The sequence below is a fragment of the Blennius ocellaris genome (assembly GCF_963422515.1).
Source record: "Blennius ocellaris genome assembly, chromosome: 15".
NCBI lineage: Eukaryota > Metazoa > Chordata > Actinopteri > Blenniiformes > Blenniidae > Blennius > Blennius ocellaris.
This window is the reverse complement of record NC_137664.1, coordinates 25,900,131-26,008,469: the sequence shown is the minus strand read 5'-3', so window position 1 is coordinate 26,008,469 and position 108,339 is coordinate 25,900,131. Positions and strand designations below refer to the sequence as shown.

Sequence of the window (108,339 nt, the reverse complement as noted above, 5' to 3'; positions counted from 1 at the left end):
ATGGGATTCAGTCACCGAGGGACTAACATTGGCTCCTGGAAGGACCACATGTGATGACATTCAACTGTGATTTAGGAGATAATTGTTCTGAAATAAATACTTGAAATTGCAGAATGAACTCGAGTGCTTTGTGTTGGCTATGATGTCGCTTACCTTTAAGACCTTCTGATCATGAAACAGGCACACCATACGTCGTGTTTCCTGTTTGCCCAGTGAAATGAACACTTCCAGTCATTTGCACAGGAACTAATTCAGCACACATTTACACATATCCAGTTTAAAAAAAACAAACAAACTGATATCTCCCTCTCTACGTTTAAAAAAACCTTCATTTACACTGAGCCACATATACAGATGGTTCAGAGCTGCTATGAGCAGCCAAACCTGTAGGTGGCAGTGTAGCAAGAAGTATGAAGCCATGATAGCCAATCCTCCGAGAGGCTGCCAGTGGGGAATTGGCCATTTTGTTCCAAATCACTAGCACAGTGCCACTGTCTGTGGAAGGCGGGAGTACATGAAATATGGCCGCTTCCTGCAGGTCGCCGCCATTTTGTTCCAAAGTACAATCACAGTGCGACTGTCAGTGGGAGGCAGGATCACATGATCCACAGTGCGACTGTCAGTGGGAGGCAGGATCACATGATCCACAGTGCGACTGTCAGTGGGAGGCAGGATCACATGATCCACAGTGCGACTGTCAGTGGGAGGCAGGATCACATGATCCACAGTGCGACTGTGCTGCTCCAGAGTCCGGAATGTCCCTCCTTTCTCCTTATCTATTGACTTTCACTGAACCCCATGGATGACAAGGGGTTAAGGAAAGGTGTTAGGAAGCTTCCTAAAGTAGTCAGTGAAAGGCTTTCACGTTGGTGTGGCAGTCGGACTGCACTTTCACTTAGTGATGTCATAATAATTGGACGGAGGCACAAGTTAGTGACATCTGCCGTGGTGGGGAAGAACTACACATTTCTGAAAATGGACTACAAAAAGCACATTTGGGTTTCAGATTATTTCAAGTTGTTCCAGCAGATTATTGCTTTGGTAAATTACATGATTTTTCCGCCATTGTCACTTTCCGTAAACACTCAGATGAGCAGGTCCCTTTAAATGTTGTTTCCGCCAGTAATTGTGGGGCAGCATGCCTCGCCTACTTTGCGAAAGTGTGCGTCAATGCTAGCCAATGCTAAAGGAGGCTCTAAAGGAAGCATCAGTGCTATCCTAAGCTAAAGGAGGCTCTAAAGGAAGCATCAGTGCTATCCTAAGCTAAAGGAGGCTCTAAAGGAAGCATCAGTGCTATCCTAAGCTAAAGGAGGTTCTAAAGGAAGCATCAGTGCTATCCTAAGCTAAAGGAGGCTCTAAAGGAAGCATCAGTGCTATCCTAAGCTAAAGGAGGCTCTAAAGGAAGCATCAGTGCTATCCTAAGCTAAAGGAGGCTCTAAAGGAAGCATCAGTGCTATCCTAAGCTAAAGGAGGTTCTAAAGGAAGCATCAGTGCTATCCTAAGCTAAAGGAGGCTCTAAAGGAAGCATCAGTGCTATCCTAAGCTAAAGGAGGCTCTAAAGGAAGCATCAGTGCTATCCTAAGCTAAAGGAGGCTCTAAAGGAAGCATCAGTGCTATCCTAAGCTAAAAGAGGCTCTAAAGGAAGCATCAGTGCTATCCTAAGCTAAAGGAGGTTCTAAAGGAAGCATCAGTGCTATCCTAAGCTAAAGGAGGCTCTAAAGGAAGCATCAGTGCTATCCTAAGCTAAAGGAGGCTCTAAAGGAAGCATCAGTGCTATACTAAGCTAAAGGAGGCTCTAAAGGAAGCATCAGTGCTATCCTAAGCTAAAGGAGGCTCTAAAGGAAGCATCAGTGCTATCCTAAGCTAAAGGAGGCTCTAAAGGAAGCATCAGTGCTATACTAAGCTAAAGGAGGATCTAAAGGAAGCATCAGTGCTATACTAAGCTAAAGGAGGCTCTAAAGGAAGCAACAATCTTCCTTTCCTTTGCTTCTTGAGAATTCAGTCAGTCCTTATCATGGCCGCTACACCAAACACTTCCGGGGTTAAGTGAAAGTGGCTAGATAAGGATGAGGAGGGACATTTCGGATGTACCCTCCGCCACTGTGGTATCAAAATGGTGGCGTACAAGCGCTGATATACTTGTTTTTGGTTGCCGCCATACTTGTATGTGTTCCACGCCATATTTAAAAGGCAGAATGACGTCAGTGGCTTAAGTTAAGTCACGGTTTCATGGATCATGTTCAGTTCTGGAAAGCACAAGTACACTGGAGGAACATCCAGGTAGATATTATCTGAGTAAGCTCAGAGAGCATTAATAAGGTCCAGAGCCAAGTGGATTGAAGAAGGAGAAAAAACCTCTATCATATTCCATATTTAATTTATAAAAACTCAGCCGAGAAAATAAAATTCACGGTCATGGTGAGTGGGGAAGAATGCTTCATTAGAACCTAAAAGTATAGTGAAGGAGATCTTGAATTTCTTTAGATACCTGAATGTATCTTCTTATTCTAATAAGTGTGGTTCTTATAGTTCTTATAAGTGCGGAAAGGACAAACTCCCTCTAACAGGAAGAAACCTTTACAGAAACTCTATTGAATAACTGTACAAACTATTGTTGTACAAACCTTGTGCTCTCATTGGTGGTCTTACATCCACAGCTGGATGACTCCTCCAGATGTTTGTGGGATTTTAAGGCACAACCAACATGCAGCAGCCTTTGCAAAGTTTGCACTGCATCCATTCCAGCATTTCTGTGTCTGGATAAAAATCCCCTAACCCATTATTTTTGTTTATGTCATTTAAAATAAAGTAAATAAAGATATGGACAAAAACAGCATAATCTGAATGGATGAAAAGGAGAGAAGAACACTCATATATATATATACATATATATATATAATCATCCATCTGGGATGAAACCGATAAAAAAATAGCAACAAGCACATTATATAATACACCCATTAATACAGTATGATGTGCCCTAACCCTAACGAGCGTTTTGATGCTTTTGATGCTAAGTTCCAGTCAGTATTTTCCATCCAAACTGACGCATGGTCAGTCAAGAGCAGGCGACCAGCGCACTTGAAGAGCGCATCGAAGCCACTGAAGCCAAATATGAGGATTTATCCAAATACACCACTCAGCTTCAGATCGAAGTTCTGGAAGTATAGGGTCACTCACGCAGACAAAACATCAAGATTGTTGGTATAAAAGAGTTTCCAGCCTTATTCCTAAATTACTGGGCAAGCAGCACTTTCCGCACCCAGTGAAAATTGACTGGGCACGCCGCCATGTGCAGCCCAAACCAGGAGCAAATGGTAAGCTTCCATCATGGCTCGTATTCACCAATTTTAAGTGAAGCAGCGGATTATCCACCTCAGCAGGTCACAGCCAATGAAGTACAAAAGAAACACAGTCCTGATTTTTCCAGACTCGACCAACGAAGTGATGATTCAGCACCGTACCTTCTGTGATGTGACACAATCACTGAGAAATGAAGGAATTGAACACTACCTGCGCTACCCTGCCCGGCTGTTGGTGTACTGGCGTGACGAGGATACACCGGAGACATTCAACGATCCAGCGGCTGCAAAGAAGTCTGAGCAATGGACAATAACAACTGCTATAGCCCATTCAAGGTGAGAGTGTATATTATTTTCAGGTTTATTGTGCCACACTTTGGACTGTTTTTGGAACTTTTTACCATCACTTTGAAAGGTAATGACTCTCAGTCCAGTTACCAGCTAACTACACTTATAGATGGTGCTGTGGGGATCTCACAAGACCACAGAACGTTTGTTCATTTAAAAGGAAAGACAATTTTTTTTTGTCCTGATACATTTCAATTTGGACCCAGGAATGTGAGTGATCATTCTGCTCATCTGCTCACAAGACACTTCCCTCATGCACTCAGCCAGTCACTGATTGGTTGAAGCTCTCAGGATTCGACACCTCCGAATCCACACACTTGCAACAAAAGCCTGCAAAAGAGTCTTGCAGTGAACTTTCTCCGGTGAACATCAAGGAAGAGCTGCTTCCCAGCAGCTCAACTCACCCAGTGTTAGCACACAGCTAACACCAGAGGCCTGCAACCAGGGCCTTCACTCCTCAACTCCTCTGCTGACCCACCACGAGGGTCAGACCTTCCCCTGATCCAGAGACCAGCACCCAGAGTCTGATCTCCCATCAACCAGGGAAACCAACCAGTTCCTCCAGGACGGACCAGGGAAACGACGCCTCACAGAACTTCTTTGTGTTTTCCTCAACCAGCAGGAAAACCATCACAGACCTGAGCGACCAGCTCCTCAGTCTGGACAAAAGGAACAACCAGGACCTTTACTAACTAGTTAACTCACAAGCCTACACATATCACATCAAAGACAACATCACACAGTAACTGAACACCATCTGACGACTCCTGACGTTTTACAAAACAAGTCTCATTCACATCAACTCATTCTAGAAATGGTCCTTTAGCAGAGACACACAGGAAGCAACGCTAAAGACTAGCTTCTATTGTTCCATTGCTATCAGCACATGGTGGAGACCCAGGACAGACTTCCTGTTCTCTGATAACCTCCATTTGAATGTAGTTTCTTGTGATCCGCCATCTTGTTTTGTAGTTCCATCACACGTCTCACACACACACACTCCCTCCAACTCTCTCTCTCTTTCTCTCTCCGCACACACACACACACACACCTACACACACCCAGCTGTATATAGGTAGTTAGAATCTGTGTTTTATTTGTTTTCATTGTAAATAAATATAATGTTTGGAATCATACTTGCTGTTTTATTAATGAGCACAAAGGTGAATGAAATGTCGACTCTTCTGTGTCAAGAACTCCAAAATCCTTCAAGCTTTACTGTTAATTCTGGTAATTGTAATTAATTTAACTATTAATTCAAATTCCTGATTAACTGTTTAGTATATCTTATGAGACTGATAGAACTGAATTGACTATCATTTCCTGTTACGACAGGTGGAGCTCCAAGGTTCTGATACAGATCAGATTAAATTTCAACAACATTATTAATAACCAACATTTATAATTATTAATCATTATTGATAGCCAACCACAACATAAATGGTGATCCATATGAGGTAAGAAATCCCTACAGTGCATAATTACCTTGATGGCATTTTTCCTAATTTTTTTCACATAAAGTTTTGAAAATATATTTTGAAATCAGCATTATGTTGTGGTTTGGAGTGCCGTGCCCCGTGTTAGTCCTGCTATTTGTCCGGCAGCTCCTGTTTTAATAAAAGGGGGAAGTTTAGCGTCAGGTTCAGGGGACACGGGTAGGGATGAGGGTAATTTATGGCGTTTGTATTTATTCTTGTGGTTTGGCTCAGATGCAAGGTTTCATTTCATTGTTTTTTATAAAGCTACACCAACCAGAGGGGATTATGTCTTTGTACACTGTTTTATTTTTCTCATTCTTTTTGAATAAATGATTAGCGCACAAGGAAGTTTGCAGCTCGGAGGCAGAGATTTCCAATTGGTTTCATGGAATGTGGAAGGGCTTGGCAGTACAGTCAAAAGAGGGAAAGTTTTTAAACACCTCAAATCTTTATCTGCAGATATTTTCTTACAAGAGATCCAAATCAAAATGACTGTGCAACATAGATTAAATTGTAATTGGATATCTCAAATCTATCAATCGCTATTCACCTCTCATGTCCATGGTGTGGCAATATTATTCAGGAACACTATTCCATTTCAAGTATCCTCTGTAATCAATGATCCCCTTGGTAGCTTTGTTATTATCTCTGGTAGTATAAACTCATTTCCATGAACTTATCTAAACGTATATGACCCAAATATAGATGAGCCTAATTTTTTTAGGACGGTATTTGACCTATTTCAGGATGATAGGGTGAGTCTATGCCTTTCACCAAAATCTACTCACCAGGATTTTTGCAAAGAGTCCCATTTAAAGTACTTGGTGACCAATTCACCTATCTCAGTTTGACTATACCCAAAGATCCAACATTGATATTTAAATTGAATTTTACAGAATTTATATCAGGATTAAAGCAAAATTTGAATTGTTGGACCCTTTTCCCTCTATCTATGGTCAGATGTATAAACTCAATTAAAATTATCTTTCCACCTAGATTTCTGTATTTGTGACAAAATCTCCCAATTTATCTTACATCAGCTTGGATTCAATTATCCTTTCTTATATTTGTAATGGCAAGAATGCCAGAATTTCAAAAATACACTTGCAGAAGCGTAAAGTGGAGGGAGGGTTCAGCATGCCAGCATTTAAACATTATTATTGGGCTGCCAATGCTCAGGCCTTAATGTTTTGCAACAAAGCACTCTGGACAATCAGACACTTTCTGCCTCACTGTGGCTTAAGAGTGAGGCCAACTCTATCAATAATTCCACTTTACCAGCAATGCTATTTCCAAATGTGAAAAACCCGAGTCTCTTAAGAACCTGTGCTATATATTAAAGCAGTCTGTTAGGATTTTAAATGAAATAAGGAGCTTTTTGAGTCTACCAAATGCATCAGTTCAACCAACAATATGCTTTGATGATTGTTTCACACCTCCTTGGCATGGCAAGTCTTCCTATGACTGGAGCGAGAAGGGCTTAATGTCAGTTACTGACACTGACGGTCAGTCACTGACGGTCATTTTGGATCATTCAATCAACTCAATGAAAAATACAATTTTCCTCAGTCACATTTCTTTCGGTATTTACAGGTCAGGCATTATGTCCAATCAAAAATTCCAAATTTCCAAAATCTTGGATTTAAGTCAAGTCAAATTGAACATGAAATTTATCAAAATCTCAAAAGCCCTCCTGGCTCCAAGCATCCTATTTAAAATTTTTTTAATCCTTTTTGGATAATTGTATTATGAGTGAAAATGAGTGATACTTGGAGAGAAGAATTGAGTATCGAACTATCTGAATCATGTGGACTAAATGTTTATCTCGGATTCATTCTTGGTCTGTAAACAGCAGACATTCATTAATTAATTGTGCCTGCCTCTTTAAGAGGCGTCGCACAATTATTACAATCCTGGGAAAACGCAGTTTTTAAAAAATTATTCCGCTTCTTCTTCCGCCGCTTTTACAGATCGCTACTAGTCCCACACCTTTTGGCGTACATAGACAATGATATATCGAAACGTGCGCAATTATCGGGATCGGTGCGGATCTATTCAGATTTTGGATATCGCAAACGGTTTTCGAACAAAACGTAAACAACGGTGACAATTTCTCTCATAGACTTGAATGGGATTCCAGAAACAAATGCACACAAAATCACACTTTTCCCACGCCACATCACGTCGCCAAATTCTCAGCTACAGACTCCAACTTACTCTTAAAATGTTGCCGCACTTGTCTTCTATTGACATATTTCCTTTTTCACAAGTTTCACCAATTTTAAACTGTGAGCCTTCAAATGTCATCAAGTTTTCCCTCCTGTTTCCAGTTTTGTATGGGTGTGTATTGGAAAAGTTAGAGTGAGGAGATTTCGGTCAGAGTGAGAGAAACTGACGTTTTACAAAAAAAACAAAACATTTTTTCTCTCGTCGCCACAGACACATTTCTTCGTCTTTCTCAACATATTATACATCAAAATGTAGCTACAGGCCTTGTGTTTCTCACGAGGGGACACTTTTGTCTCAGAGAGACACGGTTCTCCCTCGAGGGGACTTAATTGACAGGGAGCGCAGGATTTTCTGTATCCCGCTCCTATGTATTTTGAGGAGACGTTTTCTCCCCAAATCCCCAAAGTTCAGCCATTTGTTTCAAGTCCTCACGGGGAGACGGAACCTCGTGAGGACACGAAAACCCCACCGTACGTCCTTCAACTTCTCCCGACGCCCACGGTGAAGGAATTTTTCACCCAAGTGTCACAATTCTCCAACTATAAGCAGTTGTTCGGGACCTGCGTTTGTGCTTTTTTGCTCATGTGGGTGACTCAGCAAACTCCATTTCACACAAGCTGCACCTAATCAGGATGACATCACAGACTCAAGCAGACAATCTGCCTGGCAACACACACGGCTCCTCTGATTGGCTGGACCAGGAACATGATGGTTGACCACACAGTGCTCACACACATACAGTGTCTGAGGCAGCATACTTTTCAATGCATTTTAATGCTGATGCTAATGCCCTAGCATCAACACTTGTTAGCATGCCAACTAGCATGCTAAAAAGTTTGTTCAATTGAGCTCAAATTTGGAGGGTGGCCTCATGGGGGCGCTGCAATCACGGCGCACTAGCTAATGTGCTAGCTAATTAAACTTGTTAGCATTGCATGCTAACAAGTTTGTTCAATTGAGGTGAAATTTGGAGGGTGGCCTCGTGGTGGTGCTGCGATCGAGAATCACTAGCTAATGACATGGTTTCCATGTACTTTTGACCCCGCCGCGGCCTCGCTCGGCAGCAGGGGCGGCAGGTGGCAGGCACAATAAAATTTCTGCGGGAATTTTCTAGTTCAGTTTAAAATTGTCCACCGCCTACATTATTCCAAAGCCAGATCACACAAAATCTATCCCCCACTTTCCCCAGGTGCAATGTGTTGGAAGGTACTTTGGTCCTGTTCTTCACTGGCAGGTTTCTGATCAAAATATTTGACTTTTACTCCAAAGCCCACCCAACCTGACGCTGGACTTCATCTTTGGTTGCACACAAACTACTAAAACTCTCCCTGCTACAATGCGACAACCACTGGAACTGGGTCTGATTGTTGCAAAGAAACTAATACTGAAAGAATGAAAGTCTCCCACTACCCCTTCATTCCGGCTGTTGGAAAGACTTCGCCATGGATCTGTGAACACTTTCAACAACTTTTTGCATCTGAGCCTTGTTGTATTGTTCAGAAAAAATGAAAATAAAATATTGGATAATAAAAGTTACTGGAGCAATGATGTTTTTCCAAACCTGGCAGAAACCATTTGCTTGGATCAAGGACTCTTTCAGGGATGTGCACATTTTGGAAAATCAGGATTGTCATGGGTGTGAACATTTTGACAAGGTTGACAAGAGAGGTCCATTTCGCCTGTTTCTCTGATCCTGTTTTAGATGACGATGCCACCCAGTATATGTGGTTTTTGATGGCTGCAGTCCATTTTTTCACCACCTGGCACTCCTTGTCTTTTGATAACTTATCCAATTTTTTCGATACACCTAAATTATTATTTTATTAGATAACATTGCCTAAAAAAAATATTATTTCCGTAAATGAATTACAAACCTTTCTCCAGATGCCAGACACGGCAATATTGCGTTATATCCCTGCTCCGTAGAAATGTTTTGACCTGTGTGTGATGATCTGTGACAATGTAGTCCACTTCCAGGCTCTTGTCCTGCAGAAAATCCAAACACCCACACAGCCCTTATTTTTCCATATAGAAACTTCCCCCGATTTCATTGCTCGAGGGATATCCAAAAAATCCAAAAGCTTTCATTTGTACTTTCACTTAACATGAAATTACAGTACATTGTGTTATTATAATAATAAACATTAAACATACCTGTACAAGTTGTATGTCAAGCACTTTTTCAGTCTCTAGTTCCATCAGTGTGTAGCTGCTGTACTTGGCGCTGTGTCACATTGAAGAACCGTTATAGGAAAGGTTGAAGTCGATGACAATAATATCCTTGTTGGGATTTATGTTTGGTTATTAGCTTTGAAAGTGAAGGAATATACAAGTTAAACATTTGATTTCTGTGGGACAACTGAAGACATTGTATTGTTATCTTCCTACACAGCTGGGATTTCTCCCACTGCTAAAGTTGGGAAAAACAAAGCTGTAAATTAATGTTCAGGGACATTCCAAGTTGGTTGGCGATGTCTCCTCAGTGCTCCATTCTGCACAATTCATGATTGAAGGTAAGGTTGGAACAGATAAGAGGTCAGAGGTCACTTTGGTCCCACGGAACGTCAAGCTCTGAGTAAAACCAGTTTTAAGCAGTTTTGGAGACAAAGGAATAGCAACGTCACCATAGCAACGCATACATCACGAGGAACTGACCAATGTGAGGTTGAGGTGTCGTATGCAAATGTATAAATATGAACCCCGCGTTGCAACGGGGCCCTTCTTCATTGTAAACCTGGTCTGTATTCTTGGGTCTGCAGAGAAGAACGGTCCGAGCTCGTATAATGTAATCTCTGATATATGGAATTTTGTAGCATTATATAATCTGATATGCATTTTTGTAATCTCTTGTTTGTGTGATTATTAAATTCACTATTGAAGAAATTAACACTCTCTTTCTGCCTCTCCCGGATCAAACGAACATGCAGGAATTCAGGGGAACACGGGTACGAATTCCAACAAAAGTTACAATAAGTAATAGATTACTGGAAGTAATTTATGAAAAATGTTAATTATTAACGGAAGTAAATGGTAATTTACTCATTAATAACTCCTAGACTAATTGAGTAATTACTCAAAGGTTAATAAATTATCAAAAAGTATTAATTATTATTAAAATGTATTAATGAAAAATTATTAATTTGAATAAATTGATTATTTATCAAATAATGAAATTGGGGCACCACCAGCTAAACTGGAAATAGCTAATACCAAATATCAGTCTTGTTTGTAAAAAAGTTATTTAAGTTAGTTAATATTTCTGTGTAAATATAACAATCTTAAATAACAAGGAAGGTGTGAGATTCAAGCACAGACTGTTTCAAACTAGTGAATTGTCAACAATAAATACACAATAATTACCAGGAATCGATCAATTCAGCTAACAGACGTTTATTAACAAAAATTTATTAATTCATTAATAATTCAGAAATAATTTACTAAACCAACACGATCAAGTAACAAACGTCATCTAACATGGAGATCTAATCTACTAACCAGCAACACTGTGTACAAAGAAAGAGAGAGAGAGTGTGCGTGTGTGTGTGTGTGTGTGTGTGTGCGTGCGTGCGTGTGTGTGTGTGTGTGTGTGTGTGTGTGTGTGTGTGTGTGTGTGTGTGTGTGTGTGTGGGGGGGGGGGGGGGTAATGACCACAAGTGTCCACCAGGTGACGGAGGACCTTGGAGGGTCAGTGTGAGTGGGTGTAATGAGCTCGAACGGACACCAGAGGGAGGCAGGCGTCTGGTTCGGGAGAGCTGCAGCGCAACTTCCTTGTTTGTTGTGAGAGAGCGAAACCTCCGGCCACTTGCCGGCGACTTGGGGCGACTTGCCCCGCACTCCTGCGCTGGGGGGCGTGGCAAGTGGCCGGAGCGTTCCCCCCGGTTGGCTGAGGCACAGACACGGGAGTCTGAGCTTTCTGCTCAAACGCAGGAGCAGCCGCTCCACTCCGGTGCTGATCGCGGTCCTGCAGCTCAGCGCCGGAACACGGAGGCTCCGAGCTACTTTTCATCGCTTCCGCGGTGCGTCCCCACGATAAAGCGCCACTGACCGCGACATAGCGCCACTGACCGCGATATAGCGCCACTGGCCGCGATATAGCGCCACTGGCCGCGATATAGCACCACTGACCGCGATATAGTGCCACCGACCACGATATAGCGCCACTGACCGCGATATAGCGCCACTGACTGCGATATAGCGCCACTGACCGCAGCTGAACAGAACGCTGACCGCCTCTGGGAAGCGGAGCTGTCGGAGCATGATCAGCGCCGGAGACGAGAGCTCCAGACTCCGGTGTCCCGGACGCACATCGAGCGCTATGCTGCAAACAGGAAGCTCCAACGTGATACAAAGTCCCTCCCCCCGGTCTCCCCCTGCCTCAAGTCGCTGTTTCACCACAAACACTAAAGTTGAGCAGCAAAGAAAAGAAAATAAAAATAAAAACAACCAGAGCAAAGTGACCACACTGACAGCAGAGGCTTCGTCCAGCTGACACATTAAAATATTGAGGGCGTGTCGTAAATCACTGACCAATCAGCAGACAGCTCCTCAACCTCAGACCCGTTCCATGGTCCTGGTACCCCAACGGAAGGGGAGCGGAAAAGCGGTCGCCTTTGGAGCGGTTTAGACTGCATTCCTGTCGTGACACGCACACCGGAGCGGTTTAGACCCGTCTAGGCCGGCACTTTTTGTGCGGTGGAAACGGGGCTTTTCTGGGGACGTGGTGGTTGCTTGGCGACCAGGTAAACAAGACAGCCGTCGCACATGCACGGGGGACACTCGGCGCTAGTGGTCTCACCGAGGCAGAATCATTACTGTCACGCTGGAGTTTAACAGGATGTTGAGACATGCAGTCAAACTCTGGTGACAATAGAGAGGAATCACGGCGGCACAAGTTAGCAGTTCGGATGCTAACCGTGGCTATTTGGAGAGCTTATCTCCATCAGTTAACACACACAGGGTCGTGTGCGTGCGGCCTGGTCTGTGGAGCGCATTGCAGCTGGGGGGGGGTTTCACGTCTGGCTCCCAGGATCCACAAAAAGGAAAAGGAAAAAGCGAAACAGGATAGTCCAAACAGTGTGTTCTGCTCGCCAGTGGGCTGAACCGTGGTTTGGTTCTTGTGGTCCACTGTGTGTTCTCTTTATCTGGTTGAAGCAGAGACGTGTTCTCTGCTTGGAGACCAGGTTGAGAAGGGGGACAGTTGGTTGTGAGCTGGGTTGACCAAGTTGTATTTTGGACCCCCACTGTGTCCAGGTCAGGTTCGACCAATGATAGGGCTTTTCCAACCTGCTGTCCTCCCCCCTGCTGTTTTATTATCTCCCCATTGTCCTTGCAGCCTGTTGTCTTGGAGGAGAACTGCTTGGGAGAGAAAATGGATTCACAGTGCTCCACATCCTAATATTGTTTTCAAACCTGGTGAATCTGCCCTCGTATCACCTCACACAGCTATTTTGCCCTTCTTCAAATCCTCCCAAAAGATCTCTTGATCTTTCCTCCACTTGTGGTTTATTGCTGGCTCAAGAAACTGCTTTGCATGTCTTCAGAAAGAATCATGGTGGATTTGACGGTGCATTGCTTTACATATCCAAAAAATGTATGTTAAACAAAATAGTTGCATGTTAAAATGGACTCAAATATTTTATCAGTATATACTATCCAAAAAAAGAAATGCATAGGTGTTTTTTTCATACTTAAGAACTAAAGGAAAACTTTTCTATTAATTTCATTGTCAAATTAAGTAATAATATTGGTTAAACTGTCAATTTGCTTTCATTTCCTTGTAAAGAAAAAATAGATCTTGCATGAAAATGTTGACTTTGATGAACATTTTGAGAGTAAATCAGAAACGCATCGCCACAAAGCAACACGTGCAATTACGCATGTGCAAGTTGTGCCAAAACTGCATGCAGTGCCTGGCCAATTAAAAGGAAAATTGCATTCGGAATTGCCACTCGTTTAGAGGTTGTTTACAAGAAAATTCATCATGCCACGTCTTGACGCTGCCACAAGAAACATCGCCATCGGAAGACTTCAGGCTGGAGACCCAGTCTTTGGTGGCGAGACGTCTTCATGCTAGCCAGAGCACTATTTCAAGGCTTTTTGCCCGGTACATCCAGAACAACACGACAAATGACCGTCTACGTGCAGGCAGGCCACGTGTCACCACACCAGCTCAAGATCGCTACAGCCGGGGCCTCCGTTGGCGTGATCATACAGCGACTGCCGAGAGTACTGCAGCCTACATACCTGGACTAAGAAGAATTTCAGGCCAGACTGTATGGAACAGGGACTGAGAGCCAGGAGACCCTACGTCGGCAACGTTCTACGTCGTCATCACCGTGCCAATCGGCTTCGTTGGTGTAACACAGTGAGTGCTTGGAATCTACGCAACTGGCGCCGAGTTTGGTTCAGTGATGAGTCCAAGTTCCTGATGGCAGAAACTGAGTTTACAGACGTGTGAACGAACGTTATGCCCTGAACGGTGTTGGTCAGGTGGACAGATTTGGTGGGGGCAGCGTTATGATGTGGGCGGCGATATCGTACACTGGTCGCACCAATCTTATCCAAGTTCAGGGAAAGTTGACGGCGGTACGTTACAGAGACACCTCCTGCCCGCTATTGACGTCCAACGTGAACTGTTCCAACAGGACAACCAGGCCGCACACTGCACGAGTCACCAGGGAATTCCTCGCCGTCTCGTTCCCTAGATCTCAACCCTATTGAGCATCTTTGGGATGAACTTGATCGACGTCTTCGTCAGCATCCTTCGCAGCCACAAACTCTACAAGCACTGGTCTACGTGTGCAGCAGGAGTGGCCGATCCCCAGCAGTCACACAGCGTCTCATCCAGTTGATGCCGAGGCGTGAGAACTGTCATTCACAACAGATACTGACTTTCTATGGACTTTTGATAAATATTGTGAAAGCCATATCTAATTTTTTTTGACGTCAATGTGTGAATTGATGTCTCCTTAACTCTGATGTAAAAAATCACGCATGTAATTTCAGTCCCTATGAAGTTATTTGTGTTTGAAAATCTAACATTTTCTCAGAAAGAAATCTGGTTATGCGTTTCTTTTTTTGAATAGTATATATCAGTGTTACCTTTTCCAGTTTTATAAATGATCCTCCTGCTGCAGAAAGTTGAGGATTTCTAACTGGTGTGCTCCCCATTATCGGCTGACTCTCACTTTAGATGATACAGGCAGTGTGGACAATCTTGCCTGAATGAAACAAATGTCCCAAATTCCCTTCTCTGAATGTTACAGCTGCGAGTGCAAATTGGCCATTTTTCAAAAAATTCTTCAATTGGCTGTCAAACACAATGTATTTTGTGTCTTCATAGTCTCTGGAAGGTTCTGTTGTCCTATTGTTGGACAAAATATTACTATATTAGGATAATACAATTGATATTGCAAATAATTGAAATACACATTGTAAACACAGATTCTTACATCTTTCAGAAACATCTGTCAGAGGCTCCAGGCTCATAAGTAGAGTCGTGTGGTTGTGGTGGTGAAATCTCCGAGATGTCAGGATCTTCATCCTCTTCCTCCAATATTTCAACACGACGTCTTTTCCTTGATCCAATCCCGAGCCCAGATGTGGACGTCTTTGTGGGTGTTGAGGACAGCTCCAGACAAGACTGATCTGATTCTAGCAATAGCAACTTCACACTGTTCCCTATTTATTTATTATCTATATATGTGAGTGTGTATGTGTCTATAATATCTGTTACTTGCACTATTGCACTTCTGTTTAGATGCTAAACTGCATTTCGTTACATTTGTAATGACAATACAGTTGAATCTAATCTAATCAAACTTGTCTCTGTAGAACTGTCCGTTGTGTCGGGTTTGGCTTGAGCGCCGAGTAAAATATATACAGGATAAGGTGTCATAAGCAAATATGCATAAAACATCCATGATAATGTTAGGGTGAACTTTTTTTGTTATTACAATTGTGTAAATTATAAGTGAAGAGATATTTTACTCACCCGGCAATTACATTATGCATTTGTCAGCAATAGTAAAGACATGTTATTTTGGAATCATGTCATTAGGTTATTGTGGGTTTTTATTCACAATATGTACGAGCAATAACTCACCTTCACTCCTGATATGGTGCCACTGCAGGGTGCCTGAGGAGAGTTGTGTGGACACCGTTGTAGTTTTCAGTGCTGCTGGAGCAGCCACTGGAGTTCTCTGTTCCTCGTGGCTGGACGCCTCCTCTGAAGAGCTGCATGATGGGAGGAGGAAATCAGTTATGAACAAACTTTTGTCACAAAATGTCCGAATGTCATTGTAACAGATGTACTAAGTGTATTGGCGTAGTGTGGTGTGAACGTGTCAGTCACAGGCCTATGTGCATGTCTTGGATGGGTGGGGGATGGGGGTATGTGCACAATTCTAGCTTTTCCCTTGAGAGAGGATCTTTTACGTTTCACTTGATTCAGTACTAGTGATTAGGTATAGTATCAACACTATAAAATGATAAGTAAACTAACCATTTTGGATTGCCACTGCACACATTTATATAAAAAGAATTATGGCTAAACGATGATAAAAAAAACATTTTATTAATTGGTTAATTGCATCTGAATATTTCAGCATAATTTGTAACATTTCTAAAAACTTCCTCATGACTGTGGGTGTTGATTTGAAGAGTGAACTTTGTGCCACCTTGGTCATGGTGCCATGAGATTAGACTACAGTAGTTTCACAGCTGTGAATTGTACATTTTAATGGCTTTCACCAGATGGCGGATGTTTTGAGGTCAGTTCTCCTTGGTCAACTTAGGTTGTAAAACGGGTCCTGAACGTAGATCAGCTGTCCTGATGGGATTGGCTTCCAGGTTTGGGCGGAAGGCGCCTCAGTGTGGAGGTGGACCTCGGGGCTCGGCTCAACTCCCGTGTCCTGTGTTGCAGCTGCAAAAAATAAAAGTTACCAAAACAAATAGTACAAATTGGAGAATGTAAACAACAGCAACAGAGGACTCATAAGGTCCAGATCTGCCGCTTGTGAAACTGAACATTAATCAGCCATAATGTACTTGAGGAGGTTCTCGAAGTATTCCTTCCACCGCCCAACGATATCCCCAGTTGAGGTCTACAGCTCCCCACATCCACTGTAAACAGTGTTGGTGGAGAACTGCTTCCCCCGCCTGAGGCGCCGGACGGTTTGCCAGAAATTCCTCGAGGCCGACCGAAAGTCCTCCTCCATGACCTCTCCGAACTCCTCCCAGACCCGAGTTTTTGCCTCCACCACAGCCCGGGCTGTGGCTCGCTATTGGTCTGACAGTACCTGTCGATTGCCTGTGGACGGGGTGAAGGTGATCTTGTTCACGGTGTCCTCGGGAAGCTTCAGGAGCTCCTGGATGAATCCTTCCAGCGATGTTTCCACGTTTTCCTCCTCGTGTTCTGGAAGTCCAGCGAAGACGAGGTTGTCTCTCATACTCCTGCTTTGGAGGTCCAGGATCGACTCCTTCATGTTCTTATTCTCCTGGTTCAATCCTTCAGTCCCTGGTTCAGCAGGTCCACCTCGTCTCTCAGTCCCTGGTTTAGCAGGTACACCTCGTCTCTCAGTCCCTGGTTCAGCAGGTCCAACCAGGTCCACCTCGTCTCTCAGCCCCTGGTTCAGCAGGTCCACCTCGTCTCTCAGTCCCTGGTTCAGCAAGTCCACCTCGTCTCTCAGTCCCTGGTTTAGCAGGTACACCTCGTCTCTCAGTCCCTGGTTCAGCATGTCCACCTCGTCTCTCAGTCCCTGGTTCAGCAGGTCCAACCAGGTCCACCTCGTCTCTCAGCCCCTGGTTCAGCAGGTCCACCTCGTCTCTCAGTCCCTGGTTTAGCAGGTACACCTCGTCTCTCAGTCCCTGGTTCAGCAGGTCCACCTCGTCTCTCAGTCCCTGGTTCAGCAGGTCCAACCAGGTCCACCTCGTCTCTCAGCCCCTGGTTCAGCAGGTCCACCTTGTCTCTCAACCCCTGGTTCAGCAGGTCCACCTCATCTCTCAGCTCCTGGTTCAGCAGGTCCACCTCATCTCTCAGCTCCTGGTTTTCTGCTGTCAGGTCCGCTATCTGCTGTTGGATGAATTCCAGCGAGTCCTGAAGAGCTTGAAACTCTCGTTTAGTTTAGTTTAGTTTGTTTTTTCCCTCAGTGGTCAGAAAAGTTTGCTTGACAGCCTGGGTGTCACCATGTTGGGTTGCACTACATCACACTGGAATCACTCACTGTGCATGCCGATCTCAAATCTTCATCTTTATGTTAATATGTAGAAAAATCTTTTCAAACCAAGACTTCAAACTCCTGGACCATGACTGGCCTGCACATCTATTACCTCTCTATTGTGCAATCTAAATGATGAAAACAATCCCACGAAAAAAGATGACCATGCACAAAAAGAAGAAAAGGTAGCTGCTGTAGTACTGTCACAATGGATGTAGAATGTGTTGTTTTAAGTCTTTTAGCACAGGTGGGCCAGTGTGGCTAGAAGAGAGCGCAAAACTGTTTTATTTCATAGGTTTATACAAAGGATGTAATTATATGTTTGACAGTGATGGTAAACTGTTTTGTATAGATGTGTGAACATAAGGAATTTCAGAGCTCATATGACTGACTATTATTTTGAAAGCTTTACAATAATAAATCACTTTATTTGTGTGTCTTTAGTTGTTTTAAATGAAAAGCTGTGAAATTAGATGTCAGTAAGTTTCATAATACACAGCAATGTTCAGTGACAGTGGAGAATCATTGTGTTGTTTATCATCCAGCAGCTTGTATGTGGAAAAGGTTTTTCCAGCAGTCAGCTGACAGTAGCTGTCCACTCAGCAACTTTTCTCTTCTGGCTGTGTCCAAGTCTGCTGACTGAGAGGAAGTTCTCGTCGCTGTGTTTTGTTTTCTCCAGACGAGTCAGGCACAGCAGCAAAGACTCCTCTGTGTTTCCCGCCTGTCTCCACCGCACATCGTCCGCCTGGTCTCACAGGAAGCCGTTGATCAGGCAGCATGTCCTCTCTGGAGCGGGTCCAGCGTGCTCTGGAGGACGCGGGGCAGCGGCACGTCCTTCGCTTCTGGCCGGAGCTCAGTGAGCAGGAGCGGGACTCCTTCCTGCAGGAGCTGAAGCAGCTGGATGTAAAGGGGCTGAAGAACCACTGTGAGGGGGCTGCGAGGGCTGTAGCCGCCCCGGACCCCAGACGGGACCCCAACATAGAGCCCGTTCCTGCGGAGATCCTCGGCAGCGTGACGAGAAGCAGCAGAGAAACGCTGACTGGCTGGGAGCGGGAAGGTAAGAACACCAACATGAAGGGTCTCAACCTGCTGAGAGAACTGACAAGAGCAGTAAGGCAGGGTCCGGACTTGTTTCTTTACATTAGGACAGCTTGTTGGCAGTTTTTGAGACAGTAAAATCCTTCTCATGATAGTTGAAGTTGAAATACCAACTAAGTCATCATACAGTGTATACTAAAGCTTATGATTTAAAATGTTCCCAATTATGTTTCTAAAAATGTGAACTTTGATTATTAGAAAATAGTCAAGTTTTACCCAGCATGTATATATTGATCATGATTAAAAAGACAAAAAAAATTCTGTGTAAAGACCCTCAACTGCAGCTCTGTAGCACCCTGCACAGGAGCCCTACAAAACAAATAATGATAATAAACTCGTGAATGAGCTTGGGGCTTATTTTTCAACATTTAGGCATTATGTGAAATTTCTGATCGCATTTTTGTTACTGATATTGTTCATATTGTTTTGGAAAATGTAGAGGCCTGTAAATGGGAACATTTTTAATTTGAGTGTATCTGTAAGGTTTTGTTTTGGATGCAATGCCAAATGATGCCAGTAGGGGCAGGTCGTTTGTTTCTAAAAAGAGTGGGGACAGCATATTGTGTTGAACGACCCTTCTTCAGACTTGGCAGAAGCATGGGAAGAAAACGCAACTTGTTGTCCGTCTCACAGTCTTTTACCTGATTCCTACAGGACGAGTAAATCTATTAAACAGACTCCATCTGGGGGGGCTGTTACAGATTCTTTAGTCCTGAGAAACTCTGTTAATAAGCGGTCGTCATTGGAAGCAGCATGAACTGTCTCTATGGTCTTGATTTTATCTTCTAATTCTTTTTCCTTTTTTTTGTTCCTTTGTGGTTTTGTATGAGGAGGAAGTAATGATGATGTCTCTCATGACAGCTTTAGCGTCTCCCAGAGGACACCGGGAGAAACACCAGGCAGATCATTTGTGTCTAAAAAGAGTGTCCATTGTTTTTTAAAGAATGTGAGGAAGTCTGGATCCTTGAGCAGTGAAGGGTTAAATCTCCATTGTCTACTAGGAGGGTGATTGTTCTATTAGTGACGTCATAGTGACAGGTCATGGTCACTGGTAGTGACGTCATAGTGACAGGTCATGGTCACTGATAGTGACGTCATAGTGACAGGTCACGGTCACTGGTAGTGACGTCATAGTGACAGGTGCATGGTCACTGATAGTGACGTCATAGTGACAGGTCACGGTCACTGGTAGTGACGTCATAGTGACAGGTCACGGTCACTGGTAGTGACGTCATAGTGACAGGTCACGGTCACTGGTAGTGACGTCATAGTGACGTCATAGTGACAGGTCACGGTCACTAGTAGTGACGTCATAGTGACAGGTCACGGTCACTGATAGTGACGTCATAGTGACAGGTCACGGTCACTGGTAGTGACGTCATAGTGACAGGTCACGGTCACCGGTAGTGACGTCATAGTGACAGGTGCATGGTCACTGATAGTGACGTCATAGTGACAGGTCACGGTCACTGGTAGTGACGTCATAGTGACAGGTCATGGTCACTGGTAGTGACGTCATAGTGACAGGTCACGTTCACTGGTAGTGACGTCATAGTGACGTCATAGTGACAGGTCACGGTCACTAGTAGTGACGTCATAGTGACAGGTCACGGTCACTGATAGTGACGTCATAGTGACAGGTCACGGCCACTGGTAGTGACGTCATAGTGACGTCATAGTGACAGGTCATGGTCACTGGTAGTTACGTCATAGTGACAGGTCACGGTCACTGGTAGTGACGTCATAGTGACAGGTCACGGTCACTGGTAGTGACGTCAGAGTGACAGGTCACGTCACCGGTAGTGACGTCATAGTGACAGGTCACGGTCACTGGTAGTGACGTCATAGTGACGTCATAGTGACAGGTCATGGTCACTGGTAGTGACGTCATAGTGACAGGTCACGGTCACTAATAGTGACGTCATAGTGACAGGTCACGGTCACTGGTAGTGACGTCATAGTGACGTCATAGTGACAGGTCACGGTCACTGGTAGTGACGTCATAGTGACAGGTCACGGTCACCGGTAGTGACGTCAGAGTGACAGGTGCATGGTCACTGGTAGTGACGTCATAGTGACAGGTCACGGTCACCGGTAGTGACGTCATAGTGACAGGTCACGGTCACTGGTAGGGATGTCATAGTGACAGGTCATGGTCACTGGTAGTGACGTCATAGTGACAGGTCATGGTCACTGGTAGTGACGTCATAGTGACAGGTCATGGTCACTGGTAGTGACGTCATAGTGACAGGTCACGGTCACCGGTAGTGACGTCATAGTGACAGGTCACGGTCACCGGTAGTGACGTCATAGTGACAGGTCACGTTCACTGGTAGTGACGTCATAGTGACGTCATAGTGACAGGTCATGGTCACTGGTAGTGACGTCATAGTGACAGGTCACGTTCACTGGTAGTGACGTCATAGTGACGTCATAGTGACAGGTCACGGTCACTAGTAGTGACGTCATAGTGACAGGTCACGGTCACTGATAGTGACGTCATAGTGACAGGTCACGGTCACTGGTAGTGACGTCATAGTGACGTCATAGTGACAGGTCATGGTCACTGGTAGTTACGTCATAGTGACAGGTCACGGTCACTGGTAGTGACGTCATAGTGACAGGTCACGGTCACTGGTAGTGACGTCAGAGTGACAGGTCACGTCACCGGTAGTGACGTCATAGTGACAGGTCACGGTCACTGGTAGTGACGTCATAGTGATGTCATAGTGACAGGTCATGGTCACTGGTAGTGACGTCATAGTGACAGGTCACGGTCACTGATAGTGACGTCATAGTGACAGGTCACGGTCACTGGTAGTGACGTCATAGTGACAGGTCACGGTCACTGGTAGTGACGTCATAGTGACAGGTCACGGTCACCGGTAGTGACGTCAGAGTGACAGGTGCATGGTCACTGGTAGTGACGTCATAGTGACAGGTCACGGTCACTGGTAGGGATGTCATAGTGACAGGTCATGGTCACTGGTAGTGATGTCATAGTGACAGGTCATGGTCACTGGTAGTGACGTCATAGTGACAGGTCACGGTCACTGATAGTGACGTCATAGTGACAGGTCACGGTCACTGGTAGTGACGTCATAGTGACAGGTCACGGTCACTGGTAGTGACGTCATAGTGACAGGTCACGGTCACTGGTAGTGACAGGATGAATCTGTGTGTCCCAGGTGTCTTTAGTCACTGATTTACTCTCCAGAAAGTAATCTACCATAAATTCCGGACTATAAGCCGCTACTTTTCCCCCACACTTTGAACACTGCTGCTTTTACTATGGTGCGCTAATATATGTTTATTTTTTTTCGTGGCGAAAAAGATTTTGCCGAGTAACCGTAGACCAATCAAATGAATGAGTAGTTCACAGAGGTCCAATGAAATTGTTTGATCAATCAAGCGCACTTTATTATTACAAATCAGTCATTTGTACTCATCAACATGGAAAATAATGAAGAAAAGCATGTGATGCGGCTTTTAAGTTAAAGGCGATCAATCTGGCGGTTGAAGAAGGAAATCGAGCTGCAGCACGTAATCTTGGCGTAAATGAATCGATGGTGAGAAGGTGGAGACGCCAGCTTGAAGAAAAACGGCAAAAGCTTTCAGAGGTAACCATAGCCGATGGCCCGAGCTTGAAGACTGTCTTGAAGACTGGGTTAACACACAGAGAGCGGCTGCGGTGTGTCCACAGTGCAGATCAGACTGAAAGCTAAAGCAATCGCCACCGAAATGAAAATAGATGATTTTAGAGGTGGGCCATCGTGGTGTTCCAGATTTATGAAACGAAAAGACCTGTCCGTCAGGGCACGCACGACTGTGTGTCAGCAGCTCCCACCCGACCACGAGGAAAGAACTTCCGCACATTCACTCAGAAAAAGATAGCGGAGAATTCCATCGGGCCAGATGACATCATAAACATGGATGAAGTGCCGCTGACGTTGGACTTGCCTCTCACTCGGACCGTTAATAAAAAAGGTGACTCGTTCATCACACTCAAAACCCGTGGCCATGAGAGGACGCATTCTACTTGTGTTTTGAGTTGCACAGCATCCGGACTACAGCTTCCACCGATGGTGAAAAATTCCCAAAAGAAATGGTGGTGAAAGTCAATAAGAAAGGTTGGATGATGGAGAGCCTAATGAAGGAATGGCTCACAGACTGCTACGCCAAGCGACCAGGGGGATTCTTTCGCAGAAAAAAAGCATTGCTCGTTATGGACAGCATGAGGGCCCTTATAACGGACTCAGTGAAAGCTCAATTCCAGCTGTGATTTCTGGGGGCACCACCAAGTATCTGCAGCCACTGGACGTCAGCGTCAACCGGCTGTTTAAAGTGGCACTGCGCCATGAGTGGGAGGCTTGGATGACGAGTGGCGAGAAATCCTTCACCAAAACAGGCCGCATGCGAAAAGCACCTTTTGCTCAAGTCTTCCAGTGGGTCCTGAATGCGTGGAACCGTGTCAAAACATCCACCATCACCAACGGGTTTGGAAAGGCTGGACTGCTGGTGATGAAGAGGATGGACTGCTGGTGATGAAGAGGCTGGACTGCTGGTGATGAAGAGGATGGACTGCTGGTGATGAAGAGGATGGACTGCTGGTGATGAAGAGGATGGACTGCTGGTGATGAAGAGGATGGACTGCTGGTGATGAAGAGGATGGACTGCTGGTGATGAAGAGGATGGACTGCTGGTGATGAAGAGGATGGACTGCTGGTGATGAAGAGGATGGACTGCTGGTGATGAAGAGGATGGACTGCTGGTGATGAAGAGGACGGACTGCTGGTGATGAAGAGGATGGACTGCTGGTGATGAAGAGGATGGACTGCTGGTGATGAAGAGGATGGCGTGCTGCGTGATGAAGAGGATGGACTGCTGGTGATGAAGAGGATGGCGTGCTGCGTGATGAAGAGGACGACGTGCGTTCAGGTGACGGCGACAACGAAGAGGCTGAAGTGAGGACGAGACCCTGAGGCTGTTTAATTGGGACACTGAATTAGAGACTTTGATGGTTTCAGTGCAGGAGGAAGATGAAGACCATCATGGACTGTTCCTGGTAGGCTGCAGTAGACCGTATATATTTCTACCAGTCGTTATGGAGATATCTCCTAGTAGAATGTTGTTCATGCATTGTTCAGTAAAAAGGCATAAGAACGTAATTTGTGTGTTACCGATACCTACGTATATTTAAATGAGCCGTGTTACAGGCACTGTTCGAAACAATCTGCAATATGTACGTTTATGTTACCATGCTGATTAAAGTAAAAGTTAAAAAATCCTCGACTGTAATATCTTTCTGTGTAAATATCTCACATTATAAAGGTGTTTTTGGTTCTCTGTTGAGACATAAAAGTGAAAAGAATAGATGTTGTGCTTTAGCTTTCTGTTTGACACTGAGCGGGTGACGTGACTTCCGGCACCTGGACGGCTGTCAAGTCACCCACTCGACTCTTTTCACTTTTATGTCTTAATAACGAACGTTTTTGAGCTAATATCTCAGATTACAACGTGGGACACATGCGGCTTAAAATCCGGTGCGGCTTGTACAAGAACAAAATAAATTTTCTTTCTAAAATTAGAGCATGCGGCTTTTAATCAGGTGCGCTGTGTAGTCCGGAATTTACGTTAAGTGTGAATAGGATTGGTGCACTGCTGAGTAGAATTACTCTAGGAGTTGTTAATGAGTAAATTACTGTTTACTTCCATTAATGATCTCAATTTTTGAAAAATGTCAGTATTTATTACTCTCAGTAATCTACTACTTACAGTAAATTTAATGCCAATACCAACCATAAATCCCAACATCGCTAATTTCTGTAAATTTTGGTATTGGTACATTTTCGGTTTATGGCCCAGCCCTATCATCACAGTGATGACAATCAGCCTCAGTGCCACCTGCTAGAAACAGGAAGTTGGGTGTACATGCTCAGATCTGACTCAAACTTCACACGTTGCATGAGAGTCCATGTCTGATTACAGTCAAAACACAGTTACAGCCATCGGGCAAAGCGCCGCCTGCTGTTATTCATGTAGTCAGTCTATCAGAAGGCAATCACTGTAAGTTGTGTGTTGGCCTTGTATGGTAATAATAACTGATGAGCATTAGCTTTGCATCTGTGCTTATAAGCCAATGCATCAATTACCATATATGCTAATTGCTATATATATAACAATTAGTACATGTTAATTTGCATATATTAACACATATACATATACTAATATACATTAGTATATGTGCTGAGTAACATACATGCTGGCTTTAGCATATGTGCTATATTTGCCAGTTCTTACTATGTACTAGCTTTTGCTATGTTCATTTGCATATCCAGCAAATTTTTCATGTGCATATTTGTGTATTATTCTGTATCGAAGTTTTGTATCTGTGTAACGGAGATTTTGTGTCTTCTGTTTTTTTTTAGTTTCACTCTGTTGGACTGTTAGTGACTTAGACACAAGATGTCAGTAAAGAAGCAAGGCTACACACTTTCCTGGCCCTCAAAAGAGTTTGGCTGACTGTTTAATCTATGTTACACTGCAGCAGTACGACACACAGAACAATACACATATGCCGACTGACATTCTCGATCGGACTCCCACAAGTAGCGAGGAGCCGTTCAAGGCTTTAATTGAGATTGTTTTAAAATCAGTGAAGTTGTGTATAATCTGTGTTGTTTCCAGGCCTGGTGCAGATCTCGGAGGGTCGTGTCGGGGTGCTACTCCTGGCTGGAGGTCAGGGGACTCGTCTCGGGGTTCACTACCCCAAAGGGATGTATGACGTCGGGCTGCCAAGTGGCAAAACCTTGTACCAGATCCAAGCAGAGCGCATTCACAGAGTCCAGGAGCTGGCAGACAGCCAGCAGTCCTCCAAATGCTCCATCCCATGGTAGGACGTTCCTACATATCCCACATGGGGAGGAAATATATTAGGATGTTTGATGAAGTAGAGTTAATTGTTTACGTTACGTCCTAGCTTTCTCGTCTTTATGGGGTTGCATTTGTGGCAAAATTCTGAGCGCAAGAACATAAATTGTGCGAAAGCACAAATACTATTTTGAGTGTAGCACCCGCCTCATCAACCTATGGGGCGGGGCCTGGGTAAACTTATGATATTCCCTTTGTATTTATGCTCAACAATAAAATAGGACGTAAGTAAAGGAAAACCACACACACAGTACTTTAAATATAAATACCTTTTAGTAACTGTATTTTTAGTTTAACAAAAAAAACAAAATAAGAAATAAATGAACTAATCACTCGTATTCAGTGACAACAAAAGTAATACTCAAACAGAAATTATACCCGTTCAAATCACTCCAACTGATGGAAATCACTGGCTACTCATATATACTGAAACATAAAAATGAACCAAACATGTGATGGGCCCACACACACACACTTTCACTCACACACCCCACAGTTCACAGAAGTCCAGGAAAAACTACCCCTACACCCTGTTGCAGGCCTGTTTCGTGCTCGTGTGCATTGGACCTCAGACACTGGTCTCTTCACTCTCTGAGCGAGAAAAAAAAAATGTAGCACGTGCAAAGCAGTGGTTACTCACGGCTCCCATCACAGTCCATGCTCCCCGCTGTCCGCGGGGAAACGGGAAAAATGGCGCCTCGCCGGCATGTACAGCCAAGATGCTCAGTCCGCTCGGTACGGCTCAGTCCGACTTCTCTGGTCCACACCGGAGGGCGCAGATCCTCTCACCGAGGCACCAAAGTCCGTCTTATCAGGTAACATTCCGTTTACCTAACAACAAAACTTTCAGCCTCCAAAAATCTCGAAAACACGACACAGTTTGGTCAACTGCGTCTCTGCTCTCCTCCCGGAAAACACCGTTCTCTCCCGCCCCCTCACATCAAACTGCTCACGCCATTGGCCGGAGTCTCCTGAGCTCTACACGAGCCAATCAAATCAAAGACATTTCTTAAAACCAACAATACTGTATAAATAACATTGCACTTCAAAACATTGAACACAGATGAACTTACTTTTTTTCTTTTTGCATGACATGAACTCTTTGTAGATTTTTTAACTTTTTTTTCTTTAAATTGTATTTTAAGAAAACATACAACCATAACCATATTTATACATTTCTTTTTTAAACACCTCAATACAAAAATGAATTTCCCATGACTTACGAACCTGTAGATGGTTTATATATTGTTTTGAAAATACACTACACCCATTATTTTAGCAAGGGCTACATGAGGGAAAATTTGAATTGCACGAAGAAAAACGTAAGACCCGTGGCTCTACTCAGGCCCGCCTTATCCAACGGGCTAGCAGGGGCTGGAGCCCAGGGGCCTACTATTGTCAAGGGCCTATCAGAATTAAGGAAAAAAGGAAAAAGAAAAGATGATTGGTCGATTTACATGTCAATCACTTCACTTTGCTGCATGACGAACCGGATGATAGTGATGCGCTCCCACGTGTGTACCTGGAGTAGGCCCGCCCTACCTGGCCCAGAGGGCCAAATCAGATATAATCGAATTCCATATTATATTGTAATTTGTTTGTTTTAACTGTCAATCACATACAACTGACCAATTAGCTAGAATTTGTCATACATTGATGCTGTGACAAATTCTAACCAATCCAAGCGCATAGAAAGACGTAACTTATGTACGTAACGCATCTATTCACTTATAACACTTCTTGATAGCGACTTATAACACTTCTTGATAGCGACTCGTAGCGAGAGACAGAAATGTCGGGGAAGAAAAAGTTTGAGAGCGGTGCACAGAAAAGAAAGACGCAAAAGGAGAAGGAGCGTCGTGATAAAGAACTTATGAGCCATATGCCGAAGCTAACGGGCTTTTTTCAATCAAAAACCAGAGGTGGAACCAGCGCCGCGGACGCAGGCACCTCCACAAGCCTCGGCGAACTGGCACCCGCAGCCGCTGCAGCCAGTGACCCTGACACGGGAGGCGCAGGCCACGCAGCTGACAGCGAGAGCGGAGAGGAGATTGTTGGCTCTCATTCCGGTGAGGAGGAGCTGCTAGAGGAGGTGCCACGGCCCTCCCCGTATAGCCAACCGCAGCCTTCAACCACTAGCTATGCAGCTGCCATTTCACCGCTACGCCCAGACGAGTCGGGGGAGGAGAGCGCGGACCAGGTAGGAGCAGAGACGGAAGGCGCCGCTGAAGCAGACACTCCTCCCGCAGCAGGAGGAGGAGTGGAAGAGGACTCGAACATTGTGGACCCCTTTCACTCAGACCCTGTTCGATGGGGGGAGCCTGCCAGTGTGGCAGAAAACGTACGTGGATATTGGGCCAAAATGGGACCAGAACGCTGCCAGAATAAGGACGCTGATGTGTCTGCTTCAGAACGCCAGTTCAAAAGCCAGAAACGTTTTTTTTCCAAAAGCTATTTCATGCGCAAACTCATCAATGGGGAAAATGTACATAGAGAGTGGCTCTGCTATTCTCCACAAAGTGGGAATGTGTTTTGCTTTGCCTGCAAACTTTTTGGGGGGCAAAACAGAGACAAGTCGGCCTTTTCCAGTGTTGGATTCTCTGATTGGAAGCATGCACAAGTAAGAATAAGCGAACATGAAAACAGTCAGATTCATCGAATGGCAATGATATGTTATATTAACGAGTCAGCAGAGCAAGGAGTGGTGGATTCGGATTTGAAAAAGCAATTCAACCAGGAATGCCAATATTGGACTGAAGTTCTTCAAAGAGAAGAGTCGTCAAATTTTTATCAGAGCGGGGACTGGCTTTCAGAGGGAGTAGCCACAGATTTGGTGATGTCAGCAATGGCAATTACTTGGGGTGTCTGGAACTTTTAAGTCAATTCGACCCCTTTTTAAAGTCCCACATTGATAAATTTGGAAATGCTGGAAGAGGAACCCCCTCATACTTATCATTGAATGTATGTGAGGAGTTTATTAAATTAATGGGAGAGAAAGTCCTCAGTGAAATTATTGGCAAAGTCAAATTAGCTAAATATTTTTCCATCTGTGTTGACTCTACCCCGGACATTTCACATGTCGACCAACTGACATTTATATTGTGATATGTGTCACCAGAGGGATGCATTGAGGAGCGCTTTTTAAAATTCTTACCCATCACAAGTCACACTGGAGAAAGCCTCTTTCAGTCTGTGATCACTGTTTTGGAGGAGATGGGGATTGACATCAGCAACTGCAGGGGTCAATGCTACGACAATGCAAGCAACATGGCCGGAACCTACAAAGGGGTGCAAGCACGCATGAGGGAAGTTTACCCTCTTGCTGAGTGGGTACCCTGTGCAGCACACACCCTCAACCTTGTGGGTGTGAACACTGTGAACTATTGTGAAGAAACTGAGAGGTTTTTTAGTTTTGTTCAAACCCTGTTTAATTTTGCTTCTAAAAGTACCTCCAGGTGGCAGACCATTAAGGCTGGATTGCAACCCAGTGAAAGCAACCGTATTGACAGTTTAAAATCAGTGTCTGATACAAGATGGTCTGCACATGCAGATGCCACAAAAGCACTGTGCCAAAACTATGCAAACATTCAAAAGTCCTTGGAACAAATTGCAGATGATGAGTCACTCAACATGAGCACCAGAGAGGAGGCTAGGGCATTGCAGAAAAAAATGGACAACCTGGAAATGGCAATTTTGTGCAATGTGTGGAACACCATTTTACAGCGTTTTAATTATGTGAGCGCTTCTCTCCAGGCTGTCAACCTAGACCTATGCAATGCAGTTGACTTAGTTAAATCTTTACGGGACTATGTGTCAGGATTGAGAGATCACTTTGAAAGGTTTGAGTCAGCTGGAAAAACTATGTCCCCCACTGTGTCCCCTGAGTACAAAGCAGACACTCGGCGTCAAAGAAAAAGAAAGAGGAGAGCTGATGAGACACAGGAACCAGATATTCAGCTTTCTGGACAACAAAGATTCCACTCATTTGTGTACATAACTATTATTGACCGCCTAGTGTCAGAGCTGGACCGAAGATATATCTCATATGATGGCCTACGTGGAAAATTTGGGTTTTTATGCAACTTGGATTCCATTTCTCCTGAAGACCTTCAATCTGCAGCTACAAATCTATACAATAAATACAAAATGGATCTATCTGAGGACTTCATTAATGAAGTGGCACATTTTCAGCACTTCGTTAAAACACTGTCAGTCAGCAGCAGCACCACTTCGCCCTTAGATTTATTAAAAATCATAAGAAAGCGACAACTTCAGACAGTGTTTCCCAATACGGACATTGCCCTTCGCATATACCTGACTTTGCCTGTGACCAATGCTGCTGGGGAGCGGTCCTTTTCCAAGCTTTCATTGGTCAAATCTCGCCTGAGGTCAGGGATGCACCAAGAGAGACTTAGCCATCTTTCACTGATGTCACTTGAAAATGACATACTTCGTGACTTGGACTTTACGGACATAATTAAAGACTTCTCAACCAGAAAGTCAAGAAAAAGACCCTTTTAAGATGTATAGCTTTGCTCATATTTATTATTTCTGCCATATTTTTGAAGCATGTTTTCTGTTGTTTGCAAGAGACAGTCTGTTTTAGTTGAGTTGTAGTTGTTGTTTTTTTTAATTAAAGATTGAGATTTTGATACACATTGCAAGATGTCATTTAACATTTTTTTTTGACACATGTAGGAGTTGCAGGGTTGGGTTTTTTTATGCGATTCGGGGTTAGGGTTTGCGCTCAGGGGGGGGGCCTACAATTCTGTTCAAGCCCCGGGGCCTATGGGTACATTAAGGCGGGCCTGGCTCTACTGATGGTCCTCACAACTGAGTATTAACCCCTCCAACACACACACACGCACACACACACACACACACACACACACACACACACACACACACACACACACACACACACACACACACACACACACACACACACACACACACACACACACACACACACACACACACACACACACACACACATCACAGGTTTACACTGGCTCAGCTAAGTAACGGCAACTTTCGTGAACATCATGATTGATTAAACATATAATAAAGCAAAGTTACTACTCAAGTAACCCTAGTCAGAGGGGTTACATGAAAAGGATGTGGGCTGAATGGTTACTTCGAAACCCACAGTCACAGTGACTGCGAAACAGCTAGTAACTCAGTGTTCCAACATCCACAAACGGCAACTTCTATCACAGCTTGAGATTGAAGAGGGACAACACGAATGCTGTAGTAAGGGGGAGCCTGAACACCAGGTCAGAAGGGAGAATATACCAACTTCCCAACCAGAGATTGGTAACGGAACTCCAATGAGTGCGGAACCAACAGCGCTGAGCAAGGCAGCGGCTGACCTGAAAGATGAGATCATGACGAGAATGAACACAAGGCAACCCCGACACCGATTGCAACGGCTAAGTGAAGTACCTTCAGAAAGTCTCCTGGAAACTGTGAATGCAACAGCTAGAGCGATCCCTACCACAGCAATCACTGGATCCAATGAGATGATATACACTTCAGCAGCAGTGATCCTAGAGATGCTTGGCTATAAGAGCAACCATGGGAGCCATGAGAAACAACACCCACCATGGAAAAGACGGCTGGAGGCAAACATCAAGGCAGCACGGAGAGAAGTGAGTCAACTGACAGAGGCCCAGAGAGGTGCAATGAAAAGACCGTTACCCAAGAGGTACACCCAGATGCCCATACCTGAAGCACTCGAAACTGCCAAACAAAGACTCCAAGCCTTGGCCAGCCACCTAAAGAGGTACACGAAAGACATGGAAGCCAGGCGAATAAACAGGCTGTTCGCAATGCAACCTGCGAAAGTGTAAGCTCAGTGGCAGGGTCATAACAGCAGAGTAGACCCACCAAGGCTGGAAACTGAAAGGTACTGGAAGAGCATATGGGAAAAGGAGGCAACACATAACATCAGTGCTCAATGGCTGGTGTCTCTGAGAGAGGAGCACAGCAACATCCCTGAACAGAATCCAGTTACCATCACAGCGGCAGACATCCAAGAAAGAGTCTCAGGTATGAAAAACTGGACAGCACCAGGCCCTGACATGATCCAGGCCTACTGGCTAAAGAAACTCACAGCTCTCCATGAGCGCCTGGCAGCACAAATGAACCAGCTGCTCAGAGATGGGACTCACCCAGAATGGCGAACCGAAGGGCGAACAATCCTGATCCTGAAGGATCCCACCAAAGGTGCAGTCCCATCCAACTATCGGCCAATAACCTGCCTCTCCACAACATGGAAGCTCATGTCAGGCATCATCGCGGCTAAGATGAGCGGGCACATGGATCAACACATGAGCAAAGCACAGAAGGGCATTGGTAGAGATACCAGTGGAGCCAAACACCAGCTCCTAGTTGACAGAACAGTCGCCCAAGACTGCAGGTCCCGTAATACCAACCTGTGCACTGCCTGGACTGATTACAAGAAAGCCTATGACTCAATGCCACACTCATGGATCACTGAATGCTTGGAGCTGTACAACATCAACAGGACTCTAAGAGCGTTCGTTGCAAACTCGATGCGGTTGTGGAAAACCACCCTCAAGGCCAATGGTAAGCCACTTGCACAGTGTCCATCAAATGTGGAATATACCAAGGTGATGCTCTGTCCCCACTGCTGTTCTGCATAGGTCTGAACCCCCTAAGCCAAATAATCAACAAGACAGGCTACGGATACCGCCTCAGGAACGGGGCCACGATCAGTCACCTCCTCTACATGGATGACATCAAGCTGTACGCCAAGAGCGAACGGGACATAGACTCTCCACACCACCAGGATCTACAGCAATGACATTGGGATGTCATTCGGGCTCGAGAAATGTAGTAGGATGGTGACAAAGCGAGGCAAGGTAGTCCACACTGAAGGGGTCTCACTCCCAGAAGGAACAATAGCAGACATTGAGGACAGTTACAAGTACCTGGGAATACCACAGGCAAATGGCAACCTTGAACAGGCAACAAGGAAAGCGGCAACGGCCAAATACCTCCAGCGAGTGAGGCAAGTCCTAAGAAGCCAGCTCAATGGCAAGAACAAGTCCAGGGCAATAAACAGCTACGCCCTGCCAGTGATCAGGTAACCTGCGGGTATAATAAGGTGGCCAAAGGAAGAGATACAGACCACGGATGTTAAAACACGAAAGCTCCTCACCATGCATGGTGGGTTCCATCCCAAATCCAGCACCTTGAGACTGTATGCTAGCCGTAAGGAAGGAGGCCGAGGACTAGTGAGCATGAGAGCCACTATCCAGGATGAAACATCCAAGCTCCGTACGTACATCAAGGACAGGGCTCCAACGGATGACATACTCAACGAAAGTCTCAGACAATGGCGAGATGAAGAGGTGCTGGAAGAAGGACCATCATGGGAGGACAAGCCCCTACATGGGATGTACCACCGGAACATAACTGAAGTGGCTGACCTAAAGAAGTCCTACCAATGGCTAGAGAGGGCTGGCCTACAGGACAGCACAGAGGCCCTCATCCTGGCTGCACAGGAGCAGGCTCTGAGCACCAGAGCGATAGAAGCCCAGATCTACCACACCAGACAAGACCCAAGGTGTAGACTGTGCAAAGAGGCACCTGAGACAATCCAGCACAGAACTGCAGGGTGCAAGATGCTGGCTGGGAAAGTATACATGGAACGCCATAACCAAGTGGCTGGCATAGTGTACCCAAACATCTGTGCAGAGTATGGTCTGGAAACCCCAAGGTCACAGTGGGAGACCCCCCCAAAGGTGGTGGAGAATGACCGGGCCAAGATCCTGTGGGACTTCCAGATACAGACAGACAGGATGGTAATGGTGAACCAACCAGACATTGTGGTGGTTGATAAAGGGCAGAGGAAAGCCGTGGTGGTGGATGGAGCAATACCAAGTGATGGAACATCAGAAAGAAGGAACATGAGAAACTTGAGAAATACCAAGGGCTCAGAGAGGAGCTGGAGAGGCTTGGAAGGTGAAGGTGACAGTAGTGCCCTCGGGGCAGTAACCCCCAAACTGGAGGAGTGGCTACAGCAGATCCCTGGAACAACCTCGGACATCTCAGTCCAGAAAAGTGCCGTACTTGGAACAGCAAAGATACTGCGCAGGACCCTCAAGCTCCCAGGCCTCTGGTAGAGGACCAGGACCCTCAAGCTCCCAGGCCTCTGGTAGAGGACCAGGACCCTCAAGCTCCCAGGCCTCTGGTAGAGGGCCCAAGCTTGGAATAGAAAAACAGGTGACCGCCCGCGGAGGGCGAGAGGGGAAATTTAATATATATATATATATATATATATATATATATATATATATATAAGATAGTTCGGTTAGGGTCATCGCAGTGGCCGGTAATCTCACATGGTTCTCTGATTTCTGCATTGAAGAACCCGGTTTCCTACTTGTGTGAACACCAACGGCTGTCAGCAGCTTCGTGCAGCTGCAAAATTATCAGCGATACATTAAACACATTGCATTAGCTTCAGGCTAATTTATCAAAGCTGCCCAAACAAAAGCTCTCTTGTGCCATGTTGTTCAACACCGTTTGTGGGGTTCCATGGTTTTGTGAGGCCGCTGCAACTGGTCCATTACCAGGTGTGAATTCAGCATCCCAAACTGGAAGTTGGGACTTGCGTTGAGCTGCAGGAGTGGAGAGGGGTTGCAGCTGAAGGGGCGGGGACACAGGCTCGCGTCCCAAGGATCCAAAAGGAAAAGGGAAAAAGTAGTCCAAACTGTGTTCTGCTTGTCCAGTGTGCTGAACTTTGATTTGGTTCTGTGGGTTCACTTTTGTGCTCTCTTTTCTTTCCCAATGCGGCAGAGACGTGTGTCTCTCTCAACATTTGGTGGGAAGAGGCGATGAGCAGTTAGTTAGAAGGGAGTTTCGTCCAAGTTTGATCTTCAGACACCTATGGTGTCCGGGTCGGTTCGACCATATATATTTTGATTTCCCGTCTTGAGTCTTGTGTGGGATTACGAGGTACAGTGCTCAACTGGTTTAAATCATATCTGACAGATCGGTCTTTTATTGTAAATATTGATTCTTTTAGTTCAAAAAGGGCCCCCTTGTCTTGCGGTGTGCCTCAAGGCTCAATTCTAGGACCCATTCTTTTTGCGCTGTACTTGCTGCCTTTGGGTTCCATATTTAAAAAATATGGCATTCAATTTCATTGCTTTGCAGATGACATACAAATGTATCTTCCCCTCAATGTGAACTCACCAAACATTTTGCATCAATGTCTTCAGGAAGTGAAGGACTGGATGTCCCTTCATTTTCTCAATTTGAACGAGGACAAAACAGAGATTGTTGTTTTTGGTGACCTCAATCTCTGTAAACATGCTCTTGGCCCACTTGAGTCTCGTTCTCAGTCCTGTGGCAAAGCTCTTGGTGTTTTTATTGGTAGCTCTTTTAAGCTGGAAAAGCAGCTGAGCGCAGTGGTTAGAGCTGGCTTTTTTCATCTCAGGCTTCTTGGGAAGGTGAAGCGATACTTGCCCCCTAACCAATTCGAAACGGTCGTCCTTGCCCTTGTAACCAGTCGCCTGGACGACTGTAACTCACTTTATTTTGGCCTGAGCCAGTCCTCGATTCAGCCTTCAGATGGTACAAAATGCAGCTGCACGACTGCTCTCAGGAGCATCACGATATGATCACATCACTCCTGTGCTGGCATCTCTTCATTGGCTACCTGTTGAATTTAGAATACATTTGAAAATCCTCTTGTTTGTTTTTAAATGTCTAAATGGATTAGCTCCTCCTTATTTGTCAGAGTTGATTTCCTTGCACACTCCTGTCCGAGCTCTGAGGTCCGCTGAACACTATCGTCTAGACCATCCCAGGCCTTACGCCTTACGTAAGAGCAGAGGGGACCGAGCCTTCGCTGTAGCCGGCCCTAAATTGTGGAATTCTCTCCCTTTAAATATTAGAACTGCAACATCTTTGGAGAGTTTCAAGCGCTCGCTGAAGACTCACTTTTTTGCACTGGCCTTCGGCACGAGCTGAGCTGAGCATTTTTCTCATGTTGATTTTATTTTTTCTATTTGTATTAAATGTTGATTGTTTTATTGTATGGATCTGTACAGCACTTTGGGGCAGTGGCTGCTGTTTGTAAATGTGCTCTATAAATACATTTGACCTTGACCTTGACCTTGACCAATGAGTGGCTGGAAGCTCGGAACTTTGTATTCGCTGTTGTTATTAGTGCTGTCAATTAATAATTGTTTTTCTCCTGAACACTGAAGCTTGTAATAGGTATTTATTTGGGGAAAACCACGGAATTCATGTCGAATACAGAGAGACTATATTTAAATTAAAAGACTATTTTTATAACATGCTTTTAGCTTTTGGTGAAACTGTGTTCTCTCCAAGATCAGCAAAATAATGAAAACATAAATTAAATATATGAAATATATTAATGTTAATTCGTTGAATTCTTTTAACAAATGAAACGTTTCAAATCAATTAACTAAATGAATGCGTTATTTTAAACAGCATATATATATATATATTTATTTATAGAAAGAGAGAGAATGTGTGTGGTCTATTCTTTATAATGAATAGACATGTAAGTAGTTTGGGTTTTACTATTACGTAAAACTATTGATGTACTTCCAGGATCCGAAACAACCAATCAGAGTTCAATGCACACCCCGAGTTCTCTGATTGGTTGACAACTGTCTGTCACATTTGGACTTTGCACAATTTGAGCGTGCACACAGCACAAGCTGAGCAGACGTCAGGTGATTTGAGAGAGAGAGAGCGAGAGAGAGAGGGAGGGAGACGGGTTGAGCGTGTGCTGCTGTCTGCCTGCACAGAGGAAGAATCTGTGCACAGAAAGGATTTTTGACCGCTCAATCTTACCTTTTTCTTCACACAATTGAAATTGTTTCTCAAAATACACGTTTGCACAATTTATTTACTTGTGCTCAAATTTTCCCATTTGGTTTATCCCCATACTTCTTTTCCATGTGACCTCTTCTCTTCAGGTACATAATGACCAGTGAGTTCACACTGGCTCCCACTGAGAAGTTCTTTAAGGAGAATGACTACTTTGGTCTGGAGCAATCAAATATCGTCATGTTCGAGCAGAGGATGATCCCAACTGTGACCTTCGATGGAAAAGTCATCTTGCAGGACAAAGGGAAGATAGCCATGGCCCCAGGTGATCAGACAAACCCGAACATTGAAGGCTTGATTTGTTTGCAAAAGTGTGTGTTTCACATAATGTTGCATATGTATTCTCCTGTCAGATGGTAATGGGGGGCTGTACCAGGCCCTGGTGGACAATAAGGTGCTGGAGGACATGAAGGAGAGGGGAGTTGAGTACCTGCACGTTTACTGTGTGGACAACATCCTGGTCAAGATGGCCGACCCAGTATTCATTGGATTCTGTTTGAGCAAAGGAGCGGACTGCGGGGCCAAGGTGGAGTTTTATCCTATTGCATTGTATCACACATCCAATCAAGTTTGAATCAAACGTCTCTGCTTTTTTTGTATAATTGGGCCTAAGCACCCCAAAAGGGTCCCAGACAGAGTGGAAAAAAGACATTGACAAAAACATTAAAGCTGAATTTTTGTTTAAAACAAACACATGAAGAGAAGAGTTTAAATGAAGTGTTGGAATTCGTTCCTGTGTTCCCATGAATTCCATGTGTTTGTTGATCCAGGAGAGGCAGAAACAGAGTTGATTTCTTCAATAGTGAATTTGATGATCACACAAGCAAGACATTACAAAAATGCTACAAAATGCATATACCAGAGATTACATAATACGAGCTCGGTCCGTTCTTCCTTGCAAACCCTCAGCATGCACTCTGGCCTTGCAGCGAAGAAGGGCACAGCTGCAATGTGCAGTTCTTATTTATACCTTACATATACCATCCTAAACTCACATTGGTCAGTTCCTAGTGATGTATGTGTTACTATGGTGATGTTGTTATTCTGTTCTCTGACTCCAAATTGCTTAAAACTGGTTCTTCTCAGAGCTTTACATTCTGTGGGACAAAGTGACCCCTGGCTTCCTTATCTCTTGAAACTCAGCTTACCTTCAACATGTTTTTGCAAGTGGAGAGCTTGGAAACTTGGAACTTGGAAAACCCCGAGCAGTGTTTGATAGCTGTGTACTGTGAAAAACACCAACTGAATGCAATATGATTTCAGTTGTCACACACAAAACAAATGTTTAAGTACCATATTTCGTCAGTACTTTCACTGTTATCCTTTAAACTGTATACACTATTACTAGAACTCAGAAATCTAAAAACTTTAGGAAAGGAGATGAATGGCGCCACCAGAAGTGGAAATATTTTCGGGGTCGTTGCGATATGTTATGGAACACGTACAAACATGAACATTGGAGCTCGTCATTATGTCACTGTACCGATGTGCTAGATACCTCGATGGAGGGTTTACGAAAAATGGTAACTACTGGCTACGATTCCTTCAGTACCATCCAAGAGTGTCTGGCTGCAGAGCCTCCATTCTCAGGCTCCCACTGCTCTCAGGCTCCCTCCACTGTCAGACAAGAAGTGCTCATTCAAAAAAAAAGTGACAATTCAAAATAAAATGGGACAGAATGAAATGCTCGTGGAAAATTCACAATGCGTTAATTCGTCAACAACGCAACATTTAAAGCGACTTTCTTGAATGTAGTACTGTGCCTTTTTATCTATATAGCATGTGTAGCCTGAGTATCTATGCCAATAAATTATTGTATATTGTACTTTTTCTGAACATATAATATAGGATCATCTATGGACACCAATGATTATATAATATACAATTGTTACGACTGTGGTCGTATTTGTGTGCCGCAATTTTATGTTGCGCTCCAGTAGCTCCTATGCTGGGGCTTAACAACAATCAGTAAAAGTATCATCCATGCAGTATTTTTGATATGAGACAAATGCAGCAGAGCTCGTGACCTGAACAGATTACAATGTGAAATATCATAGGTCTATACTCGGGCATTTTAGAGTTTAATCTTTTATAAATTGTGATTTTTATTTCAAACATTTACAAAATCAATTAAACATTTCATAATAATCAGAAGATATCTCACCAAACAAAGAAAGAAGTATAACTTATCAAATCCCACCCCCTCTCGATAAATACTAGAACGTTTCTTTTTATTGTATGGGGGGGGGGGGGGGGGGGGGATATGTACACTATCTCACAAAAGTGAGTACACCCCTCACACTTTAAACTGTAAATATTTAATATCTTTTGTTGAGACACTGAAGAACAGAAGTTCAGAGTACCCAACCTTCTTGGAGTCCCTAGGAGGGGTGCATCTAAAGAGAGGGGCAGAGCTGTCAACTGATCACCACCTGGTGGTGAGTTGGATGCGCTGGACTGGGAGGAGGCCGGATAGACTCGGCAGGCACAAATGTGTTATGAGGGTCTGCTGGGAACATCTGGCCGAGCCCTCCGTCCGCGCAGTTTTCAACTCCCACCTCCGGGAGAGCTTCTCACAGATCCCGAGGGAGGTTGGAGACATTGAGTCCGAGTGGACCATGTTCTCCACTTCCATTGTCGAAGCCGCTGCTCAGAGCTGTGGCCGCAGGGTCTCTGGTGCCTGTTGTGGCGGCAATCCCCGAACCCGGTGGTGGACACCGGAAGTAAGGGATGCCGTCAAGCTGAAGAAGGAGTCCTACCGGGCACTGTTAGCTCATAGGACTCCCGAGGCAGTCAACAGGTACCGGCAGGCCAAGCGAGCCGCAGCCCGGGCTGTGGTGGAGGCAAAAACTCGGGTCTGGGAGGAGTTCGGAGAGGCCATGGAGGAGGACTTTCGATCGGTCCCGAGGAAATTCTGGCAAACCGTCCGGCGCCTTAGGCGGGGGAAGCAGTTCTCCACCAACACTGTTTACAGTGGAAGTGGGGAGCTGTAGACCTCAACTGGGGATATCGTTGGGCGGTGGAAGGAATACTTCGAGGACCTCCTCAATCCCACCACACGTCTTCCATTGAGGAAGCAGAGACTGGGTTCTCAGAGGTGGACTCGTCCATTACCCAAGCTGAAGTCACCGAGGTTGTTGCTAAGCTCCTCGGTGGCAAGGCACCGGGAGTGGATGAGATTCGCCCAGAGTTCCTTAAGTCTCTGGATGTGCAGGGACTGTCGTGGCTGACTCGTCTCTGCAACATCGCGTGGCGGGCGGGGACAGTACCTCTGGACTGGCAGACCGGGGTGGTGGTCCCTCTCTTCACTCTTTACATTCATTACAGACTGGTGTGTTCGTATGTGTGCAAAAAGGTTGGTCAAAACCATTTTGGGTGGTGGTGGTGGTGGTGGTGGGGGCTATCTGTGCCGTACATTCAGGGTTTACCTCTGACATTCAAAGCCAAGAGTTGAGAAAACCAACTAAAAAATACAAAAAAACAACCCTCTGCAGTCTCTTGTACACTCTTTAAACTGACCGTCTTCACAGTGTTTCAGAAGCATGCAACAGGTGTAATATGAGCCTTCAGGCGGGCGCCCCAGGTCGCCCACTAAAAGTCCTGTTTCGGTTCAGGAGCTGACAGCAGACGGTGTCGAGGCGGGTGTGCCGGCGAGCCAAACGATGGCTGTGGCGTGCCAGTGTGTGTGTGTGTGTGTGTGTGTCTGTGTGTGTATACACTGGGTATCAGAGGGTGTGTTCCAACTACAGAGGGATCACACTCCTCAGACTCCCCGGGAAAGTCTATTCCAGGGTACTGGAGAGGAGGGTCCGGCCGTTAGTCGAACCTCGGATCCAAGAGGAACAATGCAGTTTTCGTCCTGGTCGTGGAACACTGGACCAGCTCTATAACCTCCACCAGGTTCTCCTGATGGTGGAACACTGGACCAGCTCTATACCCTCCACCAGGTTCTCCTGATGGTGGAACACTGGACCAGCTCTATACCCTCCACCAGGTGCTCCTGATGGTGGAACACTGGACCAGCTCTATACCCTCCACCAGGTTCTCCTGATGGTGGAACACTGGACCAGCTCTATACCCTCCACCAGGTGCTTGAGGGTTCATGGGAGTTCGCCCAACCAGTCCACATGTGTTTTGTGGATCTGGAGAAGGCATTCGACTGCGTCCCTCAAGACGTCCTGTGGGGGGTGCTCTGGGAGTATGGAGTCCGGGACCCTTTGTTAAGGGCTGTTCGGTCTTTGTATTCCCGGAGTAGGAGTCTGGTTCGCATTGCCAGCAGTAAGTCGGACCTGTTCCCAGTGCACGTTGGCCTCCGGCAGGGGTGTCCTTTATCACCGGTTCTGTTCCTTATATATATGGACAGAATTTCTAGGCACAGCTGGGGGCCAGAGGGGGTCCAGTTTGGGGACCACAGGATCTCATCTCTGCTATTTGCGGATGATGTGGTTCTGTCGGCCCCATCAAGCCTGGACCTTCGCAGCCGAGTAGTAAGCAGCTGGGATGAGGATCGCTACCTCTAAATCCCTCACTTATGGTCATGAACTATGGGTCATGACCGAAAGAACGAGATCCCGGATACAAGCGGCTGAAATGAGCTTCCTTCGTAGGGTGGCTGGGCGTACCCTTAGAGATAGGGTGAGGAGCTCAGTCACCCTTAGAGATAGGGTGAGGAGCTCAGTCACCCTTAGAGATAGGGTGAGGAGCTCAGTCACCCTTAGAGATAGGGTGAGGAGCTCAGTCACCCTTAGAGATAGGGTGAGGAGCTCATTCACCCTTAGAGATAGGGGGAGGAGCTCAGTCACCCTTAGAGATAGGGTGAGGAGCTCAGTCACCCTTAGAGATAGGGTGAGGAGCTCAGTCACCCTTAGAGATAGGGTGAGGAGCTCAGTCACCCTTAGAGATAGGGTGAGGAGCTCAGTCACCCTTAGAGATAAGTTGAGGAGCTCAGTCACCCTTAGAGATAGGGTGAGGAGCTCAGTCACCCTTAGAGATAAGTTGAGGAGCTCAGTCACCCTTAGAGATAGGGGGAGGAGCTCAGTCACCCTTAGAGATAAGTTGAGGAGCTCAGTCACCCTTAGAGATAGGGGGAGGAGCTCAGTCACCCTTAGAGATAGGGTGAGGAGCTCAGTCACCCTTAGAGATAGGGGGAGGAGCTCAGTCACCCTTAGAGATAGGGTGAGGAGCTCAGTCACCCTTAGAGATAGGGTGAGGAGCTCAGTCACCGCAGTTAATAGTTAGGACTCATGACTTACACATAGTCATATACATGCATTTCCATGCAGCTCTCATCAAGGTGACACCTCTCCTCCTTCTCACCTTAACCCATTCTAACTAACAACCCTGTGTCTCACTAACACCTAGGGGGAAACAAGTTAGTTATTTCACATCATGCCAGTGTCATTGTGGTTTACCTGAACTTTGTCCCACAACCTGAAGGATTGTTTTGTACTACTCTTGCATAGCAGAGATAGATAGTACCAACAATGCCCAGTTGGTTACCAAATGTCCAGATGTTACCACATGAATGAACTGATGAACTGATGAACTGATGAAATGATGAATGAACTTTCTTATCTGTGGACTGAGGAGCTGGTCACTCAGGTCTGTAATGGTTTCCCTGCTGGTTGAGGAAAACACAAAGAAGTTTACATGGTTCTGCCATGGTAAAAGGTCCCCCCCCCCCCCACCCCACTGGGTGTGATGGTCAATCACATTCCTGGGTCTGAATTCATGTGTCATGGCTGTGTATCATGACAAATGAAAATTGTCTTTCCCTGGAAATTAACAAACTTTCTGTGGTCTTGTGAGATCCCCACAGTGTCAAACTGGTAGCCCTTCACATGACTCAGTACCTATGAAGTAGCTCAGTTTCTAAAACGTTGGCGACCCCGGCTGCAGATCAATAAGCTCAGAGTTCATGGTCTTAGAATTAAATTGAATTCTGCCAAAGCTGAGCCACGATGCCCTGACTGAGCCTCCTGTGTCTTCTCGCTCACGAGTCAGGTGGTGGAGAAGGCGTCCCCCTCAGAGTCAGTCGGCATGGTCTGCAGAGTCGGTGGCATCTGCCAGGTGGTGGAGTACAGCGAGATCCCGCCGGAGACAGCTGAACTCCGAAGACCTGGAGGGGAGCTGGTCTACAGCGCTGGAAACATCTGCAACCACTTCTTCACCAGGAGCTTCCTGCAGGACGTGGCACAGTAAGAAACGTTTTCTGCTTCCACTCAGACAACTCAGAGATTAACAATCATATAAACAGCATCTCATAGAAACATGCAAGAACAAACCAGAACAGACTTTAAGCCAATCACTGAACAGGAGCGATTTAACAAGCGCTCCAAGTCTTGGAAAAGAAATTACACTCATTTGTTACATTTTCTGTCAGCCGCTTTGATGTTAATCAGTAACTGGTGAGAACACCACTAAGCCCCGCCTCCACAGGACGGCTTTCCTCATCACCCCAGGCTGCTCACACACACACACACACACACACACACACACACACACACACACACACACACACACACACACACACACACACACACACACACACACACTATTATAGAGAGAGAAATCAAGAAATCTTGCAGATTGTCTGTAAAAAATGAAGCGAATATAGTTCAGGTCTCATTGTTAGTTTGTTGGTATAAACACACTTTGATAGTATTACAGTTCAATCATATATTTTATGATTAAAAATAACAAACATTCCTCTTGCTACCACAGGGGTGGCCCCGGCACCCTCGGTGCCCTACATAGACCAGCTGCCACTGCATATAAATATATATAATATACAATCAAAGGTGTTTTAAGATTACAAAACTCAAGTGAGTTTTTATATCCCCGTTTGTGGAACATCCTGCCGGGGAGCCTCAGGGCTGCCGAGTCTGTCCAGGTTTTTAAAAGAGGGTTAAAAACTCACCTTTTTAATCAGGCTTTAAACGGATTTTGTATGTGCATGTTTTTATATATTTATGTACATATGTTTATGTATTTTATCGATGTATTTATCTGTCCCATGGGTTTCCCTGCCCGGACACCTGGCTGGTCCCCCACTATGTGGTGGGATTCACTGGTCTGCCCGGCTGGGGGGGGGGGTCTGTGGGGCGGCGCCCCCTGTTGTTTAAAGTTGTTCCACCCCCAGTGTGGACGACCCAAAATGTGTCCCTTTCCTCACCTTAGTCCTCAGTGTCCTCCATGCCTTCATATCACCTTAGTCCTCAGTGTCCTCCATGTCTTCATATCACCTTAGTCCTCAGTGTCCTCCATGTCTTCATATCACCTTAGTCCTCAGTGTCCTCCATGTCTTCATATCACCTTAGTCCTCAGTGTCCTCCATGTCTTCATATCACCTTAGTCCTCAGTGTCCTCCATGTCTTCATATCACCTTAGTCCTCAGTGTCCTCCATGTCTTCATATCACCTTAGTCCTCAGTGTCCTCCATGCCTTCATATCACCTTAGTCCTCAGTGTCCTCCATGTCTTCATATCACCTTAGTCCTCAGTGTCCTCCATGTCTTCATATCACCTTAGTCCTCAGTGTCCTCCATGTCTTCATATCACCTTAGTCCTCAGTGTCCTCCATGTCTTCATATCACCTTAGTCCTCAGTGTCCTCCATGCCTTCATATCACCTTAGTCCTCAGTGTCCTCCATGTCTTCATATCACCTTAGTCCTCAGTGTCCTCCATGTCTTCATATCACCTTAGTCCTCAGTGTCCTCCATGTCTTCATATCACCTTAGTCCTCAGTGTCCTCCATGTCTTCATATCACCTTAGTCCTCAGTGTCCTCCATGCCTTCATATCACCTTAGTCCTCAGTGTCCTCCATGTTTTCCAAGCCTCCAGGCCGGGAGCCTCCAGGCCGGGAGCCTCCTGCCCGGGAGCCTCTGGGCCAGAACCAGCAGGCTACGAGACAGTTTCTTTCACAGAGCAGTCACTATATCGAACTGTCCCCCCGTTAAAGCACCTTAATGGCACTTAGTCCATTAAATGTAATATAATGTAAATAATGTCAATTCTAATAATAGCAACTTCACACTGTTCCCTATGTATTTATTATCTATATATGTGAGTGTGTATGTGTATATAATATCTGTTACTTGCGATATTGCACTTCTGGCTAGATGCTAAACTGCATTTCGTTACATTTGTAATGACAATAATGTTGAATCTAATCCAATCTAATCTAATACTCAGTCGGACTTTTCAATGGTTGTGTTTGAAACATGTTTATGTTAAATGTTAATTCTTTTCATTTTACAGAAATTTTAACAGCCAGCTGAAACAACACGTTGCCATCAAGAAGGTTCCCTTCGTGGATTCTTGTGGGAATCAAGTCAAACCTACCAAACCCAATGGCATCAAGATGGAGAAATTTGTTTTTGATGTCTTTCCCTTCTCCAAGTATGTCAAGTCCGGCTCTGTGTCTCCACATCATACATGTTGCAGCATTGTGTAGTTAAATGTTGACTTCCTGTCTTTGGAAGGAACTTCGTTGTGTTGGAGGTCCTGAGGGAAGACGAGTTCTCACCTCTGAAAAATGCTGACAGAGCAGCTAAAGACAGTCCCTGGACAGCCAGGAAGTCCCTGCTGGCTCAGCACTGCCGCTGGGCCTCGTGTGCAGGGGCCGCCCTTCTGGATCAACATGGGAACATGCTTCCTACAACAAGCAGGTGTGTATACTCTGCAGAAGGATATGAAGACTCGGTGCAGTCACAAGATGATGTTCTTTGAGAATTACAATCACACAACTAGCTCTTTACTTACTTTATCTTAAACACAGAGACTTTATGTCTCAATTGAAATCAGCTCCAAATCAGCGGCCTGGGGCTTCATTTATCAATTTGTCATTAGTGCTTAGAAAAGCTTTGAGTGAATGCTGGTTCCATTCAAGTTTAGAGGGAGGGAGGGAGGGAGGGAGGGAGAGAAAGAGAGAATCTATTTGTGAAATTGTATGTTTTTTTAAGCTAACCCTTTCACATCTGTTATCAGACAAAACTATAAAATAAAGCTACTTTACGTATTTATAGACATAATGCAAAACTAGGATGTTTTCTTGCATTCTATTGAATTTTTCATTATAAAACAAGGTTATTGAAAACCTACATTGTTCTGATACTTCTTTATATGCGCAATAAAAACTAAAACTGTCAAGAGAATAAAATTTAAAGTGAAGGTTTCGGCATTAATATGATTCTATCCAGTATCCTGCTGCTCTGTTGCCACAGCACTGCACCCATAGATGGCTAGACCAATGAAGGAGTTTCTTTTTTTTTTTTTTTTAATGAGCGCGTTATTTTTGACAGCACTAGTATTTATCAAACATACATACGTGGGTTGTGCACACATCAATGAGTCATCAGTGTTGATAAATTCCACTTGTTTATTGTCACAATGCTTGTGCAACAACACGTTTCTTTATAAATCTTTTTTCACATCATTAAAGCAAAGACAACAAAAAAGAGAAACTTTTCTGAAACTGAAATTAAGGAACTTGTCAGTGAGGTTGCAACATACCAGAAAATATTGTTTGTGTACTTTGAATCTCGAGATAACCAACAAAAACTGCTGCATGGGATGAGGTAACCACCACAGTTAGTTGTGTTAAGTCAGAGGATAGCTCGCCAGCAGAAATGTCAAAATGACATTCTGTGCCAGAAATCCCCCAGTGGACAGCACCTGGATGTGCACGGGGATAGCTTGACTTCTTCTTGTCTCTCGCTCCAATATACTATGTAAATCCCGGCATAAATCCAATCGCCAATAAAAAAAACAAATAAACAATGAATTCTTCCGAATAGTTGCTCCTATCTCCTTTCCTATCCACTTTTCCTGAAGCCTGTGGATGAGGTCACAGAGATAAGGAAAGGCGTTTGGAGACTTCCTGAAGGTGTTAGGGAAAGGAGATCGCGTCATTTTGACAATCAGACCACACTTCCACTGGGTGACGTAGTTATCATTCAATGGTGGCAAAAGGTCAGTGACGTCTGCCACGTGACAGAACTACAGAAAGAACATTTCTACCACTGTCCCCTATGCCTCTAACCTCTGATATAATCTCAAATAGCACAAGTTTTGAGTTGAAATCAAAGGAAAAGAGGCTACCAGTCTACGAAAAGCAAAAGTGAAATGGCTGCCATGGGAATAAATAACCAATGCAAACTGAGAATAGGCTGCCCAAAGACGTACCTTTACTCTGTTCATTTTACAACATCCACATATTATTAGCTACATGTGTGGCACAGTGGTTCGTGCTCTTGCCTCACGGCAAGAAGGTTGTTGGTTCAAATATGGCTCGGGGCCTTTTTGTGGCAGTTTGCATGTTCTCCCTGTGTGTGGGGGGGTTTCCTCCCACATTCTAAAACAACATGCACCGGGGTCCCTGAGCAAGACCCTTAGCCCAAGTCCAAGTTGATAAATTCCATCATTTGCATAAGAATGTTTGTACTCAGTCACAACACACATCCGTGCATACACACTGATGATAAATGAGGCTCCTGGACTTTAGACATCCGAAGGTGTGTTGAAGTATCGGATAACAAGCCGCAGATACTTTCACTCTTCGGAGTTGTGGACATTACGGGTCAGACCTGTTCCTATGGAAACCTGATCAAACTACTGTCAGACAGAACCATGAAGGCAAAAGAAGAAGTTGGTCAACAGGCCAACTTTTTGTGTTTAACTATTGGTGAACATTTCACATTTATCCTGCTTTATGTGGAAATACTATTTCCATGAGTAGATATTAAGATTTAACACAATTCTAATAGTGCACACTCCAGCTCTCACTGAGTTCAGGACTCTTGACTCGGATTGACTTCAGTTATTCAGGAAAAGAAAAGAGCTGTAGTATTCCAGTTAAAGATTTCATAGCATACATCAGGAAGAAAAAAAATTCCTTACTGGTCAAGCTGGAATCCATTTTCCAGATGTATCATAATGTTTAGTACGAAAGGTTTGGTTTGAGGAGCCTGGGTATACAGGCTATGCATACAGTCAGATCATAATAAACCTGGTGGAAACTTGGTGATGATTGTGAAGTTACAGCCACCATGATGACTGAGGATGAAAAGGAAAATGTAGTAGATGAACTCATGTAGGAAAAATAAAAAACTATGTGGCTCTCAAAGACAATTTAAATGACAGTAAGGTGCGGTCTGGGGACAAAAGAAAGAAATGTCCTCACTGTTATGTTTGAAAAGTTTTCTATTTCTCACTTTGTAGCATGGATAACTACACATAATGCACATACGATATTCATCTGCGAAATTAAATACGATTAAATGACATGGTTATTTAGGTGATATGTAGAACTCTATTCAATGCAGATTCTTTTCATATTTATTAGGCGAACATGTTTTCAGGCTAGAAGGTTTTTGGCGGAATAATGTAATGTTTCCTCTCATAGTGGATCAGAAGCTGTCGGTTCTCCAGTGCAGTTTGAGATTTCACCGCTGATCTCATACTTTGGAGAGGTGAGTGATGAAACTTGTGCTTTTCCTTGTATTCCTGATGAATTGTGTCGATACTTTAGCTTGACTCCCTGTGGTTCTCAGGGCCTGGAGCAGCTGTTGAAAGGAAGGAAGCTGAAAGTCCCTTTTATTCTGGACAGTGACAGAGCCAGAGAGCTGCAGGCTCAGGAGCACATCTCTGATGACGTGAGCGCTGTGTGATGGCAGCACACAGTCCAGCACGCCACAGTACCAACCTCCAGACCGCAACTCCCAATGGAAGCGTTTGGGTTTCAACACAACAATGTGTGACAACAATCGTTTAAATTGGACTGTATGAGATCACAATCATATCAGAGCGTCATTAAGCTCGTGTCCCTCCTACTGAGTGAAGCTGCACTGTAATGGAAACAAATGAAGGAAGAGAAAATTGTTTTGATATACCAAATCTACAATAAAACCTCAAATAACTTGAGTTGTTGTTATTTTCTGCTGCTACTAATCAACAATCCATCCATTTTCTGCCACTTATCCGGGCCGGGTCGCGGAGGCAGCAGTCTGAGCAGAGTTGCCCAGACTTCCCTCACCCCAGACTCTTCCTCCAGCTCTTCCAGTGGCACCCCAAGGTGTTCCCAGGCCATAGAGAGACATAGTCCCTCCAGCGTGTCCTGGGTCTGCCCCGAGGCCTCCTGTCAGAGGGACATGCCCGGAACACCTCCCCAGGGAGGCGTCCGGGGGACATCTGAAACAGAGGCCCGAGCCACCTCATCTGGCTCCTCTCGATGTGGAGGAGCAGCGGCTCTACTCCGAGCTCCTCCCTGGTGACTGAGCTCCTCACCCTATCTCTAAGGGTGACTGAGCTCCTCACCCTATCTCTAAGGGTGACTGAGCTCCTCACCCTATCTCTAAGAGTGACTGAGCTCCTCCCCTATCTCTAAGGGTGACTGAGCTCCTCCCCCTATCTCTAAGGGTGACTGAACTCCTCCCCCTATCTCTAAGGGTGACTGAGCTCCTCACCCTATCTCTAAGGGTAACTGAGCTCCTCACCCTATCTCTAAGGGTGACTGAGCTCCTCCCCCTATCTCTAAGGGTGACTGAACTCCTCCCCCTATCTCTAAGGGTGACTGAGCTCCTCACCCTATCTCTAAGGGTAACTGAGCTCCTCACCCTATCTCTAAGGGTGACTGAGCTCCTCCCCCTATCTCTAAGGGTGACTGAGCTCCTCACCCTATCTCTAAGGGTGACTGAGCTCCTCCCCCTATCTCTAAGGGTGACTGAGCTCCTCACCCTATCTCTAAGGGTGACTGAGCTCCTCACCCTATCTCTAAGGTTGACTGAGCTCCTCACCCTATCTCTAAGGGTGACTGAGCTCCTCACCCTATCTCTAAGGGTGACTGAGCTCCTCGCCCTATCTCTAAGGGTGACTGAGCTCCTCGCCCTATCTCTAAGGGTGACTGAGCTCCTCACCCTATCTCTAAGGGTGACTGAGCTCCTCACCCTATCTCTAAGAGTGACTGAGCTCCTCACCCTATCTCTAAGGGTGAGTGAGCTCCTCACTCTATCTCTAAGGGTGACTGAGCTCCTCACCCTATCTCTAAGGGTGACTGAGCTCCTCACCCTATCTCTAAGGGTGACTGAGCTCCTCCCCCTATCTCTAAGGGTGACTGAGCTCCTCACCCTATCTCTACGGGTGACTGAGCTCCTCACCCTATCTCTAAGGGTGACTGAGCTCCTCCCCCTATCTCTAAGGGTGGCTGAGCTCCTCACCCTATCTCTAAGGGTGACTGAGCTCCTCCCCCTATCTCTAAGGGTGACATAGCTCCTCACCCAATCTCTAAGGGTGACTGAGCTCCTCACCCTATCTCTAAGGGTGACTGAGCTCCTCACCCTATCTCTAAGGGTGACTGAGCTCCTAGCAAAAAGGTATATTTACCCACATTTACGCACACTTTGCACGTGTTGGTGATATTCTCTAAACTATGTTGTGTTTAACCATCATCCAGGCCCTGTGGATAAGATGGCTGTGCTGTCTGCTAAACTGAAATGTGGAGCAACAACAGAGGGTGTAAGGTAAAAGCTGAATATTCAAAGTTTATTTCAGTGTTCTGCATGAATGTTAGAATGAACTAGTATGTGTACAGCACTTATGTATTCTGCTTCACACAGGAGCACACTCTACAGAGACCTCAGTGAGGATTTACCTGATCTCTCCATCCTTCAGGTGAGGACGATATAACTATCAGATTTCACATGACACTACCAAACAATATCAATAAAAGTTGGTATACCTGCACAGTTCTTCACAGTTTTATTAGTACTTTCATTTTTATCAAACATAACTCTCTTCCTTGCTGACTTTTTACCGTTCTAAATGTGACTAAATCTTGTCTGTTGTCCCTCTCCTGTTTCAGTCTGATCACTTCACCATCAGGAGAAAGAGTGTGTCCTCAAATGCCTGGCTGTGTGCTTTAATGAAGAGCAATATAATTATCACTGGATTCTCAAAAAGGCACATTGATTCTGATGAGCCTCAACAATAATGAGACATTCATGAACCCTTTTTCTAAATTTGTAAAGCTGTGCACTCACATTATTACAGATATCCACAGGTTCAGTTGAAGCAGCCGCCAAACCACCAAGCAAATGGTAAAACATTTAAAGAAGTAAACTATTATCAGCTTTTTAACGTAGTTACTGATACAGAAAAAGTGTTAAACTCTATCTGAAGAGTGAAAACAACTTAACTTAACTTGGAGCCATCTGGTTCATCTCACTATGATTGTAGTTTGGACTATTGCAATGAAAACACTGAGGAAACTAGACAGTATGTGTGTTTCATGTTTGGGTTTTTCCGCCGTTCGCTGCTAAGGATGCTGAGGGGATCTCACCTCCGTTAAGGACGTTTGCACATTCAGAGGACATGAGTCTTTCAGAAGGAGTCAGAAGGAGTCATCTTCGGAGGCTTCAAATTCTTCATCAACATGGAATGTACCCTAAGGTAATTCAATTTAAAATTTGGGCAGATCTATATCCAGGATCTCGGTTTCTAAGACACTTGTGAAGAGCATATTTGAGATTTCCCAGAAGACTCACCAAAATTCAGCAGTTGACCTGAGCCAACTTCCTCTGCAGCCTCCTGGGCTCAGTGTGGACATGGACGTCCCCTGCAGCTGTGAAGGACAGTCTTCCACATCACTTTCATGGCAGCTATGGTGACACACAAGTTTGACACACTTCCAATACGCAGCTCGGTACTGGAGACACGACTGACTAGAACAGGGGTGCTCAATACGTTGATCGCGATCTACCAGTCGATCGCAAAGGTAGTAATAGTAGATCGCAGTCGAGTACAATCGAGTACAATCGAACGCAGCATCAGATGACGGCTGAATTTTTCTGACCTTCAGGTCACCGCACATGCGCAAACAACGACGCTAAGTGTGACAAAGCTAACAAGCTAGTCAGCGAGTCACCGCAAATTTGAAGCACTCGCTTCTTTCTTTTAAAGTAGAGAAAGCTTTGGTCATCAAAAATGAGTGGGGTAGCTGGACCAAGTGAGAAGATGAAAACATATCACTTTCATGAGGAATGGGAGGTGGACTTTTTTTTCACTATGTCATTTTCGAAGTGCGTTTGTCTCGTCTGCCACTTGACCATCTCAATACCAAAGAAGGGAAATGTGGAGCGGCATTTCCAGACTGTTCATGGAAAATATGACATCGACTTCCCGCCAAAAAGCGAGCTGAGAAAGAGGAAGGTGAATGAACTAAAATCCCAGTTGTCCGGACAGCAGTCATTTTTCACACAACATACTTCAAAAGCGAAAGCCGCCACCGAAGCATCTTTCCGTGTGAGTCACGTCATCGTTAAAAACAAGAAGTCCTTCCAAGATGGAGAGATGGTAAAAGAGGCATCCGTTGAAGCAGCTGACTCATTGTTCCGAGACTATTGTTCCGTTAAACAGCATGTATTTTAAACAACACGTCACAACAGAGGACACACCCTGGACCTGGTCTCCTCTGGCCTGACCACTGCTGTGTCCTCTGGTGTTGACCTGGATGTGTCCTCTGGTGTTGACCTGGTGTGTCCTCTGGTGTTGACCTGGATGTGTCCTCTGGTGTTGACTTGGATGTGTCCTCTGGTGTTGACCTGGTGTGTCCTCTGGTGTTGACCTGGATGTGTCCTCTGGTGTTGACCTGGTGTGTCCTCTGGTGTTGACCTGGATGTGTCCTCTGGTGTTGACCTGGTGTGTCCTCTGGTGTTGACCTGGATGTGTCCTCTGGTGTTGACCTGGATGTGTCCTCTGGTGTTGACCTGGATGTGTCCTCTGGTGTTGACCTGGTGTGTCCTCTGGTGTTGACCTGGATGTGTCCTCTGGTGTTGATCTGGTGTGTCCTCTGGTGTTGACCTGACTGTGTCCTCTGGTGTTGACCTGGTGTGTCCTCTGGTGTTGACCTGGATGTGTCCTCTGGTGTTGATCTGGTGTGTCCTCTGGTGTTGACCTGACTGTGTCCTCTGGTGTTGACCTGACTGTGTCCTCTGGTGTTGACCTGGTGTGTCCTCTGGTGTTGACCTGGTGTGTCCTCTGGTGTTGACCTGGATGTGTCCTCTGGTGTTGACCTGGATGTGTCCTCCTGTGTTGACCTGGTGTGTCCTCTGGTGTTGATCTGGATGTGTCCTCCTGTGTTGATCTGGATGTGTCCTCCTGTGTTGACCTGGTGTGTCCTCTGGTGTTGACCTGGTGTGTCCTCTGGTGTTGACCTCTGATGTTGACCTGGCTGTGTCCTCTGGTGTTGACCTGGTGTGTCCTCTGGTGTTGACCTGGTGTGTCCTCTGGTGTTGACCTGGATGTGTCCTCTGGTGTTGACTTGGATGTGTCCTCTGGTGTTGACCTGGTGTGTCCTCTGGTGTTGACCTGGATGTGTCCTCTGGTGTTGACCTGGATGTGTCCTCTGGTGTTGACCTGGATGTGTCCTCTGGTGTTGACCTGGTGTGTCCTCTGGTGTTGACCTGGATGTGTCCTCTGGTGTTGACCTGGATGTGTCCTCTGGTGTTGACCTGGATGTGTCCTCTGGTGTTGACCTGGTGTGTCCTCTGGTGTTGACCTGGATGTGTCCTCTGGTGTTGATCTGGTGTGTCCTCTGGTGTTGACCTGACTGTGTCCTCTGGTGTTGACCTGGTGTGTCCTCTGGTGTTGACCTGGATGTGTCCTCTGGTGTTGATCTGGTGTGTCCTCTGGTGTTGACCTGACTGTGTCCTCTGGTGTTGACCTGACTGTGTCCTCTGGTGTTGACCTGGTGTGTCCTCTGGTGTTGACCTGGTGTGTCCTCTGGTGTTGACCTGGATGTGTCCTCTGGTGTTGACCTGGATGTGTCCTCCTGTGTTGACCTGGTGTGTCCTCTGGTGTTGATCTGGATGTGTCCTCCTGTGTTGATCTGGATGTGTCCTCCTGTGTTGACCTGGTGTGTCCTCTGGTGTTGACCTGGTGTGTCCTCTGGTGTTGACCTCTGATGTTGACCTGGCTGTGTCCTCTGGTGTTGACCTGGTGTGTCCTCTGGTGTTGACCTGGTGTGTCCTCTGGTGTTGACCTGGATGTGTCCTCTGGTGTTGACCTGGATGTGTCCTCCTGTGTTGACCTGGTGTGTCCTCTGGTGTTGATCTGGATGTGTCCTCCTGTGTTGATCTGGATGTGTCCTCCTGTGTTGATCTGGTGTGTCATCTGGTGTTGACCTGGTGTTGACCTGACTGTGTCCTCTGGTGTTGACCTGGTGTGTCCTCTGGTGTTGACCTGGTGTTGACCTGGCTGTGTCCTCTGGTGTTGACCTGGTGTGTCCTCTGGTGTTGACCTGGCTGTGTCCTCTGGTGTTGACCTGACTGTGTCCTCTGGTGTTGACCTGGTGTGTCCTCTGGTGTTGACCTGGCTGTGTCCTCTGGTGTTGACCTGGTGTGTCCTCTGGTGTTGACCTGGTGTTGACCTGGCTGTGTCCTCTGGTGTTGACCTGGTGTGTCCTCTGGTGTTGACCTGACTGTGTCCTCTGGTGTTGACCTGGTGTGTCCTCTGGTGTTGATCTGGCAGTGTCCTCTGGTGTTGACCTGGTGTGTCCTCTGGTGTTGACCTGGTGTTGACCTGGCTGTGTCCTCTGGTGTTGACCTGGTGTGTCCTCTGGTGTTGACCTGGCTGTGTCCTCTGGTGTTGACCTGGCTGTGTCCTCTGGTGTTGACCTGGTGTGTCCTCTGGTGTTGACCTGGTGTTGACCTGGCTGTGTCCTCTGGTGTTGACCTGGTGTGTCCTCTGGTGTTGACCTGGCAGTGTCCTCTGGTGTTGACCTGGTGTGTCCTCTGGTGTTGACCTGGTGTGTCCTCTGGTGTTGACCTGGTGTGTCCTCTGGTGTTGACCTGGCTGTGTCCTCTGATGTTGACCTGGCTGTGTCCTCTGTTGTTGACCTGGCTGTGTCCTCTGGTGTTGACCTGGTGTGTCCTCTGGTGTTGACCTGGCAGTGTCCTCTGGTGTTGACCTGGCTGTGTCCTCTGGTGTTGACCTGGTGTGTCCTCTGGTGTTGACCTGGTGTTGACCTGGCTGTGTCCTCTGGTGTTGACCTGGTGTGTCCTCTGGTGTTGACCTGGTGTTGACCTGGCTGTGTCCTCTGGTGTTGACCTGGCTGTGTCCTCTGGTGTTGACCTGGTGTGTCCTCTGGTGTTGACCTGGCAGTGTCCTCTGGTGTTGACCTGGCTGTGTCCTCTGGTATTGACCTGGTGTGTCCTCTGGTGTTGACCTGGTGTTGACCTGGCTGTGTCCTCTGGTGTTGACCTGGTGTGTCCTCTGGTGTTGACCTGGTGTTGACCTGGCTGTGTCCTCTGGTGGTGACCTGGTGTGTCCTCTGGTGTTGACCTGGTGTGTCCTCTGGTGTTGACCTGGTGTTGACCTGACTGTGTCCTCTGGTGTTGACCTGGTGTGTCCTCTGGTGTTGACCTGGCTGTGTCCTCTGGTGTTGACCTGGTGTGTCCTCTGGTGTTGACCTGGCTGTGTCCTCTGGTGTTGACCTGGTGTGTCCTCTGGTGTTGACCTGGTGTTGACCTGGCTGTGTCCTCTGGTGTTGACCTGGTGTGTCCTCTGGTGTTGACCTGGTGTTGACCTGACTGTGTCCTCTGGTGTTGACCTGGTGTGTCCTCTGGTGTTGACCTGGTGTTGACCTGGCTGTGTCCTCTGGTGTTGACCTGGTGTGTCCTCTGGTGTTGACCTGGTGTTGACCTGGTGTTGACCTGGCTGTGTCCTCTGGTGTTGACCTGGTGTGTCCTCTGGTGTTGACCTGGTGTGTCCTCTGGTGTTGACCTAGTGTTGACCTGGTGTTGACCTGACTGTGTCCTCTGGTGTTGACCTGGTGTGTCCTCTGGTGTTGACCTGGTGTTGACCTGGCTGTGTCCTCTGGTGTTGACCTGGTGTGTCCTCTGGTGTTGACCTGGTGTTGACCTGGCTGTGTCCTCTGGTGTTGACCTGGTGTTGACCTGGCTGTGTCCTCTGGTGTTGACCTGGTGTGTCCTCTGGTGTTGACCTGGTGTGTCCTCTGGTGTTGACCTGGTGTTGACCTGACTGTGTCCTCTGGTGTTGACCTGGTGTGTCCTCTGGTGTTGACCTGGTGTTGACCTGGTGTTGACCTGGCTGTGTCCTCTGGTGTTGACCTGGTGTGTCCTCTGGTGTTGACCTGGTGTGCCCTCTGGTGTTGACCTGGATTTGTCCTCTGGTGTTGACCTGGTGTTGACCTGACTGTGTCCTCTGGTGTTGACCTGGTGTGTCCTCTGGTGTTGACCTGGTGTTGACCTGGCAGTGTCCTCTGGTGTTGACCTGGCTGTGTCCTCTGGTGTTGACCTGGTGTGTCCTCTGATGTTGACCTGGTGTTGACCTGACTGTGTCCTCTGGTGTTGACCTGGTGTGTCCTCTGGTGTTGACCTGGTGTTGACCTGGCTGTGTCCTCTGGTGTTGACCTGGTGTGTCCTCTGGTGTTGACCTGGTGTGTCCTCTGGTGTTGACCTGGTGTTGACCTGGCTGTGTCCTCTGGTGTTGACCTGGTGTGTCCTCTGGTGTTGACCTGGTGTTGACCTGACTGTGTCCTCTGGTGTTGACCTGGTGTGTCCTCTGGTGTTGACCTGGTGTTGACCTGGCTGTGTCCTCTGGTGTTGACCTGGTGTGTCCTCTGGTGTTGACCTGGTGTTGACCTGGTGTTGACCTGGCTGTGTCCTCTGGTGTTGACCTGGTGTGTCCTCTGGTGTTGACCTGGTGTGTCCTCTGGTGTTGACCTGGTGTTGACCTGGTGTTGACCTGACTGTGTCCTCTGGTGTTGACCTGGTGTGTCCTCTGGTGTTGACCTGGTGTTGACCTGGCTGTGTCCTCTGGTGTTGACCTGGTGTGTCCTCTGGTGTTGACCTGGTGTTGACCTGGCTGTGTCCTCTGGTGTTGACCTGGTGTGTCCTCTGGTGTTGACCTGGTGTTGACCTGGCTGTGTCCTCTGGTGTTGACCTGGTGTGTCCTCTGGTGTTGACCTGGTGTTGACCTGACTGTGTCCTCTGGTGTTGACCTGGTGTGTCCTCTGGTGTTGACCTGGTGTTGACCTGGTGTTGACCTGGCTGTGTCCTCTGGTGTTGACCTGGTGTGTCCTCTGGTGTTGACCTGGATGTGTCCTCTGGTGTTGACCTGGTGTTGACCTGACTGTGTCCTCTGGTGTTGACCTGGTGTGTCCTCTGGTGTTGACCTGGTGTTGACCTGGCAGTGTCCTCTGGTGTTGACCTGGCTGTGTCCTCTGGTGTTGACCTGGTGTGTCCTCTGGTGTTGACCTGGCTGTGTCCTCTGATGTTGACCTGGTGTGTCCTCTGGTGTTGACCTGGTGTGTCCTCTGGTGTTGACCTGGCTGTGTCCTCTGGTGTTGACCTGACTGTGTCCTCTGGTGTTGACCTGGATGTGTCCTCTGATGTTGACCTGGTGTGTCCTCTGGTGTTGACCTGGTGTGTCCTCTGGTGTTGACCTGGCTGTGTCCTCTGATGTTGACCTGGTGTGTCCTCTGGTGTTGACCTGGTGTGTCCTCTGGTGTTGACCTGGCTGTGTCCTCTGGTGTTGACCTGACTGTGTCCTCTGGTGTTGACCTGGATGTGTCCTCTGATGTTGACCTAGTGTGTCCTCTGGTGTTGACCTGGTGTGTCCTCTGGTGTTGACCTGGTGTGTCCTCTGGTGTTGACCTGGCTGTGTCCTCTGGTGTTGACCTGGTGTGTCCTCTGGTGTTGACCTGGCTGTGTCCTCTGATGTTGACCTGGTGTGTCCTCTGGTGTTGACCTGGTGTGTCCTCTGGTGTTGACCTGGCTGTGTCCTCTGGTGTTGACCTGGCTGTGTCCTCTGAGTGTGGTGCTAGTAATGCGAAGGTCACTGGTTCAATCCCCATTACGGGCCACACAGCTCTTCATCCATCAGGTCCAGGTTTCACACTGAGGGAGTCACAATTAAAAAAGAAATTGGGAAATACTTTTTTCTGTATTTATTTGATTCCTGTTGATAAAGCATTGATGACAATGACTTTATATTGTTAATAGAGGCTACAGAGTTTCACATTTTAACATTTTCGGGTGGTGGTGTGACGCCAGATTTTTCCAAAGAAAAAAGTGTGCCTTGGCTCAAAAAGGTTGAAAAACACTGGTTTAACTCATGTTTATTGAAGCAGCGTTGACTCAGTTTAACTACAGAGCTTGGAAACATTCAGAGCCACGTGAGATAATCGAACAGACGTGCTATGTTGCGCTAGCAATGGAAGGTTTCATCAAAAACCTGACTTCTTCTGGACTAGTTTGAGTAAAAATTAGGTTTTACACCTTCGTCATTATGCAAGAACGTGGTACAAAAGCAGGTTAAAGCGTTAAAAAAAGAACTGAATTTCTCTATTGGGGGCAAAAAACTGTGCGAACCATACAGGGATAGAACCTGCAACCTTCACATTAGCAAAGCACACCACACTCTAACACAACTGAGCTAACTGGCAGGTTTTTCAGGTGTGGAAAAAAAAAGTTTTTATTTTCTCTTGTCTTCGGTTTGGAATAGGCATTGGTGGGTTGTTTATATTACGAGTTGTAGTTAATTATTTCGTCTAGTTTGGTTTGGGTTGTTAAATATTGGTGTGTAACCATGAGTGAGTAATGTGTTGTGTGGAGTCTCATCCTGTTATGAAGTTCCGGGTGATGTGTTCATGTCAAAATAAAAGCCTCTGGTGTTCATCTGGCAGAATAGAATTTCGACTCAGAGCAATTCTTCCGTGGCGCTCGCCACAGTATTTATACATGATTACTCTGCACACTGCTCTACCAGCTGACAGCGGCTGTGAGAGTAAATGTTTTTTTTGAAAAAATGTGAAATTGGATACTTTCCCATGGATCACCTGACTATATCTGGTCGAGTTGAATTGTGATCCTTTTTTGCGGGGTGGACATGAAAACGAAAAAGCATTTCCCTCTTTTCTTTTGAGTTCTGCCATAAAATGTGAAACCTCAATAAAGAAATGAAAATGCAGTTTGAATGAACTATTACTAATTTCATTTTTGAGCCAAATAAAGTAGCCAGAACCTTGAAATTAAAAAGCACTTTTGCTAATGTATTTTAAGTTTTGAATTTAACATTTCCAAATGAATTTTGGTCACTATTTGCTGGGGCATGTTTTGAAAATCAAACCTTAAATATCTTTAACTTTTTCATTATAATGAAGTCACAGAATAAGCAGCCTTCCATAAGAAAATGAAAATGCAGTTTGGATGATTGATCATAGATTTTTATTTGTGTCAAAAAAATGCAGTTTAATCTGAAAATTAAAAAGTACTTCCATTAATACATTTCAAATAGATTTTTGAGCCACATTCGCTTCCATAAAATCATTGTTTCTTTCTTTCTTTTTTATTATTAAAAACATTTATACATTAAGTAATTTTAAACACATTTTCCTCAGTTTTGGTATTTACTTCTAGGAAACTAAAAAGCGGAGGAGCCACTTGATAGAAAAAATACCGACTCCTAAACAGTGTCGGTTCTATCACTATTCGGCAGTGCCTTCGAATCAACAACTGATTTGTCCCTCCCGGCTTCCACACAGCGACATACCTCGTGACCAAGCGCTGGCCAATCAGGTTCGAGTGTGAGAACAGCAACAAACCACAAATCCATCGAAAGGCAGCTGACAACCCAGAAACCTTCTAAATGTCGGGGAATTCTCTCTTATTCTTGAAAGGTTTCCGACTCCAAACAAACCCGGTTACTGATGATCCGGGTCCGCCGCTTGTGTGACGACATCACCGTTAATTCGGACGCTAAGCCGCCGTGTCTGCTTGCACTGGTCCCCCTCTGGCCGCCACTGGGACGACCCGGAGGGTGACCCGTCCGCTGATTTGTCCAGCGGGTGTTCGGTGCTGTCGTCGGGACCGGGACGCCCTGCCGCCATGGCCGCTCGCCTACGTTAGAACCATGTTCAAGAACGTGTTTGGCTCCGGGTTCCTGGTGAGAACCGCTCATGTGATTCTGACCTGGGTCGTCACGTTGATCCTCTTTCTGCACGACACAGGTGAGTCCGTCACGTGCCTGCACTCCACACAGGTGAGGGCCACTGCAGGTGTTTCCTTCAGTTTTACACCAGGAGCGGATCAGGGCCAAATGAAATGTTTTATTTTGTTTTGACTGCAATCAAAGTCAGGGTTTTGTCCGATTTTTGTTTCTTTCTTTAATTAGAGACCAAGCTGGAAAGGCCAGGCCTCCATAGGAAATGTGGCCCGGAGGCAAGGACTCTGTTGTAATTGTCATTGTAATGTTTCTTCTTATGAACCAAGCCAGAAAGGCCAGGACCCTATTGTTTTTGTATTGTTTCCTGGTTTCATCCCAGTTAGACTATTATTTAGACACCTTATTATAATGAGTGAATTATTTCTAACATTTCAGTGACCAAGGATGAATAGTACTCTATTTATACACATAAGTAGGTCTGTGAAGAAAAACTAAAAAGTCAACCAAATATAATGCAACTGGTATCACTGGAAAGAGCAGGACAAAAACAAAGGAAATGGCACCAAACCCATTCAGATATCTTAACAAATAAGGAATTTATTGGCAAAAGAAATTTAGTAATTAGTGCAATTATCTTAAAGGTAAGTAGTGCACAAATCTGTGACCAAAAACACAATTTTTTTATTTTTTATTTTTTTACATCAAAACACTTGTAGTTTCTTTAATATTCAAGATATCTCAATGAAACTATCAGGGAAGGTGTGTCTCATTATACTTGCCAATCTGCAGGAATAATAATATATATTTTAAGATTTTTCTTGGTCTGAATATATATTTTATAGAATGCAGGTTGGAGCTGCTACACCCGTACGCATACTGGTAAGTCCTCAATCTTGCATTCATATGCCGTTGTTGGTTTATTCCCGGGGAAGTAAAATGCATTAATGAAGATTAGTATTACATACTCTAGTCATTGACTAAACAGAATGTTGGCATCTCCTGGAGGTTGTCTCAGTGCTTCCAGTGTGTCATCAGAGATATCAAGGAAATCTTCATCCATCTTGAGGCGATCCAAAGGTTCCTGCATGTTCTTGAGGCGAGTGATGTGATGTGATCTGTATGGTCTTCAGTTCCTCTACTAAACGTCTTTATCCATGGCCCCATCAGAAACTTTCCAACAAGCCCCAATACTTGGATTTGAACTTGGCCTGCCAAAGAACTGAAATCTTTTAAAAAGGCTGACCGCAGACCACCACATGCTGCTCCCTTCTGAAGATTGTCTCGGAACTTTGCCTTATCGAGGTGTAGGGTTCCACATATATGAAATAACACATGCAGGCAGTTGGCAGCAATCCACGTGCCAAATGTTCTCTCTCCAGGAACAGAATGAAACCTTTGGGGTCCCCCCTGCCATCTTCATAGCACATCCTATTGAATCCCAACACAGTATTTCCAGCGATGCAATCTTTACCAAATAGCTGTTTTCCTGTTGCTTCCTCACATCCTTTAAGGGCAGAGTGAGTCTTTGTTGCGACAGAATCAAGGGGGTGCTAGTGGCAGTGTAGTTCATTTAGACCAGGGGTCGGCAACCCGTGGCTCTTTGGTCCCTCCACTGAGGCTCTTTGGTCCCTCCACTGAGGCTCTTTGGTCCCTCCACTGTGGCTCTTTGGTCCCTCCACTGAGGCTCTTTGGTCCCTCCACTGTGGCTCTTTGGTCCCTCCACTGTGGCTCTTTGGTCCCTCCACTGTGGCTCTTTGGTCCCTCCACTGTGGCTCTTTGGTCCTCCACTGTGGCTCTTTGGTCCTCCACTGAGGCTCTTTGGTCCTCCACTGTGGCTCTTTGGTCCCTCCACTGAGGCTCTTTGGTCCTCCACTGAGGCTCTTTGGTCCTCCACTGTGGCTCTTTGGTCCTCCACTGAGGCTCTTTGGTCCCTCCACTGAGGCTCTTTGGTCCCTCCACTGAGGCTCTTTGGTCCCTCCACTGAGGCTCTTTGGTCCCTCCACTGAGGCTCTTTGGTCCCTCCACTGAGGCTCTTTGGTCCTCCACTGAGGCTCTTTGGTCCCTCCACTGAGGCTCTTTGGTCCCTCCACTGAGGCTCTTTGGTCCCTCCACTGAGGCTCTTTGGTCCCTCCACTGAGGCTCTTTGGTCCTCCACTGCGGCTCTTTGGTCCCTCCACTGAGGCTCTTTGGTCCCTCCACTGTGGCTCTTTGGTCCTCCACTGCGGCTCTTTGGTCCCTCCACTGAGGCTCTTTGGTCCCTCCACTGAGGCTCTTTGGTCCCTCCACTGTGGCTCTTTGGTCCCTCCACTGAGGCTCTTTGGTCCCTCCACTGTGGCTCTTTGGTCCCTCCACTGTGGCTCTTTGGTCCCTCCACTGTGGCTCTTTGGTCCCTCCACTGTGGCTCTTTGGTCCTCCACTGTGGCTCTTTGGTCCTCCACTGAGGCTCTTTGGTCCTCCACTGTGGCTCTTTGGTCCCTCCACTGAGGCTCTTTGGTCCTCCACTGAGGCTCTTTGGTCCTCCACTGTGGCTCTTTGGTCCTCCACTGAGGCTCTTTGGTCCTCCACTGAGGCTCTTTGGTCCCTCCACTGAGGCTCTTTGGTCCTCCACTGCGGCTCTTTGGTCCCTCCACTGAGGCTCTTTGGTCCCTCCACTGTGGCTCTTTGGTCCTCCACTGAGGCTCTTTGGTCCTCCACTGTGGCTCTTTGGTCCCTCCACTGAGGCTCTTTGGTCCTCCACTGAGGCTCTTTGGTCCTCCACTGTGGCTCTTTGGTCCTCCACTGAGGCTCTTTGGTCCTCCACTGCGGCTCTTTGGTCCCTCCACTGCGGCTCCTAGAGCCTCGGTCCCACTGCAGTTCATCCTGGAGGAGGGTGGTATGGGAGGTGAGGCAAAGCGCACCCAGAGCAAATTGCATTGTGCAGTCCCGCTACAAAGAGTGGGATAAAATGTAGGCGGGGCGATGTAGCGTCATTACGCAGAAAGAACGGGCTCCACAGCTCAACTGGTATCTGAAGCCTGGAGCTTCCTGTACCTTTCACAGTAAAACTGCTGCGCTGTGGAGCGCCGACAGTTCCAGGAGGTTCATTCCAGACTTGTTGAGAGTGACGGAACATTCTAGTGAATTACACAACAACTACAGGACAGTAAAGACACACCATCACACTCATGGTTCTAACAATCCACATCTCCACATTTATCTTCCATTTTAATAATGTGTAGCAATAAAGGAGCCGATAGCTGCAATGCATTATGGGAGTTTCTGTTTGTCCTGTTTTAAATGTAATTGTTGAGGGTTATGTTAGGTTTGTAGTGTTGCTAATAATTGTGTTGTGTTTTTGTTGCTTTGTTCATGTAGTTTAGTTTATTAGTTGTAAGTTGTCAACCAGCAGTGAAGAAGGTTTTGTGTGTCGTGTCCTCCTGGCATGGTCTGCCTGTGGGACTGTCAAAATAAAAGACTGATGTGTAGTGTCCTCCTGGCATGGTCTTCCTGTGGGACTGTCAAAATAAAAGACTGATGTGTAGTGTCCTCCTGGCATGGTCTTCCTGTGGGACTGTCAAAATAAAAGACTGATGTGTAGTGTCCTCCTGGCATGGTCTTCCTGTGGGACTGTCAAAATAAAAGACTGATGTGTAGTGTCCTCCTGGCATGGTCTTCCTGTGGGACTGTCAAAATAAAAGACTGATGTGTAGTGTCCTCCTGGCATGGTCTGTCTGTGGGACTGTCAAAATAAAAGACTGATGTGTAGTGTCCTCCTGGCATGGTCTGTCTGTGGGACTGTCAAAATAAAAGACTGATGTGTAGTGTCCTCCTGGCATGGTCTGTCTGTGGGACTGTCAAAATAAAAGACTGATGTGTAGTGTCCTCCTGGCATGGTCTGCCTGGGGGACTGTCAAAATAAAAGACTGATGTGTAGTGTCCTCCTGGCATGGTCTGTCTGTGGGACTGTCAAAATAAAAGACTGATGTGTAGTGTCCTCCTGGCATGGTCTGCCTGTGGGACTGTCAAAATAAAAGACTGATGTGTCGTGTCCTCCTGGCATGGTCTGCCTGGGGGACTGTCAAAATAAAAGACTGATGTGTAGTGTCCTCCTGGCATGGTCTGCCTCTGGGACTGTCAAAATAAAAGACTGATGTGTAGTGTCCTCCTGGCGTGGTCTGCCTCTGGGACTGTCAAAATAAAAGACTGATGTGTAGTGTCCTCCTGGCATGGTCTGCCTCTGGGACTGTCAAAATAAAAGACTGATGGGTAGTGTCCTCCTGGCATGGTCTGCCTCTGGGACTGTCAAAATAAAAGACTGATGTGTAGTGTCCTCCTGGCATGGTCTGCCTGGGGGACTGTCAAAATAAAAGACTGATGTGTAGTGTCCTCCTGGCATGGTCTTCCTGTGGGACTGTCAAAATAAAAGCCTGGTGTGCACGTCTGTTGTAAAGTATAAGCTTGTCCTCTAGCATGTTTCTCTGACATTTCACCATAATATCACAGTGATATTGTGAGTGACAATGTAGGTGTGTGCGTGTGCACCGGGGTGTGTGCGTGTGCACCGGGGTGTGTGCGTGTGCACCGGGGTGTGTGTGCGCACTAGGGATGCACCGAATATTCGGTAACCGAATATATTCGGCCGAATATTGCAAAAATAGCCACATTCGGTAGAATGAGTAAAACACAAAGCCGAATATTAGCGGCGCGTTTTACTGACGTAATCAAACTACGTCCAGTGACGCGGTAAACATAAACAAAGATGTCGGCAGTGTGGAGAAACTTCAGAGTTTCGGAGAACGATAAAAGAATTGCGGTTTGCAGCGAGTGCTCAGCCGAACTATCTAGAGGGGGGGCCTCTGCTAAAACCTTTGGCACTACGGCTTGAATCAATCATTTAAAAGCCAAACACCCCGAGCAGCTTGCTCAGTATGAGAGAGAGACGTCTGCAGCAGCAAAGAGGAAAGCTCCGTGTCCCAGCACCCCCACTCCGTCCGTGGCCGACGTCTTCGAAAAGACAAAAACGTTTGCAAAGGACAGTGCCAAAGCAAACGGAATCATGAAGAAGGTAATGGAGTTCATTGCTTTGGATGATCAACCGTCTAGTGTTGTGGAGGACATTGGCTGTCGGAGGCTTGTTGAGCACATCGAGCCCCGTTACACGTTGCCCAGCAGGCGCTATTTCTCGGACGTGTGCTTACCTGAGATGTACGACAGCGTTGCAACTCGCGTCCACGAGCTCTTGGCTAGAGATAAAGATGTTGACCTCAGCTTCACGACAGACATATGGAGCTCGGATGTCAGCCCCACCAGCATGCTGAGCTTAACTGCACAGTGGGTCGACGCAGATTTCAAGTTACAGAAGATAGTGCTTCACTCACAGGAGTTCAGAGGATCACACACGGCAGTAGCCATCTCCGATGCATTCGCCAGGATGTTTCAAACTTGGCATATCGACCCATCAAAAGTGCATGCAGTCGTGAGTGACAATGCACGAAATATGACTAGAGCTATGGAAGACAGTGACCTGAAAGGCATACGGTGCATGGCTCACACTTTACAGATAGCGGTCCACGAGGGTGTGTTAAGTCAGCGCAGTATTGCAGATATCATAGCGACAGGGAGGAAAATTGTAGGTCACTTTAAGCATCCCCTCCTTGCTTATTCTCGCCTTCAATCTATTCAAAAAGAACAGTTCGGAATGCCACCAAAACGGTTCCAACAGGATGTAAGCACTAGGTGGAACAGTACTTATTATATGTTGGAGAGCTTTTTTTCACAAAAACGAGTCCTGGCTGCCTATGTAGCAGATTATGATCTGCCCGCTACCTTCACCTCATACCAGTGGGTGTTAATCGAGAACACGCTCTCTCTTCTCGCCCCGTTTGAGCAGGTAACAAAGGAGATAAGTTCATCTGATGCATCTGCAGCAGATGTTATCCCATTACTTGCAGCACTCAAGCGTCTTCTCAGCAAAGAAGCAGAAACGGACCACGGAGTCAAAACAACTAAAAGTGCACTGTTAGAAGCTGTCAACAAAAGTTTTAGTCAGGCAGACTCCGAACCCCTGTTCTGCATCGCGACTGGGCTTGACCCACGATATAAGGATCACTACATTGATGTGGAGAAAAACAAAGGGTTAGAGAAATGGTCCAGGCTGAATTGGACTTATTAAAGCCACTTGGAGACGGTGAAGTGACGCACAGAGAGGGTGCAGAGACAACAAGAATCCGCACCACGGAGGCAGTGCATGTGCCCTCACTCTCTGACATGTTCGAAGAGATCCTCCAGGAAAACAACCCAGATGCCAGGCAGACAACGTGTGCTACTGCTCAACAGCTGGACTGTTACCTGTCAGAAGTCCCCATCCCCAGGAGTGACAATCCCCCAACATATTGGAGGACCAATCAAGGCCGCTTTCCTGACTTGGCACAGATGGCACGCAGGTAAAAACAGTCAATAAGTTTTACAGCACTTTTCAAAACATACTTACAAAGTGGTAAAAACAAAATGTATAATGTAATTAATGCAATGTAAAACAATATAGGAATACTACAATGAAAGTGCACACGAGCAATGGTGATGTACAGTAACATTTAAAACAATAAGTGATATTATGGGAAAGGGATTGGTTTTCTTTTTCTCTTTATAATTTATTCTTAATTGCTTGATAACAATGAACTGGACCTACAATGTTGTTTCCATTCCAAGGTCCCTGGCTGCTCCATGCACAAGCACTGATAGTGAGGCTGTTTAGTGCTGATCTCATGTCCTTGATGAGAGGAGGAACAGACTGACATGTGACCAAGCAGAGAAGCTACTGGTCATAAAGAAGAACCTGCCACTGTTCCTGAAGGAGTAGGCGAAGTAGACTTATGCCAAAGGACAATCATTCATTTGTTGTTTGCACTTTTAGATTTATTTTTGCAATGTCGGCTTGACATTATACAGGCACAGTTGTTTGTTTTAGTGTTTTTGTTTGTATAAAACAATTGAAGGGTTGTCTCAGATGTCATAGTTTTGTCAAAGTTCTGTTACTGACAAATCTGTTCTGGTCTGGGATATGTTATGTACCTGTATAAATGTAGGAGGTTACAAGCACACTTGTGGCAATTTACTTGAGCCTTCTGTTTACATTATTAGCCTACTGTGAAGAAGACTTGTGCCTAAAGGACAATAATTCATTTGTTGTGGGTTTATCCACTTGTGCACTTTAGTTCTTTTGGGAATGCACTTCTAATGCAGGTTTTGTTTGAAGGCCTACAGAATAGACATTTCTGAACTCAGTTATTTAGGGCTAATATAAATGTGAAAGTAATGGAATATTCAAATGTCAGAATATTAAATAAACATTTATTTTGTTTGAAAATCATGTCTAAAAATGTATTTTATTTATACAATATAAAAAAAAAAAAAAAGAAAAACTTAACCACATTCAGTATTCGGTGTTCGGTATTCGGCCAAGGGTTTGATTTTTATTCGGCTTCGGCCAAAAATGTTCCATTCGGTGCATCCCTAGTGCGCACCGGGGTGTGTGCTTCTCTCTGGGGGTTGTGTTCAGTGGGAAGCGGGACCACCTGGTCTTGGAGCGCTAAAGGTCGCCGGCCCTGGTCCAGGACTTGTTCCAGGCTTGATTCACCAGCCGTATCGCTGCGTGGTTTGTGGCACATCTATCAGTAAGTGTGTTTGAAATGTTTGATCTAATTTTCTCTCTTGTGTCATTGTAGTCTCCGTCATGGGAATAGTGAGGAGAGGCCAGATTATTTAGAATGTCACATAGTCATCGGCCGTGCCCCCAGGCAGCAGTGAAGCAATCCCTGACCGTTGGCAAATGGACAGTTTATGTGCATGTCCTTCTGGGTCGTTGCATCAAGTCCTAATGTGGTATTTACATTTTGAAGAACTGCTTCAGCAGATTGAAGTTCTGCAGTGGCCCCCAGCTCTCAAACCAGATGTTCCACACTCGATGTGTGAGGAATTTCTTGCAATGTCACACCATTACAAATAGAACATTTCTCAATTAATTTGAGAATGATGTTAGTGGGAACTCCACTGCATCAAAAACCATCATCCGCATTTCTGAATTGTAGGATTTCCCTTCTGACCTACTGGCTTACATGGAAGTATGAGGGAGTTTTATAATAAGTTGAGTTGATTTAGATCTAATACTGATAGGATATTACACATTATGCCAATATTATTTGCTCATTTAGATTTCAGGATATTTATATGCAGCTTTTCATAAAAACTGCCAAAATGTGCTCTCTCTCGCCACCTAAAAACACTCAAATGGCCACCACAGCCCGTAGGAATGTCTCGAGCAGGGGTTGGCAACCTTTAACCCTCAAAGGTCCCGTTTCCCACTGGACACAACACTTTTCTACTGGAAACAGCCAGGGCGAGTTCCAGGGCGAGTTCGGAGCCAGGGCCAGAGGAGCACCAATTCTTTGTCTTTCCAGTGCTAACCAGGAGCTAACCAGGGCTACTCTGGCTCCACTTCTTTGCTGGGCCAGAGAGGGAGCAGGCTGGGGCCAGACGCATCATCAGGTGGGGGCGGAGTTACCGCTACTTACCAGGGGGAAGAGACGCCAACCAGCTTTCTGAAATCTACAGTGAACACGGAGCCCTGGAGTGGTTATAGAGGAAATAATACAAATTACGCATGGGAAGAAGATAATAAGTCGTTCCCTGTAGTTAATTAAATATGAGGGAATGAGATCATTTAGTCCGTGATAGCGGTGCCCCGGCTCTCGAGAGCACAGTGAGCTGCGGCACTGCACCGTCAGCTGCGTGAGATATACAGTTTAGAAGCAGCTTTCCGTTGTTTTCATGGTGAAATCATTGTAACTTACTTCACTTTCATGTCTTGTGTCACATTATGACCGCAGGCTCAGGAAATACACCCACTGCACAATGCAGTGTGCGGCTGCAGTGTGCTCCACTACGAGACGCTCCATTAATATTTAGTAACACAACTTTATAATGGAGCGACACTTTTAGTTCATCAGCAACTAAAAAACTATCTACATACTAGTGTAATTTTTTTTTTTTTTACCATGAAATGAGCCTTTTAATGGCTTCATGAGAAAGAGAACTTTAATCTGCATGGGTTTCCATGATAAACTGCTTTAGAGCTGCGTTCTATCATTCTACACCTCCATTCCTCCTGATGTTGAAGCATTTGATTCAGACAATCCAGAAATAAAGTGAAAGGAGCAGAAATTCACTATGTAATGTCCAAATGTTGAAAAACAAGCTCCAAGCTCATTCACGCCTTTTGTTTACTTTTTTTCTCTCTCAGTCCACTCTGGGGGTCCGGACGGAGATGGTGTGAAAAAGTAATAGAGACTCAATGTTTTCTGTCTCTTAGGTCTGAGTCCGAGGGTCAGGCCGGACTAGATGGAGCGACTCGGACCAAACCAATGAATACAGTCTCTCTTTATTCTTCCATGAGCACTGTCGGTGCCAAATGTGTGAAATTGGTGACGTATCACGTTTTGGAGTGACGCACTGACGTGGCTCTCACTTGGCTCCGTTAATTGTGGAAAATAATTGGTCCTTTGGCAGTGCTCATTTAAGAACTAGAAGTGGCACCAGCCCTGAACTCGCTCCTGGTTCTTTCTGGTGGAAAAGCCGTCTCAGAGCCGCACGCAAATACATCACCTTTCATCATATCACTGGGATATTATGGTGAGATGTCAAAGAGCACGCTAGAGATAAAGCTTTTACTTTACAACAGACGTACACATCAGTCTTTTATTTTGACAGTCCCACAGGAAGACCATGCCAGGAGGACACAACACATCAGTCTTTTATTTTGACAGTCCCACAGGCAGACCATGCCAGGGGGACACTACACATCAGTCTTTTATTTTGACAGTCCCACAGGCAGACCATGCCAGGAGGACACACAACACATCAGTCTTTTATTTTGACAGTCCCACAGGCAGACCATGCCAGGAGGACACTACACATCAGTCTTTTATTTTGACAGTCCCACAGGCAGACCATGCCAGGAGGACACTACACATCAGTCTTTTATTTTGGCAGACCATGCCAGGAGGACACTACACATCAGTCTTTTATTTTGACAGTCCCACAGGCAGACCATTCCAGGAGGACACTACACATCAGTCTTTTATTTTGACAGTCCCACAGGCAGACCATTCCAGGAGGACACTACACATCAGTCTTTTATTTTGACAGTCCCACAGGAAGACCATGCCAGGAGGACACTACACATCAGTCTTTTATTTTGACAGTCCCACAGGAAGACCATGCCAGGAGGACACTACACATCAGTCTTTTATTTTGACAGTCCCACAGGAAGACCATGCCAGGAGGACACGACACACAAAACCTTCTTCACTGCTGGTTGACAACTTACAACTAATAAACTAAACTACATGAACTAAGCAACAAAAACACAACACAATCATTACCAACACTACAAACCTAACATAACCCACAATAATTACATTTAAAACAGGACAAACAGAAACTCCCACAATGCATTGCAGCTATCGGCTCCTTTATTGTTACACTGTGGAGGCGGAGAATGAGGAGACGGACGAAGGAGTCGAGTTGCTTTTCCTTTATTTTCTCCAACCGTCTGACAGTTCACCTGTCAGATAACCAACCCCCAGTGTCACCGCACTTCCCCTTATAAACACCTCCCACTATCAACACCACACCACGTGACCGACACACCCACTCCATTCTGGTTGGGAGAACCTCCCCCTCAGGTGCACACCACAACACATTATTAAAATGGAAGATAAATGTGGGAGATGTGGATTGTTAGACCCATGAGTGTGATGGTGTGGCTTTACTGTCCTGTAGTTGTTGTGTAATTCACTAGAATGTTCCGTCACTCTCAACAAGTCTGGAATGAACCTCCTGGAACTGTCGGCGCTCCACAGCGCAGCAGTTTTACTGTGAAAGGTACAGGAAGCTCCCAGCTTCAGACACCAGTTGAGCCGCTGTCATGACCTGCAGCCGCAACTCTACGTTCTTCATCCATCATTGTTGTGTAATGACGTTGACACTGCTGCGTCCTTCACAACCCTACATTTTACCACTCTCTGTATTGGAACCGTGCAACACAGTTGGTTCTGGGTGTTCCTTGCCTTACCGTACCGCCCTGCACCGGGATGAACTGCAGTGGGACCAAGGCTCAAGGAGCCACAGATTGCCAATCCCTGGTCTTGAGAAATCAAACCAGAGCTCAATTGTTCTTCTCATCAAGACCTAAAAATCACGTGCTGATACCCACCACCTAAATCCAACAGGAAGTCTGCAATTTGCCTTTTAAAAATAAGATTTGCAAACGCTATCTCCTCTGAAGTTGAATATTGTATTGGCTTCAAAACACTATTAAAACAGAAGAGATGCTTCTGCACCAGAACGCCAGAGATGGCAAAAGTACCCAGATTCCTTACTGGAGTAAAATTTAAATATCTGTAAAAAAAGGACTTGAGAAAAACTAAAAAGTACTGATCCAAATATTTATTCAAGTAAAAGCAAAAAGTACAGGCTCTAAAATGTACTCAAAAGTACTCCGTCCAAATCCGGAGATGTTCTCTAGACCCCTCCACACGCGCGTGACGTGTGGAGGGGTCGAGAGAACGTCTCTGGATTTGGACGGAGTGCCAGAGGGACAGCTGATGGAGACCAGCGCCGGGCGGACCAATTCAACCAATACTTCAACCGTTTTGATTCTCCCCCCGCTCCCTCCGCCCCCCTCCCTCCGCTCCCTCTGCCCCCCGTCCTGCTCCCTCCGCCCCCCTCCCTCCGCTCCCTCTGCCCCCCGTCCTGCTCCCATCTCTTCACACGTCTCCAGCTCAGTGGACACTGGCCCCCTCCCCCGACCATCCTCACCTGCCTCCTGCCCCCCCACACCCACGTCTCCAGCCCCCACCATACGGACTTCCTCAATCACCTGCCCTACCCCCAGCAGTCTACCCCCGTCCCCCCCTGACTCCCCCCTCTCCATCACACCGGACCAGGTGAGGAGAGAGCTGAGGCGACTGAAGCAGAGGAAAGCATCCGTCCCAGGCTGCTGAGGACCTGTGCAGACCAGCTCTCCCAGGTCCTGGGCCTCAGCCTGGAGAAGGTCCCAGTCCTGTGGAACACCTCCTGTGTGATCCCGGTTCCTAAAACAGCACACGCCAGGGGACCGGCCCACTACAGACCAGTCGCCCTGACCTCCCACCTGATGAAGACCATGGAGCGGCTCGTCCTCACCCACCTCCACACTGTGGTGAGCCCCACCCTGGACCCGCTGCAGTTTGCCTACAGGCCTAACATCGGAGTAGAGGACGCCGTCATCTACCTGCAGCAGCGGGCCTCACCCACCTGGAGCCCGGCGGGAGCCCGAGCGCTGTGAGGGTCATGTTCTTTGATTTCTCCAGCGCTTTCAACACCATCAGGCCGGCGCTGCTGCGAGGGAAGCTGGAGGATGAACATCTCACTGCATGGACCATTGACTACCTCACGGACCGACCACAGTATGTGAGTCTGAGGTGGTAGTCTGCAGCACCGGGGCCCCTCAGGGCACCGTCCTCTCACCGTTCCTCTTCACCATCTACACGTCGGACTTCACCTACAACACGGACAGCTGTCTGCAGAAGTTCTCCGATGACTCCGCCATCGTGGGACGGGTGTCCGAGGGGAACGAACTGGAGTACCGGTCGGTCATCAGGGACTAACTGGAGTACCGGTCGGTCATCATGGACTAACTGGAGTACCGGTCAGTCATCATGGACTAACTGGAGTACCGGTCGGTCATCATGGACTAACTGGAGTACCAGTCAGTCATCATGGACTGTGGACTGGTGTGATCCAACCACTTGTGCTTGAACACCAGTAAGACGAAGGAGATGGTGATGGACTTCAGGAGGAAGAGACCACCACACACACCGGTGAACATCCAGGGGGAGGACATTGAGGAGGTGGACAGTTTCAAGTACCTGGGTGTTCACCTCAACAATAAACTGGACTGGTCCCACAACACCGACGCCCTGTACAAGAAGGGCCAAAGTGGCCTCCACCTTCTGAGGAGACTGAGGTCCTTCGGAGTGAGCAGGCCTCTGCTCAGGACTTTTTATGACTCTGTGGTAGCCTCTGCTCTCCACTACGCTGCCGTGTGCTGGGCCCCGGGCCCCTGGCCCCCTGGCCCCCTGAGCCCCAGGCCCCGGGCAGCACAGAGCGGGACAAGAACAGACTGGACAAGCTGGTCAGGAGGGCCAGCTCCGTCCTGGGCCCCTGGCCCCTGGACTATGTGAAGGAGGTAAGCGACAGGAGGGTGGTAGTTAAGGCTCCTCCATCATGGACAACACCACCCACCCACTGCACGGGACTGTAGAGGAGCTGAGGAGCCCTCAGTGTAGGACGGAGCAAGTCCTTCATCCCCACTGCTGTCAGACTGGACAACAGGACTGTGTAGTAACAGTGACAGTATGTGAAACAACCCTGCACCTAGGACACTTTATCAGTGCCACTTTATCTAAGTCACCTTATCTATTCATCACTTAATTGACCACTTAGGACTGACCCTGCACTGCCAACACTGGTATTATTATTATTATTTTTTTCTTATTATAGTATGTCTATTGTACTTATTCTACACTTTGCCCCCCCCCCCCATCATAGTTTATTCTCCTTGTATCTCATCCTATTGTATATTTTACTTTAGAACTTATTATACTTTATTATAGGTTGTGATTTTTATCTTATTTTTTAGTCCTATTGATAGTCTCTGTATATAAGATATCTCTATTCTAACTGTTTGCACATTCCTTGTGTATTCTACTAACTGTTTGCACATTCCTTGTCTTTCCTTTCCTCATGAGTCCTTAAGAGCAGAATGTTACGAGTAAATTTCTCCACTGTGAGATTAATAAAGGCGTGTCTTATCTTATCTTATCTTTTAAAAGTAAAAAGTATTTCTATTGCAGGATTCATGGCCTGCAAAAATATTAAACACAGGATAAATTATATGGAAATGACTTCCGCAATGTTATTATTTGAACAAACACTATCTGCCTTGTATCCTAATGTGCTTCACTAGTCCTTTAGGCATTTGTCTTGTTCACTTAAGGTTAACACATCACACTAACCTATGGTGTCACAAATCATGCCAGGCCCAACTCTTAATCAACCCTTTTAATATTAGCACATCAGTCAACAATTGTGTAACACTGTACAGGTGTGTTATTGTGAGTGACACACCCAGGGACTACAGATGGAATAACTTAAGCATCTCGCGCCATTATCTGGGACAATAAACAGTGGGAAATGTCCCTGCCAATTAAATTGAAAATAGAAAAAGAAAAGTTGTACACTGTGCATTCAGTGAAGCTCAATGAAAACCCTTCACATGAAAGGCACAATTCTTGTGTTCCTCAGGCCCTGTTTACTCAACAACGATTACGAGTCTCTCCAGAAAACTGTCTCCACTTTTAGGTGGTCCGTTTCCACGACACCAGTGTGCGGATGCACTGAATGTGAAGTTTTGAATCCGGCTCCCAAGGTGTAAAGATGGTTTCACAGCCACTATTCCCTCCTGCAGAGACTGCTGGAGGTCAAAATCAGGATCTGCGGTCAGGAATTAAAGCTTCATTACCATATTAATGGCGTTAAAAAAAAAACAACAACTCGGCATCATCAACTGTTTCTTAGCTTTGGCAAGGTTCCATGACACAAGCGATGATGCATGAGGGCGGTAATATAAATCTAAACTGTTCAGTCCAGTCAGGGTTCAATGAACGCCTTTCCTGCTCCACTTTTCATGCTGCAGGTCATGTTGTTTCTTTTTTTCAAATTTTGACTCTCTGTTGGATGAAGTGTGGTTTCGCGGGTCGTGAAGTTGAAACCAGTGGAAGTCCGAGCAGAGCAGCATTGAAGCGCTCAGACTCTGGCTGCTTCGACTACAGTGTGGGATGAGGATTAAAAAGGTAGAGCAGTGCATTTTTTTACTGACAAATCTCACTTTATTTCACATTGATATGCAGCCAATGGGAAGGAGTAGTTGCATGCACAGGACACACACACTGCAGCAGCAGTTTATCACATGTCGACACTCGGGATATGGAGATTAATCGATATGAATCGGTGTCAAGATACAAACCTGTGCGAGTGTATCGGTCCCTCCACTGTGCGTCGGTGCATTTCACAGTCAAATGGAGGTACATCGGTCACTGCGTGCCTGCATCGATAAAATCTACAGTTGCATCGATTTTTTTTCACGTTGAACTTTTTCCAAAATACATTGTGAAAATTCGTTTTGCACGTGTGTTGTTTCACGTTGTGTTTAAATTTATCTTGTGTTTTAGAAAAACACTGAAAAAGCACAGATGCAATGGAATGTGGTTTTTCAGAAGCATGCAGATAGAATGTTTTGCTCGAGTCGGGAAATGTCATGTCTGTTGCTTGTGAGAGGGACTGTTTAAGGTTCACAAAGGAGTCTTCTGCGTCATCTGTCCATTGTAACTTTAGTGAGAATGACTTTATGTTGTTAATAGAGGCTACAGGGTTTAAAATTTTAACATTTTCGGGTGGTGGTGTGCCTCCAGATTTTTTCCAAAGACAAAAGTGTGCCTTGGCTCAAAAAGGTTGAAAACACTGGTGTAAAGTGAACAGGAAAAGTTTGTACTGTTTCCTTTTCTGACCTACTTCCCTGTAGAGAGGAATTCATTACATCGTCATATAATTCAACAATGATGGTAATAATAGTATTAAATCAAACACAGCTCTGGTATGAGAATAGTATCGGTATCAGCAGATATCCAAATTCGGGGATCGGATCGTAAGTGAAGTTCCCTGGGTCAGTGCATCCCTAACATCTGATATGTAAAGCTTGTACATTTACGTGTGTGTGTGTGTGTGTGTGTGTGTGTGTGTGTGTGTGTGTGTGTGTGTGTGTGTGTGTGTGTGTGTGTGTGTGTGTGTGTGTGTGTGTGTGTGTGTGTGTGTGTGTGTGTGTGTGTGTGTGTGTGTGTGTGTGTGTGTGTGTGTGTGCGCGCGCTCCTCAGAGCTGAGGAGGCAGGAGGAGGCAGGCCAGCTGCTCCAGCCGGTGCTCTTCGTCCTGCTGGTGTTGGTGTCCGTCCTGCTGTATTTCGCCGTCTCTCTGATGGACCCGGGCTTCATCTTGTCTGAGGACACTGATTTGCAGGTGAACCACTCGCCTTGTGCACCTTTCTGCAATCTCTTATGTCAATCACCTTCAATCATATCTGAGGCCATGGACTTGAGAGAACAGAAAAATACACCACTACTGTGAAAAAAAACCAGTTGGCATCCGAAATGAATATGATAAGATGTAACTAGCAGATAACTTTTAATTCACTGAAGACAGGTGTCGTTCTGAAAAGGCTCAGTGATCTTGTCATTTGGAGCAGGATTCCTCTGTGGGCAGGATTCCTGTCAGACGTGTCAGATGTGCTTACGACGATCACTGGTTGATGACCAAGATGTGCTCTTTCCCACTGTTATCCTCACTTTTACAAATAATTAAGATTATTGACATAGATTTTGATGTATTCAAGTATGAAAATGAAACTGTAAGCCTTCTTCAGGAATCTGGCAAAAGCTGTAATGTTATGACTTGAATAAGAGCTGTACTTTATTCTACGAGTGGAGTCAACTGACTGATTGTGACATAAACTGATTATATGTCTTGAGATACAGAATTGTATCTGGAGTCGACAGAAACACCTGTGTAATATTCAGTGTTGTGAAGGGTACTTAAGAAATTGTGTCCGTTCTGACAAGTTACCTGTCAAAAAACTGAATCAGTAACTTACTCTGAGTACGAAAATAAAAAAGTAATGTTCCAGAGTACTTTTAGTTACTTTTGGATTACTTCACCAGTAAACATGAAAAATAAAGACTAACGAATGTGTCATCTGCTCAGTGCATCGGTAAATCTTATACAGGGCAGACACGTACCTGAACAGAACAAGTTTTGAACCATCAACCCTCAGCAGCAATCAGGTGTCCAACTGATCTTTAAAGAATCAAAACCACAATACAAATAATGCTTTCAATTATTCAAGTGTTAGTCCTCAAAACTATTTCTATTCAATGAAATGTGCTCATCCGTTTCAAAACACTTTCAAATCTCTCTCTCTCTTGCTCTCGCTCTCTCGCTGTGTGTGTGTGTGTGTGTGTGTGTGTGTGTGTGTGTGTGTGTGTGTGTGTGTGTGTGTGTGTGTGTGTGTGTGTGTGTGTGTGTGTGTGTGTGTGTGTGTGTGTGTGTGTGTGTGTGTGTGTGTGTGTGTGTGTGTGTGTGTGTGCGTGCGTGCGTGCGTGCGTGCGTGCGTGCGTGCGTGCGCGCGTGTGTGTGTGTGTGCCACCCCCCCCTTTCCTCATTGGTTTTAATGTTGTTTTTTCCCCAGACTAAATATAAATGTTTGATAGGTTTAAGAGACGGTATCTGGCAGCATGAATCACTGGTAGATAATAACTGAGCAACTCGCTGGACCTGCTACTGAGTCAATGAGACGACTTTTAAAAAGTTAGACGTGTAGTTCCTGGATGTTCACAACACTTTCACGGCTGGGAGGCGTCATTAGCATTGTACAGAGAGGTGAAGAGACTTCTTCCACTTGAAAACAAAGTGATGTCGGCGTTTCCAGGCAGAAAATCTGTTTCTTTCCCGGGAGCAGCCATGGTGAGAGCAGCTGGCTGCAGTATCCATGGCAACGCTTCAGTAACAGTGTGTTGTTACCTGAAAGCGCCGGGAAGTGTCGCAAAGCTACTGGACAGCGCATGTGACACCTGCAATATTCCATCTTATTTTCTATTGTAATGCCGCTCAGTAATCCCATTTTTTATCGAATATACCTGTAACGAGATTACACTTTTTTATGTACTGTAATGATATCCAGTTAAAAAAGTATCATAATTACGTAATGCCGTTACAACTAATCCGGATCATGAGATGAGCATTAATTGGAGCGAGACGGTGAGCAGTTTGTTTCCTCTGCTGTTAGTTCACGCTGGGACGGACTGAGGAGCAGCAGGACATGATTCCTCCCTCCACCAAATCGCTGCGTCAGCGTCGTTGTGGCCACTGTCTGCTGCAGGTATGTGCATGTTACCTTCCTACCGTCATGTCCAGTCTATCAGCTGCTACGTTTTCACATGTAGCTAAAACCATGAAGCAGATCATTTATGGGTTTTTAGAGTTAAGGAGCTTCATTCTGCTGATACATGGATGATGCATTCAGGTGCATCACGTAACTCCGACCTTTGTTTTTGTTTTCTTTTTAAATTTGGTGGGTGCAGCTTATATTTAGGTGTCCTCAATAGTCTGGAAATTGTGACACAATCTGGGTATTCAGACTGATGTTAATTGAGGAGCCACATACACCTCGGTTTTGTTGTGATTGGTTTTGTTGTGATTGGTTTTGTTGTGATTGGCTTCTCAGAACTATGGATTTCTGCAACTTTCACCATGAATCTATTTACAAAGTCACTAGTAAGACTTTAAAGCTAATGTTATCCAAACAAACTTTTATCCAGTGAAGCTAATGTTATCCAAACGAATCTGCATAGTCTAATGTGTTGTGGAATGTTTTGAAGTGAGCTTTCACTCCTGCCAACCTTCTACTTGGTGTTAGAGAGTGGATGTGCAGCATGTGGGTTCAGTGTATTTCTTTAAGGGAGGATTTAATGGAAATTAATCCATGTATGTTATAATGTCATTCAGACCCATTAGAATACAACAATTTAATTTCAATACCAACCTTCACTTTATTTCTACAATCCCAGAAAAAGTCGTAGCAAGTAAGCTATGTGACCATTTGTGTACAAATGATCAATTTGAGTCTTTCCCATCAGGTTTTAGAGCTCATCATAGCACAGAGACTCTGGTCAAAGTTACTAATGATCTTCTCTTCAGACAAAGACCTGGTCTCTGTTCTGGTCCTGTTAGATCTCAGTGCTGCTTTTCATACTATTGATCAGAACATCCTTCTACAGTGACTGGAGCACATCATCAGGATTAAAGGACAGTTACTGGTTTTGATCAAATTTATCGACAAATAATGTCTTTAATTGTGAAAATATGAACAATTTGCATACTACTTAGATTTTAGAACAGAAGAGAGGTTAACTGCTTGAACCTGAGTGGCGTTCTGCGCTCACAGGAAGTCAGTTGTCACATGAAAGCATGACATGATGACAGATGATGTGATGAATGATGCTGGCGGTAGTGCAGTACCTGAAGTGGAGTAGAATAACAGCAGGATGAGATCACATCTGTGACACACCTCGTACCTGCAGCAAATACAACCCCTGGCAAAAATGGTGGAATCACCAGTCTTGGAGGTTGTTGTTTCAGTTGTTTGATTTTGTAGGGGGGGAAAGCAGATCACCGACATAAAAACGAAAGTAATTTAAAATGGCAACTTTCTGGCTTTAAGAAACACAAAAAGAAATCGAGAAAGAAAATTGGGGTAGTCAATAAAAATTGTGTTTTTTGATCAAGCAGAGGGAACAAAATTATGGAATCACTCAATTCTGTGGAAAAAATAATGGAATTATGGAAAAATAAAAAAATCCACTACAACACACCACAAATACTTTGTTGCACCACCTCTGGCTTTTCTAACAGCTTGCAGGCTCTGAGTCATGGACACAACAAGTGACAAACAGTACTCATCAACCTGGCTCTAACTTTCTCTGATGGCTGTTGCCAGATCACTTTTGCAGGTTGGAGCCTTGTCATGGACCGTTTTCTTCAATTTCCACCCACAGATTTTCAATTAGATGGAGAACCGGACTATTTGCAGGCCATGACATTGACCTTGTGTGTCTTTCTTCAGTGAAGGTTTTCAGTTTTTGCGATATGGCAAGATGCATTATCATCTTGAAAAATTACGTCATCATCCCCAAACATCCATCCATCCATCCATCCATCCATCCATCCATCCATCCATCCATCCATCCATCCATTGTCTGCCACTTATCCAGGCCGGGTCGCGGAGGCAGCAGTCTGAGCAGAGTTGCCCAGACTTCCCTCACCCCAGACTCTTCCTCCAGCTCTTCCAGTGGCACCCCAAGGTGTTCCCAGGCCATAGAGAGACATAGTCCCTCCAGCGTGTCCTGGGTCTGCCCCGAGGCCTCCTGTCAGAGGGACATGCCCGGAACACCTCCCTAGGGAGGCGTCTGGGGGGCGTCTGAAACAGAGGCCCGAGACACCTCAGCTGGCTCCTCTGGATGTGGAGGAGCAGCGGCTCTACTCCGAGCTCCTCCCTGGTGACTGAGCTCCTCACCCCATCTCTAAGGGTGACTGAGCTCCTCACCCTATCTCTAAGGGTGACTGAGCTCCTCACCCTATCTCTAAGGGTGACTGAGCTCCTCACCCTATCTCTAAGGGTGACTGAGGTCCTCCTCCTATCTCTAAGGGTGACTGAGCTCCTCCCCCTATCTCTAAGGGTGACTGAGCTCCTCACCCTATCTCTAAGGGTGACTGAGCTCCTCACCCTATCTCTAAGGGTGACTGAGCTCCTCCCCCTATCTCTAAGGGTGACTGAGCTCCTCCCCCTATCTCTAAGGGTGACTGAGCTCCTCACCCTATCTCTAAGGGTGACGCCCAGCCACGCTACGGAGGAAGCTCATGTATCTGGGATCTGGTTCTTTCGGTCATGACCCATAGTTCATGACCATAGGTGAGGGTAGGAATGAAGATCGACCGGTAAATCGAGAGCTTCGCTTTTTGGCTCAGCTCCTTCTTCACCACGACGGACCGATACAATGTCTGCATAACTGCAGACGCTGCACCGATCCGCCTGTCGATCTCACGCTCCATCTTTCCCCCACTCGTGAACAAGACCCCAAGATACTTAAACTCCTCCACTTGGGACAAGGGCACTCCACCGACCTGGAGGGGGCAAGACACCTTTTTCCGGTCGAGAACCATGGCCTCGGATTTAGAGGTGCTGATCTTCATCCCAGTTGCTTCACACTCGGCTGAGAACCGTGTCAGTGCACGCTGGAGGTCCAGGCTTGATGGGGCCAACAGAACCACATCAGCCGCAAATAGCAGAGATGAGATCCTGTGGTCCCCAAACTGGACCCCCTCCGGCCCCCGGTTGTGCCTAGAAATTCTGTCCATGTTGGTAATGAACAGAACCGGTGATAAAGGACAGCCCTGCCGGAGGCCAACGTGCACTGGGAACAGGTCCGACTTACTGCTGGCAATGCGAACCAGACTCCTACTCCGGGAATACAAAGACCGAACAGCCCTCAACAAGGGACCCCGGACTCCATACTCCCGGAGCACCCCCCACAGGACATCTCGGGGGACGCGGTCGAACGCCTTCTCCAGATCCACAAAACACATGTGGACTGGTTGGGCGAACTCCCATGAACCCTCAAGCACCTGGTGGAGGGTATAGAGCTGGTCCAGTGTTCCACCATCAGGAGAACCTGGTGGAGGGTATAGAGCTGGTCCAGTGTCCCACGACCAGGACGAAAACCGCATTGTTCCTCTTGGATCCGAGGTTGGACTAACGGCCGGACCCTCCTCTCCAGTACCCTGGAATAGACTTTCCCGGGGAGGCTGAGGAGTGTGATCCCTCTGCAGTTTGACACACCCTCCGATCCCCCTTCTTAAAGAGAGGGACCACCACCCCAGTCTGCCAGTCCAGAGGTACTGTCCCCGCCGCCACGCGATGTTGCAGAGACGAGTCAGCCACGACAGTCCCTGCACATCCAGAGACTTAAGGAACTCTGGGTGAATCTCATCCACTCCCGGTGCCTTGCCACCGAGGAGCTTCACAACAACCTCTGTGACTTCAGCTTGGGTAATGGACGAGTCCACCTCTGAGAACCCAGTCTCTGCTTCCTCAATGGAAGACGTGTGGTGGGATTGAGGAGGTCCTCGAAGTATTCCTTCCACCGCCCAACGACATCCCCAGTTGAGGTCTACAGCTCCCCACTTCCACTGTAAACAGTGTTGGTGGAGAACTGCTTCCCACTGCAGATTTATGATTCATCACTGAATATGACTTCCATCTAGTCATCCACAGCCCACCATTGCTTTTCCTCAGCCCATTTTAACTTGTTTTTTCTGTTTACGTGTTAATGATGGCTTGCGTTTTGCTTTTTCTGTATGGTAATTCCATTTCTTTGAGGCAGTTTCTTACAGTTCAGTCACAAATGTTGACTTCACTTTCTGGCCATTTGTTCCTCATTTGTTTTACTGTGTCATATTTCCAAGTCATATTGCTTTAAGCTTTCTGTCTTGACGCTTTAATGTCTACCTTGGTCGACCAGCCTTTTACAACCTTCCCATGTTGTTTGTGTTTGGTCCACATTTTACACACAGCTGACTGTGAACAACCAACATCTTCTGCAACATTCCATGATGATTTACCTTCTTGAAGAAGTTTGATATCCTCTCCTTTGTTTCAACTGACATCTCTGGTGTTGGAGCCATGATTCATGTCAATCCACTTGGTGCAGCAGCTCTCCAAGGTGTGAGCTCTCCTTTTGAAGTGCAGACTAATGAGCACATTTCATCTGATGCAGGTGTTGCTTCTGGCAATGGACATTGACAGGCTAATTCCATCAATTTTCCCTCACAATTGAGTGAATCAACAGTTATTTTCCCTCTGCTTATCTGAAAAAGTAATTGTTATTGGATAATTATATATTTTTTGCCAGGGGTTGTAATATATGATACACGGGCATTACTCTCAATACTCGTACTGTACTGGACGTGACTATGAAGCTCTCTGTCTGCCAACATTTAACATTCATCCATGATCAGGACTAAATTAATAGACATGTTTATTGTTACTGATGAATCAGCATCATGACATTTAACATTCTTTGCCTCTGCACAATATTTTGATATCTTATTTAGGTCACTTTTATGTTGTGTTCATGTTCTTCTGTTATGTCTGTTTATGTTCTATGTAAACTGAACTTTCCTCCAGAGTTCAGATGTCAGGGAGCTGGACAATTCAGCCGCCGTCACACAAATACACAGGCAGAATGTGCAAACTCCTGTCAGAAAAGCCTTGTCTGCACAACCTACTAGAATAAACTCGCAGTACTCTGCATGACCTCATACAAATGCATATTCTGTGCTCTCGGTGGCAAGGTGTGTGTGTTACTGTGTTACTGTCGAATGTGATCCTCAGTGTGTCCTGTTAGCATCCGTGTGTGTGTGTGCTGATCTTTTTAGAGAGACTTATTACTTTTTCAATTTATACAAAGAAACTATAAACTACACACACAGAACATGGTGAGCAAAACCCCCATGTGGTGAAATAATACAAATAAATGATAATTAGATTAAAAGAACATCTAGCAGCATTGAGAGCCCAAGTTGTCAATTGAAGGAAATGTAAGCACATTATGAGGCAGACTAGTTGATCTCAAAACTCAACAAATGTCAGACTAAATACATCCATGGAGTCTGTACAGTGTGTGTTCTCCATGCTAGTGTCAGTGTGTGTTCTCCATGCTAGTGTCAGTGTGTGTTCTCCATGCTAGTGTCAGTGTGTGTTCTCCATACTAGTGTCAGTGTGTGTTCTCCATACTAGTGTCAGTGTGTGTTCTCCATGCTAGTGTCAGTGTGTGTTCTCCATACTAGTGTCAGTGTGTGTTCTCCATACTAGTGTCAGTGTGTGTTCTCCATGCTAGTGTCCTCTAAAGCACTAAAGCTGGATGACGTATTAACCCAACATCCACACTTCCAGTCTGTCACACCATGAGTGAATATGTTCATGAGCCCTGCGTTCATGTTGCTAATCATGTTGCCTGGACGTGTTGTTGACTTGGAGCAGCAGCCGATGAGGTCCAAACACTGCCAAACATGTCAGCACTGCGTGCGGCGCTATGACCATCACTGCCCCTGGATAGAGAACTGTGTTGGAGAGAGCAACCACCGCTGGTTCGTGCTGTACCTGGCTGTGCAGCTGCTGGTGCTGCTGTGGGGGCTGCACATCGCCTGGTGAGTGCTCATCCTCTCTCTGTGTGTGTGTGTGTGTGTGTGTGTGTGTGTGTGTGTGTGTGTGTGTGTGTGTGTGTGTGTGTGTGTGTGTGTGTGTGTGTGTGTGTGTGTGTGTGTGTGTGTGTGTGTGTGTGTGTGTGTGTGTGTGTGTGTGTGTGTGTGTGTGTGTGTGTGTGTGTGTGTGTGTGTGTGTGTGTTAAACAAATAGATAAAGATGGTGCGTTCTGATGTATTCTGGACTACTAAATTGGGACATGTAGATTTTGTGTCTCAAGAGTAATACATTTATTTTTCTCCTTTTTTACTGATACACCCAATATACTTTTTTACTTTGTTAAAAAGTTGTATTTTTTCTTTTAAGGTTAAGATTTGTTAATTGGTGATGGTTTTCACTTGTAACTGTACCTTTACCTGAGTCCCCTCACTCTAAACTTCACTACATGTGCTTGTTTATGCCCCCTGTAGTTGACACATTGCTTCTATGTGAACTGTCAACTCTGAAACAGTTTCTATTATCCTCTTATTTGTTTTTAATTGAATATTAGATGCTTATTTGTTATCTGCATTTCTAGAGCTTTATCCCAAGACTTTAGTATGTCACAGTTACACATTATTAAACTGCTGAGGGAGCAAGCATGATTGTTTGGTGGAGGAGGAGGAGGAAGCTATCCTCCCTGATGGAGAACATCTCCACCCCCTGCATGGTACTGTTACCTGCATGGTACTGTTACCTGCATGGTACTGTTACCTGCATGGTACTGTTACCTGCACGGTGCCGTTACCTGCACGGTGCCGTTACCTGCACGGTGCCGTTACCTGCACGGTGCCGTTACCTGCACGGTGCCGTTACATGTATGGTACTGTTACCTGCATGGTGCCGTTACATGTATGGTGCTGTTACCTGCATGGTACTGTTACCTGCACGGTGCCGTTACCTGCACGGTACTGTTACCTGCACGGTACTGTTACCTGCATGGTGCTGTTACCTGCATGGTACTGTTACCTGCATGGTACTGTTACCTGCATGGTACTGTTACCTGCACAGTGCCGCTACCTGCACGGTGCCGCTACCTGCACGGTGCCGTTACCTGCACGGTGCCGTTACCTGCACGGTGCCGTTACCTGCACGGTGCCGTTACCTGCACGGTACTGCTACCTGCACGGTACTGTTACCTGCACGGTGCCGTTACCTGCACGGTGCCGTTACCTGCACGGTGCCGTTACCTGCACGGTGCCGTTACCTGCACGGTGCCGTTACCTGCACGGTGCCGTTACCTGCACGGTGCTGTTACATGTATGGTACTGTTACCTGCATGGTGCCGTTACATGTATGGTGCTGTTACCTGCATGGTGCTGTTACCTGCACGGTGCCGTTACCTGCATGGTACTGTTACCTGCATGGTGCCGTTACCTGCACGGTGCCGTTACCTGCACGGTGCCGTTACCTGCACGGTGCCGTTACATGTACGGTACCGTTACCTGCATGGTACCGTTACATGTATGGTGCCGTTACATGTATGGTGCTGTTACCTGCATGGTACTGTTACAGCCCTGGGCAGCTCCTTCAGTGACGGGCTTTGCCCCCCACGGTGTCTGAAGTAGAGATACCACAAGTCCTTCCTTCCTGCTGCAGTCAGACTCTTTAACCAAGCTGCTCTCAGTGGATCAGGAAAAACACACACAATCCAACTATTCCTTTGTACCTCTTGTGCAATGATCATTTATTCATTTATTTATTGTGCAATAACATATCCACCCCTATATGCACTGTGTGTGATAATGGCTCTTTTCTAACTGTTCTTGGATTCACTTTCCTGTACTTTTTTCATTTTTGTTTTTTTTACCAATTTTTTTGTGCACTGTGTATTTTTATCTTAATTGTATTTGTGTCCTGTACAATGTGCGATTTAGTCTCCTATTCAGTTTGCTGTTATTGAGAAATTGATGTACAAGTTCTGTGTTTATATTGTTGTTATATTCGAAAATAAAAAGACATTGTTCAAAAATATCTTTACTTCGGTCCAGTAAAAACTGCATGATTACTGGACCAGTGTCCGCTCACAAATTTGGGGCATTTCGCAATCCCTGTATGATCAATCTAAATTTTCATTTACAAAATGTTGACACATCATTCATGCTTTTTAATGAAGAATACAATATTCTTTGCTGGGAAAATGCTGATTTTGATATACAGTGAAGCCCAGAGAAATAACAATTTTTTAATAAGTTTTAGGGGACCTGTTAGTGTTCACAAGTATTTTTTCATTTGCATGGTATCGTATTTTTTAGCAGGCTGGACCTTTAACAATCAAGAGAGGGACAGAATATTAGAAGACCCTGCATGCTATTGTGACACAAGCGTAAAGCAAACATGAAGACTCTATGGAGAGTACTCTTCAGCCCCGTCTCCACCGCACACAAGTGCCGGGCCGGTTCGGAGCAGTTCGGAAGCACTAACCCCGACCGAAATTTTGGATCGCGTCTCCACTGCAGAGAGGAGCGTAAAAAGTGGGCGGGATGTTGAGCGCCGCGTAACGACGCAGGGGGTGACGTCATCACGCAAGAACGAAGCGCGGCAAAGGATTGTGGGAGAAGCTCGGAGCAACATGGAGGATCAGTGGTGGTCGTTGCTGTGCTTGCATGGTTGTTGTTTTACGTGCAAGAACACGTTTTGCTGGAGGAAGCAGTGCTGCGCGCACACAGGAGACGAATGACATTGCGGTCGATAGCGTTCCCGACACACGAGGTGGACAGGAGAAGAAGGAGACGCAACAGGGTAAGCAGCCTCACGACAAACAAACATTCTCTGTGACTTTCCAACAATGTAACTGCTGCTATAATACATGTTTAACCTTTAATGTGAGCCAGACACAGCTTATGAAGTATAATATGACCTCGTGATAAACGTAGTGAGTTCATAGAGTTGCCGCTACAATTCATAAAAGTGAAATCTTCATGACATGTGACTAGTTTCATTACCTGATTATAGCACGTTGGCTCCTGTTTTTACAGTCATTACCTGATAATCTAAAGAATGAGGTTGTTATGACCATTGTGGCTCGTCCACAAGTTGTGCATGTTTGTTGTTCCATGTTTCTTTGTAGTCATGTCCGTGCATCAGCGTCATTTTCACGTGTTTTGTCCATTGCGCGTGTTGTCCTCCACATCATTCGACCTTGTGTTTGTTGTATTGTAATTGTACAAAGCAAATTGCAGTAGTTGCGTGTTCAAACATTTTGCATGTGTGTGCAGCTTATATGTTGTTATGATATGAAAATATGTGCTCTGTATGTGTTTCAGCTCATGTTGTTGCTGCCTTCTTAAGAGGAACGCAGTGACATCAGCCTGGTGAAGTCGATGGAGGTGGTGTGTTGTGCTCTGCACCACCTGTGTGAGTCCCATGGAGACTACAGCGACCAGTGGGACACACCAGTAGCTGCAGCAGACCAACCTGCAGAGGCACTGGCTCCGGGTGCAGATGAGGATGGCAGGACGTCAGAGAGGCTGTAATGCAGTATTTAAATGCATAAAGACCTCCTGCAATGTACATAGTTCCTGTAAATAGTTCCTGTAAATATATGTTCCAACCACAGTTGCCTCCTTGTTGTCCCTCATTATTTAAAGTGTTTATCCTTTCTGAAGACAGCTTGTAATATTTCAGCTTATAGCTACTACACAGAATATTCCAATATTTACATTGACACTGGCTAACACCATGCTCAGGAGCCATTATAAGGGCATTCGTTTCATTCTGCACATATGGACTTGGTATGTATAGTCAATATAATTATAATAAATGTGTTTCACATAATGGGGGGGGGGATATCCTATGGAGCAAAGTGCAAGATTTGATTAAATTAATACACTTACCTTTACTTAACATATTCAGCATCACAAATAAAGGACATGTCAGTTTCCCTGTTGGCACAGTGCCATATCTGTATTGATGGCATGATATGGAAAGTTGCTACTTCTGTGCTGGTATTGATTCAATGAACACAAACACGTATGGAAAATCAAAATTGTATCAACAACACAATAACAACTATTTACAATCACAACTATGTACACTATTTGGAGCAGACGGGGAGGGGGATGGAGCAGACGGGGAGGCTGATGGAACGGCCGGCGAGGGGGATGGAGCTGACGGGGAGGGGGATGGAGCTGACGGCGTCGGGGACAGATGGCGGGCGGCTCCGGCGTCACTGGTGCCGGAGGAGGTGGACGCTGGCTCTCCCATACTCCCACTTCCTGAAATGTAGCATAGCCCACATGCTAAATACACGACAGGCTAGCGTTAAGACCGCGCTAGCGGCTGAAGCTAACCAAAACAAACAGCATTTGGCATTGTTTTCAATGCAATTGTTAAAAGAAAGGCTCTGAGGAAAGCCGCGGATGAATGCATAGTCACAGGGTTTATTTACTAGTGAGCAGAGGTTGTCAGCACATTTTGGAGCATTCAACTCACCATTCTCCTCCAACAGTGACTCCAGCAGCGCCGTTGCCGTGTCCACGCCGTCTTCACGTCCCTGACTCGCCAGTCGGTGCCCATAAATAGTATCCATGGCTTCATACCACCGCCAGTGCTTCCGCTGGGATCCGGTCCTCCCGTTGTGGTCCTTCACCCGGCGGTAGTCGCTGCGAAGCTGCTTTAGCTTGCAGCGACATTGCGCTGACGTGCGGACGAAGCCATGTGCCGCCATCCGTTCCACCACCACTCGGAATACCTTCTCATTCCGCACCGCCCCGTCAAGCTCCTGCTGGACTCCCTCCTCTCCTGTAATGGAGAGGAAGAGCTGGACCTCTGCACCCGTTCACGTATTTTCTTTCGTGAAATGGAACCGCGTGTGTTGCCGTGTGTAGAGGCGGGACTTCCGAGAATGACGTAAATCACTGACCAATCAGCCGACAGCAGCTCAAGCTCAGACCCGTTCCATGGTCCTGGTACCCCAACGGAAGGGGAGCGGAAAAGCGGTGGCCTTTGGAGCGGTCTAGAGCGGTTTAGACCGCATTCCTGTCGTGACACGTGAACCGGAGCGGTTTAGACCGGTCTAGGCCGGTACTTTCTGTGCGGTGGAGACGGGACTTTACTCCCTCCATTGAACTTGATATTGTAGGTCTTACAGAGGCCGACCCTCCCTCTGAGGCTGGGTTAGTACTGTTTGCTCGTCCAGCTTCTTGAGAAGAGGTCTTGCGTTCCCGGTGACGACCGATGGTAGGACGGGTTTAAATCCTTTTCTCTTGTTGCAACGCTTCACACTGGAACAGCAACCCCGTCTCTTTCTCTCCAACTGGCAGGGAACATGGGGTCATTCGCTGGTTAACTTGGCTGTGCTATGGAGGGCTAGCAGCTGATCCCGAGTGTGAACAATGGAGCTGGTAGACCAGATCTCGGCGTTCACATGTGAAGCGAGAAGTCAATAAAAGCAGGAAAACCAGAGAAAATTCAACCAAAGTCGTGTTCATCTTGTGGCAAATAATTCCTGTATTAAATCCACATGAAAAAACTGGGTTAAGATGGGGGGGGGGGGGGGGGGGGCATGTGATTATGTGAACATAATGTGAAAAAAGAACACCAAAAAAAATCACAAACGCCAAATACTTCAGCAGTAAACAACATATCTGACTGGTATTCACAAATGGTGCAGAGTTATGTGACATGTCACCATTCAACGGTCCATCAGTAGGCTAACAGTTCATGTTAAGTGTTCTTCATGTTGTGAATTTCAACTGTTGGGAGTCAGTGAATGCATCCTGGAGAGCTGGATGAGGGGCAGGAGGGAAGGTGGTGGGAAGGGCGAGTGTGGAGGGAAGGGCGAGTGTGGAGGGAAGGGCGAGTGTGGCGTGAAGGGCGAGTGTGGCGGGAAGGGCGAGTGTGGCGGGAAGGGCGAGTGTGGAGTGAAGGGCGAGTGTGGAGTGAAGGGCGAGTGTGGCGTGAAGGGCGAGTGTGGAGGGAAGGGCGAGTGTGGAGGGAAGGGCGAGTGTGGAGGGAAGGGCGAGTGTGGTGGGAAGGGAGAGTGTGGAGGGAAGGGCGAGTGTGGCGGGAAGGGCGAGTGTGGAGGGAAGGGCGAGTGTGGCGTGAAGGGCGAGTGTGGCGGGAAGGGCGAGTGTGGAGTGAAGGGCGAGTGTGGAGGGAAGGGCGAGTGTGGAGGGAAGGGCGAGTGTGGAGGGAAGGGCGAGTGTGGCGGGAAGGGCGAGTGTGGCGTGAAGGGCGAGTGTGGCGGGAAGGGCGAGTGTGGAGTGAAGGGCGAGTGTGGCGTGAAGGGCGAGTGTGGAGGGAAGGGCGAGTGTGGAGGGAAGGGCGAGTGTGGCGTGAAGGGCGAGTGTGGCGTGAAGGGCGAGTGTGGCGGGAAGGGCGAGTGTGGAGGGAAGGGCGAGTGTGGAGGGAAGGGCGAGTGTGGCGTGAAGGGCGAGTGTGGCGTGAAGGGCGAGTGTGGCGGGAAGGGCGAGTGTGGAGGGAAGGGCGAGTGTGGCGTGAAGGGCGAGTGTGGCGGGAAGGGCGAGTGTGGAGTGAAGGGCGAGTGTGGAGGGAAGGGTGAGTGTGGCGTGAAGGGCGAGTGTGGCGGGAAGGGCGAGTGTGGTGGGAAGGGTGAGTGTGGAGTGAAGGGCGAGTGTGGAGTGAAGGGCGAGTGTGGAGTGAAGGGCAAGTGTGGAGTGGCATGAAGGGCATGAAGGGCGAGTGTGGAGGGAAGGGCGAGTGTGGAGGGAAGGGCGAGTGGCGGGAAAGGGCGAGTGTGGAGTGAAGGGTGAGTGTGGTGGGAAGGGCGAGTGTGGAGTGAAGGGCGAGTGTGGAGTGAAGGGCGAGTGTGGTGGGAAGGGCGAGTATGGAGTGAAGGGCGAGTGTGGTGGGAAGGGCTAGTGTGGAGGGAAGGGCGAGTGTGGCGGGAAGGGCGAGTGTGGCGGGAAGGGCGAGTGTGGCGGGAAGGGCGAGTGTGGAGTGAAGGGCGAGTGTGGAGTGGCATGAAGGGCATGAAGGGCGAGTGTGGAGGGAAGGGCGAGTGTGGAGTGAAGGGCGAGTGTGGAGGGAAGGGCGAGTGTGGCGTGAAGGGCGAGTGTGGTGGGAAGGGCGAGTGTGGTGGGAAGGGTGAGTGTGGAGTGAAGGGCGAGTGTGGAGTGAAGGGCGAGTGTGGAGTGAAGGGCGAGTGTGGAGTGGCATGAAGGGCATGAAGGGCGAGTGTGGAGGGAAGGGCGAGTGTGGAGGGAAGGGCGAGTGGCGGGAAAGGGCGAGTGTGGAGTGAAGGGTGAGTGTGGTGGGAAGGGCGAGTGTGGAGTGAAGGGCGAGTGTGGAGTGAAGGGCGAGTGTGGTGGGAAGGGCGAGTATGGAGTGAAGGGCGAGTGTGGTGGGAAGGGCTAGTGTGGAGGGAAGGGCGAGTGTGGCGGGTAGGGCGAGTGTGGCGGGAAGGGCGAGTGTGGAGTGAAGGGCGAGTGTGGAGTGGCATGAAGGGCATGAAGGGCGAGTGTGGAGGGAAGGGCGAGTGTGGAGGGAAGGGCGAGTGTGGAGTGGCATGCAGGGCGAGTGTGGAGGGTAGGGCGAGTGTGGAGTGGCATGAAGGGCGAGTGTGGAGGGAAGGGCGAGTGTGGAGGGAAGGGCGAGTGTGGAGTGAAGGGCGAGTGTGGTGGGAAGGGCGAGTGTGGCGGGAAGGGCGAGTGTGGAGTGGCATGAAGGGCATGAAGGGCGAGTGTGGAGTGAAGGGTGAGTGTGGAGTGAAGGGCGAGTGTGGAGTGGCATGAAGGGCATGAAGGGCGAGTGTGGAGTGAAGGGCGAGTGTGGTGGGAAGGGCGAGTGTGGAGGGAAGGGCGAGTGTGGTGGGAAGGGCGAGTGTGGAGGGAAGGGCGAGTGTGGAGGGAAGGGCGAGTGTGGCGTGAAGGGCGAGTGTGGAGTGAAGGGCGAGTGTGGAGTGGCATGAAGGGCGAGTGTGGAGGGAAGGGCGAGTGTGGAGTGGCATGAAGGGCGAGTGTGGAGGGAAGGGCGAGTGTGGTGGGAAGGGCGAGTGTGGAGGGAAGGGCGAGTGTGGAGGGAAGGGCGAGTGTGGAGTGAAGGGCGAGTGTGGTAGGAAGGGCCAGTGTGGCGGTAAGGGCGAGTGTGGAGTGAAGGGCGAGTGTGGAGTGAAGGGCGAGTGTGGAGCGAAGGGCGAGTGTGGAGGGAAGGGCGAGTGTGGAGCGAAGGGCGAGTGTGGTGGGAAGGGCGAGTGTGGCGGGAAGGGCGAGTGTGGAGGGAAGGGCGAGTGTGGAGGGAAGGGCGAGTGTGGTGGGAAGGGCGAGTCTGGTGGGAAGGGCGAGTGTGGAGGCAAGGGTGAGTGTGGAGGGAAGGGCGAGTCTGGTGGGAAGGGTGAGTGTGGAGTGAAGGGCGAGTGTGGAGGGAAGGGCGAGTGTGGTGGGAAGGGCGAGTGTGGTGGGAAGGGCGAGTGTGGCGGGAAGGGCGAGTGTGGAGGGAAGGGCGAGTGTGGAGGGAAGGGCGAGTGTGGTGGGAAGGGCGAGTGTGGAGGCAAGGGCGAGTGTGGAGGGAAGGGCGAGTGTGGTGGGAAGGGCGAGTGTGGAGTGAAGGGCGAGTGTGGTGGGAAGGGCGAGTGTGGCGGGAAGGGCGAGTGTGGCGGGAAGGGCGAGTGTGGCGGGAAGGGCGAGTGTGGAGTGAAGGGCGAGTGTGGAGTGGCATGAAGGGCATGAAGGGCGAGTGTGGAGGGAAGGGCGAGTGTGGAGGGAAGGGCGAGTGTGGAGGGAAGGGCGAGTGTGGAGTGAAGGGCGAGTGTGGAGTGGCATGCAGGGCGAGTGTGGAGGGTAGGGCGAGTGTGGAGTGGCATGAAGGGCGAGTGTGGAGGGAAGGGCGAGTGTGGAGGGAAGGGCGAGTGTGGAGTGAAGGGCGAGTGTGGAGGGAAGGGCGAGTGTGGTGGGAAGGGCGAGTGTGGTGGGAAGGGCGAGTGTGGCGGGAAGGGCGAGTGTGGAGTGGCATGAAGGGCATGAAGGGCGAGTGTGGAGTGAAGGGTGAGTGTGGAGTGAAGGGCGAGTGTGGAGTGGCATGAAGGGCATGAAGGGCGAGTGTGGAGTGAAGGGCGAGTGTGGTGGGAAGGGCGAGTGTGGAGGGAAGGGCGAGTGTGGTGGGAAGGGCGAGTGTGGAGGGAAGGGCGAGTGTGGAGGGAAGGGCGAGTGTGGCGTGAAGGGTGAGTGTGGAGTGAAGGGCGAGTGTGGAGTGGCATGAAGGGCGAGTGTGGAGGGAAGGGCGAGTGTGGAGTGGCATGAAGGGCGAGTGTGGAGGGAAGGGCGAGTGTGGTGGGAAGGGCGAGTGTGGAGGGAAGGGCGAGTGTGGAGGGAAGGGCGAGTGTGGAGTGAAGGGCGAGTGTGGTAGGAAGGGCCAGTGTGGCGGGAAGGGCGAGTGTGGAGTGAAGGGCGAGTGTGGAGCGAAGGGCGAGTGTGGAGGGAAGGGCGAGTGTGGAGCGAAGGGCGAGTGTGGTGGGAAGGGCGAGTGTGGCGGGAAGGGCGAGTGTGGAGGGAAGGGCGAGTGTGGTGGGAAGGGCGAGTGTGGTGGGAAGGGCGAGTCTGGTGGGAAGGGCGAGTGTGGAGGCAAGGGTGAGTGTGGAGGGAAGGGCGAGTGTGGAGGCAAGGGTGAGTGTGGAGGGAAGGGCGAGTGTGGAGGGAAGAGCGAGTGTGGTGGGAAGGGCGAGTCTGGTGGGAAGGGCGAGTGTGGAGGCAAGGGTGAGTGTGGAGGGAAGGGCGAGTCTGGTGGGAAGGGTGAGTGTGGAGTGAAGGGCGAGTGTGGAGGGAAGGGTGAGTGTGGTGGGAAGGGCGAGTCTGGTGGGAAGGGTGAGTGTGGAGTGAAGGGCGAGTGTGGAGGGAAGGGTGAGTGTGGTGGGAAGGGCGAGTCTGGTGGGAAGGGTGAGTGTGGAGTGAAGGGCGAGTGTGGAGGGAAGGGCGAGTGTGGTGGGAAGGGCGAGTGTGGCGGGAAGGGCGAGTGTGGTGGGAAGGGCGAGTCTGGTAGGAAGGGTGAGTGTGGAGTGAAGGGCGAGTGTGGAGGGAAGGGTGAGTGTGGAGGGAAGGGCGAGTCTGGTGGGAAGGGTGAGTGTGGAGTGAAGGGCGAGTGTGGAGTGAAGGGCGAGTGTGGAGGGAAGGGTGAGTGTGGTGGGAAGGGCGAGTGTGGTGGGAAGGACGAGTGTGGAGTGAAGGGCGAGTGTGGAGGGAAGGGTGAGTGTGGAGGGAAGGGCGAGTCTGGTGGGAAGGGTGAGTGTGGAGTGAAGGGCGAGTGTGGACGGAAGGGTGAGTGTGGAGGGAAGGGTGAGTGTGGTGGGAAGGGCGAGTGTGGTGGGAAGGGCGAGTGTGGCGGGAAGGGCGAGTGTGGTGGGAAGGGCGAGTCTGGTAGGAAGGGTGAGTGTGGAGTGAAGGGCGAGTGTGGAGGGAAGGGTGAGTGTGGAGGGAAGGGCGAGTCTGGTGGGAAGGGTGAGTGTGGAGTGAAGGGCGAGTGTGGAGGGAAGGGTGAGTGTGGTGGGAAGGGCGAGTGTGGTGGGAAGGACGAGTGTGGAGTGAAGGGCGAGTGTGGAGGGAAGGGTGAGTGTGGAGGGAAGGGCGAGTCTGGTGGGAAGGGTGAGTGTGGAGTGAAGGGCGAGTGTGGAGGGAAGGGTGAGTGTGGAGGGAAGGGTGAGTGTGGTGGGAAGGGCGAGTGTGGTGGGAAGGGCGAGTGTGGCGGGAAGGGCGAGTGTGGTGGGAAGGGCGAGTCTGGTAGGAAGGGTGAGTGTGGAGGGAAGGGCGAGTGTGGCGGGGAGCTGGCGGGGGAGCGAGTTAGCGGAGAGCAGGGACCTGCTAAAATCCACCGTTCTCCCTGTATGGTTTGTGGCGTGGTCACGCCCCACGTTCAAATAAAAAACACTGGGAGGTGATTCTTGGCTTTTTCAGAGTGATAAATGAAGAAGTCGGACATGAGAGCAGTTCTAAGAGGATGTTAACTGAACCAAGGACATTTTGATGGGTCATGACCGACTGTCACACGTATTTCACGACCACTGATCATATGTCTATAGAATCAGTCCCAGCTGTGTGGATTCTGCAAACATTATTCCTCAGCATTTTGGAAAGAGCATTTGTCCAGATCAGTTTTCATATTGTGTCGAGGACAGGCCAGGGTGCGTGACAGAGGAAACGTTTAGTGTTCTATAGGAACTCAGTAGCGGCATGAGAAGTTGACGATGGGCATCAACTTGTGGATATCAAGAAATGGATTGCCATTTCCAAAGACAAACTGCTCTTTGGACTGTGATCACTGAAAGTGTTGAGAGCAGTTTCTGGTCCTCCCAGAGCGCAACGTGAAACAGCTGAAGGTGCCACTAAAGCCATTATACACATATTTAAGACGGCTTTGAGCAAAACGTCACTATTTTTTCGGGCGTTGTTTCCAAAACTTGATGGCCACTGCTTTCTCTCCTCCTCACTCCTCTCTCCTCACCCTTCACTCCACTCTCCACTCTCCTCTCTCCTCTCTCCTCTCTCCTCTCTCCTCTCTCCTCTCTCCTCTCTCCTCAGGACGGGCTTCAGCCTGGATCCCAGCTGGCACCTGTGGCTGCGCTCTAACGGCGTGCTGCTGGCGGTGGCCATGTTGGTTGGGGTGCTGTCCCTGGTGGTGCTGCTCCTGCTGGGGTCCCACCTCTACCTGGTGTCCCTCAACACCACCACCTGGGAGTTCATGGCGCGCCACCGCATCTCCTATCTCAAACACTGCGGCACCGACGAGAACCCCTTCGACCGCGGGACTTTCCACAACCTGTGGGGCTTCTTCTGCGTGTGGGGCACCGTGGTGTGGGAGCAGGTGTACTTCAGGGAAGGCAGCGACCAGGTGTAGGGGGAACGTATGGAGCTCCTCCCACCGGGATCCCAATGACCTCTGACCTGGGATTTCCCTCCTGCATCTTCTCAGAAAGAGCAGCACAGGAACAACTTCTCTCGTCTCCTCAATACTTGTTCTGATCAACTGAAATACTGCAGCTGCTTTTTGAAAGTCGCTGGATGAAGTCTTGGTGTTTCTGTTGTTCCCCTGCTCATCTCAGTGCTTCAGCACTGCTGTGGTTTGCTCTTTCTCTGGCTCCTTCACTTTTGTTCCACGTTGGTAAAGTTTTCTTACTCCGAATTCCATGGACATTCAGATTATAAACTGTGGGTGCCCCCCCCCCCACGGACCGACCACCAGCATTCTTCCCCATTCCTGATATTGTTTACAGCCCTGACAAACTCCAGGAAGGAGAGCTCCCAACACATCTGTCAGATTGTGGTTCAGCGGTAGAGTTGGTCATACAATAACCGGAGGGTTGGCAGTTGAAATCCCGCTCTATCCAAGTCATTGTCATGTCATGAGGAGCCGTTGGCGAGAAATGGCAGGAGCAGCTGTGGGCATGCTGCAGGGCAGCTGTGGCTACCAAGTAGTCCCGGTGGGACTGTTGTGAATCAATAAAGGTTTATGTACGTGTTTTGAGTCAGCCTGAAAAAAGTGCTATAGAAATCCAAACCACTATTATAGATCATTAAAGGTGAAAAAGTGATTTTTGAATGAGTCATTGAAATATTGTCAATTTGCTTCGGTCCCCAAAAGACCAAACATTTAGAACAGCTTGAGCAACACCAAAGACTCAGTTGCTATGGTAACCGACTGAGTTTTGACTGTGCTGTCTGAAACGGATCCTGGATGTTGGTGTAACAGAACCCAACTGTTACTGAGTTCCAATGTTTATTCTTTGTGCGTTCAATATTTCATCACAAATGTGTTTTTAGGTGCATATGTGTCGACAATCCAGATCTGACCAGCATAAACTGTATCTCCTTGTGTCATGTGATCTTCACTTTGCGGCTCAGAGCGGACTATCTCTGAATCGTAATCGTGCGAGTTCAATTCCTTTTCTGTCCACATGTTGAAGTGTTCTTGAGCAACACGCTACTCCCAGTGGCTGGACTGAGCCTCCGGCCTGGCAGCTGCCTCATTGGTGTGTGAAATTAATTCACAGCGGAGACAAGGGCTGCGACGACCAATCAATAAAACTGATTGCATTTGATTATTAAAAGTGTTGGCAACGAATTTAATTATCGGTGACGTCTAAGTTGCAGTGTGGCTCTCGAGCTAACCGGCTAGCCGCCAGAGTGCTCTCCCAAGTGGGGAGACGTCACGGAAGCAGAGTGGTGTTAGCTCTCTCGGAAACAACAAGCTAACCGGCGACCTAATGGAAACACATCGCCGGGGCATATTCCAGCGGCGAGCTGGTTAGCAGCTTGGCGCCAGAGCACACTCACATGTGGGGAGACAAAACAACTGCAAAGTGGAGGATGTAAACAACAACAGAGGATTCATGAGGTCTGCCGCCCCGGCTGAGATTACTGTTGCAACATATCGGTGGCGCTGGAAACCTCGCCAACATTTTTATCTACTTTTTGTGGAGGAAACGTACCAGATTTGGCTCTAGTTACGCTTTACCTTACTGCTCCGTACCGCTCTATACCGCTGTTTGATCTTGTAAAAATAGAGACAATTTCATTACATGTGACCACAACAAAGAAAAACTTTGAAGCATAAAGGTTATTACAGCAGTATTTGACCAGTCTGGTCACTCGGGATGAAACTGGACTGTATGTGGTCCCTGAAGTACATTAAATCTTATTTATCTATATCTTGTGAAGGACCCAAATGCTTGTTACTGTTGTTAATTTTACTTTGAAGGTGCTTTTACACTGGTTTTACTTGCTTTTCCAGAAATTATATTAGAAACAGCAGGTGTTTATTTTGAAGGGCTCTAAAACCGGAAGTTCAGTGAAAGGCGGCAGAAACGCCACAGAGATTACAAATACGTTTTTTAAAGTTTATTTATATTTCACAAAGCACCTGTTTGATAGAGGCACAACGTTTGTACACATTTCGAGTACTATGTAGATTTATTTGGAGCAGTTTGTAGTTATTTTATAGTGTGTTTGGGTTTATGTCAGGGTGTTTATGCAAATGTTTTCTTTATTGATTTCTTTCAGCTCTGACGGTGTGTTCATGGATACGGAAAGGAAAGGTTTTTCTGTAAAATAAAATAAACGTCGTGAACCATCAGTTAAGGAGTCAAGTCATCAGTCCACTGGGTAAAGGAGTAAGGGTAAGAGTAAGAGCTTCTCCTCATCGATCACCATGCTTGCAAAATGGAAGCCTCTGAAGACTCCGAGGTATAGACCAGCCGTTAGCTAACCGTCAAGCCAGTGAAAAGGAGGAACTTTGCCGCTCAGGTCGCTCACGGATTCCCACAGAAAAGATGCTAGAGGAGGTTCACAAAAAGGAGAAAGGGCTTTTGCATCTTTATGAACAATGGAGGACGCAGGCACGAAAGGCTCGGGAACAGCTTAAAGAAGCCAAATTGCCTCTCGCGAGAACGCAGTAAAGAAGATATTACCAGCTGTTATGTAGAAATTAGAGATCACCTTACACCATCTAATGAGATAAGACACCGTATTGATGCATGTGAGGCAGTCAGAAGTGACATTGTCAAAATTTCCTATGAACGGATCTCAGGTGTGGATGGAGAGTTTGACAGTGAAACATTGTCTTCACGAGCTGAGGAAAAACAATCATGCTGGTTCAATCTATGGCTCCACAATTACTCTGCCAAGTCAACATTCATGTTGTTGGGACCATTATGTAGGGATTTACTACCTCATATGGATCACTATTTATGTTATGGTTGGCTATCGATAATGATTAATAATTATCAAAGATAGTTATTAATAATGTTGTTGAAATGTAATCTGATCTGTATCAGAACCTCGGAGCTCCACCTGTCTTAACAGGAAATGATAGCCAATTCAGTTATATCAGTCTCATAAGATATACTAAACAGTTAATCAGGAATTTGAATTAATAGTTAAATTAATTACAATTACCAGAATTAACAGTAAAGCTTGAAGGATTTTGGAGTTCTTGACACAGAAGAGGTCAACATTTCATTCTCCTTTGTGCTCATTAATAAAACAGCAAGTATGATTCCAAACATTATATTTATTTACAATGAAAACAAATAAACACAGATTCTAACTACCTATATACAGCTGGGTGTGTGTGTGTGTGTGTGTGTGTGTGTGTGTGTGTGTGTGTGTGTGTGTGTGTGTGTGTGTGTGTGTGTGTGTGTGTGTGTGTGTGTGTGTGTGTGTGTGTGTGTGTGTGTGTGTGTGTGTGTGTGTGTGTGTGTGTGTGTGGAGAGAGAGAGAGAGTTGGAGGGAGTGTGTGTGTGAGACGTGTGATGGAACTACAAAACAAGATGGCGGATCCCAAGAAACTACATTCAAATGGAGGTTATCAGAGAACAGGAAGTCTGTCCTGGGTCTCCACCATGTGCTGATAGCAATGGAACAATAGAAGCTAGCCGTAGCATCTGCTTCCTGTGTGTCTCTGCTAAAGGACCATTTCTAGAATGAGTTGATGTGAATGTGATTTGTCTTCATCACCATCTGTCGTCAGGAGTCGTCAGATGGTGTTCAGTTACTGTGTGATGTTGTCTTTGATGTGATATGTGTAGGATTGTGAGTTAACTAGTTAGTAAAGCAAAGATTAGCATGCAGACCCTGTGTCTGTGGCAGAGCTAACGTTGGTTTACAGGTTGATAACTGCTCCTAATATCATTATCAAGAGAACTCAATCACTGTAACAGAACCAACACATCTTCATAAAGTTAAACAGTTCTATCATAGCATCAGGTTTAACTAATCTCAGGTAAAGCCCAGTTGTTGTTACCACTTCCTTGAAGGAGTTCAGTTGTTGTCCTGCTGGAGGGAAGCTGGTGTCTTCTCCTGTAGTTAGCACCTCCTGCTAACTGTGGTTGCTGGTTCTGCAGGCTGAGGAGAAGAAGATGAAGTTGATGTTTCAGGAGTCCTTCTTCACAGCGCCTGGTTGTTCCTTTTGTCCAGACTGAGGAGCTGGTCGCTCAGGTCTGTGATGGTTTTCCTGCTGGTTGAGGAAAACACAAAGAAGTTCTGTGAGGCGTCGTTTCCCTGGTCCGTCCTGGAGGAACTGGTTGGTTTTCCTGGTTGATGGGAGATCAGACTCTGGGTGCTGGTCTCTGGATCAGGGGAAGGTCTGACCCTCATGGTTGGGTCAGCAGAAGAGTTGAGGAGTGAAGGCCCCTGGTTGCAAGAGCGTCTGGTGTTAGCTGTGTGCTAACGCTGGGTGAGTTGAGCTGCTGGGAGCAGCTCGTCAGCAACTCACCTCCTTGGAGTTTGCTTTGCAAGAGTCTGAGAGATGGAGGCTGGCTGAAAGCCTTTTGTCCACGTGTGACTTCAGAGGTGTCAAAGCCTGAGAGCTTCAACCAATCAATGACTGGCTAAATGCATGGGGGAGAGTCTTGAGCGGAAAGGGGGGGAGGAAGGTCCTGGAGAATGTCCCCCCTTCCCCACTCTAGGTGTGAAAGGCCATCACATTCCTGGGTCAGAATTCATGTCATGACTGCGTCTCATGACAAATGAATATTGTCTCTCCCCAGAAATGAACAAACTTTCTGTGGTCCTGCAGATCCCAACAATGTCATTCAAGCCATTCCTCTGCAAGCTCCATGGTAGTTGGTAAAAGAGCAGATGCTGCAGCAGAAGTAGTGGCAAAGGAAGCAGAATATGCAATGATATTGGAGGAAGAAAGGCAAAAAGAAAAGATTCAGCTCCTCGAAGAGCAGCAGCAGCGAGATCTTGAAGCCCAAAAACAAGAGCTTGAAAGATTAAAGGCAGAGAAAGATGGGAAAGCTGCACAAGCAAGATTATTCAGTTGTACGGGGGAAATAACACAGGAGGAAGGTGTTTTCTCAGCTAATAGAAACTCTCCCTTCACCACAACCTGTGAGCTCAGCTCCCCTTCAGCAGCTCAATTTTGCTCCAACTGCTGCACCTCTCGCAAGGACAGATGTGTTTTATCTTGCTCAGATGGTGCAAGATGCCATTTCACTAAACAGGTTCCCGATGCCTGAACCACATGTGTTTACTGGTGATCCGATTCACCGAGTCTTCATTCATTGCACTTATAGGAAAGAACTTATGGAAAGAACATTTCTTCTGCTGACAAGCTGGATTCTGTTGGAGGTCCTGCCTGAAAGACTTTGGATGGCATCTTTTTCAGAAGTGATGGGTAATGCATGAAAGGATGCAGATGGATTTCTGATGTTTGTGGATTTTCTTCATCAAGAAGCCATCCCTCATGTAAAAGGTCTTGACATTTTAAATGACTGTGAAGAAAATCCGAAACTGGTGCAAAAGTTATTTAACTGGGCAGCATCATGGTGGAATCGCCAGGTCACTTAAGTTCTGCAGAATGAGCAGGAATATCTTTCAAGACTTTGTCACCAGAGCTCACATGCAATCCCATCACTTCCTACCTTCACACAACAGTCACATACAGACAAGCAGCATCTTATCTTATTAAAGATAAGAAAACCAAATCCAGTGTTTTTCTTACAGAGTCAGTTACTGAGAATGAAAGACAAGTAAAGTCAAACAATAGATGTAAAACCGCCATGTATGTTCTGCCAAAGTACCAAACATCGTCTGCATACTTGTCCTCAGTTCAAAGAGAAACCTCTGGATAAAAGAAGAACATCCACCCATCCATTATCTTCCACCTATCCAGGCCGGGTCGCGGAGGAGGCAGTCCACGCAGAGTTGCCCAGACTTCCCTCACCCCAGACTCTTCCTCCAAATTTGAAGTTTGTAAAAGAAAAGAAATTCTGCTTTGCTTGTTTGAAACCAGGCCATGGTGCAGGGGACTGCCATGTGTCACATGTAAGGGACGATACAACCTGTCTCCATGATGACAATTCAGAGCAAGGCAAACTGTGGTCTCACACCAGAAGCCCAGAGATCAAGAAGCAACAAATGAAACTGAGGAGTCGTCCAATAACACCTCAATGATCGTCCCAGTCAGGGTTCTTCTGATAGCAATCCAGGTACAGAAAAACTTGCTTATGCTCTGCGAGATACACAAAGTGACACAGCCTTTATTGACAAAGAAATCAGCTGCAGCTTACAAACCAAGGCAAATCCTGTAAAACTGAAGCTCACCACCATGATCGGAAAAGATGAAATAGTGTACAGGTTTCTGGTTACCACTCAACAGTCCTCATTCATCTCCCTTCAGCCTACACTAAAGATTGCATTCCAGTGAATCAAACACATATTCCTCCCGGTGAAACAGCAGTGGAGACAATAGCAGATGAAATCCCACCACAGCTGGATTGTGAAGTTGGTCTCTAGGATACAAATCTCCCATAATCTCGGGAGGAGATAACGAACGCAATTGGAACAGGATTAGGATCGTGGGTTGTGCACCAGCTCATCTTGATGAATCAAGCAGCATTAACATATGCCACAGAGTAGCTGGCAGAGAACTTCCATCTACGGATGCAAGCTTTACCACCTGGACACTTTTCTTGATCAAGATGGAATCCAAAAAACGTCTAAAACCAGAACCCTCTGGGGCCGATTGACGCTCTGGAGCGTCAAAATCACATGACCGTCTGAAAAGGCAGTAGCGTCACAGCACAGCGTCATCTGGTCCAGTGTTTCAATCCGTGTCGAAAGTGCAGATATAAAACTACAAGCTCGTTTTTAAATGATGTTGATCGCCCAAATAAAAGCGGAGATATGAGGAAAACTGTGTCCGTGTTTTTCCGCGACATTTTAGTGCGTCAGGTGCAGAAGACCGGTCAGGAGTGAAAGTGAAAGTAACTGAGCAGCAAAAAAAACAACACTTGTAATGTGCCAGTATACCTTTCACTCATTGGTTGAGAAGAAGAGCCCATGTCCAACCAAAAGTTTCCATAGTGGGAGGTGTCATTTTGTTTAGTTCACCCGTGAAAAAGTAAACAGAGAGACGGAGACAGTGAGAGTGAGTTGAGATTTATATCAGAGAAAAAGCGATTCTTATCATGATTTGACCATGTAGTGAGTGTGTAGTGAGTGTGTAGTGAGTGTGTAGTGAGTGTGTAGTGAGTGTGTAGTGAGTGTGTAGTGAGTGTGTAGTTAGTGTGTAGTCAGTGTGTAGTGAGTGTGTAGTGAGTGTGTAGTGAGTGTGTAGTGAGTGTGTAGTGAGTGTGTAGTGAGTGTGTCGTGAGTGTGTAGTGAGTGTGTAGTCAGTGTGTAGTGAGTGTGTAGTGAGTGTGTAGCGAGTGTGTCGTGAGTGTGTAGTTAGTGTGTAGTGAGTGTGTAGTGAGTGTGTCGTGAGTGTGTAGTGAGTGTGTAGTCAGTGTGTAGTGAGTGTGTAGCGAGTGTGTAGTGAGTGTGTAGTGAGTGTGTAGTGAGTGTGTAGTGAGTGTGTCGTGAGTGTGTAGTGAGTGTGTAGTTAGTGTGTAGTGAGTGTGTAGTGAGTCAGATTAGTGTTTTTTAGTTTCAAGTGAACTCTTTTTTTTTTCTATCAAAACAATGACGCGCCTTATGAACGTCAATCAGGCGCTCCGACTTTTTTTTTTTTTTTTGAAGGAGAAGAGCATCGAGTCTGACACTGAGTTTGAGAGTGATTCTGATGGCAATATTGAACACCTCAGCTTATTTTTGTTAGAGAGGAGACAGGTGTCCCCCAGACCAGGAGACGTGTCCCCCACCCCTGTCCCCATCATTCCAGCTCCACCACAACAGCCAAAGGCTAAAATGTAAACATTGCCTGCAGGAACACAAGAAAAGGAAAAACACTTCATGGAAATGCCATGTGTGATGTGTCCCTCTGTGTTGTGTTGGACACAATCTGTTGTTTTGAGTGGCACAAATCATTTGTCTTCACCTGATATTACATGTGTGACCTTTTGCAAATGGTTTTATAAAAACGCCTGAGGCAGTGCTTCTATTTCACTGTAAATATCTGTATATAATTGTTTTTTCAGTCCTGTTTTGATACATTTTAGTTAATTATAGTTTAGATTTACTTTACAAGTAAACAAAATGATTCGTTAACCATGTCTGTGAATTTTATAGTCAATAAATCTGTTTTTACCACCCGAATTTGTAATTTTATGTTGTTTTTAGATCCACTGTTTTAATACAGTATGCCAAAGTGATGAAATTTCTTCAGAAATGCATTTATGAGGTTGTCATGAACAAAATGACACCAAAAAAGGCAAGGTTTAAGAATTTTATATCTGAGATATAAAGGAAAAATCAATTGTAGTGAAAAACGGCACAAAATGCTTCAGGCCCCAGAGGGTTAAAATGATCTCAAGTTTCAAATTTGGTAACACTTTATAATAACTATCCGTTATAAGTAGTTAATAAACCATTAATAGCCATTAGTTAATGAGTTATAGATTGCTTGTTGAATATTTGCGAACAGTTTATTAAGGATTTATAACTGCCTTATAGATTGGTAATAGATCATTTAAAGCTGTATTCCCCAAAATTACATGTTAACTGTATGTTAATGATTTATAACTATACCTTATAAACTAGTAATAAATCATGAATAAGCCATTAGTAAACTACTTACTAATGACTTGTTAAGTATCAGTTAACACTTTATATACATTATTTGGACGTTATTCTAAAGTTGCAACTATTCCTCATTTACTAACAGTTAGTAAATGAGGAATAGTTGCAACTTTAGAATAACGTCCAAATAATGTATATAAAGTGTTAACTGATACTTAACTAATATATTAACTCACACTTTACAGACGTAATAGTTTGTTAACCATCTACTAATAATAATATACTTTGTGGAACAGCAAAACATCACATTATTGTACCTCAGCCTTGTTCCACCCATTGGCTTTTGTGTGTGCTGTATTTTACCCCCCCAAAAAACAAAAAACAACAAACACCACAAGTGAAATTGTCATCAATAACACAGATGTGTTTAATGTTTCAAAACACAAACAATATACAACAATATAGCACTTTTTGTGCTAAACAGCATTTTAGAGGGACATTTTATAAGCAAACATCACAACAAAGCCATGGATTTATCCAGACATGAACATAAAAGATATAGAACAAATATTAGCACAACTTGGACAGGAGGAGCCAATCCTGATCCTCAGGGCCACTCTGCTGCATGTTTTACATGTTTCCTTCTTCCAACACACCTGATTCAGACAAACAGAAAATACATAAAGTCAACTCATACATTCTTATCAACAGCATTTAACATGTATTAAATGTTAATTGGTAGATGGACTGTGCTTAAATAGCACATTCTCATCATTGACCACCCAAAGCGCTTTTACATTATACAATTTAGTATTTTGAACAGCAATGTTCTAAACTTTTATTTGATATTTTAGATAACCACCTCATGTGCAGTTAAAACAACAAGTCTGCATTTTTTTCACAGGTATTGTTCAATGTTTCACAATAAAATAAGATTGGAACATTGTATGCTCTGTTAAAAAAATCGGGATGAGCATGTCAGGCTTTGGAGAAAAACAAATGGTGATTTGTGCACCGGGACTACTTCCTTTGACCAGGTTGTTGGAGGAGGAGGATTTCTCCTGGGTCAGGTCACTGGTTTCTTCTGTGGCAGTGTGCTTCTTCTTAACAAGATGCTCTTCTTAACATTTAAAAAGCTGTTGGAGCTACAGTTGCTTCAGTATCTGAAATGAGAGGACAGAGCATTCAAAAAGTGATTATAAGCCAGGTGAAGGTAAAATAAAATAATGAGCAGCTGGCAAATATATGGATGGATAGGTACACACACACACACACACACACACACACACACACACACACACACACACACACCTCAGAAAACAACAATTGTACTAGTTGTTGGTCTACAACAGGTCTTACAACTCATAAATATTTTTTTTCTGGGAAAACATGCACACGCGCCCGCAAATTAGTAATTGGGCAATGAACCAAACCGGTTGGATTATGCAGTAGAACTATCAACCTGTGTTATCCTAATCATATAGTTCTAAGGAAAAAATAACACACAATCTTGCTTACCGTTGTTGTTTATGTGCGCACATGGTCCACAGGTGCAGTTTTCCTTTCACTTCTACCCGCTGTTGACTTTTTTCTCTTTCTCCCTAAATACCTGGATTCATTTAGGCATTTTGCGCATCACCACTTCCACTGGGAACACTGGTTTCTGACTTTTTGACGGACCGGGTATTCATTTCCAAAGAATAAATGCTAACGTGAGCTTCGATAATCATATGGCCATCCAAAGACAAACTTGCTCGTGAGAGAAGGGGGCGTGTCTGTCTAGGTTGTCACTCGTCAACGTTAAGTGGTAATATGAGGTGATTGACAAGTTGATTACCAACCAATATGATGGACGAGGCCGGATCACTCCTCCTCCAACACGTAAATCCAATTGTGATTGGTTGGTTTCGCCCCGTCGCCCCGCCCCCTGGTACAATTCAAGCAGGTGGTCTGGTGGGAGCCAGTTACAGAAACTCGGGAAGATTGTTAATGTGTGTGAAAAGAACAGAGATAAAACAAAACAAAATAGGTAGGCCCTAAACTTCATATATCGTTTAATAATGCCTGGTTTAGCCACTGAGCGAAGAGAGCTGGTTGAAAGCAGAAGTAAATCTAAAAGAAGACACAGAGACATGATCAAATGGCTGCAGGAGAAAAAGCTTGTAAGAAGACGAATGCCATGCCAAAAATGCAAACACAAGATAAAGTTAAAGGAAAGTGTGAGTTAATATATTAATTAAGTATCAGTTCATACTTTATATACATTATTCGGACGTTATTCTAAAGTTGCAACTATTCCTCATTTACTAACAGTTAGTAAATGAGGAATAGTAGCAACTTTAGAATAACGTCCTAATAATGTATATAAAGTATTAACTGATACTTAACAAGTCATTAGTAAGTAGTTTACTAATGGCTTATTCATGATTTATGACTAGTTTATAAGGTATAGTTATAAATCATTAACATACAGTTAACATGTAATTTTGGGGAATACAGCTTTAAATGATCTATTACCAATCTATAAGGCAGTTATAAATCCTTAATAAACTGTTCGCAAATATTCAACAAGCAATCTATAACTCATTAACTAATGGCTATTAATGGTTTATTAACTACTTATAACGGATAGTTATTATAAAGTGTTACCAAATTTGAAACTTGAGATAATTTTAACTTCTGGTTTTAGACGTTTTTTGGATTCCATCTTGATCAAGAAAAGTGTCCAGGTGGTAAAGCTTGCATCCGTAGATGGAAGTTCTCTGCCAGCTACTCTGTGGCATATGTTAATGCTGCTTGATTCATCAAGATGAGCTGGTGCACAACCCACGATCCTAATCCTGTTCCAATTGCGTTCGTTATCTCCTCCCGAGATTATGGGAGATTTGTATCCTAGAGACCAACTTCACAATCCAGCTGTGGTGGGATTTCATCTGCTATTGTCTCCACTGCTGTTTCACCGGGAAGAATATGTGTTTGATTCACTGGAATGCAATCTTTAGTGTAGGCTGAAGGGAGATGAATGAGGACTGTTGAGTGGTAACCAGAAACCTGTACACTATTTCATCTTTTCCGATCATGGTGGTGAGCTTCAGTTTTACAGGATTTGCCTTGGTTTGTAAGCTGCAGCTGATTTCTTTGTCAATAAAGGCTGTGTCACTTTGTGTATCTCGCAGAGCATAAGCAAGTTTTTGTGTACCTGGATTGCTATCAGAAGAACCCTGACTGGGACGATCATTGAGGTGTTATTGGACGACTCCTCAGTTTCATTTGTTGCTTCTTGATCTCTGGGCTTCTGGTGTGAGACCACAGTTTGCCTTGCTCTGAATTGTCATCATGGAGACAGGTTGTATCGTCCCTTACATGTGACACATGGCAGTCCCCTGCACCATGGCCTGGTTTCAAACAAGCAAAGCAGAATTTCTTTTCTTTTACAAACTTCAAATTTGAAACCAACAACGTATTAACTCTACCTTCTCACACTTTTAGGTAGAAAACACACATATAACACTTCTACAATCACTAACCAAACAAAAGTGCAGTGATTTCAGAGACAGTTAAAACAAAATACAAAGAATTATTCAGTGGCACCAGAGATGACAGAATTCTGCTCTCTAAATGATCACATGACACATGAGCACTTTGAATATTAAATATGCAGTAACTATTGCATAATAAGTGTAGCCAAAAGTTGACCTTACTTTTCTTAATACCCAGTTACTCAAGTGACAAAAGGTCATTTTTGAGGCTCAAGACCCTCGGCCTAAACTTCCCATCCTCCAAAATCAAGACTTTTTGGAAAAACTCAAATGTATTGGTCAAGTCTTTCTTCAGCCAGTGTGGGGAAATGGGCACCAATGTGACCCTCAAGCACAGCGGCGACTTTGTCAGGGCAGAAGACAACAATGTCTGTTGAACTGGCACCGATCAAGAGGAGCCCAACTGGTCAGTCGTCGATCTCTGGTTCATCTGGCTGTGGCATCTGAGGAAAATAACACAACTGTTATAGGTTCAAGGTGTTTTTTTATTGTCACATCACCAATAAAAGCCAGGTTTCACAGTGAATGAAATTCTTATTTTGCCGTCTACCCTGAAGCCGACCTACATAAATAAGTATATACAAGAAAATAGAATAAAAATAAAAGATAAAATAAAATAACAGGGCCGTGCAAAATATTAGTTAGAAAGTGAGATGTGCAATGTGTGTAATTGTACAGATTAAATGTAAACATGTCAGAAGCTGTTCAGAGTCTGATGGCAACGGGGAAGAAAGAGTTTTTCAGTCTGTTAGTTTTGCTTTTCAAGCTTCTGTACCTCTGGCCTGAGGGCAGAGGGTGAACAGTCTGTGTTGTGGATGGGTGGAGGTCTGAACAGTCTGTGTTGTGGATGGGTGGAGGGTCTGAACAGTCTGTGTTGTGGATGGGTGGAGGTTCTGAACAGTCTGTGTTGTGGATGGGTGGAGGTCTGAACAGTCTGTGTTGTGGATGGGTGGAGGTCTGAACAGTCTGTGTTGTGGATGGGTGGAGGGTCTGAACAGTCT

The 108,339-nt window shown here is 46.3% G+C and overlaps 2 protein-coding genes across 2 annotated transcripts; both read left to right on the top strand.

The window, feature by feature from the left end:
* Positions 1-18,336: 18,336 nt before the first annotated feature.
* Positions 18,337-48,325, top strand: uap1l1 (UDP-N-acetylglucosamine pyrophosphorylase 1 like 1). Its single transcript, XM_080510442.1, has 9 exons — positions 18,337-18,631; positions 25,360-25,564; positions 36,594-36,769; positions 36,858-37,030; positions 42,508-42,701; positions 44,765-44,905; positions 44,989-45,174; positions 47,910-47,976; positions 48,058-48,325. Exons 1-9 carry the CDS (start codon positions 18,352-18,354, stop codon positions 48,172-48,174), a joined length of 1,539 nt encoding a protein of 512 aa, XP_080366568.1. The 5' UTR covers positions 18,337-18,351; the 3' UTR covers positions 48,175-48,325.
* Positions 48,326-59,418: 11,093 nt separating this feature from the next.
* Positions 59,419-96,511, top strand: zdhhc12b (zDHHC palmitoyltransferase 12b). The gene is made up of 5 exons (XM_080510537.1): positions 59,419-59,531; positions 75,478-75,617; positions 77,440-77,532; positions 83,251-83,417; positions 94,920-96,511. Exons 1-5 carry the CDS (start codon positions 59,435-59,437, stop codon positions 95,233-95,235), a joined length of 813 nt encoding a protein of 270 aa, XP_080366663.1. The 5' UTR covers positions 59,419-59,434; the 3' UTR covers positions 95,236-96,511.
* The last annotated feature ends 11,828 nt before the right edge of the window (positions 96,512-108,339 follow it).

Bases quoted from the DNA above. Each gene is read 5' to 3' on its own strand.
- uap1l1 (XM_080510442.1), top strand. From the start codon at position 18,352: ATGTCCTCTCTGGAGCGGGTCCAGCGTGCTCTGGAGGACGCGGGGCAG. The intron at 42,702-44,764 runs GTAAGAAACGTT...TTCATTTTACAG, and splicing joins TTCCTGCAGGACGTGGCACA to AAATTTTAACAGCCAGCTGA. The intron at 47,977-48,057 runs GTGAGTGATGAA...TGTGGTTCTCAG, and splicing joins TGATCTCATACTTTGGAGAG to GGCCTGGAGCAGCTGTTGAA.
- zdhhc12b (XM_080510537.1), top strand. From the start codon at position 59,435: ATGTTCAAGAACGTGTTTGGCTCCGGGTTCCTGGTGAGAACCGCTCAT. The intron at 59,532-75,477 runs GTGAGTCCGTCA...CGCGCTCCTCAG, and splicing joins CCTCTTTCTGCACGACACAG to AGCTGAGGAGGCAGGAGGAG. The intron at 77,533-83,250 runs GTATGTGCATGT...GACTTGGAGCAG, and splicing joins GTGGCCACTGTCTGCTGCAG to CAGCCGATGAGGTCCAAACA.